We start from the raw sequence: 144,179 nt of genomic DNA, 5'->3' as shown, positions 1-144,179 counted from the left end.
ATCTCTGTTCCCCTGCTAATTACGCAAACAAGATTCTCTTAATTTAAATAAATGGAAAATGACTTTTGAAGGCCCTGCCTGTAAGACCCTACGAGAACACGTCTTACTCATCGCTGCTTCATCGTGACACCAGTCTCATTCCCTGCACTCCTACTGTCCAAACCGCCACACGGCTACCTAAACAGAACGTAGAATCAGTGCTTCCGTCACACCAGCTACACCCACGTGCCTAACAGCCACACGATGGCCCGTGGCTACCTCGTCGGGCGGCTGAGGTAGAGAAGAACATTTCCACCATCACAGAAGGTGCTTCCAGACGGGAGGATAAAAAGAGGTGATCGATCGATCGATCAATCGATCGATCTGTCAGATTCAAAGAAAAATGTGGTAAGGAGATAAAGCACTAAAGGGAAGGTGACGAGAAAGGATGGTATTTAGGTAGAAGGTGAGAGGTGAGAGTTCGTGACGAGACATCTGGAGGAGGAGTATGTCGAGCGGTGACAGGAAGAGCGAAGGACCCGAGAAGGGCTTGTGATTCGCACGTTCAGTGTGACAGGAGAGCTCAGGATCGAACACCAGCCACAACTCGTAAACATTACTCCGAGTGACAAGGCAGATGAACTGACCGAACCAGAACGTGAACTCCCGTAAATACAGTCGGCTGTCACACCTGCCGCGGGAACCGACTTTCCGTGCAGCGGTTACTCACCCTGCTGTTCATGTCTTCGATTTGCTTCGCTCTCTGGACTCTCTTCATCTCCACGACCTGCTCCTTCTTCTTTCGCAGCCACGCTTTGAACACCATCTCATTCTCCTTTTTCTTCTCTTTCTCTTCTTCCATTTTCCGTTGCTCTTCCTGGGGGAAAGAATATCGAAAGGCATGAATGCAAGATTGAAAAATCGTATACGAGTTAGAGTACAGAGAGAGAGTCTGAGATCTGAAATTAGAATTCCGTGCTCCTAAAACTTGCCGTCTAAAAATTGGGTATCCTTTAAAAAAACGAGGCCTCTAATTTGCTTAGGGAGAAAAATGAAGATTTTTTTTTTTTTCCAGAGAAACTGTGACGATAAGTCTGCAATCACGTAGGTGTAACGTACCTACGTACTATTCAGGGATTTCTTGGATAACTCCTTTGCTTCCTAGTTTACTTTTGGCATTAAACTCCTTAAATTGCAGAAATATGCAAAAGAAAGAAAAAAACCACCACACTCCGGAAGCACTATACGGTCTCTATAAAAGCACTAACGATGTCTTAAACATTCTTATACTACTGATAAATTTGTTAATTTTGCTAGGTGGCATTGTAGTTACAAAGGAAAATGCTATCATCACTTAGAGATGTATACTGAAGTGTGTGAGTGAGCGAGGAGGTGCGTGCTGTCTGGGACTTGCTTTAAAAATACTTCAACCAGAAAGAGAGGAGACGAAGCTAATGTGCCAAACTCTCAACGAATTTTGAATCTGGGTGATGAGAACGTAGGGGTTAGTTGTACCTTTACTTGGGTTTAAATTCTTTTATTATTATGCTTAAAAATATTTCAACTTGTGTATATTCATACAGTGATATTTTTTGCTATCAGAAAAATATTTAGACAATTAGTTAACTATAAAAATAAAATGAATTTCTTAATCTGAATTATTCAGCTAATATTATAAAAGGGAGTCAGTTACTTAAACCAGAAGGGAGGTACTTAAACCAGTTAATGCAGAGCTATGTCAGTGGGAGAAAAGCACACGTCAGAGTGGAAATAGCTAGAAGGCTGCAAACAAGTTGAATGACTTGATTAAAGTTATTTAAACTTTCTAGACTATAGTTTTCTCATGATCTTTATGGTTCCCTCTAATTGTAAAAGTCCACTAACCTGTGATTCTGCTGTGGTTCTATATTTACAGTTAGATATTTTATATGGTTCAATACCATAAGGTATCCAGTAAGACAGAGAATCAGGGCACTGATTTAAATAATTTAGAAAACCCACCAGTTTTGGTACCTGGGGTTTTCAATTATAAAATACTTTTGTTTTAAGAGCAAAAGAAACGCTCAAAAATAATAATTTGGGATTCCATATGGCATTCTGGAGACATTTCATTGTTATTAAAATATTCTTAATCTAAAACTAAAATCCATGAAATCAAGGAATTGTAGGTATGGAACACACACACACACACACACACACACACACACACGTCACACACACACATAATTATAATCCGATTCTATCTGTTGCTTCTAAACCCCAACACAGTTTTGCCTTCATTTTTCTATCTGACATCTGATTTTCACCTATCTCATATCAAGTTTACCTTTAGCAGTCACTTATTCTGAGTCTCACCATTAAAATGAACGGATGTGACGAAGCCGTCGCTGAGATCTACTCTAGCTCTAAGACAGCTCGTTCACTGCTGTGCTTGGCGAGCCTTACAAGAAAGGACCAAGGAAAGCTTGACGTTTGTTCCACAAATACACATTCTGAACCTTTAACCACTTAATGTAACAACGGAAAAACGAAACAAGCAAGCAAATACATTAAGTACTTTGCAGCAGCATTTCAATTCCTGCTACACCCGCAAAACACGAAAACACGTTCTGCTGTGAGTAGAACACGCTCTTGTGCTCTCACCTCTCTCTTGAGCTTTTCTCTCTTTTGTTCTAGCCGTTTCTGCAGCTCTTTCTGTCGAGTGGAAAGACAATATGTCGAGGTCAATGGCGACACAATCGCAGACCGTGTCCTGTGGCCAGACCTCCTACTCCCCCTTCTTGGATCTGAGCTGACAGCAGAGTTTGGACAAGTCTTGGGGTTAGGTGGTGGCTGAGGGATAAAGGCCAGTGGCCCTTCTGTTGATAAGCCATTGATCTTTGCTATAGGCTCTTCTCTCTTGACACTGTTGACAGATGAATTGGAAGATCTGGGTGACAACTGCTGAGATTCGTTTTCTTTACTATTAACATTATCCATGGGGGGCAAAACTCCCTGACTCTCAATGTCTTGTAAATTCAGAAGTTCAAATTTTCCGTCTCTCTCAACGAGTATCTTCCTATCCTTGTTTTCTTCACAATTTCCATCAAGTGACAGGAGCACATTTTCTTGTCCAAATTCATTGGAAATACATAGCTGTGACAGTTTTCCAGACATGTTACTCTCATTTTCAAAATAATTTTTGTAGTTATCAGTGTCTTCCAGGGGAGGAACTTCCAGGTCAACTAATTTGTCCTTGAACTTGAGTTTTCGCTCCCTTTTATCATTCACGGGTTCTTGATTCTGTAGAAGCTTGTTGGCCTGTATAATTTTCTCCATGATGTACCTCCTCACTTCCTCATCCTCGTCCTCCTCCAGGTCTTTCTGACTTTCCTGTTTGGATTCCTGGAAAGAGTTTTCACTATCTGAATCTGATATGGGATCCAAAGACTGAATACTCGGTACAGAAATGAAGTTATTTCTTCTTGGTGAAACCTCATCCTTCGAAGATCTGTCAGAATCAGAAAGCTCATTTGTGTGTTCTACTTCTGTTTCATTCTCTTTTAATTCTTGGTTAATATTCTCTTCATTCTCACAAGCCATCTAAAAAAAATAGATATGAGGTTCTCTTTTTAGTAAAAATTGAGATACTTTGTCCATTTATATGTAGAAAATCTGAAATGGATTTTTATGTTCATGTAATTTATTTTATGAATGGGAAAATTTACATGCTTTTTGCTCAAATTTTACTCATAATATTCTAATTCATATTTATGTGCATCCAGGAGAAATATATGACAATAGCACTTCGGGAAAAAATGAACTCTAATTTCAAATTTGATGTTACTCAGTGCTATATTGATATTTAAAATTTTTTATGCTAATGCATGAAAAGGTAACTATAAATAATACAATATTATTTTAATATTCCTCCCTGTATAAAATTTTCCTCCCTTTACTTTTTCAGAAGAAAATTTTTTAAATGTTTTTTCCTTGTAATATTTGTGTTCTTCAAAACAGTGTCTTTCTCCCCAAGACCAATAAAGGTCACTGCCTTTGGTTAAGTCCTAATCATTTTGAGGTTCTTGTAATCTCTCCAGATTATTATTGCTGCTATTTTCTGCAGGACCTAAATCCAAATTCCAGATCAATTTTTATCTCTAGATTAGATTTTCTAGAAGAAAAACAATGTAAAAGACACTTTACTTTTTTCTCTATATTCATTCCTCTGAAGAGCTAATTCTCCTAAGGTTTCAAATATTAGGTGAAAGGCCATGTTTTTTATCTGCTTTATTTATCATTTAGTATATGTGCAGCCAAAGCGAGCACACTTTATTTTTCATTTATATTAAAAGTATAACCCCATGATTATACCCAAGTTCATATAAAGTAGAAATTAACTGTATTCATTTTCACTTTTGATGCAATTGATTACATTACTTATGTAAATTATAACTTTTAAATTATAATTTAGCTTTAAGTGCTAACGTAATCCTGTTCTCTAATTAGCCCTTTGCCTTAGGATACAACGTTTAAACTCTATGCCTCAATTTTCTCATCTAAAAGATGGAAATAATGACACCTGTCCTATGTATATCAAAGAGATTGTGTGAGGTTGAGATGAGATAATATATATGAAACTCTTCAAGAATTATAAAGCACTTTAATGTCATTATGATAAATGGGGTTGTCGGTTTACACATACCTCTATTATGCTGGCACCATTTTTTTCTTTTTCATTAATTAACCATTCCAGGTCCTTTTCAAAGTCATCTTCATATTCTTCACTTTCCTTTGAATCGGTATCTTTATTTTCATCCATTTTCCGTGCGTTAAAGAGTAGCGCTGTAAGGTGAAGAGATAAAGTCCATGTTACGTCCACCTTAGGGGTAGTGTGGAGTGTGGAGTGTGAAGATCAGTGTCGAAGGTAAGTCCAGTACCGCACGGACACACGAAGCACGGATCGTTCAGAGTAAGCACGTGCCTGCCTTCTCTGAGAGACCTGCATAGGCCAGGTGCTTCCTAGGCGTACCGCTCTTAACCACCATGCCACTTCCCCGCAATTCCTGAAACCCGAATTTACAAGGAGACCAACAGAGGCAGCGGAGGAGACTATCTGAGGTTTCAAGGAAGATTTTCCACATTTCCTGCACGTCATCAAAACGCCATGTCCAGGCCAGAGCACATGACTTAGTGTCTCAGTCTCTCACTCATCTACATTTCCATATGTTCAAATAAAAACAAATATATCGATTTCCACCCTCAGTTTCTCAGTCCTCCGGTAATTTCCATGGCATAAGTATCGTTTGTGATCTGAGAGCTTTTTAACTCAGTAATAACTGATTGTCATTTACGTCAATGCTGATTGCCACAGAAGTCAAGCTGTCGTCCACTTTAAATAAAACTTTTTTTCATTAAAAAAGAAAGACTCTGATGCCAATAAATAGGGATGTCAGATGAAAGTTGATAAATATTTGTGAAAATGATATAAAAATTCAGAGAACTAAGCTAAAGTTATCTTTAAATTGAGGTCGGTTCCTGGCCCTGGTAATTTTTTTGCACTTAATTTTTTAACAAAAGAAGCACAGAAATCTTTATCTAGAATGTCTCTATATGTGTGTGAACTGTATACATGTAAAATACAATTTTGGCAGACATTTGTTGAACACCTACGATATTTCTACATATTCCCCTACAAAGATTTTAAAATAGACCTTTGTGCTTGCAGTCTGGTAGAGAAGACAAACAAACAAATGTAGATAAAAACATAAATAAAAATGTAGACAAATGTAATAAAGGTGTATATGAAGGACTGTGGAAGGAAGAAGCAAGCAATTAACTCATTCTAAAATCAGAAATATCAAGGAAAGCTGAGATGGGTTTTGGATGCTGAGTATGAATGTTCATTAGTCCTAGACAAAGGGAACAGCGTGAGGAAGAACGAACAAACAGGGAAGAGCATGGAACTGTCCAGCGTGGCCTGAACACACATGTTCCTAAAGAAGGATCGGGGAGGAGTGAGAAGGTGTCAGTTTGATGTCCTATTATCTTTCCAAAAAGAAAAGGGTTGAGGGAAAGCTGTTTATTTAGATTTAATTGTCATGAAATAGCCAAATGTAGAACTCCATGGCAATAATCTCCATACTTCCCACTATTGACTTAAAAACAAAAGAAAGCCGTGCTCTCTAAATGTACATAGAATATTAGGTCCGGTTTCAAAAGAACAGTAAAAGTCTGATCTTCAGGGCCCCAAATACCGAGGACCCTGTTCCTATACCTGCCTTCCTTTGCTCCTACAGTAAGAATAAGTTGCCTAAAACCTTCAGAAATAGAAAGTACAGATGTCAAGAACACATGAGACTTGGGCACATTTTTAAAGAAATAAAATGAGCGATATTATGCCTGAATTAATAAATTATCCACAAACCTTGTTCTGGCCATTAGCTTTATCTTACTCTCCCAAAACATTTGATCAGACTTCCTGACCTGGCGCCCATTTTACTCAAGCAAGACATATTTTTTTCCTTCCACTGTTCACCATTGAATGATAGAAAAAGCATGTGGGAGAATGTCTTTCCACCAGCACGAGCTAAGTGATAGGGCTTTACGTGACTGCGTGTAAAACCATTTAATAGGCTTCAGTGAACACTGAATGAGTTAAAAGAATAATGACAAGACTCAAAATGTCAGAGCTCCAAGGCTGAGACTGTGAAACCAAGAAACATATGACACCCTGTACCCCGTTTCCTGCACTACTATAGTTTAAAGAACAAAAGACAAGCAGGACTAATCCAGGGGCCGAGAAACCAGGAGGAAGGAGGATTCAAGAGAAGGAGAAGGGAAGAAGGTAGGTCATGAGGGTAAAATGCCTTCAATCTAGACTCTGAGGAGTCCTTCAGAGCCCTGGGAACGACAGCCCGGGGAAAACCCAGGCAAGTCGTGAGACTGCTTCACAGCATTTAGACCGCCGCCCCGTGAAGGAGCTTGGGCTTGAAGCACTTCGAGTAGTAAAACTAGTATCAAGGCTGGAAACCGAGGGGCGAATTTTGGCATAACATAAGACAGAATTTACATTTCCACACTTGTCCTGAAGTGAAGTGCGATGCTTGTTGAGGTACTGTTGTTTCCCTTTCAAGGGAAATGTTTATACCTGTCACTGGGACAGTGAGGTGGCACATCTAGCCCAGAAGACGACCCGGGCATGAATGTTTTAAGGAGACTAAGGCTTTAGAATGAAATGGTTGAGCTAGAGGACCCTAAGGTTTCTTCTAACCTTTTCTATAAGATACAAATTAGCGAAGAACTGCCAACTTATGAAAAGCAAGAGAATTTAAAAAGCAAATGCACAGTGCCATGATAAAGCATATCTAAAATAAATAATCAGTGTCTGAATAACTAAATTCAAGATTTAAAAGCATTCTGAGGTCTGTTTCATTTAAATGTCATCTTGCCTTTGGGTAGTTCTTACTAGTAATTTCCTTACCCTTTCAAGACAAAGTTAATTTTAGGTACAGTGAAATGTTAATTATTCGGCTGGATAAGTACAACTATCTCTAATGTCTCATTGGACTATAATTCCTTCTAGATATTTATTTCCTTTAAAAATACGAAATGGACTTTCTTAAAGGACTCAAAGTAAGGCTGTAAGGTGAAGAGATAAGGTCCATGTTACTCAAAGTAATAATTTGTAAATCAGATGTTGAGAGCAATAATATTTTGAGGTGACCTGGAGAAACCAAATCGGTATATCAGAGTAAGTTTATTGACCACTGTAAGATGGGCCAAATCACACAAGCTGTTATGTCTACTTACTTACAAATTTAAACAAGAGTGTCAGGAATCGTGTGGAATAAACTAAAACTCACTGTGATCCAAAATACGTATATAAATAATAGTATTTTTTAGCAGTCACACATGCCCTAGGATAATTAGCTTTCTTTGCAGAGCAGGGATCCTGAAATTTACTATTTTAAGGTGGTTAAGTTACATAACTGTTAGAATAAGATTTCTATAGAACTCTTCAGTTCTTTCCCTTAATTTTATAATAAACATAGTACTGAACTTGTAAAAAGTAAATGTTTGCCTGAATGCTTTAGTAGACATGCTTTATTATTTACAGAGAATCTCGCCCATGAGAAAACTCAAATTTAAAAGCAAAACACTGCATCAGCATAATAAAAAAGAAAATGATTACCAATTAAACATATTAAGTATTATTAAATCATATTACTAAGAAAGACAATCATAGTTGAAGTGACTCTGAGAAGTACGTGAGAAGTTGCATCAAATTTGAAGTACCATTCTGTTCCTGTAACTTCAAAAAGCTCATGGCTGGTTCCCAAGTAAACAAAGAACATAAAGCATAAACTCTTGTTACCAAGTCCCTTAAGCCTTTTTCAAATGCGTCACGGGATATTCAATCCCCTTCGGTTATTTTAATCTTCATCCTCAGGGTACTGGCCATATGGTACACAGTCAACATACTTGAATAAAAATATACCTTACACAAATGTAATCATCTAATACTTTTTCCTTGGGAGTTGCACATATTTAAATCTCAATGTTTATCATGAGTAAAAACCTATGTAACTGGCGTGGACCAGAACCACCTTCCTAATAGGGAACTGTTGTAAGAGACAGAAATTAATTCCTTCCTCCTGGGCGTCTGCTAAATTCCCTGTGGGTATGTGACCGCAGATCCTTCAGGCTGAGTCTAAGCTAAGTCCTTATCTATACACAATTCTAATAATTATCTTTCAGGATTCAGAACATTCAAATCTAATTCATTGACTCCAGTCTTATCTTATCACCTTTTAAACATGTTTGTTTAAAATACAATAAAATTGAAAGAATGTCAAAAGACAACGCCTTTTAATATAAAGGAAGTACTTAAGCAAAATCGAACCCATAATAACATCATGAGACCATCTGGCCCATTCTTCCTGCTCGGTCCAAGACTGTGGCTCCTGAGTAAATGGTGTTTCAAAAATTCATAATCTATTACCAAGTACGACGCCAAACAATATTTTACAAACATTAGGTGACCGTTTTCATTCGTATCCAAGGTCTCAAGGTACCACCGACTAAATGAACACCTTAGCCTCTTGGTGGAAGCTAACTAACGTTTTAAGAGCGGGGTGACTTTTCCTTCCTAGGGAGAACTTTGAGAGGGGAAAGCATATGACAGAAGGACAGACTGAGCCACCCCCAGAGGGGTTTCCCTCGTACAAATCGAAATCAGGCTTCCCGCCAGCGCCAGGCTCCGTGCACCAGGGACTCGGAAGGATGTGGCGCCAACAGAAAGGCTCCTCCCTCTGGTCTTCTACCCCTTTCCTCCCAGCGGTCCGGTCCCAGACGGTTTCCCCTTTCCCGTCTCTCCCCATCAACGTCTCCGCACCATCCTTCCCTTCTCTCCCTCTACAGCCCCTCCTGCCTGGGTAAGATGCAGCGGCCGAGGTCACAGAGACGGCCCGGGGCGCTCGCCTCTCCTCCTCTTTCTAAGCTCTGACAACGAGGCGAGGGAGCCCCTCGGTACCGAGGCGGCCAGGACACGCTGCCATGGCAACGGCGCGCAGCCGCGTCCTCCATCCGGGCCTCTCTTACTGCGGGGCGCGGCGGGCGCGCGCAGGCGCAGACGGCAGCCTGGGACACCTGCTCCTCCAGGCGCGCCCCCTTCCGGGTGCTCGCGGGGCATCCGTTGGGCTGAGGTTTCCAAGGAAACGACCGAGGGCTCTGCGCATCGCCCACAGGTGTCTCGAGCGTTCGTAGGAACTGCCGAAGGTCAGTCTCCTCTCTGGGTTGTGAGTTTTCCCACGTGTACCTGTCTCTTGCCAGCTTTAGAACTTGTGGGAACATCTACAAGTATGTTTCGGTCTATTATTTTCTTCGCTATTAAACGTCAAAAACTAGTTTCAGTTTTCCCTGGTGGATGAGCAAATTGCTAATTAGTTACCAGATTTTTTGGCCCCAAAGTCTCCCCCTCCTGTCCCTCAATCAAAACCCAAACTTTATTTCCCAAGAGAGTGGTCAAGAATAAAAAAAAGATGTAAAATGGTGAACTAGAATGTTCTTAAATCCTTAAACGTCGTCTTTATGTATAAAGGGGAAGCAAGATGAATTTAGATTGCGGCGACAAATGACAGGATTTTACGACCGTCCATTTCCCACCAGAAATAAAGAAAAACGAGGAGAAAGGAAAATATTTTCTCAGTACAATCCATAGTGTTCAGTTTCTTTTTTAAAAATCGTTATTAGAATTTCAATTGTTTTATATAATAGAACACCTTTTCTCCAAAAGAAGGGAAGTATAAAATTGAATTTTTAGGTACTCTCCAAACTGTAAACGAAGTTTTTAAAAAAGATCTAAGGTTAAATGAATTTCAATAGCCAGTGCACTTCCTAGCGGCAGTATAGCATTTATAGTTGGAGTGACCTAATGTTTCTCCTGCTGCAGGATCAGGCTGAGGCCACACACTAGAAAAAGGCAAAAATATATATATATAGCATTATTGACTATGAAAGGGCAAAGGAATTTTAATCAAATTTCCTTTAGTGACCATGGAGTTACTACCAAGCTAGAGTAGACCTTAGGTTTCAGAACTTCTAGTCTCATTCTTTCACCCATCTATCAGAACCTATTTTTACATTTTGAAAAGTCTTCTCTCTTTGTTGTATACTGGGTACTTTCTTCAGTTGTATTTTCCACTTCACTAATTCTCTCTTAATCTCTGTCTAACCTGCTATTTAACCTAATTATTGAGCTTTAAAAGCGTTTTTAAAACAAGTGTAAAATATAATGAACATATAGAGCAGAAATAAATGTATAATGAAGAATTATGTGGCAAACACACAGGTATCATCTCCCAAGTCAAGAAGAAAAACAAGTACCCCAGAAAGCTGTGTGCCCTTTCTGTCATAATTCTCTTCCATTCCTTAGAATACTTGCTAGACTTTTATAGTAATCGTTTCTTTGTTTTCTGCTTTTACAACTTACGTATAGAGATTTAAACAATATAGTTTGTCAGCTTTACAACATGTGGAATCGTACTGATATATTCTTTTCTGTCTTAGTTCTTTTGCTCAAGGTTGTGTTCATAAGATTCATTGAATCTGTTGCTTGTAGCTCTGGTTTATTCATTTTCATTCCTGTATAGTCACAATTTTAGTAGTCGGTAGTCACAAGTATCTAGTAGTTGCAATATCTTGAACTTCAGTTCTAATGGTATATACCTATGAGTGGAATTGTTGGGTCATGGTGCATGCATATCTTTGACTTTAAAGAACAATGTCAAAGTGCTGGTCAAAGGGGTTGTACAGATTTACACTCCCATTAGCAATTTATGAGACGTTTATTCATTGAATTTTAACTTCCAATATTTCTACTTTTAATTTCTAAAATATATGTATCTTTAGATTCCTTTTCAAGTCAGTCTTTTTATTTTTGTTAGTCTCTTGTTACTTGCTCATTTGTGTGGTTTTATCTTTTGTATTTACATTTTTATAAATATTCATTTTATACTCTGTGTCTGATAATTCCAGTATCTGAAATCATTAGGACTCTTCATCTGTTGCTTGTTGTTTCTGCTTACTCTTAATCATGGTTGCTTATGTCTTTGTTTTTTAAATAATGTATTTAATTATTAATAATGTATTAATTTATAATAGTAAACAATATTTTATAGTAAATATTTTATATATTTGATCTGACAGTCATCTGCCACCAACTTTCCTATAAACTACTTATGCTCTATTGTGTTTTCTTGGGAGGTGTGAGAGGATAAAAGTCATGCATATCGGATTAGAGTTGACAAATCCTGAGTTGTAATTATTCCTTATGTAAGGAATTTCTCAAATTCCTTACCATGAACAAATGCTTTTAAAACCATGAAACAATGTTAAAACAACCATGGAACCAGAATGTTTGCCAACCATAAACAAAGTCAATTAGTAAAATTTTATTGTATATTATGAGGTAGGATTTTAGGTCACATGTTAGGAGGCTGCTTATTGAAGATTATCAATTATTGAAGGTATCCTCTTTTCTGTGATTTTCTGTTCCACACTGTGCATTAATCTATCAGTGCAGGAGCTTAAAGGGAATGCTTTTTCTCTAGAGATGATTTTTTAAATCTTGCTTTTATAAGCCAGGGTTTCTCGCACCTGAGACCACCTGAGCTTCCATCTAGGATGCCTGGCTTTAATGCTGGAGGCTTTTCTACTGCTACACACAGCCAGATCCTTTTTTATTAGAGTGGATATGGAGGAATGACTTTAGGTTAAGTATGAAATGGTTTATACCTAAGGAAAGGAGATCAAAATGCAAAGAAAACACCGGGGTGGAGAGGAGAGGATCAAAGAATCTAACTGGGAGTTAATTACACACTTTGGAGATAAAAATAGATCTTCAGGCCGACTTGGATAATTTCCCACTATGGCCACATTCTCTGGCATACGGCCTCTTAGTCAAGCATAAGACACGGGCAAGAATTTCCAGGGAGCTGTTTCTGTCCAAGTGCTCCACGTGACCGTAAGTACCGATCAAAGGCAACACCCTCAGGACGGCGCAGGTAGGTCCTCCAGGATTTTTGACATCCTGCGGGGAATGACGAACAAGTCATGCAGTTTGATACTAGAAGAAAAAAAGTGTGGCGGTGTGGTGGGAGTTGTAACTATGTCAAACAGATGAATAAGTTTGGGGGTTTTAAAGAGTTTGGGGGTATTACGTAGTTTTTGCCAACCTCAGCATTTGGGGCAGGAGGTTGAATGGTTTTTGCTGTGATTCCCCTCGCTATTTTTCTGGAGGGTAAGATTTTCCTCTTATTTTAAAAGAAGACAGTTTGGCAATAAGAAAAGATTTCAGAGGGTGATTTGAAGCCTCCAAACCGATGACCGAAGACGTTTTAAACGTCGGACACAGCAGCGACCCCCTCACGGCGCCAGACAGACCGCCGAGCGTTTGCGTCGCGCGGGCTTTGGTGTGGTGGGGGACGGGGAGCGTCAGAAGACGGCCAGCTCCCCGCAGCCCTGCCGCGTCTCCCCCCGGGGCGCGAGCGCGGGCGGGGCTGGGGGGCCCTGGGGCGCGGGAGCCGGGCGGGCGCACCCCGCCCCCCGCCGGCCCGCGGAGCCGCTGCGGTCTTAGCCGCGCGCCCCGGGGGAGGCGGTGGCGGGGCAGTGCGCCCGCGGGTTTTCTGCAGCTTCCTCGCCCCAGCCCCTACTCGTATACCGAGGCTCCTCACTCCCAGCCGTCCGAGAGCAGCCCTGCCCGTCTGTGCTCCCACCGCTGGAGCCCCCCGGTGCTCTTCCTCTCGAGCTGTTTTCCGGGGTCGGGGGCGAGCTCCCTTCCCACGGCTGCCTCAGCCCTTACCAGCGACGGCAGCACAGAGGCGGAAGTCACCATTCGTTTACAACGTGGGGCGGGAATCAGGACGCCACCCCTGCTCATCCACTTTACAGATATTGATCTTGGGCAAGTTATTTACACTTTTTTAGCCACCTTTTTAAATACGGGCGCACATTGTAGAATCTGACACAGTAACCTCGAGTCGATCTTGTCTTTCCTCCACTGCCATAAAGGCCTTCCTCGCCCAGGCTTAGCCCATTGAAAGGGCCACTCAACCAGCAATTCTAGATAGTATCTTCCCATAAAATGTATCCTATCCACTACTGCCAGATGAAACTTCTTAAAGATAGGGTTAGTCATTTCTCCCCATCCCCATCTCCGACTAATAAACATTAGAAAATGACCTCAGACTGGCTTTCCAACTTTGTCTCACCCTATTCCTCTCTACATTCCTTGCTGATTGTACCATTTTCTTCGTACCTTTATTTATGCCATTCTCCACTACAGTTACCCTTTCTAAATTTCTGATAAAGACCCTACCCATCCCGCATAACCAGCTCAAATGTCACCTCCTCCGGGAAGCTACTCATGATTTTCCCAATGTCCTTGTTCTCTGAGACCCAAGCCTTTTGTCACAGTACCTGACACATTATCTTGTATTGCACTTAGGCATCTAAGGTCTTTTTATTTATCTTTTCGAATCACAACGTATTAAATTCCTTGAGAGCAGGAATCATGACTTTTTCATCATAAAAATAAGGGGGGGAAAGGGTTAAGATTCCGATCATTTTCTTTTCGATTCAAACATTCAAAAAACGTTTCCTCTGAAAGTGCTATTTTGAGATTGATAGCTACAAATTAATTGTGAAGGAGAGTAAAGGGCCTGATTCCTCAGCCGCCTACTCTGTCTCCGGGGTGACAGGTGCTTCCATGTGTCCTTTCATTTCTTCACAACAAGTTTGGGAACTAGGTGATCCCCACTTACTGACGGGGAAACTGAAGCTCAGCAGAGTGACTTCCCCAATGTGTCACAGCTTTCACTGGAACACCTAGCACAGGGGCCCCAACCCCCCGGGCCGTGAACGATGATGTTCAGAAATGCCTTTTCCAAACAAAATCATGTTAAACAAATGTAAGGTATTAATTATGAGGATGCCATAATAAGTAAAACATATCCCATTTCTGTTGTTGGGAGTGCAATGCCTTGAATAAATTGCCCAGTGGACTAGAGATTATTGGTAGGCATCTTCTCTTAATGTTTTATGTTCATGTTCTTTTAAATAGTGGGCATTTAGCTATTGCACTGGCAGGTGGCTAGATTGAGAGCATTATATATCATTTATTACATATCAATATTCACAAGGCACTAGGCTGTGTTTTCCAACAAAAGACAAAAATGAGACATGGTCCCTGTGTGGAAGGCATATAATCTGAAAAACAATAAGATACAGGGAAGACAGCTATGGGGACGGAAAACTTAAAATTTTTTTTTTGCATGAAAAATTTTCCAAGTCTTCAGTGATAATCAGGGAAATGCTTTAATGAAGCTGGTTTGAGAACAGGATAGTGAAGGGAAGGTGCTTATTTGAGTACGGTGAGAAGACTGGTTTCCGGAATAGGATGAACAAATGGTTCTCAGCTGATAGCAGGAAGAAGCTTCCCTGGATATCAAGAATATTTTGGGCTGGAACAAAGGCTTTGTTCCAAAACAAGAAGTTTCAAAACAAGATGGTACTTTCTCTCGATTTAATTTCCTTTATTTTTAAAATTCAGTCAACAGCAAAGGAAATGTGAGTCCTTTCAGTTTCTAAAAGGGAGACTGCTTTAGAAACAAAGATGAGAGGTATTAAGATGAGGACCAAGAAGAATAAACAGTACAATGTGCTGCTAGAAAAAAATTAGGAAAACAGCAAATATAAGGGGGAAGTCAAAGGTAATGATCACAAAAAATGGAAGAATGAATAGAATGACAAGGTTAATTGGGAAGGTCTGGTAAGGGGAAGGCTTAATATAAAATTTGTCTTAGAAATTATTAAAAGATTTAAAGATGTAATTGAAAGGTCCTACTAAAGCAAAAGATAAACTTAAAATAATTTTGATTAAAAAGGGAAATATACTGTAAAATATTTATTTAATAAAAATAATTTTATACTCTATACAGAATTGAATAAAAAGTACAACAAATTATTTCCACGTCTTTGCAAAACTGCATACAGTACAACTTGCAAACATGGTCCAGCATTCTACAAATATGGCCACACATTAAGATTTGAACTTATTACCATCTTAGATAAATAAAGGCTCCAGTTGTGTGCCACAAACATCAAATTAAATTCTAGGGAAATAGCGCTTTGGTAATGTGAACAATTTGATTGTACCATAGTCTATTTTATTAAAAAAATTAAATAAAATCCCTCAAACACCAATTTTCTACTTGTTTCTGAGTAAATAATTCCTTATATAGCAAAAAAAAAAAGAAAAATATAAAATTAGAGGCTGCTTTTATGACATCACTTCCCCTTCTCCTCCTCAGTGTTCTTTTCCTTTCTCTACATCTAAAAAGAGGTTGACTAGAAAAGGACCTATTCATATCCTATTCATTTGATTCCAAAGTTCCTGCTTAACCCAAATAAATATGTCAGTTTTGCAATCTTGACATTATTATTCACACTCTTATCTGTGTGGTTCTAAAAAAGTTAACACACCAGTTAAAAGCAGCTACCTAGATTCTTTTCAAGGTAAGGCAACAAAGTTGGCTTTAAAATAGTTTTCATGTCTCACATATTCTAGCAGCCACTTAGTAGGCTGGTCTGAGGATTAAGCGTATATAGAATAATATTTTTTCAAGTAACTTGGAAATGGAATCACTAGCAATTGTTCTTTGAAGCAAATATTCAAGACGATCCACCCTTAGAAATAAAGGCAGATTTATTGTACAAAATGCAGGAATCAAGTCTATCCTGGTTCCTGTCCCACTGATAATCAAAAAGAGGCTCAGTTTGTGAAAAAGTTCTTGGAATAATCCAATTCCTAATGACATCTTTATCTTGGATAAGAACGGCAAATAATATAAAAGATATAAATGGGGATGAAGTTATTATAAAAAAAAGACTTTTTCATTTTATTTTGGAAATAAAAGGGAATGCAAATACGAAATGGGGTAGTGGGTAGTTGTCTTTAGCCCATATTCTAACTTTTCATCATGGAATTAATAGTCTCTCATACTAAAGAATAAAAGACAAGGAAACCTAGCTTGAGTTTTCTAATTAGGTCTCTTCATTTATATTATTATTAGCAGGGCTTCAAAACTTGCCTTATTTTCTAACTAAATGAGCTTCTCTGGGAAGCATAGGAATAATGCAAAACTGTACTTCTAAAAAAATCTACATAAATACATAACTGTCAAGATGGGAACTGAGTTCATACAATGAACCTTTAAAGATAACTTAATATTAGAAAAGACACACACTCCTTATTGGACAGAACACCAAACCAGAGCAAATACTGCCAGTGTTAGAAACAGCTTTCATCTGTAGAAATACAAATGCACATGAATAACACCAAAATATGTTGAACGTATTTTGATCCTGACCTGTAACATCTTGTGGCCTCTGTGAAGCCCTGGTCCCACCAGGCCAACCTTCTAGCAAATCAGATGTGGAAGTACTATCGCACACCAAACTCACTTGCTAGCAGGTATACAACACCATGTGCTGCTTGATTGTTCTTACTTAATTTTCAAAGTCAAATTCACTTTTGAATCAGAAAAGTTGTCCTTAAATAATCCACGAAATAAACTTGACTTCTGGCTCCTCTGAACAGTTAGTATTATGTTACTATAGGAACAAAGATACAGTCAATTGACTGCTTTGAAGCCATGAAATACACATTCTTAAATATATGTCTACACCTTAAAAAAATTAAATTATCCAAGGACAGTTGCTGTACTGAGTTCTTGCTATAAGAAGAAGGTCGTCAGCAGTGTATTATGAAGTAGTTCCTTGAGAACTTGATTCCGGATCTTCTTGCTTTCTATATTTCTTCGTAATAGTGACCATACCATTAGCCAGGAAAACCACAGCGATGAGTGCAAAATAGCCAGCGTAGATCAGGAACTAAAGAAGGGGAAAGAACTAATTTATAGAATTATCAATTAGAAAGTGGGCTGTTTTATTAAATATATGCGAATATACTCTATAATTAAAGGTATGTTGTTTCTCAATAAAAATTCAGAAAACACTGTATGCTTACCCAGTATGTCAGGCACTGAAGATACAAAGAGGCAGCATAGCACGGTGGTACCCGAGCCTGGACACCCGAGTGGGGGTCTGACTACATCTCTTACCGGTCGTGGGACCTTGACTGAGATACTTAACCGCTGGGCCTTGTCTTGATTTACAAAATGGAATTCATAATATTCCCTACTTTACAGGCTGTTGGGAATAGATGAGATCATGTCTGTAAATGTTTATAGCATAAGCCGCTGCTGTTAATCCTGTTGTTATTTTTGTTGCTGTTGTTGCTATCACTGAATCATGGTCTCTACCCTCAAACAGACAGGGAGGTATGACTAACAGGCTAAGTTCTGAAGATGAAGCACTTTTATTCTTGCCCAGAAGAGGGCAGTAGAAGGTCAGCTATATTCCATTATAGGATTACTTTACATAAGAATTTTCTCTAAGCCAACTTTTTAATGTGACATAGTTTATCAACATCTTCATGATCATATTCTTCTTAAAATAACTTACTAAATACTTATAAGCTGGTTCATGGGTACAGTAAGAGAGTCACTAAGGCTTTGAGCCAGGTTTTTAGAAATTTGGATACATGTTCCTATAGGAAACCTATTAATCGTGGCAGTTAGAGTTTCAGCACAGTCCACAAAATTCTAGTATTCCATATGTTTAAACGCACCATTTTTATAACAAGATGAAAAGCGCTTAGTTTTTCTCTTACCCTCTATCCCAAATGTAAGCACCAAACCCTTCCTTGAGAGGTCTTGAGGTTTTCACTACTGGTAGTAATTGGGAATCATATTGATAGTAATAAGCTCCCTCCTCTCTGCTCCCCCGCAACCTTTTCGAGGCAGCAAGGTGCAGTGGGAGACAGTAGGCTTTCGAGTTAGATGCTGGTTTAAATCCTGGCTCTGCCACACTATCGTTGACTGTGTGACCTTAAACAACTTAACATTCTTTAATTCTCAGAGTCATTTTCTCTATGTCTAATCCTGACAGCTCTGCAAAAATCTATACAAAGTACCTGGCACATAGAAAGCCCTCAAAACATACTACCTATTATCATCATTTCTTTTAGATCTCTTCAGTAAAACAAATTAATTACTGCTGATGAGCTGGGTCTTTGTAGCCTAAGAAAACTAGTAAGTATGGAGGGAACTGGGCCTGGTATGGAGTTGGGGTAGGCACTTTTTGATTCAATTGCTCATTTTACCAAAGTACAGAGCAAACCCTACCTACAGACTCACAATGCATGAGGCACGTACAACTGTACAATTTCTGAATGAAGAAAAGCATTCACATTGTCTTGGGTGTTTGTGCAGGTGTTTTCTCAGTAGGCCATGTGTTAAGAATCATAATGCTAGTCATCAACAGCAAGTCATGACCTTGGTAATTGGGTGAAGGGGAATCTGAAACAAAGAAGGGAGGAGATGGAGAGAGAGCAGTGAGATGAAGTAGGGCATCTCAAACATGGGATATAGTAGTCCAGGCACAGAATTAAAAATGGAAATAACTGGATGAGGAAGGAGAAGGATTCGGCCTAGAAGAAACGAATATTACCTCTCAGCTTCACTGGGCTGGTCAGTTACTTTAAAAGATAATGGTCCCAACATGCTCCAGGTAGCAAAGAACTACAGACAGGGGATGGCTGAAGGAAGGAGGGGACACTTTTTATTTTATATCTGTCTATATTTGAATTTGTTTTCATTAGATATGCTCCACTTCTGTCACCCTGATCAAGCCATACCATCTTCAGTGCCAAAACTAATCTTACCTGAGTGGTAATTTCTAAGCCAAGCCCACTGGCATCTACCACGATGAGAGTGAGCACAGTCTGCAGAGCCAGAGCAATGAAGGTGTTTACACCAAACACTAGGGCGTAGCGTTCCATGCTGAGGTTCGCAGCAATCTGAAAACTTAAAAAAGAAATGAATAGACAAGAATTTCTTCCTGGGTATTACAATTTTTACTTTAAATGTGAAGAGTATCCCCTTTTTTTTGCTGTCAATTCCCTTCCCAACCAACTGAAAAGTATTCTGTTGCTAAATGATGTAAATCTCATGCAAACATCTGGAAACAGCAGGAATATGTAAACAAGGAAATAAATAAACCTTGCCTAAATGTTCCTCAGGAGAAAACAAACAATACAATCCTTCCTCCCATTTGCCTCTTTTAACTAGAAGATTTAATTTCTTTATAAAGAAACCAAAAAGTTTATCCTCTCACAACTTTTCCTAATGCCTTTGAAATTAAAATACATACGTTGCTATAGTGATGAGTAACATGTAGATGATTCTGAAGACAACATAGGACGCGTAGCACACCCAAATGTTACCCGCGGTGTCCATGATATACACGGAGGCAGCAATCAGGAGAGAAAATAGAGACAATGTCATTTCTCCCCAAGTTGACCAGGATATTTTAATGTAACCAACTGCAAACACAGCAACAGCACCTATAAAACAAAAAGTAATCTGGTTATTTTGCTAAATAAATACTACTTCAGTAGTTAAAAAGTCAGCTTACATTTTAAAAGCTTTGAGCTTAAAAAGAGGGTAGCTCAAGATTACGGAGGGTCTTTAAAGTCAGGCAGAGATTTTGGACTTAATAGAATAAATAACATGGAGCCAGTGAGATGACGAGAGATTAAATTAGGCCAGTCTGCAAAGAGATGGAAATGGGGGGCACAGACCTGGGGGTGTTGCCAAGGCAAAGGTCATCAAATTAGAAAGGGACAATAGAATGGTCAATGACACAGGCTCTGAGGTCACATCTTGACTTTACTACTTACCATCTGTATGACCTTGACGAGTTATTAACATATCTGTCCCAAGTTTCCTTAACTGTAAAATGGGGATGCTAATTGTACCTATCTTAGGAATTTTGTGAGGATGGATTTAACGTACATTAAGCCCTTTGATTAGCACTTAGCACATGTTAACATGACATATAATAGCTGCTGTTATTGTATATTGCTACTCAGTTTTACATTAGGTGGCAAAAACACCCAGAAATCAGATAATGGAGACTTGGACATGAAAACAATTTTGAAATCATGATATTAGGTTTCCCAGAGGTTATAAAGAATTCAGGTTTGTTAGTCAGACTCTCTACCACTTGAGCACTTCCTCCTAAATTATAAAATCAGAGCTCAAAATAAAGAATCTTGGGATCACTTCAGATTTGGGCGGGGAGAGAAAACCTGACTGTGACAGCCTTCACTCCCAGAGGACTTGCCCCCCGCACCACCCGCTACCACCTCGCCTCACTTACCGAGTAAGGTTGACACGGCCTCCACGCCGCCGTTATAGACAGCGGCATGACGAGAGGGCATCACCTGCTCCCACAGGCCCTGTGTGTAGTTCACAACCAGGAAATAGCCGCAGGTGGAGAGGGCCCACCACGCCGACCAGCAGAGCAGAGGGCGACGGGAGTAGCACGTCAGGAAGTCATCCCATAGCGCCTTCAGCACCAGAGCACGGTCTGGCTTCAGCTCCTACACAGCAGAAGGGACAGCTCCAAGGTCATGACGCAAATGCACAGGGGGCAACTGTACAGAACTATGACCAATGTTAATATTTAAAATACTTATGTGTATACAAATTAATCTTAGCTAAAGCCATTTTAATACATTCAAAACTGATCTTTTAAAAGGTTCTTATTCTTTTTTCTACTACGTGAGATCTACCAAATGACTGTACTTTCCCTCCCTCCTCAATTCTTTGTTAATTCTCCAACATCATCTAACAAATTACCAAGGAATCAGCATTTCATTTCTACTCAGTCCCTGGTAACTCAGACAGAAGCTGCCCACATGTGCCTTAATAATCAAAGTGAGTTTCATGATAAGTGTCACCCACTGGATGATAACCTAAATTTCAACTAGTAACCAGTGGTAAAAAAAGAGGGTAGGCAGAGTAGATTGATTTTCAGTGAGGACATCAGATGCCACATTGAAGCAATTTGGCTTAACTCCAGGTGGAAAGGCAAAGACTTCATGTTGGTCCTTTACTCTCATCCAACCTACAAAGCTTATAGAGCTCAGTTTTATTCCTCTTTTGATTCTCTTCTTTGTATTATTCATTACTACCCCACTTCAGCCAAGTATCATTTGAAGTTAAATATCAGATATCATTTCCAGCACAGAATAGGAAGGTAACTCCTATCCTTAAATACTCTGGGCTTCAATTTAGAAACTAGAAGTAGATATTCTTCATTTATCGGAATCATTTCATCTATTCATTTAGCAAAAATTTTCTGAGTGCTTTCTTTGAATGCCAAGTTCTGGGGATTGAAAGATGAAGAAGAGACAGCCTTTGCTGTAACTTCTAAGACATCTCTGACACAAGCAATATAATGTTGTGTTAGTCCGACCTTAAAGGTCATTCACTCCTGGGGAAAATGTCATCCCTAATTTAAATCAACCTTATCTTGAATCAGTGAACGAATGGACCAACCAACCAACTTGGGATAAAACCTGAATCCAAATGAATACAAGGCCCAGCGAGAGGGGGTTTCCTGTCTGCTTTTTCACCACTGGTCTGGTCCCCAGAGTAGCCACCCCAAGACACTGAAGGCTGAACTTACCGCTTCCTCTATGGGAGTCTCCTCCACATTTAGAGGGATTTTTGACTCAACATCCTCCCACCTGGGAAGGTGATTCGAAGCTGAGGTGTCAGTAACAATGCCACCGTTTTGTATCTTGATACCATTCACTCCCTGGCAGATGGAATGAACGTGGTGGAAAAAAAGGCTCTTCTGTGGCATAGGCAGAAACCAGGCCACGGCGAAAGCCACGGAGACAGAGGTAAGAGAGATGACATTAAGGCTGAACAGGGACCAGCCTGCCACTGAGACGAGGATCTGCCCTACAACAGAGCCTACTGTGAAGCCCAGCAAGGTGGCACTTCGACAGTAGCTTGTGACTTTCTGGTACAGGCTCAGGTCCACCACACTGTACACATAAGAGTAGTAGGCAATTTCAGTGGCCGTGGCAACACCGTAGAAGAATTCCAGGAACTGAATGGCCAGCAGTCCCTGGGCATAGAGCAGCATAAACCATGTCACAATAAGGCTGAGCCCCTGCAGCAGAATCACGGGTTTGTAACGGAGGTAGTCTGTGGCAAGAAACACTGGAAACAGCAGCACCAGGTAAGAATAAGTCCACACTGGATAAATTTCATTGAAGACCTGATAGTAAAAGAAGGATAAAAACCCATTAGTGACATCAAAAGGCCTGGAATATTCATAGCAATTCATTCTTATAAAACGACCTACCAACATTTCAAATACCTCATCCTCATCAAACCAAAGAAATCTCGACAACAATTCTGATAATTGTTTAGAATATACTTCCCCATTTCCACCCCATCCTCTTTTTCTTAAAATCTTCCCCATTCATCAAGGCCTAGTTCAAAGCCTTCCTCTTGCTGGGAGACTGCCAGTCGCAACATTCAAAGCTCCCTTGCCACTGCTCTGTATGCATCAGTGGCCCCAATTACCTCATAGCACCGGTTCTCTTAACCAAGGCTGCACATTTCCCAAGGAGCTTTAAGCATTTTGGATTCCCAGCCATGGACATTTTTAAAAAGCTCCCAGGAGATTTTAATGTGAGCCATAGTTGAGAACCATTGCCTTATAGGTTCTCTGGGGGTGGACTCACCTGCACAACCTAATAGCATACTGTTTAGAAGAAATTTGGATCGATAAACATTGTGGAGTCACAGTCAATTCTTACTTCTAGCCACAGGATAGGGAACCTTGATGCTACTATTTAATTAGGACTGATCTGACTGTTCTGATTTTAAGTTTCATTTCTTTGGGGGTACAGGAATTAGTAAAGGCAGTAAATCTGTCTGCACTTTGACAGCGTAACTACTTGTAGGTGGTAGGATTATAAGCAACTTTGATGTCCTTTTTGCTTTTATTTAATATGAAAAAAAGAAGTGTTGCTGTTTTCTTTTTAAAGTATTTTTTAAATTGAGATATAGTAGAAATAATATAAGGAAGAAGCAAGAGAACTAAACTGTTAAATCAAGCTACATTCAGACCCTGTAATATGCTGATCAGCGCTGCAGACAGAAGAAAGCAAGCTTTCAGCTGAGATTGCTAACAACCCATTTCCCCACACCAGGAAGGGGAAACAGAGAAAAGCAGCCGCTCAGAAAAACCAGTCTTTAAGTGTCTGCCCTACACAAAATCATTCATTCCCTATGGCTAAAACCGTGGGAACCTGCGGATTAAAGGCTGGGAGCTGCCACCAGACCTTTCACGCTATATAGCCTTCCCTTCCCATGCTACATACTCTTCCCCTTCCTCACTGTGTCCATATCAAAGGAAAACGGGTAAACGCGGTCTTTAAACCGTAACCCACAGGAACTGGAGAATGGTATGGAAACCGAATTCCCCTAGAACACTGGGGGTCCCTCTCAGTGCCTCTACTCTGTCTCTCTGTCCTTGTTCTCTATTGTCTCTGTCCCTTTTTATCTCTCTTAGGCTCTCTCACTCTGCCTCTGAGAGGAGACCTCACTCTGTAGAGTGTTGCCCCTTCTATAATGAACTTTCTCTTTGACTCTTACTTTGATGCGTGTTTGAATTCTTTCTACACTCTCTGCCAAGAACCCTCTTCTCTCTCAGTGCAGGGCTTGGTCTCCTCCCCACTTGGGGGAATCTGCACTGTCCTGCATCAGGAATAATCTTTAAAATAAGCTTTAAACCATTTAAGACCCAAGCTAGAATTTCAGTTCCATCGCTTGCTGTGTGATCCTAGGAAGTTTTCATTCCCTTTAGACTTAATCTCCATTATCAGTAAAAAAAAAGGGATAAGACCTATACCATAGGGTTATTTGTTGCAGGGATTGAATAAGAGCATACATGTAAATCATTCCACTTCATTCTTAGGTCTGAAGACTTGAGGACAGAAGCAGATGCACAGACCACTCGGAACAATATGAATTAGCTAAATTAATTAAGCTATCACCCTCATTCTTCTAATAACAATCATTGTAGAAGACTTTTGCCTCCTCTTATACCTGCTTAGTGTCCAGCAAGGTCCTCGGGTGTAAGTCAGTCAGTTTTTAAATGATCATTTTGTGATGGAGCAATGCAATCCTAGACTTTGACAATCTAAATCCGAGGGTGACTTTCCTTTTAACTCTCATGTATATACTTCAGTTTGCCAATTGTAAAATGGACTAATTGTTTTAAGGTTTTAGAGGAACAATCAAGTAACCTACTGTAAAACCTTTTGCCAATGCAAAGCACACTATAAAAGTAAAACACGATTTGAAACATATTCCAGGCTTGATTTGCTTTTGACTTGCCGAAAACCAAAAGTGATTTGTCTAATAATAGCCTGACCTTCATGAGCTTTGGTCTAATTTGTGTTTGTTAATTATTTAGCAACCTCCACTTAATCAGGAAATGTTCTTGCACATGAATATGTGCATGAAAGAATAATTGAGAACTGTAGAAATGATTCTTATTCAAACCGTGGACACTGTAGCAAATGAAGAACAAAGTGCACTTGGCAGCCGTAACCACAGCGAAAGATGCCTCTGAATAGAAAAACCAGAGGAAAGGGAACCTTGACATGAAGGTCAGAAGAGCGGAGGCTTCCCTGCAGACGGCACAGCGAGGTTCCGTTAACGGCTTCCCGCTCCTTTTTTGCCTAGAGTTTTACAGATATTCTTCGCGGTTCTAAGTTTGAAAGTGCCTCCTCTGACTCACCTTCCCATTTCCCCAACATGTTTTTCCCAACCAAACACCACCACAGAGCTATTAACCGTCACACTTTTCCTTTAAAATACCCTCTGTCACTCCCTCCTTCGATACCCCATCTTCATTTGTTTTCTGCCACAGCCCTCGGACTTCGGCTCACTTCATCGCTGCAGTAACACGGTCTGTTCCGAGACTTGTCCTGTGCCTTTCAATGACGGCTGTCCCAAACGGTGAACCGTCACGTTTTCATCACTAAACTGCGCCCTTTCAATTACCAGTTTAAAATGTTTATGCTTATAGGTCTGTTTCTAGTCCTAATACAAAACCACAATTCTGATAATGAAGATGAGGAAAAGTCACATTGCCAGACTTGCAATGCCAAGTAGAAACAAAAATAAAGGCAAGAGGGGGAAAGACCAGAAGAGTTCCTTTTTACTTCTTCTAAGTAAATCAGACTTTTTCCCTGAGAGAGAGCAACCCTAGATGAATGTCCCTCTCACGACATTACCAGCATTATAAGAGCAAATCTCTACTGAGTAGCTGCACACTGTACTAGTCACCTTACCTGACCTCATTTAATCCAAACGACCCTAAGAGGAAAATGCTTTTATCATCTCTGTTTTACAACTGAGGAAATTTGGCCTTAGAGAAAGGGTAAGTAAATTGTCCAAAGTTATCACAGCTAGTAACTGGCAGAGCTGAACCCAGACATTCTGAATCCACCACACTTAAATGCCTCATTTCTTCAATCAGAAAACTATTATTGATTACATACTACGTTCCAGGATTTTTTGTAATGCTTAGGACAGCTTTTTCAACCTGTACTGAGGTGCTTTTACAGGGTATTCATGAAGAGATAAAGATCACACCATCTCCAGAGCTTGCCACTGGGTCTCCAAAAGATCCCTTCTCTTTATTACCTCCAAGGAGAAGCTGTTACACCTTAAACTGCTTCTTTGATGGATACTTTGAATCTTGAATGCAAAAATGTACGAATTATAGATTCCCTGTTCAGACCCTGGACAACACCTCTTACCTCAGGTAAGATCTGCCATGTGAGCAAAGGGAATTGATTTTAAGGTACCTTTCTACAGCACAGACCAGAGATTGTTTGTGCTTTCCTCTGAGATTCAAAAAGTCAAGGGGAAACAGATGTTCAGTTTTAATTTATAATTCAGATTTAGACTTTTAGAATCAGGTTTCAATTAAACAACTAATTAATAAGCACTTATTTGCACAACACTGTTTTAAAGTTGTATGGAGATTACAAAAAAAAAAAAGAATAAAATGAAACCTCAGTTCTCCAGGAGTTCTGAACCTAGTGAGAAACATACATACATACATTATTGATCAGTGAGATAGGAAATATGGGGTTGCTTCTGTGAGATGGACCTTGAAGAATGTGAAAGTTAGAGGCCAACAGAAAGATATCAACTGATACGTATGGGAAGATTACTCCAAGCAGAGATCATATCTTCAAGCACAGGCCAACAGATGAGACTGGATATGCTGGACTTGCAGCTGTGAGGTAACGTGGATGGAGCTCGGGCATGTGGAAGGGAAGGGGAAGAAGGATGTAGTTAGTAGGAGACGGGCTGCTATGGAGGTGAGAGCCAAATTCTGTGAGGCTCTGAGTATCAGCCAGAACAAGTGGAATGATTTCTTTAAATCAAAGAAAGGTAGTGAATATCAAATCACATGCTAAAAAAGATGAAAGGATAAAAAAGTTTTTACAAATAGAGCTCTATTTTATTGAAACTATTGGAATGCAGTCAAATTTTAACCTGTTTTAAAACTTTTTAAATGGTACCTAAAACAGGTTAAGGTTTTTCTTGATATCTAAGAAAAAAATCTTTTGAGAGGGGAAAGATGAGGAAATTCCGTCCTTTCTTTCCTCCTTTTGCCTTTGGACAGTTCACAATAGCTCTATTTAAGAAGATCCAACTCGGCCCTTCTAAAGTCTTCTAGGGGGAAATATGAACTTCAACACAAACATCACTGACCATGATTAGACAACTGCTTTGCCTAAAAAATCATGTAATATTTTTTAAATTAACTGTCCGTTGGTGAAAACAAGCACTCAGTAAGGAAGGAGAACAATTGTTCTACTTATTTCGGTTATTAGATATTCAAAAAACCCAGGGTTCTGGGGAGGGTGAACTGAGCCACACTGTGCATAACCAACAAACTCAGCAGTGATTCTGAAGTCCTCAGAGACAAATGAACTCTTTCCAGACACTAGCTTTCTCTTCAAACCCTGCCCGCTTCCTCATCTAATTTGCAATAACAGAAGTGTGCTATGTTTTTGTTACACGATCAGCAAATATTTACTGGGCTTGGCACCCCTGCTTTATTCCTATGGCCCCTGAATGTATTTCACTCACTGTAGAAATCTTTCTTGTAAGGCAGGGCACATGATGGCACATCACAGAGCAACTCTCTGCCCAGGGCACGTGACAAAACAGATCAGCTTTCAAACATCAACACTGGGAGAATGTTTCTCCCCCATGCACTTCTTGTCAGGCAAGGTGCACAAACTGCAGGTCACATGGCAGTTCACATGAAACTTTAATTGTTAGCAGCTCACCAGCATATCGTTTCTGCTGCAGTGGCTACACCTCAGACTCAGTGGTAGTTGTGGGTGTACAGGATCATTCACATATTTACTGCAGTAATTTTCTTCTTGTAAAATCATTCTGTTCACAAGAGTTGGATGTTTCCATTTTATTTTTTAACCAATATTAAAATTCAAACGGGTAATGAATAACTGTTATAGTGCCTTGTGGAGTGGTGCATAAGACCGAGAAACAGAAGATCTGAAGTTGGGTAAAAGTGAGTGATGCTTGCTAGAGATGAGACACTATGAGAAACTCAAATGAAACCTTCAATCCAGGATTCAACACTGACTTTCAATTCCCTGTTAAGTCCTTGAAAATGGAGGAGCAGTGTAACAACAAAGTAGGCTAAGAGTAATTATATCCTCCTCTGACCTGTTATGCAGGGATACTGAGTGGCTACTCAAAAGAGGTGACTACTAACCACAGGGAGAAGAGTGAGGTCTAGATGGGAGTATTTCACACCAACAGTGGGGGGTGGGGCGCAGGGTGGGAGAAGCAGGCATAGGAAAAAAGGACCAGCTAAGGAGTGCCCACTCAGCTTTCACCCTGTGTAGTGTTCCAGAAAGGAGTACCAGACCTCAGCTCTCATGCTTTGTAGAGTTCAAGGGAGAGGACGTTGAACCTGCTTTATTTTGGTTTTGTGGGAGCACCTTGAGTTTAGTTCTTCAAAAACCAAGTGTTGCGATTGACCGTACACATTTTTAAAGTACACCATGCACTTTTGAAGTATTTTACTTGCAAACCCTCATCTAGGGAAAATCAGTCAGCAAGTTCTTGACCATGGACTTCGGGCTCTCAATTACTCTGAACATCAGAGGGACAGAGCTTTTGAGAGATCTCACCATGTTGTTGACAAGCAAAACTAACATCTGTGAAGCAACAATTCACAATGCAAAAAAACCTATAATTAAGTGCCAATTCTGCGATATCATCTAAGTATCTGCTTTTATCCTTGGAGGCGGGGTGGGTGCGAGGGGCAGCAGATCCCCGGACACAGCTTCATCCAAATGAAATGAAGACAAATTAAGGTGATGGGTCCTTGTCCTCTACTGTCCTTATTTGAACAGGTCCATGCCGTCAAAGGTAAACGAAGTAACGTACGGGAAGGGAGAAGGTAGGGTGTATTCGGGCGAGGCAGAGCCTTTCAGAAAAGCAGAGGTTACTCAGCATCTGGTTCTCTACTTTCAACAACAAATATTTACTCAACCACGACCATGTCCAAAGTACAGCGCGCTGTCTCCACTTTTTTATCCAAATACATCCCTCTTTTCCCCGAGCCCTCGCAGAAGCGCCCTATACACCCAACCGACAGAAAAACAGCGTGAACTGATGCAGCGCACAGCACGGAGCCGCCTCCCAAGCGGGAAAAGTCACAGATGTCGGCCCAGAGTGGCTCCCGCGGCTGGAACGTCCTCCCGGGCCCTCGTCCTTTCCTTAACCGAATCCCTTCCGCACGCTCCCTGCCCGCGCCCGCTCCCGCGATCCCGGGCCCGGCCGCCGCGCGTACCTCCCTCTCCGTCAGGTTCTTGTCTGGCCCCAGCAGGTAGGGGGTCAGAAACGGCTCGGACGGCCGGAGACTGGCGAAGAAGCCATAGGCGCAGAGCAGCGCGGTGGGCAAAACCCAGCACTCGCGGGGGACCCGGGCCGTCCGCAGGAGCCTGGCGGCCGCCTGCCGCCGGAACACCGGGCGGGGCGCATCCATCCGGGCCGTGAGGAACGGGGGCCCAGCCCGGCCCCTTCTGGCTCCTCCGCCAACTGTGGTGCGGTTCAAGCGCTGCCACAGCGCGAGATCCGTCCCTACGCGTGGCGTCCCCTTCTCGCAGGGACAGGCCGTCCAGGTGGCCTACCGGCCTCCTCTGCTCAGATGCCTCACATCTCCACTCCCGACACGAGCTCGAAAAGGAGACACGCCTCGAGGCCCACCCCCCGCCACCGCCTTCCGGCGTACAGCCAATCACAGCAGACGTCGGCAATGTGGCTTCTCTCCCATTGGTCGGCGGCGGCACGCCAGAGCGCTGACGTCCTCGGGCGCGGGCGCGGAGGACCATGGCAAGACTCAGTCCCTGCGCGGGCTTGTTGCTGCCACCTGGGTCAGTCAGGCGGGCCACCACCGGCTGCGGCCGCCGTGGGCTCGGTGCTGCCGCTCACCTGAGGGGCGTGCGCCCCGTGAGTGTAATCCCCACAGAAAGGAAGGAGCCGTCCCTCACAGAGGCCGTCTCTCATTCTCAGTCACCGTCCCTCCGGGCGTCCATTCAGATTCTCCTTCCCGAGAGACTCAGTGGACAAAGCCGGGCAAAGGTTTAACCTTGGGGCGGGGGGATGCTTAACCTCTCCTTCAGCAGCTGTCATGTTTGAAGTTGTGTTGAGAGGCCACGGGAAGACACTAGAGACCTCAGAGCGTTTGCTCAGAGACAACAGAAAGACGCAAAGTACGTAAAATAGAGTGAGAAGAACGAACGAGTTAGTCACTCAGCAGAAGGACCGTAATGGAGTCCTAATTGAAGGGATTTGGCTTTATTTTCTCACTTTTTGCAAGCAGGATAGAAAGAAGAAACACATAACTGAATGAGAGAGCCTGTGTTTAAAAGGAAAGCGGGAAGTTCTAAGCCATTAAAGCAGTCACGAAATACTACCGGATCTCGCCATTTAAAAAAAAAAGAGAGAGAGAGAGAACTTGGCATAGTTTTCAAGGGCAAAGCATGACCAGAATCCCCGGGGCTTTCTTTCATCTCTCTTTAAGCCTCTTTCTGTCTGACCCACAGCCTGACTCTCAGTCCAGACCACGCTGCACATTTAAAGCAATTTTCCCAGTGCAGTATTTGCAGACATCATTACTCTAAAGGCTAAGAGAATGTGTGCTTGTATATTTTTCTGTTTTTGAAAATCTTTCCAGACTTAATTTCTATGTGGCAATTATCAATAGGTATAACTCACAGAAAGTCTTTAGGGTCCTCAAAACAGAAAGCTGTTCGTAATAAGTGGGCTGCTCTTTCTGAGGCCTCTCGAGGTTTGCTTTCTCCTTCCTTCTTTTCTACTAAAGCACTGAATGTTAATGCAAAGCAATTGCCAAGAGGACAACTTAAGACTGAAAAGTCAAAACTTCTAATGTTTTGACTTTTCAATGTAGCCATGATGAGGGGACTAGATAATTGTCTAGTCCCCTCATCATGGCTACAGAGAGAACACCAGTGATCCTCTTGGCAATTGCTTTGCATTAACATTCAGTGCTTTAGTAGAAAAGAAGGAAGGAGAAAGCAAACCTCGAGAGGCCTCAGAAAGAGCAGCCCACTTATTACGAACAGCTTTCTGTCCCTTCCTGGAGGCTTGGAGTCCAGAGTTATGTTAACCTGTAAATCACTGGTTCTGGAACTTTTCCAGGTATAATCACTTAGGTACCTCAAATCCCCTTTGCAGTGTTGAGCATTAACAAATAATAATTCTTGAATTGGGTAGAAACTGTTTTTTACTGGTTTTCTCTAAGAGGTCAAGGTAGGCAGAATTCTAAGAATGACCTTTGCCCTTGTGTAATCCCCACCCCTTCGCGTGCGGGGTTGAACCCAATTTGATGAAAGAATACAACTGCGAGCGTTACATTATGGTGAAAGGGATTATTCAGGTGGGCGCAATCTAATCACACAAGCCCTTTAAAAGCAGTGAATCTTTTCTCCTGGTAGCAGAAGAGGAAGTCGGAGGTGTCTGAAGAATAAGAAAGACTTGACACTTGACGTGCTGCTGCTGCACGAGGACTGGGTGCCAAGGCTGTGAGCACTCTGCAGCAGTTGAGACTGACTTGGCCGACAGCCAGCAAGGAACCAGGGGTTTCAGTCCTACAACCACAAGGAACTGAATTCTGCTAACAACCTAAGGGAGTTTGGAAGTGAATTCTTCCTCACAGCCTCCAGATAAGAGCCCAGCCCAGCTGACACCTTAATTTCTGCCAGTGAAACTCTAAGCAGAGAACCACCCAACTTCCTCCCCTCCACCCCCAGACTTCTGATCTACAGAACCGTGAGCTAAATTTTTATAATTTTTTTTATGCCGCTGTGTTTGTGGTGACTTGTCATGCAGCAATAGGAAACTAATACAGAGGTAAATAGAATATATTTTACAAATTGAGGTAATATTTACATAATACGAGATTACCCATTAACTATATTTAAGTGTAGAACTCGGCAGCGTTAGTAACTGTATTTAAGTGTAGAACTCAGCGGCGTTAGTACATTCACAACATTGCGTAACCGTCACCTCTGTCTAGTTCTAAGACATTTCGCCACCCGGAAAGGAAGCTTGTACCTGTTAGGCAATCACTCCCTATTCTCCCCTTCTCCTGGAAAACACTAATGTGCTTTCTGTCTCTATGAGTTTACCTAGGTTGGATAATTCATACAAATGGAATCATGTAATATGTGTCCTTTTTGTGGCTGGCTTCTTTGGTTTATCATAATATTTTTGAGGTTCATTGACATTGTAGTATATATCAGTACTTCATTCCTTTTTATGGCTGAAGAAAATTCCATTTTATATATATAACATTTTGTTTATGTTTTCATCAATTGATAGACGTTTGGGTTGTTTCTCCTTTTTGGCTATTGTGAATAGTGCTGCTATGAACGTTTGTGTGTAAGTATTTCTTTAAATACCTGATTTCAGATTTTTTTGCGTATGTAGGAGTGGAATTGCCAGATCACTTTATAATTCTATGTCTAACTATTTGAGGAAATGCCAGACTGTTTTGCGTGAGCCTGCACCTTTTAACATGCCCAGCAGCAGTGTGTGGGGGTTCCAGTTCCTCTCCCATCCTTGCTGTAACGCAGGAGCTCCAGGCCAGGTGCCTGCACCTGGAATATTCCAGAAAAACCACCAGAGAGGACTGGAGGGGTGCCACATGCCATTTATTAATCACGGGGCAGGGAATCTTCAGCAGCGGCCTGTTGGAGCTGCAGGAAAAGGCACCTGGCCAAAGGCAGGCAAAGTTTTATGCCTACAAGCAGAGGGAGGGGTTATCTCCCTGGGAGAGAGAAGACGGACAGGAGCAAGATGTGCTGCTTGGTTACAAGTGCAGATTCATGTCCATGGGAGCAGCAGAAAACATCCTTGGGAGCAGGCACTGCCAAAAGCTCTTTGTGTACTGCCTTCCTGGGCTGCTGGCTGGGCAACCAGCAGTCTTCTGAGTATGTGGAGGGGCTGTGTTCTGAATTAACCCCACACTTGTCAATACTTATTTACCTTTTTTAAACAAAATATTCATTCTAGGAAGTGTGAAGTGGTATCTCACTGTGATTTTGATTTGCATTCACCTAATGATTAATGATGTTGAGCACCTTTTCATGTATTTGTTAGCTGCTTGCATATCTTCTTTGGAGAAATGTCTATTGAAGTTTTTTTGCCCACTTATTAATTGGATTTTCTTTCTGTTGCCGAGTTGTTAGAGTTCATTATATATTTGAGATACCAAAGCCTTGTCAGATTCATGATGTGCAAATTTTTTTCCTTAGGGGTAAAGAGAATACTGAGGGACATGTAAACATGTCCCTCAAGGGTAATTCATGGAAACATTTCATGTATTGAGGTTATGCTCTAATTCTTTCTAATGGTCCATTGTGTGAGTACTATAATTTATTCAACCATTTGCTATTTATAGTCATTCACTCTGTTTTTAGTTTTTGGTCACTGCCAACTGCTAAAATTAACATCCTTGTATCATATATGTCTACAGGTTTTGTTTCATTTTTACGGGATTTAACCTCAGGAGTGGGTTAACTGGATCAAAGAGTGTATACATTTTTTTATTTGGGCATTTTTCAGTCATTTTCTATACAAGCTCTAACTTACGGTTTTACTAGCAACATATGAGAATATTCTTTTCGGAGAATATTCTTTTTGTACTGCATCCTTGCCAAAAATAGGTATAATCAGGCTTTAAAATTTTTGCTTAAAAATAAAAAAACTAGATTCGTCTACAGCCATGCCACCCTGAACGTGTCCGATCTCATCTGATCTTGGAAGCTAAGCAGGGTTGGGCCTGGTTAGTACTTGAATGGGCATTAAAAAAAATAAGTAAAATAAAATAAAATAAAATAAAATTTTTGCTAGTTTGATAGGTGGAAATCAGTGGTTCTCAACTTGTAAATGATTTTACTCCCACTTTCCAGCACCCCAGGATGTTTGCCAGAGTTGAGATATTTTCGATTGTCATAACTGTCAATTATTGGGAGTAGGTGCTACCAGTTTCCAGTGGGAAGAGCCAGGGATTCTGCCAAATATCCTGCAATACTCAAGGTAGCTCCCACAGCGAAGTTATCCAGCCTAGAATGCCAGTAGTGCCGAGGCTGAGAAACCCTGGTATAAAGTGATACCTCATTTTATCTTCCATTTGAAAATCTTTATGGGTGAATTTGAGCATCTTTCCATATGTTTGTCAGCTATTTGGATTTACTCTTCTGTAAATTGCCCATTCAGGTTCTTTGCTCATTTTTCTTTTGGTTGTCTCTCTCATCAATTTATAAGACCACTTTATATTTTATAAACCCTTTATTTGTCCTCTTCACAGAAAATCTTTTTCAAATATCTTTTATTGACTAGTTTACAGTATCTTTTGCCAAACAGTAAGATGTTATTGAAAAACATAAAACAAAGTCTGAACAAATGGTTAGATGTACTATGTCCTTGGGTAAGAAAACGTTATAAAAATGTTCCTTTCCCCAAAGTTATAACTTTAATGAAATTCCAGTTGGAATCCAATCAATATCCAATTAAGAATCCAGAACTATCTTAATATTTACATAGAATAATAAATGTACAAAAATAACAAAATTTTGCAAATAAAGACTAGTAAGGGGGTATTTGTCTCACCAGATATCAGAACTTACTTTAAAAGCTCTAGAATCAAATCAACTTGTTGATATAATTGGAATAGACACATATATAAGTGAAACAGACTAGAGAATCCAGAAGCAGGGCTCACAATGTGAAAATTTAATGAATGACAACTATTTTGTTCAATTAAATGAAAAAAGGATGGATAACAATAAACGTTACTGGCAAAACTGTTGCTCTATATAAAGGAAATTAAAACTGGAACAATCTTATACTATAAGATTGTGTTTTAAGCTATGGTATAGTACAGGCAGAAAAGGAGCATTGATTCATATAGAATTGTGTGGCATACAGAATTTTGGAACAAAAGGAAGAATTAAGATCAGCTTGTCTATGGTATTACTTTCCAGAGGAAGACTCTCAGTTACAGAGAAGTTAAGAGACAAGCAATGTGATGAAATTGGAAACATGCCCAGTGGCCCAATTTGAACTTTGTTCTACAAAAGAAATAATGGAATTCAGTAAAGCATAATCATAGATTGTTAATTTTGGAAATAATATTGAAGCTAAGACTAAGAAATGTAATCAGTTTAACAAGATTATCAAGAGAGTTAGAAGCAAACTCAAAATAGTCTTTGGTTGTGTAAATGCACAGTCCAATACTAACCCATGCCATGCAGCCTTTTATCTTCTCTTCTTTCTAGTTGATATTGCTTTTTTTGTTTGTTTATTAATTTATTTTGTTTTTTTAGATTCCACATATGAGTGAAGTCATGCAGTATTTCTTTCTCTGTCTGACTTATTTTAATTAGCATAATATCCTCTAGGTCCATCCATGTTGTCACAAATGGCAAGATTTCATTCTTTTTATGGCTGAATAATATTTCAGCACACACACACACACAGACACATATATATACACACACATATATAATATCCATCCCACATTTTCTTTATCTATTTATTTACTCATGGGCATCTAGGTTCTTCCATATCTTGGCTACTGTGAATAATGCTGTAGTGAACATAGGAGTGCATATATCTTTTCGAATTATTGTTTTGGATTTCTTCAGATAAATACCCGGAAGGGAATTGCTGGATTATAGGGCAGTTCTGTTTTCTGAGGAATCTCTATACTGTTTTCCATAGTTGCTGTATTGATTTACAGTCCCACTGACAGTACACGAGGATTCCCTTTTCCCCACATCCTCACCAATACTTGTTTGTTGATTTATTAATGATAGTTATTCCAACAGTCGTGAGGTGGTATCTCCTTGTGGTTTCGATTTGCATTTCTCTGATTAGTGATGTTAAGTATCTTTTCATGTGTCTATTGGCTATCTGTATGTCTTCTTGGCAGAAATGTCTATTCAGTTCCTCTGCCCTTTTTTAAATCATGTTGTTTACTTTTTTTTTTTTTCCCATATATTTCCAGTATCATGTACCACAAAGCAGTTCTCCTGGAACGTAGAGTATTGAAATTCCTTTCAAATGTATTCACTAGAACCTCTATTCTTACTTTATTCCTAATAAGTATGATAGGTACAAATAGATATTTTTCTCAGATTATAGGCAGGAACATTAAGAGATAGGGAATCTCAGTCCTTCAAAGTCACATTTATTCCTCAACACGAGTTTATTGAGAGCCTATTGTCCAAGGCTTCGTACTTGGTGCCACAGGGAAACATTTATAAAAAGTCCCCACCTTTGGGGCATTCATATGATCAACCAGTGGTGAGTCAGCCATCCAAGTCCTCCAGGCTGTGCCCCTGAAATGCCCCTGAATTGATGACCTTTGTTACAAACAGAAGCAAATTGTATCCTGACAATCATAGACTGACTATGCTGTGCCATTCAGCAGAAGGCCAACTCAGTTCACAAGTGACTCTCCTCCCTGTCTCTGAAATACTTGACCCAGAATTTTGTATGTAGTCATCAAGACATTGCTCCCAGATGAGCTGTGTCATGGAGCAGCCCATTTAAAGGGCTGCCTACTCATCAGCCTGCTCAGCCTGCGTGGGCTGGGACTGTGGCACCATAATGGTGAGGCATTGCCACACCAACAAGGCCCTTTGGAAAAGAGCTCTGGGGTTTTTCCCTGTGGACATTGTGCGGCAGCATTCCTCCATCCTGCCTCTGCCTGTCTTCTGCCATCATTTCACATCTAAGTTGGAATGCTGCAATCACTCACCAGTCTTAAAAAATTTCATCCTGTGTGAGTGGTGCACCCTACGAGAACAAATCTGTTGTTGACGATAATTCAGATATTAAACCACTACCTTCATCCTCTGACTTGCATTTATTTGATTGTAGTTTTCTTCCCTCTAGTCTCTCCCTAGCCCAGGCCAGTCTCCATAGAACAGTCAGAGTAATCTTTCTAAAATCGAGTATTACTTTGTCCTTACCTCTGATTGTTTAAGAATTTTGGGCGCTTACTGAATAAAGTCGAAACATCTTATTTCTGAATTTTGTTAACCCCTCCAGTCTCATTCTCCACTATTGGCTAATCCACCCCCTATTTTCAGCTGTATAGTCCTCACCAATTTCTCAAGGCACTGCTCAGATATCTGCTCTAGCACTACAGCCCTAGCCCAAGCCACCACCATTTCTTCACCGAGATGCTGCACTAGCCCCAAGCTTGTTTTTCTGACCCTAGCCTCCCCCGCTTTAGTCCCCTCATACAGCAGCCAGGGCGGTCTTGCTAAGGCCTAAATCAAACCCTGCCATTCCTCTGCTCAAGCCCTTCCAATGGTGTCCCATTGCATTTGGAATTAAACTCTCCATTTTAACCATGGCCTGTAAGGCTGCCCTGCCTGACCTACTCGCTCCACCTAAGTGTATCTCCCACTTCATCTTCTCTGACTCTCCACCTTCCCACTCTGAGCCAGTCACACTGGCTTCCTTGGGGTTCCTTGTAGGCACTAAGCACCCACCTCAGGACTCTTACACTTGCTGGTCCCTCCGCCTGGAACAGTCTCTTCCTAGAAACTTGCATGATGCCCTCCCTTGCTGCTTTCAGGTTTCTGCCTAATTGTCACCTTATCCTACTTAAAATAGCGCACAGCCTCATTCTGGCACCACTCTGTCCTCTACCCTGCTCTATCCAACTTAGTGCTCACCCTACTCGCTATATTACATATTTATCTGTTTACTCTCTTATTTCTTGAAATGAACACTAGAATGAAAGTTCTGTAGAACTAGTGACTTTGTTTTCGTCTGCCACTCTAGAACAGTGCCCAGCAACAGGAGTCTGTGGACATCAGATACCACCTAAGAGCCAATCTAAGGATAAAATGTATTGTAGTAGAAAAGAGCACTTGATAAGGAGTTGGAAGCCCCGAATTCTAGCTCAGGGTTTTCTATGTACAGGATACGTGACTTTGGATAAGTAGCTGCACCTTGCATCTCAGGTTCCTCTAACATGGGAATTGGAAGTAGATGGTCTCCAAAAGCCTTTCCAGATCAAAGGTTCCATCCTTTGATCTAGCTGGAAGGTGGAACCCAAGTGGCACGAATAAGTTGAGTCAGGGAAAGGAATGTATTATCTCTCAATACCAATGACCTTGTATGTTGAAGGCATGATGACAGAATCTGACACCTGGCAGAGCCTGGACTCAGGCCTCAAATCCCATTTGACTTCCTATTCCTATTGACATAGCTGGCTGCCTCAACCTTACAGCAGCTGGGCTCCCACCAAGATGGAAGAGGAGAAGCTGGGAGGTGTGGGTTGCCCTCTAGTGGGGTTTAAGCAATATGTGGAACTGAGAAGGGCTCAATCGAGGATCTGCAAACCTGCTGGCATTGTGCTGGTTGTCTTAGCTCTGCTGTTGGGTTTTTCTATGGGAACTAGAGTTAATGCGGCCCAGGGTTCAGGTATGTCCTTTAGAAGTTCGAGGGGTGGTTCTGGAGATCACCAGAGGCACACTGGGGGCACACAGTCACTTGTGAGGCGGCAGTCTTGGAAGTCCTGTCTGTGACTCAGTTGAAGAACCTCCTTGTATCAGAAGGACCACACAGAATAATTTCACCCAAAGCCAGAACTGACTAGATTATTTAGCCAAGCGAGGTGGTGAAATTATTTTCTGATATACTTTATCTTTTTAAAAGAATGCATAAAACATTTAGAAAAATGTTAAGTCCTGTTTTATAAAAGCATGTGGCTTCTTATGACAACCTTTGAAAATAGTCACGGTCTCATGTGAATGAGTCATAAGTTAGGAAATCCTGAAAGAACTAAAGGGTGTGTTGATTTCTCTCATCTATATTCATTTGTGGCAATGTAATTGGCTAAGGAATAGATCAAGTGCTTTATGAGATTCTCACTGCCAGCATCAGACCATATCTATTCAAATGTTTCTGATGTGTCATTCTCCTGCCTCCCTCTCAACAGTGTGTAAACACGTGCAAATACACGATCATACACTTATCTTCTCCCCTTCTTTAACTATATATTCTCCATGTGATTTGGTCAGGTATTTTAAAATACTCTCCAATGGAAAATTAAGTGTTCAAAACATTTTATGTAGCATCTACCCAGATGGAAGAGGTTAATGAAGAAAAGCTCTTCCCAGCCCTCAATCCGACTAATTTAGGACGTCCTGTCCAAGTTCTTATAACCCCCAATTCCCATAAGATGTTCACCTTTCATCTCTTCCCAGTTCTGAGGGTGAGCGGTCTTAGCTGGAATCTTTATAATAAAGAGGAGGACATTTTCAGTTCTTGGTGAGATATTTAGGTACTAGGAGACATGATTGCTCAAGCCACGTGTACTTGTGCTCAGCCTGCTTTGCATCTGTCCTGGTAAATAATTTCTGGTAGTTGTATACAGGACTTCTCTGCCACTAACCGTGGGCTTTTTGTGATCAGAAACTGCATGTCATCTTTATCTTTGTATTCCCTGAGTTCGCTCTTGTGTCTTGAGCATAGGAGTGGTACGATAAATATGTTTTGGTGGACACATTTCCCACACCTCATGAGTTACACTCCAGTCTTCATTCATACTTTTTTTTTTTTTGACTACCATTGACAAGTATAGGCATACCTTGGGCATATTGTGATTTCAGTTTCAGACCTCTGCAATAAAGCAAATATCACTGTTAAGCAAGTCACGTGAATTTGTTGGTGTCCCAGTGCATATCAAAGTAACTGTAGTCTATTAAGTGTGCGATAGCATTATGTCCAAAAAAAAAACAATGCACGTACCTTATACTTCATTGCTAAACAATGTTAACCATCATCTGAGCCTTCAGTAAGTTGTAATCTTTTTGCTGGTGAAGGGTCTTGCTTTGATGTTATTGGTTGCTGACTGATCCCCGGGGTGGTGGTTGCTGAAGGTTGGGTGGTTGTGGCAATTTCTTAAAATAAGGCAACAGTGAAGTTTGCCGCAGCAATTCACTTGTCCTTTAATGAAAGATTTCTCTCTGTTTGAGAGCATTTTACCCACAGCAGAACTGCTTTCAAAACTGGAGTCGGTGCTCGAACCCTGCTGCTGCTTTATCAGCTGAGTTAATGTCATGGTCTAGACTCGTTGCTGTCGCTTCGACCGTCTCCACTTCATCTTCACCATTAGATGCCATCTCAAGAAACCACTTCTTGTTGTTCCCGCATATGAAGCAACTTCTTATCTGTTAAAGTCGTATTGTGAGATGGCAGCAATGGAGCCACATCTTCAGGCTCCACTTCTAGTTGTCTTGCTGTTTCCACCACATGTTCAGTTACTTCCTCCCCCGAAGTCTTGAACTCCTCAAAGTCATCCACGAGGATTGGAATCAACTTCTTCCAAACTCATGTTAATGTCGACATTTTGACTTCTCCCCATGAATGACACATGTTCATAGTGGCATCTAGAATAGTGAATGCTTTCCAAAAGGTTTTCAAGTGACAAATGTGCGACTCTTCGTATCACTTTTAACATAGAGGCTGTTGTAGCATTATTAGCTGGACTAATTTCAATATTGTTGTATCTCAGGGAATAGGAAGGCCCGAGGAGAGAGAGAGAACAACCGGCTGGCGGAGCAGTCAGACCGAATACAGTATTTATCGATTAAGTTTGCCGCCTTAGATGGGCACCGTTTCTGGTGCCCTAAGACAATTACAATAATAACATCAAAGATCACTGATCACAGATCACTGTAACAGATAAAACAATAATGAAAAAGTTTGAAATATTGTGGGAATTACCAAAATGTGACACAGAGACATGAAGTAAGCAAGTGCTATTGGGAAAATGGTACCAATTGACTTGCTCTACTCAGGGTTGCCACAAACTTTCAGTTTGTAAATGCAATTCCTGTGAAGCACAGTAAAGTGAAGTAGAACAAGGTACGCCTGTATTATAACATCACACTTAGCTATAGCTGAAGCATTCTATGCTTATAGCCCAGTTCTATCTTGGTGTAAAGATCTGATTTAATTTCAAATAAAATCAAACTTTAGAGTCTGTTAAAAAGTCTATCTCTGTATTAGAATATGAATTTCTTTTAAGGAGAGCAATTCATTCATGCTTTTATCTATAGCTCATACCAGTTTGTATTTCTAACTTCACCTCGTCCAGCTCTCTACCTGCATTCCCAGGCAAGAGCTCTTTGTACTTTGAAGTATAGGAGAGGACATGCAGATTCAGGATACTGTGTTTGGTGGTCCACTGTGAACTCTGTGCCTTAATTCATTATTCTGGCAGGGGATAGTTTGTTGGCGGTGCTTTGACGTGCCCCCAGCAGTGAATATAGGGGCCTCACACAGGGTAGAGAAATGCACAAAGCTTGTGAGCAGCTGATTGTTCTGATCTCTTACCTCTCCACTTCTACTCTACTTGAAACCTCATTACCTGGCATATTATATGAAGAGCTTAGAGGGGTGGTGCCTCAGACAGACCTGGGTTTAGGGCACAGCCCCCACTGCACCTCTTGCCAACCTTGGGCAAGATACCATCCCCTTCTGAGGCTCAATTCTCTCAAGTAGAATGTAGATAATATCTGCTTTGTGGGCAGTTGGGAGGATTACACAAGGGTAGATAGGATCAATGCTTTGCACAGTGTTTGGCACAAAATTGATCTAAAAAAATTCTGTTATTTTCTAGGAACCATAGTGGGCCAGCTTCAAAGTACGAGGGAGAAACTCTGGCACACAGGAACTTTCTAAATGCTCGTGTGGGCAGCAGACGCAGATCCCATTTCAAATTTAGCTTTTGTTTATTTTGTCAGAGTTAGAGTGTATGAGGAGAGGAGAAAAGAACAGGAGGGATACCGTTTTTTAAAAATCTTGATTTTATTGAGGTAAAATTTTCGTCAAATAATCATCCATTTTAAGTGTATAGTTCAGTAAGTTTTGGCAAATATATACAATCGTATAACTACCACTATGAGATTCAGGGGTGTTTGAAACAGGCCTCTGAGGTGGGGAAGCTACTGGGATCTGGAACTAAAATGTGCAGCTTGGTCTGGACTAAGAAGGAGCTTCTCTTTTCCCTCAGGGAAGGAGGGGCGGTGGGTGGAAATGTAGATAAATGGGCACTGGATGGGGTAGGAGTAACAGCACTTTCCTGGATGTGTGGTAGGATTGAAAAGATAAACAGGAATGAGACAGGTTCTGCCGTAGAGTATGAAAGTTTTAAATAGCTTATTTGGGCAGCGACTGGCAAGGGATGTGTGCAGAGACCACCCGACTCAGCCTGGCTGTGCGCGTGGAGAAACCACAGGTGGGAGTTTCTCTGGGGATACATGAGGGACAGAAAGTCGGAGACCAGAGGATCCTGAGGATTTGCGAGTAACGTTGATGAAGCCATGAGGGAGCAGAGAAGCAGGAGCTGATGGAGGGGTTGAGAGAATGGGAGGCCTCGGTGGGCGGGTGGAAGTTGATGAGATCTACGAGGAGTTTCTCTGGCTGGTTGGGTTTAACATTCCACAGGTGGACCTGTCGTGAGAGATGACACAGTTCAGGTCACACTCACGGGAGGTGGCTGCTGAAGTTTGGTGGAATGCAAGTGATCAGCTAACAATTGATCAAAATGCAAAGACAGGATCATTTAGACCATACTGGGCCTTCCAAAAGCACTGCCAGCGTTTCACTGGGAAGATTTTATCCACCGCTTTGGGCGTACAGCTGTTATGATGAAACTGCTCAATCCAGCAGCAGATCTGGTTGGCTTAAAATATGTCTAGAATCCCACCTGTTTTAGCACCTTTATTGCTACCTCCCATTTCTGTGGACATCTGCAGTCATATAAACGGGTCTTCCTGTGACTGTCCATGCTCCTCTGGTCTGTTCTCAGTACAGCAGCCGAAAGAGTCATTTAGAGCAAACTCACCTCATAGCACTTTTCTGTATCCATCTCATTCAGCAAAAAAGTCAGGGGCTTTTCCAGGGCTCATTCAGGGGCTTTCCAGACCTGCACTGTCCCGCTCCCCAAACCCACTTTCCTTTCTGATCTCATCTCCACTGTCCTCATCGCTCAGTGGGCTTCAGCCTGCTGGTCTCCTTGCTGTCTCTGCACCATCCCCTGCACACTGGCATTGCCGGGTGTTCGCACTCTCTGTTCTTTCTGCCCAAAGATTTCTTCTCCCATCCACCTGCGTTATTTACTTCCTCACCTCCTTCTGGTCTTCACTTAAATGTCACCTTTCTCTCTAGGGCCTTCACTGGCCATCCTATTTAGTATTACCGACCTTCTCCCTTCCACAAACACCTCGTTTTCTCCTCTGATTTATTGTCTGGCATCCTATGTGTTTTTCATATTGTTTATTGTCTGTCTCTTTTAACATGCAGCATCAAGCTTTTTAAGATCCCTACTCTAAATGCCATTAGAGTAGGGATTTTGTCTCTTTTCCTGCCACTTCATGAGCAGTCAATAAAAGAATTGACTGAAGAGATGTTTGCTTATGACAGTAAAGTGAAATTTAATTGAATGCAAGCTTACATGGAGAGACAAAGGAGAAACATGACAAAACGGTCATTTTCTCTAGAAAAGGAAAGAGAGAAAATGAAAAAAGACAGAAGAAAGGAAAAACGAAAAATCTACTAACATTTACTAACAGATCCTTAACGGCCCAAAGGCTGAGGCGTGTCAGAGGTCAGAGATAGAAAATAAGGGGGGAGGGTGAGGATTTAAGAAATCGACCAGCAGCTGCATAGTCCCAGCACACAGTCAAGGAAAAGCCTGCAATCCAACTTCATATCCCTCCACATACATACAAATTTAGCTTGTAGAACACTGCACAGCATCAGGAGAAAGGGTGTAAAGTGTGGTGTTAGGTTTAAATAGGCCAGCACTTTAAAGAGGGAGCTAAACGCAGGATGACAAGGTATGTCCTGTAGGCAATAAAAAAGAATACTTTAAAAGAAGTTTTCTTAATATTAAAAAGAGAAAAGAAACTTGCATCTTGTGCGCATTAAAAAGTACAGCGAGTAAAGTGTTAGGGAAACAGGGATGTGTGTTGGAGAAGAGAACGGAGAGAGGTAGTTAAATATAATCTTGGTTTTATTTGCAAAGCTTTAATCTTGATAAATGGCACAGTCTTAAAGCGAACACCTTGTCCAGGGCCCTCATAACATTTATGTTTCAAAATCCAGGCTATAGTCCAAACGATTTCAAATTCTGAGAGAAACTATTTGTTTAGAGTCCGTTGTCCTGGGTGTTAATATGAAAGCAAACTACAAAATATTAAGAAGAAATTCATATGTAATTGCTCAAACCAGGCCATAATAAGCAGAAATTTGTAAATAAGTCAGTTCTTTGAGGGCTATTCATCTGCCTGCCACTTCTCTGCAGTGCCTAAAATTTCCTTTTCTATAAATGATTAACAATAAATATTTAATTGAATTGAAAGATATCAAACATGTTATATTCATTTTCAGGAAAGGCAATTATTTGAAATGATTAATCTCTACCAAATGAAAAATTATGAGTCAAATTATATAATGTTGCTGTGTTAATAGGTGTTGTTATGTTAGCTGGATTAAAGTTTTCTGCTACCAAAATGGAATGGTTCTCTGCTCCAAAATTACAGTATAAAAAAAGATGAATGGAAATCATTTTCTCAATTTATTTTTTTCTCCCATTAATTGTTCTCAAGCATTTGGCTTCTACTGCAATTTTCTCATAATACAATCTGGTGTAAGAACATACACCTTTGCAAAAATTTAGTTGTTATATTTGGAGAGTATTGAGTATAAAATATTGAGCTCATTACCACCAGATGGCTATCAAAAGCATGACTCACAGAAAGTATTTATGATATGAGCTGTTGTCTGAAGGAAAACTACTTTCCTTTAGAGACTGTAAAATCCACCTTTGGCTTAAGCCAGACCAGCAGAGAGACATGCACCATGCACTTGGACCACATAGCACTAGCCTTGGAAGTCCTGTTTTTACTGAACTGTGCTCGGGTGAGAATCCATCAGCCTCTCCTGAGGGATGCATAGGAAACAGTCTTTTAAAATCTGATCTTGTTAAACACGCTCTGCACATTACATGGTGTCCTTTTTGTGGACCACAAAATTATTTTTAGTTTCAGTATCCAGAAAAGTGCTTCTTTTGAACATTTTTTAGGGGACACTCTTGTGTAACTAATAAGATTTTTCTTTTTGCATCTGCTAATAAAAAACCTTCCCGTTAAACCCAAGCCCACCCATAGCAAGGTGAACAGCTTTATGGTACGTATTTTCATGTCATCCTCTTTCTTGCTTCCTGTTTATGTTCCTACCTCTGTTTTCTCTTTCTTTTCTACTTCTAACATATGTTATCCAGTAGTATTTTGTGTTCTCTTTTAGGCAACCTTAAGTCTTTTGAGGGAACAAGAAGAGAAATAAATATATTCATTCACATATATATAAAATTTCGTTGTGTTAATATGAGTTTTATTTTTTGCTAAGAGTATGGTGCTTTCCAATTACTTTGCTACCTGAGGATGTATGAGAACCTTTGATTTAGAATGTTAGTTGCTAGGAGGGCAGAGAAGATTCTTTAATACTTGACAAATATCAAACCACAGTATCATCACCAGCCAATCATTTTTAAAGACCTATTTAGTGCATTGAAGAAAAGTATAGTCTTCACAATCTATATGTAAATCTACACTATAATATGTACTATAATCTAGCATGCTGACCATTCTTTCTAGTTTAGATTCTGGCACAATTTATTAACTTCTTCCTGTTTAAAGCCTCCTTAAACCAATTGGCAACTAATTAGTTTTCCTTGTTGAGTACATTTCTGCTTAATTCTGTTTTTTTCAATTTGTCTGTGGATAATTTACAATAATTTCTGAATCACATTCTAGATCCGTGGACTCAAGATGTAATGCTAATGTTTATATCTGCTATTAAAAATATTCCAATCCTTACCCCTGAGAAAAACAAAATTAGGTCAGTTAAATCCACCGAAGAAAGTCAATGCAAGCTGTTCAATCTTCGTTCAGCCTGGATAATTTGGGCTTGCCCTCTGTGTTCAGGTCTGCAGAACTCTGGCTAGGTATACAGTTAAATCAGACGCGCCACCTACTGGGAAAAGCTTGGAGTCACAGGTAGAAAATAGAGCAACTGTAAAAGGTAATGGAGGCTGCACAGCACTGTAGAAAATAGAGCAACTGTAAAAGGTAATGGAGGCTGCACAGCACTGCGAATGCACCTCGCACCACTGAGCTGTGCCCTTGCAAAACTGACCGTTTCAGCCATTTTTGTTATGTGTATTTTACCACAATGTAAAAAAAGTAATGAGTGGTATAAAAGGCATTCAACGAAGCAGAATTAATAACAGTTGTTCATAATAATATCATCGATATTATAGTATATCACATTTATACTGATGCTGTCATTAATAATGTTAATATTAATAATAATTAATACCCATATAGTGCTTACTATGTGCCAAGGACTATTCTAAGCATCTCATGTAGCAATACAGCCTTCATCGCTATTTCCTTAAAGACAACTCAGAACATGTAAGTTTTACACTGTTTCTCTTCCCTTCAGACTGTCAAGTCTTTCCAGGCAGATGTTTTTATTTTTTTGACCCTGCAAATACACTGGACTTATGGGCATGGCATGGTGTGGGGTTTGGGGGGTGGAGGGAGGTGGCTGAATAAGGCAGTGTCACAGGAAGTCAAAAGAATGGATGGCCATGTCAGGGGAGGTTCACAGGGTCCTGAATTTAAGCATAAAGTTCTTAGACTTCTCTGATTGTTGTTGACCCTTATCCCAATCCAGTTCTTTGGGGTTCTGCACAGATTGCTTTAATATACATCTGATGTCTTCAAGGTCCAGGTCTCCAAAAGTCTTCACAGTCTGACTCCATCCCACATGGGTTACTCCTTTGACTGACTTTTCACTGCTCAGTGTGTAATCAGCCCATAGTCTGTATTAGCTGCTTATGCTTCTCTTCTTTATCCAACTAGATAAGTTCGAAGAGCCAGAGCAGTGTCTTTGTTTTCTTTGCGTATTCTCCCCTACAATGCCCATCACAGTACTTTGTTATGTAGATAGAGTAAGCTTACTACATTTAAAAAAAATTAAGATGGTGGTACATTTAGGGGGGTTAATATTATTAAGTTTTTTCCCATAAACCAAATGCAAAATTACACGTATATCTGTTGGTGAGGACATTTCCTACAGCCTGGAGATATCAAACTTTGAATCTGTAGTCTCTCCCCGCACAGTACCTGGATGTGAGACGCTTTCTTGTTACCTGTGCATTGACAGTGTTAAGTCTCACTCCACACACAGTCATGTCATCTGCCTGTGTCCTACTGCCGAGCTCTAGTCTACAAGAATGTAAGAATTTGAAGGAATTAGGCATTCAGAATTTTCCATGAAATAACTTTCTAGAAGGAAAAAAAGTACAAGGAAAATGGTAGCCTGGAACGCTGATATTTTTAAATGTGTGTTACGTCCACTGCCTGAGGACATGTGCCAGTTATAGAACCAAAATCCACTGTCCCATGACTTGCTCCTTCTAGGTCCTGAACTCAAAGTGCAGTGATTATTCAAAGTTATTCTAAAAAGTGGCATGAAGTTTGTAATTCCTTTTAACAACTTGAAAAAGTCCTGGAGAACTATTTCCATGTTTCCTCTGACCCTCTTGTATTTGTGATACACTCGCAGCCCCGCTTTGCCAACTCTCAGATTAATTAATAACACTTAAATGTTATCTGTCCATTTCTTCTTCCAAGTCACAATTCTATTGTGAGTCATTTCTTTTCTATAGCAACTGGTTATGCCGTAACAAACAGTGGACTATGTTATGTCAGTGGAAGATATACTATACGGCAAAAGTTGTAATTTCATCTAAATGACTTCAAAGAGAAATTAAAAAATATATTTTGATTTCAAAATAAGAGGGGTTATAATATTTCTACACAGATCAGATTTAACCCAAACATCTCATTGATCCACAAACAAGTAATTTTCGGATCAGTTAATTAGTTCTTATTACTATTCATGTCTCCCTGTCTGGAGGGGGATGAATTATAATCAGTATATAATTTCCATTTTATGGAAGAGAAACTAGGCTGAAAGAGAGGCCAGGAGTCTGATCATCTGCTTTCTGGTTTCAGCTCTGACTTGAGCAGAAAGCTCAAGGCCTCAGGCAGGTTGTCAAAACTTTGTGGCCTTCTTTTTTCACCTATCGGATAATCAGGTTGGATCTCGTGCTCCGTGCGCATCCCTTCCCCTGTCTAGCAAGTCCACGTGATTGTCCTGCCCCTGTTGAACCTCCAGAGAGTCCAGATAAGAAGAGATCCTGCCCATTTCGGCCACAGAGGAACCCAGGACTAGTTACAGAATTCGTGGGGCCCATTGCAAAGCAAAAATGTTGGACTGTTTGTTAAAAAATTATTAAGAATTTCAAGAGAGTGACCACAGAACATTAGACCCAGCATGGGGCCACTCTACGAGGGTGCTCTGTGACTAAAATGGTCACATATTCATAAGGTTGGCCCTGGAGAGAACAAAGGCATTTTGGGGTCAGTTCCCTCTGAGAGAAATCCAGAACCTGAGGAACTCCTACATATCCGGAGACTCATATTGAAGTGGGTAGGAGGGACTGAGGCGCACACTCGCCATAAGCCCCACCCTCATCAGAGGGCCTTTCCATCAGAAGGGAATCCTCGAACTCCTAGCTCTCCCTGTGAGGAAAGGGTTTGGGCCAGACAACTAGCACCCCAACTTTTAAGACTGCCACCTGAGGGACAGCCACCTAGCTCAGACTGCCCACGGAGTTTGGCACTCACAAGTCCCACAGACCATGGCAGACAAAGCAGCAGCGGTTAGAGGGGCACGTGGGCACTCGCCACAGCCACACCCTGGGGCTGTGCAATGGGAGCAGGAAAAACTCGCCCTCCCAGTTTCTGCCTGGAAGGCAGCTTGCTGCATGCTTTCCTGCTGCTGCCTGTGGGTCTGGCTTCTAATCAGCTGGCCAGCTGATGGGTCCTCCCTGGAGCCTGAAGGAGCTGGTGGGCACATCCCTGCCATCTCCCCAGCTCACTGCAGCAGGAAAACCAAGTCTCCAGCTTCTCCCCGGAGGGAGATTGTACACACATGTAGTACCCCCAGCGTTACGGCTGCCACACGCGGGACTGGTTCCCAAATCACCTAGCTCTGGGTGCTAAGGAGGCTTGGCAATTATGAGTCCCCCAGGGCCACACAAAACCAAGAGGTGGCTCTTGGTGGGAGCACAAGTCCTCCCAGTGACTGTCCCCTCTGGCTCAGCATAGAGCGAGCAGGCAGACGCCCAGCTCCAGGTTTCTCCCCGATGGGGACTGGACGGCACGTCTGATGTCCTGGCTTTCTGACCTGCTGCCCGGAAGTCTTCGGGAGCCGATGGGGCTGGCGGTTATTGTCCTCCTGGAGCCTGAACAGCTCTGTGGGCATTCCTCATGCCTTAGGGACAATGGCAGGTCTTGGCATGCCCTCATTTGCTGGGAACCACTAGGAACAAAGAAAGTGACTTGGACAATCACAGGGGCAACCAGGAGCTCAGGCAGGGCTGACTCATGGGGTTCAGATATGTGAGCCCAGTATGTCAAGACTGGGAGAGGTGGCTGTTTTATTTAATGCACAGAGGCCAAGGCAGAGAATCAAGAAAAGGGAAGAAACAAGGAAATATATTTCAAACAAAGAAACAAGATAAATATCCAGAAACCAACTTAATAAAACAGAGATAAGTGATTTACCCAACAGAGAATTAAAAATGATAGTCATAAAGGTACAATAGGTAACTCTGGTAATTGGTACGTAAAGATGTTCCAGTGAATCATGCCCCATGTGTCCTCCCAGCCTATGCTGCATCCAGGCTGGCCTGTGACTCGCAGTCACGTGCGGCAGAACTGAGATTGTGCCAGTCCCGGGCTTAGCCTTTAACAGGACTGGTGGTGTTGGCTCCCTCCTCTTGACTTGTTTTACGCACCAAGTTCTGGGGTGGTTTGTTCGACAGAAATAGCCTCAGCAGTGACTTTCTATCCCATGTGACTTAAAAGATCCCAGGAGGCTCCCTGGTCTCATGGTGTGCATAGGATCTTTGGATGCCAAGTTCCCAGGGAAGGGAGGGCTGAAAGGGGAAGGTGCTGAGGCAGGGAGAGGAGGGGGCTGGGGCTGTAGAGAGAAGGGCACTTCAACTGCTTGCCAGTTTGGCCAGGGGCCAGTTCTAGCAGAAGTAGCTGCAGTTAGGCCAACAGTTCCAATGCTCCTTTTACAGATTGTGGCTTTCCCTTACGTGAACCTATGTTTTGAAACTGTGTGCCATGTGGTGTCAGCTAGAATGAAGCCAAGGTTCCATGTTCAGTTCTCTCATGGTTATCTTGGCTCTGTCCTAGTCCTAAGGGAGACCAGGCCCGATTCACAGGTCCAACAGGACAATTGAAAATATGCTTACTTGTATCTTTCCTCATGAAGAGTCAGAAAAGTCATTGTCATGTAGGTGAGACAGGGTATTTTAAGCACTCGTTGTTTCATATGGTAAGACTGTTTTTCTTTTTACTGTCAAGAAGTCAACGATTTAAAAATCTCACTTGTTTCCTTTACTCTTAAATCCTAGTTTCTTTAAAGAAAAATGTAGGTGTGAAAGCTATCCAAGTCTAGAAATTGTTTTAAAAAATAATATTTCTTTTATTAATGTGTTTAGGGTTTAAAAGAACTAACAGAAAGCACATTAACTACATGAATATATTACTTTATATAGCATATTTAATCATTGTGAAAGATAAGCCATTTATATTCAAATTAATGCAGAAATAATAGTCATCATTTCACTTACTGGTAGCAAGGAGTTACATTATAAAAGTTTCATATATAAAATTTTATTCTCTGATAGAGAATTTAACATAGCTATAAAACACATTGCCCACTCTAAGTAGTTTGACATCTTTAAGAGTCCTTCTTGTCTCCTTGAATATTCAATTCTAGTAAATATCACAGCCAAAGAGTTCCAGGCGAAGTGCAATACTTTGATTCCATGTTTTCGGAATGATGCGGATAAACCTAGAAATGATTGGTGGGTTGAAAAAGTTCTTCACATGTCCTTTGATATTACTATTTCCTTCGAAAATCTGAAAGCAAAATATGAGAAAATCCTTAATGTTGGTACAATGGGTATAAAAATCTTACAGATAATTTTTTTGTCCTTTAAGTTCAAACTGAGGCCATCGAAGAACATGTATAATATTGTCAAAGAGATGATCCTCAATCAATAATGAAATCACACTCCAGACGGACCTCTTTAGAGATTTCGCCTCGCCAGTGATCAGAGTCAAATTAGAGAAAAATAAAGACAGTTGGTATGATATCACGCAGCAGTTTCAAAACCATCTCTGCCCTTAGGTCCTTTGCAGCTAGCTGTGTGACTCTGAGCAAATTACTTAAATTCTCCGATTCTCCATTTCTCATTGGCAAAATGGAGGTAATGAAATTATACCTCATAGAAGTTGTAAGCATTGAAAATGTATGTAAACATATGACAAGTGCCTAGTAAGTGCCAAATAGTGGCGCCAATAAATGCTTAGCTATTACTAACATTTTAAATGAAATGCAACCATGCATTTTCATTTCTCCTTTTCAGGTATGTCCTATATCAGGTAAACTGTGCCCCTCCTCCTTTTTTTTTTTTTTGACCTACAGCAAGTTCCCCAGCGTTTACACACAGCAGAAGCTATGTGTAATCACTATTTGTTTATGACAGTGTGCTTACCCTGCTATGCAGACATCATGGTACAATGAGAAATAAACCAAACCAAAGAAACGGCCAGCCCAGGGGTTTAAAACGAGAGGTTCAAATTCGCTAAGAGCTGAGCCCATAATGAGTGTTGGATAAATGCCCACCCCCTTCTCCTGCGTTGCCCCTCCCGTTAGCTTCAACTCAATTCCCACTCCTGTGATTTAGCTCATCTGGCTTTGCCTCTTGTGGCACTTCAAAGCCACATAACTGGGAACTGAAGAGTATAGAGGAGTAATTCATCTTGTAGGACATTAGTCTCCTAGTCAGTAAAGATAATTCCTTTCTGCTCAGCCACAAAGACACAGAAAGTTTTATGGCCATGGGTATTTGATCAGTGGTGAGTAACAAGTATTTCCAAGGCAATGATAATGTGGTGTTATTCCAGACCTTTACAGCAGAATATTTTCTAGACTCCTGTTATGGACTGCACGTTTGTGTCTTCCCCAAATTCATATATAAAATTTGATAGATCATATAAATGGGATGCTATTAAGAGATGAGGCCTTTGAGAGGTAATTACACTTATACAAAGAGGAAGAGACAGGGATCTCTCTCTGTGTGTATGTGTGCACACATCAAGGAAGGCCCTATGAGGACATAACCAGGGAGTGGGCTCTCGCCAAGAACTCGACTGTGCTGGCACGCCGATCTAGGACCCACCCAGTCTACGGTAGTTTGTTACAGCAGCCCCTTCCCCATCTTTCTCAGTCGGCAACCCCTTCCCCATCTTTCTCAGTCGGGGCTAGCGAAGCCTCCCACCACCCCTTAGTGTTTCGTTCTCGCTGTTTCGCAGGTGGCTCAGTCAAAGCTGAAAGCTGCGGGGCCCCTGTCCCCAACCCAGGAGCCTGCGGCGTTAGCGTGCAGAAGACTTAAAGAAGCGATGCGTGGGCGCGCACGTGGTGTGGAGAGCTACTGGGAGGCGCAAGGTGCTTTTGTCACCCCGCAAGTTTCCCAGTTGCTTTCCTTTGCCCAGAGGGCACCCTGTACCTTGTCCACCATGGAGGACTTCTGCCTGTAAGGTTTCCATTCCACTCCCTGGTCACTGTAGTGGATGGCATAGCTCTTCACATACATTTCAGAGGACAGAGACTTGCAACCCTGTGTTATGATGGCAGTTATCTTCTTGACTTTGAGCAGATCAATTTGTAACCACTGTTTGTTGTTGTTTGCCTATGAAAATGGTAAGAACACATGGGTAAGACAGACGTTAAAACCCTTGCTTTTTTTAGACACTCAGAAATGCACAGAGCTCAGAGGGTTTGTTTTGTTCCATCCCTTAGGCTTCCTTCTCTCCTTGAAGCCTTCCCTGTTCCTTTTCATTTGTTGTCATAGCGCGCGTATGAGCTTCTGCTGGAGTATTTCACACATTCTACACTCATTGCATATTTGTTTATTTACCCACTTTTTGTATCCCTTACTCTTTGAGGACAGAGACCGCCTTAGTTTTGTTTCCAGGTATTTAGCACAATGCATGGCACACAGTTGGTGTTCAGTAAATATTTGGTGAGTAAACAAAAGAAATTTACTTGAGGAAAAAATATTAAATTGGTAAATTACTTGTAAATGTTATTCTCAAGTGAGTTTGTTTAAATGCTGTGATGATATTACTGATATTACTGAAGGATTATCTGGAAAAGAATTGGGTAGTATCCTTTATTTTAGAAGAGCCTCACTTTTCTTTTCATTGCTAATGTCAAATAGGAGAAATAGTCTAGTTTCTTCTTTCCTGATATTTCAAATAAATATGTTTGAGAAACCCGATAAAGCTATACCTTGGGCTTGAAATGACATAGCAATTGTTCTGTCTCTGGCCTAACACAATGCCTAATTACATGGTTGGCAATATGCACTAGGAGAAAGATGATCAGAAGGACTAACTGAGTTTTAGAGTAACTTGAGATGAATTTTCAACTTTAGGAGAGTTATCATGCCCCATACTCTCAGCAAACTCTGTACGAGATAATGAATACTGTATTTTCTCAACATCACTCATGTGCATGTCTGTATGTGTACATATGTATACACATATGTATGTTACACAAAGTCACATGCTTCATGAATTTTTAAAGAAAATTCATTGAATTAAAATTAGATAATTTTTTTGTTAATTTTGTAACACCCTCTAGTGAGATTTGGTGGTGTTTTAGTGTGTCTTCAAATCAAGATTGTACTAGCGATACAGAATATAGGTAGCTAGAGGAGTTTTGTAGGCAGAAATGATTTTTTGTAGGCATAAATGTGGTAGAGACCCTTCAGTCTGCATGCGTGCTTGCATATGTCTAGTTTAGATTTTCAGTCCCTAAAGAGACCCTATAAAGACATTTCATGCTAATAGGTTAAGTGAAACAAATAGTTATGACCTAAAATTCCAGATTTAAAATGACAGCATTAAAAATTAAAATTAGCACTTCACCTTTGGAGCCTGTATTACTTCACAAAGACTAAAAGCAAATCATTTATGGAGCAAATTCTTTTTCAATGCTGTAAAATGGGGGGCGGGGTGACGAGGTTATACCATAAACAGGTCTAAAGGGGCACCTGGGAAAGAATTCAAAGACACCCTTTCTCTAACTTCTTATTTTCTTTTTAAAATTACTTTATTTTTAAAAATTATATAAATATAATGTAACATTACTTTTATTATTTTAGCTTTTTGGGTCTCAGATTCTCCTGCAGAATTGCAGTGAGGAGTTTGGGGTGCTTTAAATGGTGGAAGGAGCACTGGTCTGTTTATTGGGAGAATGGGATTCCGATTCTGCCACTAGACTAAGCCAAAATTATTTACTATCCTTTGTGTTTAGACTTCAGATGAAAATTCTGGACCAGAGGCTGTGTAGAATCCCTTTCTGTTCTAACAGTCTGCGATTCTATGATGGTCTAGAATGAGTTTCAAGGCGTAGACATTGGCTGATCCCTAAGACCACCTGTATGGGGTCCAGGCTTTTTTATTTGTTCCGCTAGTTCCACAGTTACCTTTTCTTCCTGGTGACCTACTTTCAGGATAGGATGTGGAAACCCATAGCGAGTCCAGGGACTCGGAATGTAGGTATCTTAAAGGAGAGAGTTAGGAGGATAGAAGATGGGGATCTTGGATTAAGTTGGATTGTTCTGATTTCAGCCTCCATTCTGATTTCTCAGGTCAGTTGAAGAGTGAAATAAAGTGAGTCAATTATTAAGAATTACCCTAAAACGAAGTCACCTGTACTACTCAATGGGCTAATATCAGGGGCAATATAACTCTCTGGAATATGTTTCTTCAATTTAGATCACTGATTTATAACCCTGGTTTTGTAGTGTTTTACCATGCTGTCAATTGTCTAAAGGAATGTTGCAGAATTCTCAAAAAACGGGAACAAAACATGGCACTCTTAAGAAAATGAAAAGTATTACTAAATTGTATGTGGGGGAGGGAGGGAAGATGTTGCAAATCTAAATCATTTATCATTAATGTAAGTTGTCTCAAAAGGGGTTTGTAAACTATAGCCCAAGGCCAAATCCAGCCCTCTGCTTGTTTTTGTAAGTAAAGTTTTATTGGAACACAGTCGTGAGCATTCATTTACATAATGTTTATGGCTACTTTCCTGCTACAGTGGCAAAGTTGAGTAATTATGACAGGGAATGTATGGCTCGTGAAGCCTAAAATATTAATTATCTGTATCTCTGCAGAAAAACTTTGCCCATCCCTGGTCTAAATCAAGATGAGACAAAGAACCACAGTGATGATAAATAACTTCTCTGTGAGCCAAAGTTAGAGCTGAGACTATCAATTCAACAGGATCCAAGATTCTCAGCCTAGGGTCATAATCTGCAGAAACAGATGATTATCTGGCTTTCCAGGCCCCATGTTCCCTGTAGTGAGAGCCTTTGTTTTTTTCTGGAAGGCTGAGTGAACTCTGTTCACAGGGGACAACGATAATTCACCTTGGCTTGCCAGGCATTCACACGGCCCTGGGCGTTCAGGCGGGCACGGAAGGGTTCCCAGTAATCTCCCCACCAAGACTTTTTAAATGAAGAGGCTGTGATTTGCGTGTTTTCTATCTTTCCACTTTCCATACCAAGCGGGGTGGAGCATCCTGTTGAGAGAGAGCGATGTGATTAAATATGCACCACCAATATTCCCTGCACAGTGTTTTGTACTGCAAAGGACATAAGGAATAATGTTACTAAGTTACAACAGAAGCAACCATCACAACAATCAACACTTGTTGTCCAAGTACCAAATCCTGTTTTTAGGCTTCATATGTATTATTACTTAATGCTCCCAATTATCTTCATTTTACGAAGAAGAAAAACACAGCAAGAAAAAGTAACTTGCTTCATAGAACACTGCTAGAAGAATCAGAAACTAAATTTGAGCCCAGGCACTCTGACATCAAATACCTAAGTGTTCTAAATGTCTAAACTTGTTTCCTTCCTTCACAGAGTTATAGAACTTAGGTTTTTGCTTTGAGATAGTAGACAATACTCTTATCTATGTATATAAAAAAAAAAACTATTCTAACAAAAGCTACAAAGAAGAGGATGTAGTGGACAATTGGTAGTCACATTTAGTGTTTTACTTTCATCCCCTTGAGGGTGATTCATGTTATATGTAAGAACCATAGCTAGTGAATGAGCTCGGCTGACTGCCCATGACCATCATCTTGGTGACATTTTGTTCTTGCTAGTAAATTATGCAGGCATATTCTTGCAGTGATACCTCACTTTCTCCATGGGGAAAAAAAAAGTCTTAAAAAGAAAACCTATTGCTAAAACAGTTGAATGTCACATTTTAGTATAGCTTGACTCTATGATCTGAACAAACAACCATTTACATTATATACCATATGGAAAGAAAAAAACAATGATATATAGAGCCGTTTTAAGGAATGTTCCTGCCTGTACCAAATTTGCACTTCATGGGGAGATGTTTCGTACCACTACTATCTGGGCACTGGCAAAATGCCCGTATCTGTATGCCTCATGAGTATCAGAGTGTACTGCAACGTCATCTGCTTTGATAAGAAATTGATTCAGCTACTTTCTCCACTGTGAGTGGTGGCTCTTCCTTCCACTCTGAGAGAAGGTACTGTAGCTCCCCAATGAGTGTGTCGAAGCAAGTTTCTGGTGCACAATCTCCTTGCCCCCTCAGCCCTGAGTGGTCAGCCAGGTGCTGTCTGGATCAGCCAAGCCCTGGGTTACCTACTTTGTTCTTTTACCTAAGACTGCTAGACAAATATTATTTTCTGTATGTGCTATGCAGTGAAAAATTTTGTAAAGTCCTACTTTGAGAATCAGAGAAGGAAAATGGTAGATAAGACTCTTAAAGATCTTTATTATATATAGTAGGATTTTATTATGGCCATTTATGGTTACCTGGATTTATTTATGCCACAGGTTATGCAGTGTATCCCCTGAAAAATAGCAGCTTACATGGAAAAGGCTTGGGTGCCTACAGAGGATGTGAAACAGACTGCAGAGCCCAATCAAGGTTTCGGGAAGTTGGGAAGCAGACTTAGACTTCCAAAACATTCGTCGAACACCAGTGTCCAGGAGTGCTGCTAGGTCCTGTTGTTATTAAAGTCTGAGTGACCTGAAAGACTTCGGAAGAGTGGGGCCTAGTTTGAATCAATTGAAAATGAGCTGACTGAGGTCATTCTAAGCTGGGGCCCTTCGCCAGAGGGTCAGGGTGGTGTCCGTGTCCTCCAGGTGCTATTCAGAGAGATGCTGCCTGCCGTCTGGCTGGTAGAACCGGGGCGAGTCTAGGTCACAAGGAGAGTTTAGTTCCTGGGTGGAACTTCTACTTCACCAAGGTTTTTCTAGGAGCCTAAGTGATCGAAAACTAAAAATTCTGCCCCTTCTCCCATACCCCTGAATCCTGATTCTCTGAGTAGTGGTGAGATGATAATGCATCTTTTTTCCTTACCATTAATCTCACAGCCTTGCAGCTCCAACCGAAGGGCAGGTTTGTTATAGAATCTAGTTGGATAGATCCTAATATATCTAGCCGTGATAGGTGGATCAAACCGATTTTCTTTTATTGTAGAGGCGTCTGAATTGCCATCAAAATACTAGAAGAAAAGAGAAAAGCTCAATTATATAAAAATTCTCTATAAATTGATTTTATAGTAAAATTTTGGTCTCATTTAATATTGTAATGTTCAGTTTTCATGTGGCCAAAACCAAATTAATTTGATCTTAAAAAATAATTGGGGATACTTCCACTTCAGGAATATGGAATAGACCTACTTGCCCTATTCTTCCTGTTAAGTACAACTGAAAACCTAAGACTCTGAGAGGTGGCGAGAAGAAAGGACACTGGCCAGGATCCTGGGATCCGAGGAGTTACGTGGCCCTGGGTTCCTTGGGTTACCTTTTTGCCTCATATCCTAGACTTGGAAATGAATAAGCCAGAAACCAGGAAATACCCATGGGTACAGACAGAACAGCCCCAGCCAAAACCTGCTTTCTCTAGCTTCAAAACCAAGGAAGGGCAGCCTGGCAAGACAAAATTTTCAGACAGTAATTGCTCTACTTCAAGTTAAACACCGTAGAGACAACTGTGGCCCCTCTTCACCCAGCAGCCACAAAGGCCACGGAGACCTTGATGTGCAGGTCACAGGACTGTGATGAGGCTTCTCAGCACATTCACAGGGGCTGTGTCAGAGGACCACTCAGGGACCCAGGACTTTTGGCCTCACCAGCTGCTCACAAGGCCTCCACCCCTGCAGTGTCCCGTCCCCACACCACAGCAAAGGGGCAGCCAGCCCCCTCAGCTGGGGAACCTGGACTTTGACCTGGCCTGGCAGTAATGAGGCTGCATCTCACCCACTTCCCCTGACAGAGCAATGTCAGAAAGACCAGCCAAACAGAAGAGCAGGCTAAGTCCATAACTAAGTAAGACAGAAAACAGAAAACAATAGACAAAAGTAATGAAACAAAGAGCCAGTTCTTTGAAAAGGCAAAAAAAAAAAAAAAAAAAAAAAAAAAAAAATCGGCAACTCTAGCAAGACTAACAAAGCAAAAAGACATGAAATAGGCAATATCACAACAGACCCTGTGGACATAAGAAGGATAATAAGGGAATACTATAAATACTCTATAGACATAAACTTAAGAACTTTAGAGGAAAGGGGCCAATTTATTGAAAAACACAGACTATCTCAACTTTCCCAGTGTGAAATAGATCATTTGAATAGCCTGTAACTGTTAAAGAAATTGAATTTGTAATTTAAAAACTCCCAGAAAACAAATCGCCAGGCTGGTTTCGCTGGTGAATTCTACTAAATGTTTAAAGAATTAACACCAATTCTAGACAATCTCTTCCAGAAAATAGAATAAAAGAGCATGCTTCTCAGTTTATTTTATGAAGCTAGTATTACTCTGATATTAAAACCAGAAAAGACAGTACAAGAAAATAAAACTACATACCAATATCCCTCATGAATATAGACACAAAAATCTTTAAGCTATAGATTCTAACTGTAATCTGTGTTCTCTCTCCAATACGGATTAGTAAGAGCCATAAATCAAGATTTTTCTTATCTGTCTTAAGGTATAGTGCAAATAATTATTACTGTAAATAGCTAAGTGATAACATACAAAATTAGGTGTAGATAATATAGAAAGTTAGTAGAATCAAAACTCTCGGTGGCATATTTTTAATGTGGACTCCTTCAGGCACAAGACCAGATATCCTGCACTGCTGCACACCATCTGCCAATCTGAGAAGTCTGGGTATTTAGTTCGATGACAAAGTGATTTTTTAAAAAAGTTTTGTGGAGTTTTGAAGTGTCAGAAGTCAGGCCTATCCCTTTAATGTGTAATATACAGACTCATCATTTTACCACTTTCATTCATAAGGCCGGAGGAAAGCCATTCATATTTCTGGTGCCCAGAAAGGTATTTTTTAAAAAGAAAGTGTCGTGGGCAGGGTCGCAGTCTGGAGGCGAGCACGTAGACGCTAGAGGAGCAGTGGGCACAGACCATCACGTTCTTGGTGCTGTTCCCTTTGAAGATCTGCCAGTTGGTCTGGTCGGAGCTGTAAGCCACACGGAACTCGGTGGTGTAGTAGGACTTCAGGTAGTGTTTGGCACCTTGGGACTGGATCCCTGTGACCAGGATTTCCCTTTGCATGTCCACCTGCATTATAGTAAAGCCATTAAACAGAATCGTCCTTGTCAGCAAGTCACTGCCTTAATTCACTGTGCAACCAGCTTTCTTTAGCACTAAAGAACCAGCATCCAAGGTCTTAGTAAACTAATAAAATGGCTAAATGCAATTTGTGTTTGAGCACAAAGTACCTGCACTTGAATCCCAGCTCAACCACTAACTAGCTGTGTGTGACAGGGAAATTAGTTAATCCCTCGATGTCTTAGTTTTTTTCATATCTAAAATGGGATATTACTAGAATTAACCTCATAAGGTTCATTTTGAGTATGTTTTGTACTTAGAATAATGCCTAGCACCTAGTAATTGCTCTTTCCCCTAACAACATTGCAAGAAAACAAGAAAAAATTATTAAGTTAGTGTTATTTTTATTATTACAATAGCAGTAAATATAATCAGATTAATAAGTCATACCTGGATCCAAGGTTTGGAGTCAAATTCTGTTGATGTTTTTTCTGTTATCCAAGCATTATATGATCCACCATTGTTTAATCTTGCTAATTTGGGCTCCCAATAACCTAAATCCAAAGGAAGAAAAAAATTCATTCTGAATTAAAAAAAAAAATACAATTAGCAAGTTCTCAAGTGAGGTCAGCCCCAAAGGACAGTTTTATGCAGTTAGGAGACCAGACAGTTGATGCAGGCCTCAGCTACTGTCGTAGTCCATGATGATGAAATCTTGGCTTCGGGTCTGTGCTTGGTCAGCTGTCAACTACCACCCCCTTCTTGCATCCAGATCACGTTTATCTTTCCTCAGTTATGTTGACGTGGTTGCTGCTGAGTGTCCCTGCTTAACAGGGAGGATTTATGGGAGCCTCAGACCCTTTGCCGTTGACCTTTTGATCTTGGAAAACAGTGAGCTTACTTGGAGCAGAGTGAGGAAAATTAGGAGTTCCTGACTCACAGTGAGTGAGCAAGAGTTTCTTGAATAGATGAATGGTCGGCACAGCAAAGGGCCCTATTAATGGCGACCCTAACACATGGCTGATAAGACCCTGGGAGTCTGGCTGGAATATTACATGTGTGATCAAACTCAGAATGGGAATAAATGGGGAGAGATTTGGAAAAGGGCACACGGTCATACAAGCAAGCTGTCTGTTCTTGCCCAATCTGCTGAGAGGTTGGGCTGCCTGTGCAGAGTTACCAAGCACTCCTAGCTCTTGGTCTTCCCTGAGAGAGACTCTCTGGGAACATTATACACTAGAGGGGATGTAAGTGATATGGGGGTGTCGATTAGTTTTTAGCTCTTGCATAGTGCTCTTTGCTCTACCAGATAGGCACCTCAAATGGAGCTGTTCTACTACATTGTGGTAGGGAAGAGCCTGGAGAGGAACAGGGCCCATAGAATCAACAGGCGGGTGGTTTGGCACGCTGCGCACTCACAGTTGTAGGTGGTGGCTTTCACAGTCTACGATGCTGCTACTCACCCGAAAACTCAGACGCCTTGATCTGCGAATCAGCTATGATGCCAGTGCTTAGTCCCATTGGCATCTTACATTCTACAAAAAACAGAGCAATGAATAATTTTTGCTTAGAAAATACATTTAACAAGATAAAAGCTCCGTGGCTAGAGATTATACCTCTGGTAGGTAGTAATTAGATACTGTCACCTACCTTGTGTAGCACTGACTTCAATATATCTGATCATAAAGTGGTAAATGCACTAATAAAGACTGGTGCTTTAATAGAAATAGTGACACCCTAGAGGAAAACAACTGAAATCCTGAAATCAAATTAGTTTTTAAACCGATTTCCATCTGTTTCTATCTTTAAGCCATTTTGCAACATCAAGTCGTAGCCCTCAAAAGACTATGTTCTAAAAAATTCACCTGAAAGTTATAGGGTTATTTACATGATTATGGAAGGGAATCCAGCTACTGAACTATCTGGATATTGGCACAGTGCTTGGTACTCATTGGATGCTTAATAAATGCTGGCTGGTTGGCTAAACAGACAAGTGGATACTGTTTCTCAAATACTTAGGTGCCAAGTTCAGCGACTGTCTTGGTTATTGGTGAATTCCTGCTATCTATCTTTTCCCTCTTCTGTGCTAGGCATCTCGAGGATTTCTTACATGCACTTTCCCGTGGATCACAAATCATGAAGGCGGATACTTTATGTTGGTTCCAATTGAGAGGAACGCCTTTGGGCCGAACCATTCGGGTTACGTTTCCTAGATGACTGACACATGCAGTATAATTAGACCATGGCCAGAATGAAATCATTTCTTGCTACAGACTGTGTCTTTGTCATATCAGAGTTCTGAGTTGAATATTTCCCGTCTACAGTTGGTAATATTCTAGCGACAGGACGCTCCTGCTCCACATATCAGGTGGCTCTGAGCTGATACCTCTGTCTATGATGAGGAATGGCGTTTGCATCCCCGCTCTCTGGTTTTCTCCAACCTCTGTGTCTAGGAGCCACCAGCCAGGTTTTGATGCCTTCATTTCAAGAGTTTTAAATGAACCTAAAATAGAGAGTGAAGGACATTACATACTCAAAGATTAACAAGTCGCTATTAGTTGACAGCTAGGAAAGAATCGTAATCATTGCATCACAAGAAGCTTTAGAATAAGACCTTAAGAGTTATCCATTTCTCTTTAGGTGGGCCCAGAGGCGTAACAAACAGATCGAAACAACAACAGCAACAGCAAAGCAACAGCAGCCACAGCCACAACAACCACAACCACCACCACCACAACAAATAAATTGCGCCAGGACTTTGAACAACCTCCAACACCCCTTACTAGAAAGAAGCTTTCACTTATCTCAATAGTTACAAGTTAACCCACACATAACATAGCTTCGTAGTCTTACGTATCAAAGCGACTTTGAATGACCTATCATTGGGCTCAGAAATAATGTTCATGTTTCCTTTCTCTCTCTTCATTTCACTAGTTTTCTTTTTTATATAAGAAAATTAAAATAAAACATCCTTCTCCCCTGTTTCAAATTTTCAATAGTTTATGCATTTGGATAGAGATGTACATAAATTGTTTCAGAACATAACTGAAAAAATGAATTTCTGAAACCTCTGATTATCCATTCTGGTATTGAATATTACCCACTGCCAGTTAATACTTAAATTATGCTGACTGTCATTTGTGACCGTTTCCCAGATTGTGAGTAAAAGTTAATAGCTGATGGTCATCCTTCTCAAACGCTAAAAAAGGTCTCAGGCCTTCCCCTCTCCAACACAGACACAGAGATTTGAAGGTTTAGGTGTCCCAGCCAATCTCAGCTACTCAGTGCTTCTCGCAGGCGTGGAGAGGCTGACTGTTCTGGTGTCCTTGATTTGAATAGAATGGATCTTTGTAGCTTTATTAGTGAGTCACTGGCACGTTTAAAACAAACAAGAACCAAGCCTATTTGGATTTCTGTGCCTCTATCCGAGGCTGACTCACACAGCAGCTTCTTGCCCAAAGTCCTGTAAAGGGACTGCCTTCACTAGCTTCTCAGTGTGGAAGGTAGGCTGCTTGTTAAAAATGCAGACTCCTGGGCCCCTGCCCAAGAGAGCAACATCTCTGCCTTAGCGTCTGCCTTTAGCCGGCTTCCTGGGCTTTTGTTATATCCAGTACAGTTTGAGGACCAGTGGTATCTACCACTCACACGCTACCTACACACCTAGGACAGAGATACATTTAAAGCAACCCATTGGCACATAACGATCCTTTTAGATGGCTGTAGTTTGTTTAAACTTTATCATTATTTTGCACATGAAGAGCTCTAAATACACTTGTTAATCTTTTGCTTTTACAGTCATGAAAAAAAGAATCTTCTTTCCTCCCAAACAGCCTCACGAGTCAGTTTAAGATTAGGATTCCTGTCATCACCTTTCTGAAGATATCAGGGTGATAGAGTGGGGAGTAGAAGTCAAGAAATCAAGAATCCCCCAAACCCTAGTAAGTGTCTAATCTCCCTCTCCACAGGAAGCTTTGGCTGCCTGGGACCTGTGGGACTCATTCTGTACTCTGCTTAAGACCTGGCCTGCGTGACATACAGTGGCTTGGAAGAACCTCATTAGACGTAGCATCTCTGGAGAGCCAGTTGGGCTGCACACTTAGCCTGCGCGGCACTGCAAAACGGCATACACTAGCTGGCGTTTTCATACTCTGCATGCAGCTTTGCCATGTGGCTTTGCCCAGGATCCAGGCCAGAACACATGCTTGACCGCTCAGAAGTAAATGCACAAGGAGGAAATGAGGGTAACAGGTGCTAAGATAGCCTTCCGTCGCCATTATTTTAGTGGGGGTCTCTTTTTATGACCCAGATCTTTACCAGGCAGAAGGGGCCAGACCCCTAACTGGTGCTGTTGAGTGCCGTTTTCCAGCAAGGTCTGGCCATGGATGTGAACCACGTGAATGTCTTGGGAGCCACCCAGGTTCAGCAGGTGCAGCCTCACCCACTCTTGCTCGTACATTCTCAGGCCAGGCAAGTTGTAGATCATCCCGTTAATGGCTGAAAGGACAGAGAATTACAATCAATTAAACAGAGAGGCTGGTAAGGACATAGGAGGGTCCCACTCACCACGCAGCTTCCTTATGATGCCACATGCCAGGCCCACCCAGGGCCCCCATGTGTCATAACATCAGTGAGAACCACCAGCTCCTCCTCACACCAGCCTGCGGCAGAAAGCTCCCTTTTCTGGCAGTTTACCACTCTTTTCCCCAGGGTTTCCACTGCTCCTGCTCTGTGCTTTACCTATTATTCTTTCCATTTATAGTACGAATTTCCCTTTGCTACAAAAAGATAAAGACTAATATGAGCCAGATAAGGGAAAAGAGAGCAAGTAAGGGGATATGCAGCATGTCACCCTAAAGGCCTCCTAAATTCAGAGGTAGTTCCAGGCAAAATTAGGAGGTTGGACTTCATCTTCGTTGTGCCTACAGCCATCTTGATTCGTGTTTGTTCTGTCATTCATGGGATAGCTGCTCTGCCCCTTACCAGCTTGGATGTCAAGGGTTCTTTGACCTTATCCACTCTCCCTTCAGAACTGTGTGTATGTGTGTTTAAAGCACCTGGTAAATTTGATCACCTTGAAAAATACAAAATTTTAATGATAAAGCTTAGTGCTACCATGCATTTAACCGGGAGACTGAAGTGAGGGAAGTTTTGTTGTTTATTATTCTCAAATTAAAGGATCTGCTGTGGAATATCAGGAACCAAGCAAGTGAATTTTTGGGAGGAGAGGAGTTGAGATCATTCTGGCTACCCATTTTATTCTCATATGCTTTTGGTTCCACCTTGGAATTGCTGAAAGCTAAAACTGTTAAAAAGTCATTCCTCTTTTAGAAAGTATACATGGGTAATCACTTCGATAGAAATAATTTTCCTTTAGAGGTCAAGAAACAGGTTTATTAACTACTTGAATTGCAGAATAATGCTAATTCCTTTTCAATTTATGTGTAACTACAGCACGCTGGCTTTTTGTAGTTGTTGGTTTCTTTGGGTTCGTTTTGTAGCAGCCTCTGTGTCTTTCAGACTTTCTCTTCTCTCCTTCACCTGCAGTGTCACCCGCTGGGTTCCATCAGCCCTCTGAGACATTTAAGGACCTAGTTTGAGTTATAGTTCCTATTTTCTCAGAAGCATCTCATGTCTAATCTTGTGGAGACCTAAGGGCAGACACCTCTGTAACCCGGCGTGGTTTAGTTCAGAGATTATATTAAAGTCAGAGGAATATACCATGAAACTCATGAGACTGTTTTACTTCCAAGGACACACGTCTCCAAGACCTCTGGGGCTTCTTTTCATAGTACCAGCTCTTCTTTTCATCAAAGACCATGAAGAGCAGGACAAATTCTCGCATGTCCACAGGCATGTTGCTCTCCTTATGCAGTGTACCTCTCCGGCAGATCAGAAGGGGGCCTATCAAGCCCGAATGGATGTCCTTGACCTGGGAGAGAGGAGGGGCCAAGTGCACATGTTCATTCTTAGAATTTTCTTTGCCTTTCTGACAATCTCTGATCACATAGAAAAGGAACCCTTCTTAGAAGCTCTCAATATGAAAATTATAAATGAGTAGCTTAAGAAGGCTAGACATTTATCATCTCATTTTATGGCATTCATATTTCCTTTCTCTGATTAATCGTTTATCTCAACATGGTAGTACTGATAATGATGAAAATAATATTGATAGTATAACAAATACTATTGAGCAGCTACTACTATATTAAATATTTTGCCTATAGCTTCTTATTTAATACCAACAATCCCACATGGTAAAAAAGAATTCATTTAGTAAACAAATATTACCAAGTGCCTACTATGTGCTATATACTGTTGTTATCTCATTTTTAACTTTAGAAACTAAGGCCAAGAGTGGTCCAATAACTTTCCTAGGGCCACATGGTAAGTGACAGGATAGGAATTAAAATCGATGTTTGTACTCTCCCTACTACGCTTGAAATGACAGAGTCTTGATTTTGCAGTTCTTTCACAGAGAAAGAGCAGAAGAAAGCTAATACTTGAATAAAGAAAGTATAGATAAATGTCTTTCTCTGTAAAGGTGGTCACTGTAACTCAAGCCAGCTGTTTCAGTAATCTTTACTCATGTCACCGAACAAACGTTTCTCTCTCACTGTCATTTGTAGACCTGCAGCGAGAGTCCCTGGCTGTGGTCGCTGCAGACGGTTGACCACCGTCCTTACACATTCCTCATGGATGACAAGACAGACATTTAACAAGAAACAATCTTGACCCTTCCACTTGGTGGAAACTTGGGATGGCTGTACCTACCGGGTTCACTGCTGAGTAGTAGGCCCAGGCCCGACAGGCGGAGCCAGGGTTTTCTGGCCCTGACCGGCCAGTGGCGTGCCACACGTATGTGTAACTGCCGTTTGGCTGAATGGCATTGTCTTCTTTAAACCATTCGGGAGAGTCATCTTCATAAGTCTTTCCCTCTGATGATTTTTCATAGGAAAGCCCATGGGCATGAAGAGAATATGGTCTGGATGCCAAATTTTTAAACCGAACCTAGAAAAATCAATAATCTACAAATGTCCTTAAGCTTAACAAAAATCCAAACTAAAAAATGTCAGCATTAAAGTCCAGAGTGAAGGGCTGTTAAATGAGACCCGAGATAGAGCGAATGCCTACAATTGCATAGTTACTTATGTATGTTATTCCATCCCATTTTTACCACCGTCCTGTAAGATAGGACCCAAATAGCTTTCCCCAGAAACACCAAAACACGTTTGTTCTTAGCCCCAAAGCAAAAGTACTGACATGATCTACAAATCAATTGACAATGGTAAGTGCTGCAGTTCTGAAGGTGCATCGGGCTTGGGTCTTGTTCACGACAAGCTTTCAACCTGCTGCTGACAAGGGACATGTACACGTGAACTCAGGGTGAAAATCTGGAGACAAAAGGTGCTGTAAACCGAGCGTGAGCGAGGTTAGATGGGCGAGCCTGGGGTGGCGGGGCAATTGGCTGAATGTTTAGGAGACACTTGGGATGTCAAAGAAAGTTTCTTAGGGGAAATGGAATTGGCCCTTATAGAATGAGCGAGAGCTTAGCAGAGGGAGAAATAAAACTACGAGATCATTTTTTTTTCTTGAAGATTGCCAAATTACTTGGCAAGCAATCTTTGAGAAGAATTTTTTAAAATTATTTGTAAGTTTGGAAAATAAATAAATCACCTATAGCTCTCTCTTGCCACCTTGACCTTTACCACCCCATGGTGCTTGTGGGAATTCCTCTGCCGATCTCACCAGTGCCGAGGGGATGCTTACTTGGATAACATCGTCCACTTCAGCTCTAATAACAGGACCAAGAATGCCAAGATGCTCTTCATACTCCCCCCGGGGGTCACGTCTGGTAAAAGTGCTATCAAGGTACTGTCGAAACACCACTTTCTTGTACACGGTGTCCTTTGGAACAGTGCTGTCTTCGTCGTCCAGTTCACTGAAACGATAATAATAGTATCTGTTCAAAAGAACAAGTTAAAGACGATTCAATTTAGGAAATTATCTGAACAGTGTTTCCTGAATATAGCATCTAGCATAGAGAAGATCTTTAATAAATATTTGATGAAAAAAATGAATGAAAATATAAATGACTAAAAATACAAGCCAGTAAATATCTTCCAACTCCCAGCTCACATTATCATTTCTTAAGTACCTCCTCTGATCCCTTAGACTAGGTCAGATTTCTCTATAGCTTTCCTGCTTTTCTACAGTATTACCGTATATGTATGTATATATGCACATTTATATATATACATACACATATAAATGTATATATGTATATATGTAAACATATATGTATAGTAAATTCCCATAGTAGTCTTATAGTATTTCTAGAGTAAATGTAGGAAATTATGTGTCATTTATTTGTGAGATTATTTATTAATAACTGACTCTGCCACTAGAGTGAAAGCCCTGTAAAATGGAGGATTGCGTAAAATTTGCTCGCAATTGTATTCTCAGGGCCTATCAGGTTATCTGGTACATAGCAGGCACTTAATAAATTTTTGTTTAATGCATTAATGAGTAAGCAAATATAATCATACATTAACATAGCAGATTTTAATATCAAAGCAGACAGAGCCATGCAGTGGGACAGTGGCAGAGCTTGGGGCTGCTAGGCGACAATGGACAGCTGACTTAAACCAGCCCTGTGAAGGCCACCGGACGGATGGGTATTTTCTACTCTGAAAATAGCCACCCTTCTCACATTTCCTTTTGCTGAATCACATTATTCCTCATGTAGTTCACCAGCTGCTCAGTCTGGGGCCAGAGTGTGTCAGAGTTTCCCACTGACTCCTAAATTTCCCAAGCCTATGGAAACAGGCCAAAAGCTCATCCATCAATCTCTTAGCATTTGCTATACACCACAAGCCAGCAACAGAGAATCCCATTCTGCCTGCTTTCCAACCTTTCTACCGTACTATCCTCATCCTTCCAGACTCGAAGCATAACATTCTGTCTCACAGAACACGAGAATAAATGCCACTTGACTGTCATAAAAGTAGGTGGCATATCTGGAACAGGACACAGACTCGAAGGAGCTAGTCCCATCCCTTTCCACTCTGGAAGGGCCCTAAGTCTTAACTCCCTTAGGGCTTTGCTCAGAAATCCTCAGATGAACTAATTATTTTTATGTTGCAGTGGGTGCCGCATTTAAATAGGAAGTCATGGGAGAAAGTGTTTTAAATAGAGTTCTAATGTGGAAATGTCAGGCATTAGATTAATAAAATAATTTCTGTGAGTCATACCATGCAGCGTGTTTGCTTACACTAATTACACTTTGGTTTTTAATTTATTAGTGTAACAGTTAGCTTTCATAAAAGCTGTCAACTGTATTTCGACAGTTTAAGCATGGTCGTCACATTATGTCCCTGAGAATCTATAGTTGACTAAGCCTTGTTCCATATCCCCCTTCTTTCTCAATATTGTCATCCCAGAATACAGAGCCCAGCCCAATATGGCTTTCCACCCTTAAGCAAAATGAATTGAACATTATCTTTTAAAAATGCAGATGGGTCCCTCAGAGATTCTCTGTTATGAGTCAGGCCACTTACAAAATTGTATCAAATCTTTCAACTCTATGGTGAAGAGTGGCTGGAACTCTAAAACGTTAGAGCTGAAGAGGATCTCGAGGGTATAACTCATTCATTTACAAGGTGAAGGTAATAAGATCCAGGAAGGGAGCCAGTGTATTCCCATGAGCTAGGAAAGGCTTAAAGCTTTTGAAGGGTTTGTCATCGCCATTTGAAGAAACACCAAAATCCTTCCCATGGCCTATGAAGCGTGGTGTGATCTGGTCTCTTCCAAGCTAGCCAACTACTTTCTCACCACCCGCCCTCTTCCTGAGCTCCAGCTGCCCCACTTTCCGCTGAAGAGCTTCCTCCTTCCCTGGGGACTTGATCACGCTGTTCTCTGTCTAAAATCCACTCCTGACCAGGTCGGTCCTACTCGTCTTCAGATCTCAACTCAAGTGTCAGATTCCCTGATCCTCATATCCTCATGTATCTGCCTTTCCTTCTTGGTCTTTATCATGGGTACATTTTACACTTTTATGTGGTGATTTATTCATATCTACCCTCCCAACTAGACATGAGGGCAGGAGTCATGTGTGTTTATATTCTCTTATAGTCCCAGCACTTAGCACAGTGTCCAGGAGAGAATAAGTACTCATCAAAGAGTTATTAAATGAGTGACTATAAACCAAGTTAAAAATCAAGAATCAATCAAGGCAAATCATTATCTGATGACTACCTTGGTTCAGGGTATAAACTTGCTTTTTGTTTCTAAGCTAATTTACATCCTTTTGCCTCTGCTACTGGAATCTCATGGAATTTAAGTTAAACTTCCCAAGGATGCTGTGTACTTTATAATGATCAGCAAACAATTTAAAAATGTATTTGGTATACAAGTAAATGCAAAAGGAGATTTCTACATCACAGACTTGAATCTCAAGCTAACTTCAGTGAAATCATATTGCTTAGCGGATGGCTATGGGGAGGTTGGGTGCTATACTGGAGCAAGAGGCAGGAGCAGGAACGTTTGTCCTGAGGAGAAGAGAGAGGCGAGGGCGTATTTGATTACGGACTGTCACAGACGTCTTACACCGGCTGTTTCTGTATTGTCCAGATGCCCTCTAAAGTAGAGATGCATATTTTGGAACTGACAAAGGAAACAGTGTAAACCAAGTTGCAGTTAGGGGAACTAAATCATACTTAGCATAATTTGCCCAGAATTGTCTCCTCGAACTGTTGTAATTAGTTAGTTTGTTTATTTGTTCTTAAGCAGTAGTGGAAAATGAGAATATAAAAAGGAGAAAACCAGCCAAACCTTTGTGCAAATTTTGCGTAATCCCAGGATATTTCTTCGGCAGCAATGTAATAATTTTTTCTGTTCCCGTTGTTGCTGCGCAGGTACCACGCTGCAATGTTGTCAGGGTTTCTGGAGGAGTTGATGTCTGTCCTAATATCAGTTTTGTAAGGGTCATCATAGGCCACGTAATCAACTTCAAAATAGTCTTCTTCGCTGCTGTCTTCCTTCTCCCTTGGTATGATCTCAGTGTAATCTCCATCATCATCGCTGAAGCCGAGCACAACCAGTGGATTAAGCTCCCTTGGTAGAAACGTGCTATTTAGTGTAGGAGACAGCGGAGTAGATGGCCTCTGACCAAGGTCAGGGTAAGGGAAAATCGGATCAAATTCTGGAAGAGGCAATGACTGACTGGATTCAGAAGCATGAGGTGTCTGATCAGGGTCTGGAGGGGGTGATGTCTGCCCGAGATGAGGAGGAAGAGTCATCTGACTGCGGTCTGGAGAGAGAGTCTCCTGGCCGAGGTCAGGGGAGAGGGGCAACTGACCCAAGTCAGGGGAACGAATCGTCTGGGTGAGGTCTGGAGAGAGAGTCTCCTGGCAATGCAGGTCAGGAACGTGGGGTCGCCTGGGTGAGGTCTGAGAGAGTCTCCTGGCCGAGGCCGGGAGGGCAACTGACCAAGGTCAGGGAACGGCCTGCTCTGGGTGAGGTCTGGAGAGAGAGGCCCTGTCACTGCAGGTCAGGGAGAGGGGCACCGACCAAAGTCAGGGAACGGACTGCCTGGGTGAGGTCTGGAGAGAGGAGTCCCCTGCCGAGGTCAGGGGAACGGGGTCGCCTGGGTGAGGTCTGGAGAGTCCTCTGGCCGAAGGTCAGGGGAACGGGCCTGCCTGGGTGAGGTCTGAGGAGAGAGCTCCTGCCAAGGTCAGGAGAGGGGCACCACACTGGGGAACGGGTCGCCTGGGTGAGGCTCGGGAGAGAGAGCCCCCGCCGAAGTCGCACCGACCAAGGTCAGGGAAACGGGTCGTCTGGGTGAGGTCTGGAGAGAGAGTCTCCTGGCCGAGGTCAGGGGAGAGGGTTGTCTGATGGAGTTCTGGGGAGAGGGATGGGTGACTGAGGTCTGGAGACATGGTTGTCTGCCAGACTTCAAGTTCTAAGGAAGGGGGCATTTTTCCCATGTCACTAGGGAAGGACTCATTTCTTAGGCCATAGTCGAGTGTCTGGCCAGGCCCTGGAGAAGATCTGTGACTGGGGTCTGTAGTGAAGCGCACGTGGTCAGAGTCTCGAATAGGGAACGTTTGATGATGCTCTTCTGGGGGCATCATCTGATAGGAATCTGGAGGGGAGCTTGTGTGGTTGGTGTCGTTTGGGGGGTTCTGGTTATGGTCAGGAAGTGAGGCTGCCAGGCTAAGATTCGCAGAGGGCAATGTTTGATTGTGGTTGGTGGGGAAAGGTGTCTCACTGGACTCGTGAAGTAAGTCTGAAAATGTGACGTTGGCCTCTCCTCTTAGAGGACGAAAGCCCCTTGGAGAAAAAGGAACGTAGTGTGCAAGCTTCTCTTCCTTTTTCTTTTTTCGTGTCCTAATGAAAAAAGTGCCATTCTTCAACCCACTGTTTCCTCCATCCTGTCTTACTTGTGGAAATTTATATCTAAATCTAGAAGACTTCGGGTGGCCGCCCCGATGCCCAGGCTTGTCTATAAGAGGGGTGCCTTCTCCCCAGGCCCTGGAGGCGTTCCAGGGGCCGCTTGGCACCTCATTACCAGCCACGTCTCCATCAGCCTCCTGGATTATCTCATAACTCCCTTTTTCAGAAACCAAATGCCATTTCCCATTCAGAATCCTAGATGGTGTCTTTTGTTTTAGGAGTAACAGGCCACTGGGAGGGGCCTTCCAGGGCCTCATTCGGGGAGGAGAAGAGTTGCCTTGGCTTAAATGGCGCCCAGTTTCGTGCGCTGGGAATTCCAGCGGGGAGGACCTGTGCTTTGCCGCTTGTTCTCTCCCTACCTTGAATCTCTCATGTTTAGCATGTTCTTGACTTCTGAACCCTTCTGCGCCTGGTGGAAGTAAGCTTATCTCCGTGACATTCGACTGCAGAGGATCCTCTATAGGGTCTTCAGAATAGGGGCTGGAAAGCTCTTCTGTGGAAAGGTTGAGAACTGAGTTCTTTTCTAAGTTAATGTGTCCCACGTGGGGACCAGCTGTGGTGGCTTCTGGGTGAGGAGGGGTCATGTGAGGTTCTGCAATGTTATTGGCAGTGAGCCTGCTAACGTTATGTGGAGAAGAAGAATTTGAACCAATGGCCGTATCAGTATTTGGAGGGATGAATTCAGAGCTGTTCTCCAGGGCTAGAGCAGTAAGATTCAACTCATCTTCCTCCTGATTCAATGATGAATTTCTGAATGACCTAATTCCTAGCGACAAAGCCAGTATGTCCTGGTAATCATATTCAGCATCATCCCCATTATCTCGGATTTCTGAAGAGTTACGCATTTTCCTTGTAGTCATGGCCGTAGACGCTGAAGGTTCGTATATCTCATACAGGTCTTCATCATCGTTCCGGATACACTTCACATCCCTGAATCTCAGCCGTAGGTTTTTGCTTCTTGGATTGGAATTCATGGTAGTTAACATCCAGGTTCCTATACAAGAGAGACAGAGAATAGAGAGCTCTAGGTCCAGAAAAAGATATAAAACACTCTAGCATCCATTGTGGTGGATAACTTCCAGCAGGCTTCAGTCAGAGACACTCTGGTGAGGCCTGTGGACCACTGCTGGTCTGTGAACTGTCGTTTACTGTTCCACAGCAACACGAGAAGAACCGAGAGTAGAGTGTTCAGGAAACTTTAAAGCAATTTGATGTTGCTGTGACATCCAAGCATGTGATCAGTGCACTTATCTCGTTTAACAGAATAGAGACCAAAAGTATTGGTCAGTGGAGATTAGGGAGGACTCAGCACAGAAGTTTGAGAGTTACTGCTTCCGAATATATTTTAAAAGGGACGAATTGAGAATAAAATGAACTTTGAGAATCATAAACATCTTGTTTGAGGATTGGAGTTAGGAGCAGGTGGTGACGTCTACTCCCAGAAATAAAAGACATTTAGATATTTCTAAGTAATAAGTAATTCAGGTGGGCCCAGGACAGTTTCGAATCTCTTTGAAATGGTATGATTTGTTGGCACACTGAAGACTTCCTGGGAGTTCACCGATCATTGCCACTTGCCGCGTGTCTACTGAGTGCTAGGCACTTGGCACGTATTACGATTAATGGTCAAAACAACTCTGTAAGGTGTTGTTCTGTTTTTCAGATTAATAAAATGAGGCTCAGTGAGGTCAAATTCTGCTCCGCCACTCAATATCTGTATACAGTGGCGGAGCAGAATTTGAATCCAGGTCTGATGAATTCCAAAGCCCACGTGCTTCTGACGACACTGTGCTGTGTCTGATGCCAGCCTCTAAAGCACCATATCTGATGATCGTTAAAAAAAACAGAAAAGGACATTTTGGAAAAAGAAACTTTCTTTTGTGACTGAATGTTCATGCTTCTTCCTCAAAGCTATGCCTTATGTTGCTGAGGACGTGTGTCCGTGCTTCTCACTTAGCCCAGAGAAGGATAAATGAGTCCCACATTAAAGGACTGGCCTGTTGAAGGGATTGATGCCCCAAATAGAAATCATGAGGAGTGTTGAAAGCCTGCGAGGACCAGCGAGCTGTCAGCGTCTGGCAAGCTGCACCAGACCTTGAGAGGCCAGAGATGCCCTCGGCGTCTGGGCCCTTACCAACATTGTCCATCGTGACGGTCACAGATTCCCCACGCATGGGAAAGAGGGTCAGCGTGTCCTCATGCCTCTTTCCATAGATGAATGAGTGCCCAGTGAAGTGAATGGTCAAAATGTCATCTTGGGTTCCCACACTGCAAAAGTGCCACTGGACAGTGTCATCGAAACAGAAACCCAGGGTGGGTATGCTCTCCGGCACATAGCCATTGATAGCTGAAAGAGTAAAGTCTGTTAAAACGCCAGGCCTATCAACAAGGGCAGTATCTAGTTATACGGAAAATGAACGTCCCAAGGCAATGACTACGAAATGAGCTTTACCAGGTCTGACATGTGACTGGAGGATCAAACTCAGGCTTCCCCCCAGCATTGGCTCTGGACCCTTAGCTTAAGCCCGCAGCAAACGCCTCAGCCGGGGCTCAGGTGATCCCTTCTGTCCCGAAATTCTTAGCGAGCCCTAAACCTCTTGGCGGACAGACGTTCCAACACCCCCGGCTCCCCATCCGCATTGACCTTCTTAGTCTGATTTGGCAGTCCAGCCCCGGGTTACCTACCGAGCTGCTGCCCTGGCCTAAGGAGTTCGCCTTGCACCGAGACAGATTCCCAGACACCATCCACCACGTCCTGCAGCCCTTCGCTCGCCACCCGCGTCCCCTGCTCCGTGCCTCCCTGCCCAGAACATGCGCGTGCGCGCGCACACACACACACACACACACACACGCACACACACGCTGGGAGCAGGAAACCAGAAGACTTGTAAAGATAACAAGCTTTTGACCTCTTGCTGTAAAAGGGTTGCTGTAATGTCCTCCAGTAATTTCACCACCAGATCCCCGGGCGGAAGTGGGCGTGAGAGGTGCGTGGGTGCTAGTCCACGTCTCTGCCTCTAGGCACAGCCATGCTTCAACCACAGCAGCGAGAAGCTGATGGACAGACGCAGTGCTCCGACTTACTGCTCATGAGGTTTGATTCATAAAACTTGGGGTCATCGCGGTTCACCTTGTCAGGATTTTCACAAAACTTGTGGATGTTGTCCTCAATGTACCAGCTCTTGTTCTCGTCGAACACAGCAAACACGGCCTGCTGCTCGATGTCTGCTGCCCTCTGGCGGGTAAAAGAGGCACGTTCGTTAATAGCTATCCCGCTGGTCGTCCACAGCGCTGCGTCCCTCTCTGAAACCCACCAGCACAGTCCTCGCGACCCCCGAAGCCACGGCGCAGGCATTTATGAGAGCCCATGTGTCCACATCCCTTGTAAGAAACCATGTGTCCACACCCCTTGTAAGAGCCAAAGGTGTTAGCAAAAGCCAACAGAGCAGATCGAAGTTCAGAGACTGAACTAGGCTAATAGAGAAGTCCCGTTTTACCATGGCAACTGTAATTCTGCTTCTCTCTCAACCTGAATGATTGCATGTGCTCCTAGATTTGCAAAGGACAAAACAGGAGGTGGCAACAGAAAAGCTTTATACTGTTTTCTTTCTGAGCTCAATAAATTAGGTCTTCCAAATGTCCGTTTCTGATTTTTCTAGGCGTATATTTATTTTGTATGCCTTGGGCTGAGACTTTTTTTGATTATAGCTTAGCCTAATTGTGAATTTTAAGTTAATAATATGCAACTATTATTCTTCAGTGAACATTAATGCAGAAGATCCATATCTTTGTTCACATTCTTCTGTATAATTTAGTCTCACTAGAGAGGGACATTGTTTAGGCCCCATCTCACTAGAAGCTATGTCTCCAGTATCTCTGTTCTCTCTCCAGTGTAGATATCTAAAGGCAGCAAGGGTTTCTACAGAACTTTACACTTCTACCAGGTGGTGTCTCACCGAGCCCCAAAACAACCCTATACAATTTTTAGGACGGATTTTACCCATTTGATAAAAGAAAGAAATTCAGAGAGGCCAAATGATCTGCTTCTCACATAGCCAATGTCAACAGACCTGGAATTAGAAACTATACCAAAATAGTTTCACACTGTAGACTTGCCTTCTGCAGTGAGAGTCTACAACAAGACTAAGAAGTAACCAAAGGAATAAACGTTATCACATTCATGCTAAAGAGGACTACTTAATATTTTCTGTTCTCTAGAAAAGCCGCATTGTTTAGCAAGGAGACCTAATCTGTTCCAGCCAGAAGAAATTCTCAGAAATTTCTGGAAGGTTTCATCAAGGACAAGATACCTGTATGCCTCGCTTGTCCAGGGACCTGCTCTTACAAATTAGAAGTAGCCCTATCAGCCCAGAGGCAGTGTCCCTCGTGATGTCCACATTGCTGTAGTAGGGTCTCGTTAAGCACTGGGCATCATTCTCTGTGGGCTCATCTGACTCCAGGATGTTCCACTTGTAAGTATAAGTTTCCCCTGGTTGAACTGCTCTGATCATGGTGTTACTGCCTGAAAGAAAACACAGTCAGAATTGTTTTAATTTGCAAAATTATTTTTGTGAAAATGAATGAGTGAGTGAATGAATGAATAATTGAGCCCTCATTACAACCAGTTAATATTGGGAAAGGAATATTCTTTTTATATTAAGCTCCACTTAATAGAACCCTGGATCCCATGTAGTCATCAGCTATTGCTCCACTAGAGGCCGCTATGGCACTACCAGACGATATTGTATTTTGTCACCAGCAGGGTAAACAAACCCTGGAAGTGAGCAGCTTCGAGTTGTGACTTTTAGGGCACCCTCCACGTGTACTACCTGACCGCACACGCTATCTACTAAGCAAGAAGGATGGTGGAAAGATATAGTGGCCTCTCAGAGGTCAGTAGTTTCCAGTAGAAGTGAAAAATTCAAACCTGAGGAGAAGGAAGAGTTGACTTCATCTTCAAAAGGAGAGAAGGTCACTCCGTGAGGGTAAATGCTGTAGACACGGCTGGCCATATTTTTGAACACGATCTACAAAGTTAACTCAAATTCATTATTTCAGAATTTAAGGTCGATCATGAGAATTAATAGAGGATGCCAACTTTGCACATTCGCTTGTTGGGTGGTGTGTGTGTGTGCGGATGGGCACGCATGCAAACTAGTTGTTTGTCTGAGCAGCAACCTCTGCCATCACCTGAAAGCAGCATTTGAGAGTATTTCACTCACACAGTAAGGCAGAAAATGGAAAGAGAAGTCTGATCTTGGAAGTGACAGTTTCCTCACAGTGTATCACCTTCTCTAAACTGGTCCTCGTCCCCTTTCCCCTCCTTCCAGCTTGGACCGCATATGCCTTCAGATCTGCTCCTTCTGCCTAGACCATGATCCCCTCCCCCAGCCAGCCACATCTCCTAGGACCAGTGTCTTTGAAGCCATTTCTTGAAAGGCATGGAAAAGAGCCAGATCCTAAATTTCCAGTGATGTATATTTATAGTCACTCAGAGTACCTAAAGGGGATCTGAAATGGGGGAAGGGGGAGAGTGGCAGAGAGAGGCTGCTTTCTGTCCTTTGGGTATTTTCAAATGAACAGGACTGACCTTGTCTGTGGATATCCTCTTAGTTCACCCCATGCAGGGGTGAAGGGAGGAGCATTATTCACACAGGAGTCCTAGTTAGGCTCCTTAATCTTCAAAAGAGAATCTTAATCTTATCTTCTACTTGGCTGATTGCCAAAGCACTTGGATCATCCTTTATCTGTAGATTAACTGCATTCTAGAATCTCACCAAAGATCAGAACTTTCAGTTATCTGTGCCCCAGTTCTTATAAAAAGCTTGATGTTGTGATATAACATTTAGAGAAAACTGTCTGAAGAACACTCAGTGTTCTTGCTACATATCTAAATTTGCCTTCATCAGGGAATAATCTTCAGAGACCTGTATACCTGGACCCCAGTGAAGAATCGTTTTTACTCACCTGTGTTTACTGCGATGTTCTCAGCTCTAATGAAAAATATTATTTTAAAAGGCTATGCATAATTATTTTCAAAGGCTATGCATAATTTATTGGGATTTTATCAAGGATTTCCTCCACTGTGTCATCCCACATCTTTTTTTTTTTTTTAAAAAAAAAAGGATCCATGGCAGAAATTCTTCTCTAGTCTCTGTGCTTCTTTTATGACTACTGTAAATCTTGCCCTGACTCATTTCCCTTTTTACTTTGGCTGCTAGAAAGCTCAGGACAAAATTTGCAGACAACTTTATAGAAGCATATGATATGTGTTTCAATATACTTAACCTTGGTTTTAATTTTTGGCCCATATTCTCCACCCCAACTACATTGACTCTTTGTTTCATTCTCTTTAATTTGATAAACTGTCTCATTCTTTGTACTATGAGGTAGGCTATAAATAAGTACAAATAGTAAATAAAAATTACAAGTTTCATTTGAATTAAAATTTATATGTACACCTTTTCTTTTAAAAATAAACCAATACTTATAATCTCTTTCACTCTTTAATGTGTTCAGATGGTTCTATATTTCCGTTACTTACTTTGAGTGTGTCTCTGACTTGAGCTCTGATAATTGGGCCCAAGATCCCATTTTCTTTGATATTGGGATCCTCCAGGCGTTTGGTGAAGGACTCATCTTGGTACTGTTTGTAGACAACCTTCTTATAGTGTTTTCCAATTTGGTTTGAGAAATTATCCAAATGCAGAGATCTGTATTTTCTTAAAGTGAAATAAAAGTTTTAAAAAATTAAATCATTTTCTCAAGTAGAGATCCCAGTAGGGTGGGGGGGAACTCTTGTATGTAGAAAGAAGTTCTGCTCTTGGATGAGCTAAAAAGCTGGTTTTCTAAAAAAACTCTTAATACGATTTGCAAAGTCCTGATATCTTCTCTCTAGTTGGAGAACTGGAAACTTCTGATCTGTCTCCTCAACCACGGATAAAGCTGGAGTCACGGTGAGAAGAAACCACTTAGATCTGGCCCTCTGGTTGCTAGAGTAGACCTGAGCTGTCTCTGGGCAAAGGTCTACATAGATGAAAGGGTGGGACACACTAAGACTTTTTCTTAAGTCTTTTCTGTCATTTAATTTATGGTAACTTTATTGGCTTTCCAGTTATTTCTCAATTTCTGAAAGCACTTTACAGTCCAGGAAGCTTTCACTTTGGCAGACATCATTCTGTGCTACTGATCTACTCTGCCTACCATCTACCCCGATCCTGTGCCAACTGGGAAGCAACCGCCCTCCCCCGTCTTCTGCGATACGTGATTTGGAGGCAGCAACAAAGACCACTTTCCCCTTGGTCCTCTTTATTACCTTCGTTTGCAAAAGCAGAAACTCCTTGGTAGAATGTATCCACTTCATGCCTTCACTGTGCATAATAAAAAGCACTGAGTGTTGCCAGAGAGGCCTGAGTTTCTATCTCAGTTCTGTCAGTCGTTATATGATCTTGAGCAATTCCTTTTTTACTCATTTTCTCAGTTAAAATTTTTAAATGTAAATTAAAATATTTTGGTTAGTGAAAACTCTCACGTACTAGATCCCCTCACCCCGCCTTCTCTAACCATCCCTGCATTTTCTAAGTATTCACTTGTATTAATTTCATGTGTATGATTCCAGAGCATCTATGCAAATATAACTTGCAAATGTAAATATTCTTATCCTCTCACTTTTCAACAAAAGGCAGCTATTTATATACTCTGCTACAACTTGACTTTTTTTTTTTGCATTTTTTCCAGCTTTACTGAGGTGTATATATGTCAGGTATACAACATAATGATTTATGTGTTTTTACCACACAAGTTAATTAACTCTTGCACCACCTCACATAGTTACTATTTCTTTTTGTGTGTGGTTAGAAAACTTCAGATTTACTGTCTTAACAAATTTCAAGTATACAATATAGTATTATTAACTATAGTCACTACCGTGTATATTAGGTTTCAGATGATTTGTTACTACTCAGTATCTTAGCTTCTTTTCATATCAACCTGAAGAACCCTTGTTAGCATTTATTATAAGGCAGGTCTAGTAATGTTGAACTCCCTCAGCTTTTCTTTGTCAAGGAGAATGTATCTCTCTCCTCACTTCTTCAGGACAGTTTTGAGGAGTAAGATATCGTTATCTTTGGTTGGCAGTTTTTTCTTCTTTCAACACTTTGAATATGTATCATCTCACACTCTCCCAGCCTCCAAGGTTTCTGCTAAGAAATCTGCTAATAGCCTTACGGAGGTTCCTTTGTATATGACAAGTTGCTTATCTCTTGTTGTGTTCAGAATTCGCTCTCTTTGACTTTTGACAATTTGATTACAGTGTCTTGGGGGGTAATTTTCTTTGGGTTGATCTTGCTTTGGGTAGCTCTTTTGAGCTTCATGAGTCTGTATATCCATATCCCTCCCAAGATTTGGGAAGTTTTCAGCCATTATGTTTAAATAAGCTTTCTGCCCTTTTCTCTCCTCTTTTTCCTTCAGACTCTTACAATGCATATATTAGTTCTTTTGATAATACCCCATAATTCCTGTAAGCTTTCTTCATTCTTTTTCATTCATTTTTCTTCTTGTTCATGTAACCGGATAATTTCAAATGACCTGTCTTTGAGTTTGCTGAATCTTTCTTCTGCATTATTGAGTCGGGTATTAAAGCCCTTTATTGAATTTTTCAGTTCTGTCATTGTATTCTTCAGCTCCAGGATTTCTGCTTGGTTATTTTTTTACGGTTTCTATTTCTTTATTAAACTTCTCATTTTGTTCGTGCAGTGTTTTCCTGGTTTTGTTTAGTTGCCTATCTGTGTTCTCTTGCGCCTCATTGAGCTTCTTTAAGATACTTATTTTGAATTATTTGTCAGGCAATTCGTAGATCTCCACTTCTTTCATGTCAGTTACTGAAGCTTTATTAGTTTCTTTGATGGTATCATATTCGCCTGATTCTTTGTGATTTGTGTAGCTTTGTATTGGTGTCTCTGTGTTTGAAGAAGCAAACACCCTCTTCCAGCCTTTGCAGACTGATTTTGGCAGGTAAAGACCTTCTTCTGTCAGGCCTCTGGGATTGCAGTTGGGTGAGGCTGGAATCAAGCCACATGGCTGCTGGTGGGCCCACAGTGGCATCTGTAGTTGGCAAACCTTTACCAAGGGCTAAGGTGGGCATGGATCCTGTCTGGTCCCTGGAAAGATGGGACTGCCTCCAGGACCTTGGTTGGTAGCTGGCACTGCAACAATGGTCCACTTCAAGGTCCTCAGTTGAGTTTGCAAATGGCGGGCCTGTTACCAGGTGTGTAAATGGGTATGGCTCCCATCTGGTCCTTGGGAGGGCTACCACCAGGTCAATGGGTAGGTCCCTGGGTGGGCAGTACTATTTCTGGACAGCAGTTGAGAGGGTTGGAGCTGGGTTACTTCAAGATCTGCAGTGGGACCAAGGTCTGCAGGCCAGCCTTCAGGGTCATGGACAGATGTGACTCTTGGGTCCCTTATCAAATGGTGTTGTAGCAGAACCAAGGCCAAGTGGGGCTGTAGCAGAATCTATAAGGGAATGAGGCTGTTTCTAGTTTTGTAACTGGAACCACAGTCAGCAAACCTACTGCCTGAGCATGGACTTGCTTCTCAAAACAGGCCTCCTTGGTCTTGGCTTTCATTGGGATTTTGCAAGTTCCTGCCTGGATTCCAAAGCTCTCACAAACACACTTTCATTTGCGGACGGCTGCCAAATTATTATTGCTGTGGGGGATACGAGTTGGGGACCTCTTATCCTGCTGTCTGACTCCCTTGACTTTTAATTTAATAATATATTGGAGAACTTTTCATATTAGTACATAGAGCATGTTTGCATCCTTTTTTAAACAGATGCACAGTATTCCATATATGAATATACCATAATTAAACCAGTTTCCTATTGATGGACATTTTGGGTTGTTTCCAGTCTTTTGCCACTTCTAACAGTACAGCATTGAGTATCTTGTACGTACATAATTTCACCTGCGAACAAGTAGATTCCCAGGGTGAGGTTGCTGGGTCAAAGGGTATAGGCATTTATAATTTTGATAGTGCCACATTATCCTTTAGACAGGCTCTTCCTGTTTACTCTTCCATCAGCAATACATGAGAGCACCTGTTCCTCACAGCCTCGCCAAGAGATCAGTAACATACTCACCCAGATGGTGAGTATGCTAGGTGAAAATCAGTGTTTCAGAGAGGTTTAATTTGCGTTTCTCTTACTGTGAGCGAGCTTGAGTATTTTTCATGTGTTTAAGATCAATCTGAATTTTCAAATTTCTTAATCTCTTTGACCCATTTACTAACCTACAAAATAGACAAGAGCTATTTCTAACTTTGGAGTTAAAGTGAAGCTCTTACAAAGGGGTTAGCACAATGCTTGGCAGCAGCAAGCATTTACCAAGTGGCAGCTGCTGCTGCTGCTGCTGCTACTACTATTATCATTATTATTATTAATTTCCCTTGGTGAGTTTGGGGTAATTACAGATTGATTTCAACAAGAAGACCTGAATGGAATTCAGAACACATATTCCCTTGAGAGTTGTCAACTCATGACATTTCACTTCACACATACGGGACCCTATGGAACATGTCCTAAACCTTTGCACAGTGGTAAGAACCCCGAAACTCACTTGTCCATGGTCGCTGGTATTACAGGTGCGTAGTCCCAGATGACTTCCTCAGCCGCGATGAAGTATTCCCACCTCTTCATGTGCCGCCTCTGCTCGCGAGTTAGCGTCTTAGGATTCCTGGTTTTCTTTGCGCAGTTTTTAATGTCTATGTAAGCCTGCATCCCAGCTGAGTTAGAACATAAAGACAGTGAAAGCATTTGAGAGAAGAAATTAAGGCTGATTAAAAGTGTATCTTTTAAGTAAATTTGTAGAAGCGTTAAATAATAACATCGAAAGTAAAGCCCAGGCAAGTGTTGCACATTTCGGTTTGCAGCTCTTTCAGTGCAGTGGAGACGGGGCATGGGTGAAAAGCAAGGGGGAGAGAGGCTGGGTTAGGGAGAGTATTTAGAAACATTTCCGCTGCTTCTTCCGGAGCGGGAGCATTTGTCATTTCCAGACCCTTAAAACCTTATCACTTAGGTCTTGTCGATTTCTCACCTTTCCTGTCAGCTGTCCTTTTAGTTGTAAAATGAAAATAAGAATAGTAAATACTGTATGAAACTGTCGTTAAAAATTAAATAAGTTAATACGAAAAGAACTTGAGTTCGATAATGTTTATTTATTGGTGTTATTTTTATTATTATTTGGAACTCTCCTTCCAGGGATATTGTGACAATTTTGTTACTTCAAATATAATTTTGACTGCTCAGCGTGAAAAGAAAATGAAAAGATCCTGTGAGGTCAATCTTTCCTATGGCTTTTGCTTATATATATTATTTTGGTAACATTTCCTACAGCAATATCATTGACTTACATTTTGGTCTGTTTACAACAGTCTTAAAGCACCAACGTATAGTAGAACAGTGGTTATTTTGTTTATGTGGTACCACATAATAACGTGGGCTGACAATTCAGCAATGTTCTCAGAAGCCCGCTGCTCAGCTGTGGGGTTTTTGTGTTTGACACATTCAGTTCACATCCATTGGGTTGCCTTTTATGCCAATCTTTGTGCTCATCTTGCTATAGAAGATAATCTTTTCATGTTACAACTGATATTTTCTATAACTTGGTACTTCTGTAAATTTGCAGATGTTTGTCTTGTTCTAACATTCAGGTCTTTTCCTTTAGCTACGTATTAAATACCCTAAGAAAGAATAGCTATATGTATGTATTAGTTTCCTTCCTCCTTTTTCCTTTCAAGGAAGTAGAGACCTCTTCAGCTTTTGCTTCATTTTTAAAAATCTTTGTCAATTCCTCCACTTCCTCCATCCCCAACTAGGTTATGAATCTAAAAGAGGAGAATCTAAATTCTGTTCTCGGGGACCAAGGCATGAGTATCTGGAATGTGGGTGGCTTGAAAGGGCACAGGAGAAGGAGAGAGTTAGTGCCTGGGAAGAAAGGATCCTGCGTTCATAAGCAAGACTGTCGGAAGAGTTTCTTGCCTTGAAAATGTTTTGGGATGAGAGAAGATATTGTCCACTTCCCCTCTGGGCTCACAGTCATGTTTGCGGTGGTGGACGTAGCACTGACGAGAGTGATGGCTGAGATCTTATGATGGTTCTGCTCCAGGACCTGGCCATTGAAATGAATGGAGAACAGTTCTGGTCCAGAGCTCATTCCAATCAGATGCCAGCTGATGTGGTCATGGGCACAAACTGTTATATCTGAGAGAAAGGAAGAGATAGGGCCAAAACAGGCAGTTAGCACTCAGATACGTGCTGAGTGCCTGCTATGCATGAGCCATTGTGCAGGGTTCTGAAGTCTAGACACTCTGATTGTGGTTCCCACCCTAGAAAGGCAGATATCTAAGTGATGGGCCAACGAGTCGTCATGATTTATTGCAGTAAGAGGTACCACGGAGGTAAGAATAGAGCCCAGAGATGGGGGATGTTGGGTCAGAAACGAATTGCTCGGGGATCAGGCCGACGAGGGAATGAAGTAGGTGGCCAGCCATCCTGGCTTACCAGGGACTGAGGTGTTTCCCAGGATGTAGGATTTTCAGTGTTGGAACTCGGACAGTCCTGGGCAAGCCTGGGAAGCTGGTCACTCTAGAACCAATCTGGCCTCAGCTGGAGGGGGTCGCCAGAGCCCGCAGTAGGGCAGAGTTCAAGAGCCCAATCCTGTCAGCTAGATAGAGGTCAGAGCTCTGCCTAAAAGGAAGGAGATGTGAAGATAATTTAAGGATTTTATATTGCTTCTGTACCCACTCGTTGGTTGTTTTAATGACAAGGCAATTAGTTACTTTGTGGGTTATAGGCTTTTCTTAAAATTGCAGTGGACGGTTCCTCATTAGCTGGGCCACTGGGAGCATCTCATGGTTGGAGTAAGGAGAACAGAACAAAAGCTGAGTTTTGCTCCTTCTTTGTTCCTGCAGTGACTAGAGAAACGCTCATTTGCTCCGTGGGAGCTTCCAGTCCTGGCTTCTTCCCTTGGCATGGGTTTTACATTTCAGATCCATGATCACTAGATACCAGACCATGGGGCTGAGTTTCAGTGCCCACAGAGGGGCTGAGGGCTTAGTCTTTTTCAGTAGGCCACTGTAGCAAGGCAGGGGTTCCTGGTATCACAGGTGAGAACAAAAAGCTAGAACCTGAGAATGAGTAGCTAGACAGGAGGCTGTGGTGGAAGCATTTAGCCATCCCAAATGGATGCTCAAATTGAGTCGAGCATTCAATATATCTGTATCAGCATTTATTACATTGATTCAGTAAGGCTGTTTTACAAGCATTAACTTCTCTCAGTTTCTACTCTGCCCCTCTTAACCCCAACTGTTCTGTCTTTTTCAACCATAAATTCATATACTCTATGCCCTGGTCAAGTTATTAATTTTTATTTTTTGTGCATATGGTTCGCTTTTTGAACTTCCATGTATTTACACAGATGATTCTGTCTGCTGGGACACAGATACAATTTGACCACTTTTGACCACTTCCTTCTAAGTCCCTTAGCACTGGACATGCTACTTTCTATGTTTAAAAAAAATTATTAACCCCGCCCCCCTGTACCAGTGTTGATGGTTAATCCATTTTTGTAAGTTAGCACAGGGAGATAACTACCTGCCAAGGACGACACTAAGGCAGAGAGATGAGCAGGGTTTGAACTTAGATCTCTTAAGGTAGATGCCAGTTTAAGTTTTGGACCTCTGAATCAAAGCCTAGAGTCATCTGAGTGTGTGTAATAATAGGTGGGAAGAGGAGTCAAATGAAAGAGAATACAATTTAAAAGCAATGTCAAAACCTCAACTCTTGCCAAATTTTGTTTTTCAGTAAGTGAAACCATTTGTGATTTTCAGATATAGAGAATGATCTCTGAGAAGCTTAGTGTTTTGAATGTTTTATTTCATAAAGTAATATTTTAATTTTTCTACTTTTCCCCTCAGAATCTTTGGTTCTAAAGCATTTTTAGCAGATAGAAATGGTTTGATTGGAAGCCAGTTTTTTTCTCTTTATAGTTGCGATGATTTTGCTTTTTTGAAAGAGTCGACGTGCAAATGGAAAGAGAAAACATCCTACATACCTTTGGATATTACTCATCTGTCACCTTTTGAAATGTCAATAGTATTTTTATTTGTTGGCTATTTCTCCTAATCTTCTGTTCATCTCCAGGGTATCTTTATTGAATTCTTCCTGTTGACTCTTTCTGCTAGGGGTTGACCTTGAACTTCTGCCCTATAAAGCTTCCACTGCGGAAGAAGGCATGACTCACTGAAAGAGATTGAGCTGATATCCTAGAAGTCTTCCAGGAGATGCAGGTCAAGGTGAAACCCACTCAGAGCACTACTTCTAATAAGGCCGCAAACCCCTTCACTTACGTAGTTTCCAATTTATCAGTTGTACTTGCTCGTTAGAAGAAGAGATGAGAAAACCTTGAGAACCACTGAGCTAGATTATATTACCTTTCTGATTAAGAGCTGAAAAACTGAGTGTGGTCAGCTTCCCAAGTGCCGTGAGGAAAATGGCAGGGCCCGAGACACCGATGCTGCTACTGCTCTCGGGCAGCGCACAGCCCACGCGTTACCTGGCATCGTCCCGTTCACGTAGCCGTTGACCGTGTACATTAGCGATGGCGACCGGCTCCAGCTCTTGCTTTCATCGAACACAGCGAACATCAGCACGTGCTGCTTGTCAAACATCTTCTGAATCCCATCCTCGGTTAGGGTGCCTGCGAAAGGAGAGACATACCTGTCAGTAGCGTCCCAGGTAGAAGACTCTCATTTGCTATTCCCAGATAACAAAGGGTTTAAGGCCAACAGCCAATCATAATGGTATCAACGTGAAAAAGTTCTTACTTTTAAAAAATAGCATCTTTATCAAGTAATGATGATTGGGGGATTATCAAAATCTTGGTGCCACACTGCATGTTTTCATTGGCCCCTCATAGCCTTGAGGAACGGGGCTTTAAAGGTAAATGTGATGTGGCACAGAGGGAACACTTGATGGCTGTCAAGGCTTTAGTAGAAGTATCCATGTCCTCCAGTGTCAGTAGGCCGGTACATAGGTACCAAGCTCAGTTGGGAAAAGCATCACACTCCAAGTTTGATACAGCCATCCTGTGTGTACATGGCATGGCACACTAGAGAACTGGTTGCAAGGGTCAAGGTTGGTCCATTCTCATATGAGGAAAAAATGCAGCTGAAATAAAGCTTTTTATAAGTTTTCATTTCTTTTAGTGCAATCACAACATCCTCTCTGTACCAGGCAATGAAAACACGTATATGTGTAGTGACTCGATGAGTTAGGGACTCATGCGCGTGCATCAGAGAGATGATGAGTCCATCACATTTTTTTCTACAGCGCAGTTCATTGTGGTTGTTTGTTTGTTTTAATGAAAGATGAGCTGAATTCCTCTGAGGTATAATGAAAATCCAAGCTTGCTCCTAAGAAGCCCAGCTAATGAAATTTCTTAAAAAGTCAGTTGGATGTGTTTGCACCCTACCACCCAAAGGGTTGTTCTCTTTTACAAGAAAAGAAGCTAGAGTGGTGTGTGTGTGTAGACCAGATCACCAGCCCAAACCTCCGATGTCAGTCACAACTCTTTCCAAGCACTCCCATCAGGGCACAGGCTGCTGTACACTTTCAAAGTGACGTGGCCTCGAGGTGAACATTACAGATGCTGCAGGCGTGGCAACAGGACAGGGACCTACTCGGGAGAGGCTCCAGGACTGAGATGAAGGAGGGATTGATTGTAAGAGACAGGAGGATTCCGAACCCTCAGATGCCAATGTCCTGCAGTGGTCTGGCGTCCACAGCCCTCTCCCTCTGCCTGGACTACAGAAAGGCTCCAAGGGTGTCTCGAGCCTCATTCCCTTAGAGTACTCCTTAGCACCCCAACTCCTTTGCTGTCGTTCATGTTTTTGTTTGTTTGTTTGTACGTTTTTTTACCTTTCTTACAAATAAGCAGAGGTCCGATCAGCCCAGAGTTGAAGTCCTGTACCAGATTTTCGTAAGAGTAGTAGATGTATGTGAGACATGGCGGGTCGTCGTGTGTGGGCCCGCTGTCCTCACTGATAACCCACTCGTAGGTGTACTCTCGGCCTGGGGCAACGGCATCATCCATCTTCTCTGCAGGGGATGTGTGGTCAGTGTAGGAAGCACCTGGAGAAGTAAAAGTTATCAAAACATCCGGACAGATTGTGAGGGCTGCCTGGTCATCACTTTCAAATCTAGGGGAATGTAAGATCTCTGTAGAGGCGTGTGCGCCTCTTCATAGTGACCCTCCGTTGTTGGGAAAGAGTCACATTATATCCACTCCTATGTCCATGTAATTATAAAGGCTTTGAGTCCTTGGTCATCTAAGTGAATAGGAAGTGTTACTAGTACATTATTAGAACTTTAGATGTCTTACTTTGGTCCTTCGTGTACCCCAAACCCCACCATTAACACTTTCATGTGTGCTCATCTTTCTCTGCGAGCAGGAGAGGGGGAGGGTGTAGAAATTGGTCTTCCTTATTGGAAAGATAGAACTGAGATTCTGAAGATTAAAAGAAGGCAGAGGGTTGAGTACAGCTTTCAACAACAAAAGGAAGATGTGGCTAGCGATGGAGCAAGTGAGGTCGGGAAGAGGAGAGACCAGTGTCATAGATAGCCAGCTGGAGGCGGCGGGCAGCTTCCCCTGTCTGAGGCAGTCCTCATTTAATTGGGTGAGAGTTTCACTTATCAACTGGTGCCAGAATTTCTCTTTGGGATAAAATTATTTTTATTTGGTACAACAGCTTGATAAATTCCTTGAGGTGAAGTTGAGACCATCAGAGTGTGGATGCAGGCAAACAATAAGGATTAAAAACAACCTAAAACGCTTTACATGATGGAATAAAGGTCCAGAGGGAACTAACTATTCTTACTTAAGTGACTATACTTTTAGAAACAGAAATGCTTAATTTTTTCTTTCCCTTTTCCTTCCTTTTCTTCTCTTTATTTCTCTCTCTTCTCTCTTTCTCTCTTTCTCTCTCTCTCTCTCCCTCCCTCCCTCCCTCTCTCTGTATAAATTACACACAATAAAACTTACCAATTTTACATATACTATTTGCCGAGATATGACAAATGTGTACAGCCCTGTAGCTATTATCACAAACAAGGTGTGGAACAGCTCCCTTGCTCCAAAATGTCCACCACTTGTGCCATTCGTAGGCAGTACCTCCCCCTCTAGGCTCAGACGACCACTGATCTGCTCTCTGTCACTATATGTTGTTTTCCTGTATTGTCATAGAAATGGGATGATATATACCCCCTCGTGTTTGATTAGTGCTGTGGTATATCTTTTTTTAACCTTTACTTTTTACTTCTCTTCTCTTTAATTTAAGGTATATTTATGTTACTAGTATAGCATACAGTCGATTTTTATCCAGTCTTACAATCTGTCTTAGTTATAGTTTCTTCTCATTCGCTGTTAATATACTTATTGATATGGTTGGGTTCGAATCATGCTGCTGTTGTTTTCTATTTGTCCATCTGGGTTTTGCTCCTTTTTCTCTTCTTTCCTGCCTTCTTCTGGATTGCATATTTTTTATGATTCCTTTTTATCTCCACTGTTGGCTTATTAGCCTTGCTTTGTTTCCCACCCTGGAGACAGAATGATCCCTTAAAACCCCAGATCTTCTTTTGCCACGTTCCTGCTTAAAATCCTGACAATGGCTTCTTATATCATAAAATCCTTAACATGGACCACCACAGCCCATGGGTGATCTACCCCCACTTCTCTCTCCATGCTCATCATGTGTAGCCCTTTCCCTGTATACTATGTATCAGTCACTCAGGCCCCCATTGGGTTCCCCGTGCACGCCAAGTTCCATCTTACCTCAGGGCCTTTGCACACACTGTTGCCTTTGTCTGTGTGCTTTTCCTCCCTTTCTTCCTTTGGATAAATGTGTGCCCAACCTTCAGATGACAACCTAAATGTAAGCTTATTGCTTCCCCGATCGCTGAATGTGCTATGCACTCATCACAATGTGTAATCAAATATGTGTGGTATCAGACGATGAGCTCCGCTTCGTCCTGCTAGATAATACTTGTTCGCATCCTGCACATAATGTGACCAGAGCGTGAACTCCCCAAAGGCAGTGCTGGGCTGTGTGTCTTAGTATCTCTGGTGCCTCTCATAGTACCTGGCATGGGCAAGATGCTCAATGAATGTTTATGGAAACCTTAAGATCTAAGGTCCTGTGGGCCAGAGCCAAGGTCATCAAGTCTTAGCCCATGGGTGTGTTTTGTTAAGATTGCATGATATTAAAACAAATTTAATGCCAACATTAACAACACAGAAATATTATATAGTAATCTAGATTGCTGGTTTCTCTTAAAAAATGAACAAACAAAACCTGGAGGTCTGGTGACACTGGACCAAACTCCTGCATAGAATTTGGCTGAGTCCTGACTGACCCCTTCAGGAAGGTCACTGGCTCTCTGATCACCAGTCCCCACTGCACTTACATTTTTCATTGAATTACCCTCCTGGTTACTGCAGGTATCTGAGTTTGTGACCCTTGTGCTAGTAAAAAGCTTAACATGGGATTCTGTTGTATCTATTTTTCCCCAAAAAGGTAGTTTGATATTAATAACCAATATTTACTATGGGCTGGACTTTCACTCTATTGATAAACAAGGTTTGAGTGTTAAAATTATCAGGACTTGAAAAATATTAAAAGCTTAAATAACTTCCTGTAAGTAATAATATTCCAGTCTAAATTAACAAGAAGGAAGCGTTTATGAGAAAGAGTCTCTGCTAATAAACAGGAAGGATTATCTCTGCAAAGTTGCAAAATAGCTTTTGTGGCAAAGCATGAACAGGACTGATAAGGACAGTCACCCTCTCAGGTCAAACCTTGTCTGTTGACAGGAACTTGCATGGTCAGTCGTTGACTAGGCCTGTCCTGACTCGAGCATGCCGGCCCTTAGTCATGGCTTCGTGCTTTGTGGCCTCTAAAGTTAAAAAATGATGTTTCTGGACACAATACTTCTACTGCTCCAGGTGTTAAAACAGCACAGGGGATCCCTATAGCAGAAAACGGCATTCTCTCCATCGCCTTCATGAGTCTCCAAAGGACGAAACGTGATTACTCTTTGTAGAGTGAGAGAGGACTTTTAAAGTTCTTCCTCTCTTTGGATAAAGGTGTGATCATCCTTCAGATATCAGCTTAAATGTCAGCTTACTCATTCCCTGATCTCTGATTATATATATCACAGTATAGAGATGTAAATGTATGCATATCATCTATGTATATATGTATAGATACACATATATAACAGCATTCGTCACAGTTTTCATTAAATATTTGATGTTATACAATTAATGATACTTTCTCCTGCTAGAATGTGGGAGAAAGCACATGAGGTTTGGGGTCAGAACTGAAATTTCTTAGTTGTACCACTTGCTAACTGTGTGGATTTAGGAAAGTTTCTTAACCTCCCTCTTAGCCTCAGTTTTCTCATTCATAACTTAATATAATCCGCTTTCTAGGAATAATATTACCCTTTTTTTTGGTTATGAAGACCAGAAAGAATTTGCAAAATGGCACCTAACCAGTGTTATGGCGGCCTGTGGTAATACACTTCAGTATTGGGGTTATTACTTTCCAGCCATTTTGCAGTTGATACAGCCTCTTTCTGTATATTTTACTTCTAGTAAGATGTATCTTAAGTGTTCCTGAGTTCTCTTAGCAAATGTGAGAGAGATTGAGGTGGCGATCTATTCTAAAGGTGTTAAAACCTGCTCATAAGCTTAGGTAACTGCTTACAATCACCAGTAAAATTAATAAATTTCAGAGCAAGGGGAAAGTAACATGCAGTCTCTACTTCCAGTCCTCAGTCCCTTGGTTTAGTTCAGTAATCATCATCACCATTATCATTATCATCATCACCATCATCACTGCTGTCACCATTGCCATCACCATCATCACCATCATCACCATTATCATCACCACCATCACCATCATCACTATTGCCATTGCCATTGCCGTCACCATCACCATCATTATCATCATCTGTGTTCCAGACTGTGTGCTAGTCACCAGAGCACAAATGTAAAAAAGAAATAGCCTGAGACCCTGAGGGGCTCACAGCCCAGTTAACAGTAGGGTACATGCTGGTGCCCTAGTTTTTTCACCTCTAGATTTCTTCTAGGACCACTTTAGTGGAGATGCCACAATTAGAACACATTGTTCATCTGTGAGAACCAACCAATATAACTATCTAAGAATCACCTAACAGGCTATGACACATGCTACATATAGCAGCATAACTGATTTTCTAATGATGTCAAATTTATTTTTAAATGGTCAGGGTTTCACATCCAGGTTTACTTGAACAAATAGTAGTTTTTAAATGTCCATCTAGTTAACCAAAGTAAATTACTGAGAATTTCACATTCATATATTAAAAATAAGATAAATTCCAAATGATCGAATGAATGATTTAATTACATTTACTATACTACTAAAAGGTGAATCATGGGCATCTCGAAACAAATAGAGATTTGTACATGGGGTTAGATCCTGTAGTTATACTTAGTGAGGATTACTAATGAGATAGTTTGGGGATGACTTTATCAATGCTTTTTCTTTTTTCACTTCAAAGGATTTTATTTAACCTTTAGTCTAGAAAAAAACAGGCATGTCGTGTCTTTGATTTTGCAACCTACATAATTAAGGTGTGAAATATAAACAGCTATTTAGGGGAAGCAGGTGTGAAATGCATTTTCGGTAAATCTAAGTTTGACTTTGCAATCAAAACAAGTTAAAACTCAACTAAAAAGAGGAGAAATGGACAGGAAAGACTTTTATGCTGGAGCACAAAGAGTCCTTGTTCTGCTTCTCGATAGAATAAATTCTATCGCTTCTCGGCCTTTTGGCCAAGATCAAGTGCAGACTAAATTCTTTGCAGGAGGGCAGCCCTTCATTTTATGTTTTCTCAGTTCTGTCCACTTCCTGCTCAATCCACAGTCAGCTTTGTAATTGGTTTACTCTTGTCTTGATGAACTAATTACTTGCCAAAAGGCTCTCAGTATTTTTTTTTTTTTCAAATGTAAAATGATGGGGACCAGCTTTGGGAAACTGAAATTACATAAAGAGCCACTTCGGTCACTCATCTGAGTGCTCATTCATGGAATCCTCCCTTGTTATTTTTTTGAACAGCTCTTTTCCTCTCCATTTAATAAACTTAGTGAATGCTTCAGTGTGCATTTAAAGATTCAGAACATTCTTTTAGATGTTCTAATTTAGATAATGAGCAAATTAGAATGTCGATGTTTTATAAAGAGCCTGGTAACATTGCACAGGGCATACAATCTCTTGAAGAGAAGTTCACATTTTTCAGATTAATGAGAATTGTAATAGTAGCCATAACTGTTTGTTTTACGTATTTATCATATACTCAAAGAAGTTTCTATATGAGGCCAAAATATGCAGATGAAAAGTGAAAAATGTAATTGCCTACATTATGTCAAACATTGGAATGCTTTGAGAAAAACGAGAAGACTGTTTTCGCATAGAGAATTTGGCAACACTTAGATGCAAAGAACAATCTCTGGTGGAAATTTTATTTTTTTATTTTTTATTGGGAGAGTTAGCTTACCAGCAGATAGTTGAATATTACAGAACCAATTTTCTGGTGTAATGCTTATAATGCAACTCAGATACTTAAAATGAGAATATAAATCAAATAAAAGGATATTAAGATTCACTCTGAAACAAGTTTTTAAAGGTAATTGCACAAAGAACTTCAGAGATCTTAATGGACAACAGAATTTGCTCGAAGTTTCCGCATTACAGTCAGTGAATGTTAGTTACAGGGTTCTTGAAATTTTAGCTTCAAATCAAAATTCTTTTAGTGATAGAAAGTTTTAAAATGATTAGGTATGGTTGCGGCTGCAGTTTAAAACGTATTTCTATTAAATACATCTCTAAAGGAAACGTCCTTGTAAGCACTTTTACAAATCACGATTTGTCTGTCCTGTTAGCAGGGTTACTCGTCCCTGCCCTATGTACCCTTGAGGTTTCTCTGGAGAGGGCGTGCAGCTGGGGGTGGTTGGGAAACACCAAGCTGTTTATGTCAGATGCTACAAGTTTATGGATGAAAGGCCAGCGTGAGACTTCCACACTAAGTACAGTAACGACTTCCTGGCCAGAACTCAGATTTCCAACCGTCTGAACTAAAGCATAGCCAAGAGTTCAAAAAGCAACAAGGCTCCTGGGTAACTCTGGTTAGAAAACGATGTGCAGAATCCAAGAATGGAAGCTCAGCGTCTTTACCTGTAAATCATGCCATAGACAATGGAGGCTTTCATTTCGAGTCTGTTTACTCTTAGACTGCATGCAGTGTGAACGTTTTGTGGCTATCTGTAAAATCTCACAGGAGACTGGAAGTAATGGTTTAAAAAGAAATTAGAATTTTGCTTCTCATTCTCTGTTTTAAAAGGGTGTGGAGAAGTACAACATTTAGAAAAATTCATACCCGAAGTGATTAAAAGACAATATCTTAGACACTTAAAGAAGTAAACCTGAAACTATCTGGAAAGTGTAATTATTTGAAATGACTCATTCCTTATGTGCTCTGGATAACTGAGATTTTCTGTGCAAGTTTAATTCATTCTGATATCTAAATTCGATGGGAGAATTTTCATTTGAGTAGACATATAGTGATGAGCACTATCCAAGGCCAAGGCCTTCATTCAGTCTAGGCTTCTGGGCACAAAATGTAATGCCTGCACTATAAATAACCACGAAATAACCCCGGCAACAACAGCTATCATTATTGTGTGCCATTTATGTGCCTAGAACTTTCCTTATATTGTGACTGATCCGGGCGATAACCTTACATAGGAGGCATTGCTGTCCCCATTTTATAGATAAAAAACTGAAGGTTAGTGGTAAAGAAAATTGCCAAAGTTTATTTAGGATTCAAATCGAGGACATTCTGTCTCTAAAGCCAGCATTCCTTCCACAGCTATCTTTTCCTTCTGGCTGATGAGAGCAGGTCTCCAGGTCCCTGGTGGGGCTCGAGGATCAAGTCCCAGATAAGGAGATTGCTGTCTAGGTTGGCTCCTCTGCTTCTTAGATCCAGCAGCCGCACAGGCGAGCACTGAGTTATCTCTCAGGCCTATTATTGTCTTAACCTCCCGGCATCTATCTCTCAAATATCTCCCCCTGAGGTAAAGAAGTCTGGATTCTCATGTAGCTGGCTCAGCATGTAGTTAATCTCCACTCCTAAAAATATCATTCAAACCACCGAGGGAGGCTCGAGGTGAAGGTGAGCCAGACACGAAGGAGATGTTTTATTGTAACGCAGAAGACACAGTAAAATGAACAGAGGCTTGTCCTTGGCCATGAAGAATACTCTCTCTCTTTACTAGATTTGCATCTCATTTCCAAGACAGACTTTGTCCCCACCAATCTGTAATTACCTTTCTCAGATTCATGCAATCAGGGGCCAGTGGAAGTGGTGGGAGCACTGTGAAGGACTGGTCATGGCTGACTGCTGGCTGCGGGGGAGCGTAGGGCCAGGTCAGCAGTAAAGGGAGGGGGACAGTGTGGCAAGGTTCACTTCCTGTGCAAACGGCCCCACTTGAATGCAAAGTCCATGGCACTCACCTCCCACATTTGGAATGGAACCTGCATGGGACATTCTGAGGGTTCTTCTATCTGGCATTACGGTGCTGAGGTCCTGACACAGTCATCTGGAAGGCTCATCGTAGGTGAAGTGCTTGCTCTACGTCACTGTACGATTTTAGGAATGTACGAGAGACCCCTGTGCATGCTACCTCACCCAGAGTCCGGCCAGATGGCCTCCTTAAGATGCCTGCAGTTTCACAGTTAATGCCTCATTGCTTTTCCTCAAGGCAAAGTTTAGGCGCTAAGGCAAATACTCCTGGGGAGGGTAGTTCGTTGACCTAGTCTCAGTCCTTTTACCGTAGTCAGAATGAGTTTGACAGTAATTTACACAGGAAATAATACATGTAAAAGTCACTTTCTAATTCATAAGTTGTTAGCCAAATATTAAATTATTTGAATATTCAAATTTTTAATTGAGACGTAACTGACATATAACATTATAATTTGAACACATTTTGATGGAAGAATCACCTTTATCATTATAGCTAATATTGATCAAATACTTATAGTGCCAGCATTGTCTAAGACTTCATGATAACAAACCAATACGAGGTATGTATTATCATTCCCATTTTGCAGATGAGGAAGCTGAGGCACAGAGAGGTTAAGTAACTTTCCAAAAGTCACACAATTAGTAAGTATCTGAGCCAGGATTTGCAGCAGGCTCAGGATTTCTAGCTCCAGAAACACTCTCCTACTCAGTCACTCTCTGCAAAGGAGCGGCGGCTGGAACACATGGGGGAAAGACTTGTGAATCATGAAAGTCTAAAGTTATTTTTAAATGTTATTATACTAACATCTGTTACAATACGGATACAATTTTCTTATATCAGTTCCTAATAGAACTCTGCTCTGCTTCTGGTGGTCTGGACACCAGCATAACGGAAATAATCAGAACAGTATCAACAACAGATGCTTACTAGCCTGTGGCCGGTATGGTCACTTTCATCACCATCATGTTCATGATCTTCACTGTCATTGTCATCATTATCATCATCGCCGTCATCTATTGAGGGCTTACTAGGTTCCAGGAACCATGCTTAGGACACTACCTAAATGATTTTATTTATTCCCAAAGCAATGTTATGGAGTGCGTATAACCATTCTCATTTTATAGATGAGAAAACTGTGGCTCAGGGATGCTAAGGTCATAGAATCAGAAATGATACAGCTGGAATTTGAACCCAACTCTGCTTTCAAAGCTTATGTTCTTAAGCACTTCATGATGTCCAAAATTTGAAAACTACTTGCTGCCGCCACCACCACCACCACAAAATACTACTTATTTAGTGTTATCTATATGCCTGGCTATCCTTCTGTCTGTCACTATTTCAAACTGTGGCTCATGAGCCAAGCCCAGCTAGCTCCCTTTTCTTTGTAAGTAAAGTTTTATTGCAATGCAGCCATGCTCATTCACTTACACGTGTATTGCCTATGGCTGATTTCGTACTAAGAGGTGGAGTTGAGTAGCTGTAACAGAGATCTCATGGCCCACAAAGCAAAAAATATTTACTCTCCAGCCCTTCCAAGAAAAGTCTGTGGACCCCTGCCTCAAACCATCTTGCAACGTATCTGTGATTATTCTTATTTTACAGATGAACGTATTGGAATTCAGAAAGATTAGGTAACTTGCCCATCCAACAGTTAAAGAACAAGAACCTAGCGAAAAACTGAGGTCTAGATAACTCTAGAACTTTTTCATTTTCCTCTCGGAAACTTACAAAGACAACAATTTTCATAATTACCAGTTGCAGGAAAGGAGAGTTCTTTGACATGTTAACAATGGTGCTGTAGAGTTGTACCTTTTTCGTTTTCAGAGGGATATGAGGTTCCTCTTACCTTCTGAGGCTTTGCTGTATGTAACCCCTTGAGGATGGATGCTTAAGGGCTTGCCTGCCTTATTCTTAAAGTGAACTCTCATGGTGTCTCCAACTTCGGCGTATAAAGTGGGCCCAAGGAGTCCTACAGAAGCAAGAAATTAAAATATGTCTGTGTTCAGGATTACCAAAGACACGGCTGCTATGCAGAAACCGACCGACCAACCTACCGACAGTGCAGAAAGCCCGTGACGGATTGCTGTCATCCCTCCAGGCCCCGAGGTTGACATGCTCATCTTAATCTAGAAGGCTTTGCCAGCTCATTACCTCTATATTACATGCAATCAGATAAAGACAGGAGGGTAGAAAAACTTGCCTTGGGCCGAAAGCAAGTCAAAAGAGTAGGAGAAACAGTTCTGACCATGTCCACCCCATTGGGACCCAGTGTCATTCCTTAGAGACTGCCGCCGTCTTTGGTCAAGAAAAGAAAGATGTTTGTGATCACTTGTGCAGGGTGATGCGAGGGTGGGCAACTGGCTGCTTGAGATCTCTCTGAGGTGGGAGACCTCTGGTCCTCCAGTGAAGTAAGGGGCGAATCACACAGTTCTCTGGCCCAGAGGCAAGTTCAGAGTCCCTGAGGCAGGAGTGAGCTGGATGCTTCCAAAGGACACTAAGAAACACGGCTGGGCAGAGTGAGAAGGCTCGGGGTAGGGGCGGGTGGCACGAGGCCCTCTGGGCCACAGGAGGGACTTTGGGTCTTCTCAGTGACACAGGAAATCATGAGGACTTTGTGCAGCACAGAGACATGTTTTAAAAGTTCATCCTAAAAAAAAAAAGACGAAAAGTTCATCCTGGCTGCTGTGGGGTGACAGGAGTGGAAGCAGGAGACCAGGTGGCGTAGAAAAGAGCAGTACACTGGGTTGGCGAAGTGGCGAGGAGAGGTAGGATTCTGGATGTCCCGAAGGCAGAGCCTGCAGGGGCTGCTGACAGGTCGGACGTGGCATGTGAGAGACACTAGTCAAGGATGGCCCCAAGGTTTTAGATGTGAGCAACTGGGCAAATAACGTTATCAGTTACTTCAGTGGGAAACACAGTGGGGACAGTGGGTTCGGGGTACAGAAACTAAGACTAAGATTTCATTTACTACATGCCAGGCACTGTGCTAGGTCCTGGGGCCACATGGGTAAATAAGACACAGTTCTTGTCCTCGAGCTCACAAGGTAGTTGGCAGTGGTGATGATAATTATAAGAGGCCTCCCACTTATTGACTCCTTAATATGTTTGAGCACTGTGAGTCCTTATGTTGATCCTCCCAACAAATCTTTAAGGTAGATATTAAGATCCCCATTTTATATATGAGGAAACTGGGCCTCGGAGCATTTAAATATCTCGCCCAATATTCTACAGCGAATTAGAGGCAGACCCATGACTGAAACTTCAGTCAGTCTGACTCTAGACCCTGAGCTTCTAACCACCTCTTTATATTGCTCCCCGTCACCTCTTAGTCATTCATTTATTCATTCAATGAATATTAATTGGGTTCCCACATTATCCTAGGGGACAGAATTGCAATGGTGAGTGAAATCGATGGCTTCATAGAGCCCCTGAAGGGAGCAGGGAAGGTGGCTTGCCCAAGGTCAGTTGGTGAGTGGTGGTGGCATTGCCGGGACTGGAATTCAGGTCTGTGGACTCCTGAACCAAAGCTTTCTCTACCGCCTTCCACAGGGCAGGTCAGACGCCCACTTTCCTGGAATGGTCCCAATGTCTACACCATTTGTGACGCCTGGCCACATCTGACTCCCCTGGCTGACCCCTCTCTTCTGGCTGCTATGCTCGGTCCTCTCTCTCCCTGGCCACTCCCACCTGCCCAGATGCCCAGGAGCCCAATAGGGTGCCGACTCTGCTGTCACATTGTGCTCTGCACTTTGCTGCCATGTTCATCTTGCTTCGTTGATTTGTTTGTTGGCATCACATGGCTGCAAATGCCAGATGCCCAAAATAAGTCTTCCCAGTTATTTAAGCTAATAAGACTTCTTACTTCAGTGAATGGTTTGGGGTATTTATTTAGCCTCCCTTTCCATTTCTTCAGAATTAAAGCATAACAAAGGAATGTTTTCATAAATGCAAATCAAATGCCATCATGCATGAAAGCAAACACATGGCTGAATGTTTGAGCTGCTGTTCAGCTTCTCCAACAGCCAGGTGTCCTAAGACCTTTCCTCCTCTCTCCTCAGTGCTCAGAGCCAAATTGGGGGAAGGAGTGGCCTATCCTGGATTACCAGGAGGGTAGCACAGCATGTCCCCAATTTCATGCGCTTTTAGAGTTGGAAAGGACTACAGGAGGCCCGCTAATCCAGTCCCCCTGCTCAGGTGAATAATGCATTACAGAAAACGGGGCAGCCCATTGTTGCGGCTTTTTAAAACCCCTTCAGGGACAAACGTTTTATAATCTTCCTTGAAAAGATGCAGACACTCAAAACAAACCATTTTAAAGCCCAAGACCTGTCCACACATCCTCAAGCCTTGCTGGATGGGCATCTGTCTTCAGACCTCCAGTCCTGCAGCTTTGTCTCCATTGCAGCCACGGGAAGGCCTGGGCTCACGCTGCCCAAGTGGGCACATGGCTTGCTCAGGCTCAGCTAGAATCGTGTACACCAGATGAGTGGAGCGGGAAATAGGGGACGACGGTACAGTGACAAAGAACGAGGCCGGGGATGAGGAAGGCCACATTCAGTGGCAGTGCTCCCATTCGACACTGAGGCTTTTCCTTTCCACTAGATTTTCCACCTTGTGTCATCTACTCTCGGGACACAAAGATGATTACAAAATCATCCCTGCCCCCCAGCGATTCATACTTAAGCAACTTTGGGAGTTTAGGAAGAGGCTGCGTAAAAATGTATGTAAAAAGCCTCTGAGTTCATATAAAACAACTCTCTTATGAGATACACAGGGGTTGACTGAAAGATAATGTTTTGAGTGCACAGGGCGTAAACATAAATCAACTGTCAAAGTTTACTTCTAATTAATGAGGTCGAATCAGGAAATCACTACAAAAGTTAGTCATCTCCAAGGATTTTGATCACAGTACACTCTTCAAAAACTACCACTGCCTCCTTGTTGCTTAAAAGACCGTCTCTAGCCTGGCGCTGGTCCTTTCTGTCACTATGGCACTCAGCACAATGGCTTACACAGCAGACATTCAAATTCAGTTAACTTGGCAAGAGCCGCAAAGGCAGGGCTCCAAATATGGGCCAAATTCCTCTTTCCCAGGCCTGATGAATATGTTAATTGGCTCATTTTCCCTTTTCCCACCTACGATTTAATTTAATTTAATAGTTCTTAAGTACCTATTGTATGTACTAAGCTTGGAGTAGGAGCTATGAAAATGAATAGACTGTGATAGAGGATGGTGGATCTTTTAACTTCCTGCCCACACCGATAAACTTAATTTTACTAGTAAGCTCACTGCCTCATCCCCTCGCCCAGCCTGATGAAGGTAGAGTCTCTTCTATGTTGGGTTTGAATCCCATCACTTCCCGTTTCCTCCGACTATGGCTCCGTCAATTCTCTCTCAGGTGTTTTGACCCTCTCCTTTCCTACTGGATCCTTCCCTTAGATATTTTAAGTCACTGTATTCTTTTTCTGTAAAAACTTCAAAATATCCTTGAACCTCTTATTCCCTTCCAGAACTACTCTGTCTCTCCTCCCATTTGGAGCCAAGCTTCAGGAAAGAGTTATCTATAAGTTTCTCCTGCTTCTACTTCCTTATCTTCCACTGACTGCCATTCCACTTCTGTTTGCCAGGGGAAGCAGCGCCAGTGAAAGCAGGTGAAGAGAGGGTTTCAAGAAGGGGAGCATTAAACGTGCTGAGTTGGGAAAGACCTGGCTGTGGAAAAGTTGGAAAAGAAACCACTGGCTGTGGCATCGAAGCAGTCACAGGTGTCCTTGTTAGAGAGTAAGCTCAGTGGACTTGTATCAGAGTGGATCAGGGAGGGAAGTAAGGAGAGGGAATGATTTGGGAGGGAATGAAGTGGACCGTTCACGTGGAAATGGGTAGGGAAGGAAAGGGAAAGGCAAACAGAGTCGAGGCCAGTTTTTTCCTAGATAGAGGTCAACCGGAACACAGTTGTGTTTTGTTTTATTGTTGATGATTTTTGACTGGAGGGAAGGCTCCAATCAAGGAAAGATCAAAAAGAAAGGGAAATCAGAGGAGACAGGAAAGAATGGGCTGAATAGAGAGGTAGAAGAATGAGTCTGGGACAGGTATCAGGTCTTCACCTGGTTTGGGGGAAGGATGAGTGAATTATTGACAATGGGACCAATTGGAGGAAATTCTGTCTTAATGGCCTCCCTCTATCATTCCTGTGACATATGGTACCATATTGAAGATCCCAGAAACTCATTCAACCTACTTTCCTTAATTAAAGAAGAGATGATGAGAAAAGATTTTTCTTTACAAGTGATAGCTATTGTATGTATCATACAAAAACAAACAAACAAACAAACAAAAAACAAACAAAACAAGAGAAGAGATGGGGAAGATAGATGCAAAAGAATCAACCATACACAGCTCCTTTGAATGGGTCTAGGGAGCCAGACAGAAGCAACAGAGCATCTGTTGAGGCTCAGGCGCACTCATCAGCCTGACCATGAGCTCCAAGAAAGCAGGCCATGAGAATGTCTGATCTGCTGTGGCATCTGCAGCACCTAGGTCAAGGCCCCGCCTGTAGCATGAACTCAATAATAGCTTGTTAGATGAATGAATAAAAATTCAAACACTTAGAAATTCTTTTTAGCCTTTCAATCATGACTAAAAACAGCCAGCTCCATGGGCATGTGACCTGCGCCATTGACTGGGCCCCGCGCTTGGCTTAATGCTTTGCTGTCACTGTTTTGAAAGTCTCAATAATATGAATAAGGGGTCCCTCATTTTCATTTTTCACTGGGCCCCACAAATGATGTCGCCTGTACTGGTTAAAAATGATAACAACGTACATTTCTATGAAATGTCACTAAATAGATATTAGATGTATGTGAATAGCAAATTATCAATATTTATCTTTGTTAAAAAATATATTTCAAGCTTACCTGAAGTCCTGGATCGTGGTTTTTCTTTTTGAAAATATGCTTCATACTCTCTGTAAACAATTTTCTTAAAGGAAGTTGCAAAAGGATCCAAACTGGAAATAAAATACAAAAATTAATTTGAAAGGCATATATGACATCTACTTCTCAATTACAAAAATAGACCTCTCAGGTCCTCAGTCTTATACTACAACTAACAGTATTTTAAATTGTATCCCATGGTTTTATAAATATGAAGTTATCAAAATAGTTGTTGGCCTCATCAAGAATATTCTGTCGTGATAACCATTCTTGCACAAGTTAAGTCTGCCCTAACTAATCCTGTTACTCAGAATCAATTTCCTAAAAAAGAACCCAAGATCATAGTGTGAACTCAAACTTTAGGTTTAGATTTTAAGCGATTAAAAATGTGATCAAATCTTTTATGAATAAATATGTGGGCTATTTTTCAACTGATCAATCGAATACAGTGTTAAGCTACAGGGCAACGTTGTAAAGAACTGTCAATTTGGTGTATTTGGTGGACCCCATTTCTAGTTGAGAAGTTGAATATGACTAATGGAGTAAAAGCCCGTGTATTCATTTTGGAAACAAGCAAATGGAAAAACTAAGTCTCAGAAAGTTTAAGTAACTTGCTCAAGGAGAGATAGTTGATAAATGGCAGAGCCAAGATTCAAAAGGTGAAACCATTGTATTCATGGTAAAGAATTCAGAGAGGGAGCAGGGAGTGAACGGGGGTCATTTCCAGGCTCTTTCTTCTGTGTCTCTAAAGATGGGCACATCATTCCCATCCTTGTCTAAACTCAAAGATAAAGGTAACAGGGTAGGGAAGTGGGGGACATTTCTTACAAATGCCTAAAACTGTTGTCCAGATGACTTTGTTAAACTTCTGAATCCAGAGAGAGTGGCCCAGCCATCATCAGGGCATAACAAGAGTGGGATACCAAGCCCAATCTCCACGACTTCTGTAGAGCACAGTGGCTGGGGGACAACTGGGGGATTCTGAGTGTATGCGTGTCAGTCCCCTCTCTACCCCTTATTGACTGTCTGATCTGGAAAAGCTTACTAAATCCATGTGCGCCTCAATCTCTACAATTGTGAGATGGGAATAATAGTGAGGTCTCTCTCACAGAATTGTTACAGGTATTCAGTAAGTTAAAACCTGCAAAGAGCTTAGAGCTGACATGTTGTAAATTATTCAATCCAGTGTTAGCTGGTATATTTGAAAAGTGTAATAAAAGTTGGTGTTCAGTCTTCAGAAGGCAGAAAAAATCTGTAACTAAGATAATCCTCATAATTTTTTAAACATAAGATACAAGAACTGTGTTGATGTTTGGGGCAGAAAGAAAGCACAAGGAAGTACTTTCGGAATAGCTAGTGACGGGAGCGGTGGCTTCTCAGTCATGGAAGCATTCGGGTCCAGAAACTAGATGACTGCGTGGTAGGGTAGGGGTACTGGCGTTTAGGGTGCGGGAAAAGTAGAAGGCTAAAGCATGGATGTCGAAAAGAGATTAAACAGCCTCTTAGAGTTCTTAGAGCCTAGGCTTCTATGCTTTGTTTTCGTCCCTAATGAGGGATTCCATTTTCGTTCATTCATTCATTTATTTATTTATTTTCAAAGTAAAATTGAAAATTACCCCTCTTCTCCTACTTCAGACCTTTAAACACAGGAATGTAGATAATGATGTAAAAGCTTTACTAAGAAAAGTCAGTCTTTTATGTGGAGTAATTTTAATAGAGGTGTGTTTCCTAACATATTCCGGTGTATATATAGTATGTACATGCTGAGGTATAGCTGTTTTGATTTTGAACAGTTGAATTGCTATTGGAAAATAATCTGTCTGAACAGGAAGTTAAAGATGATACAAATTCAAACAATATGCATGATAAATTTTCTATTTGGGAAGATTCCTTTAAAATGACTTATTCGTGGTAAAAATCATAATGCTAGAACCCATAAGGAAAAATAACCATGTATTTTTTTCAACATCTATTACTACACACATGTGATCAAATAAGTTTCTCTAGGGAAATTTTCAAAAACATTACTTTGGACCTGGAGCAAGAATAATAGGTACTTCAGCTCTAAAAGGCATTGTCCTACTAACAGTAGATATAATAAGAGGAAAGACCTTTGCTTTGTGCTAAAATACACTTTGGCAAAGGATGGAAATGTCATGTTGATTTTTTTTTTTATAGTGACTTTGTTTAACTCTAGGTGTAGGACAAATTTGGAACAAGTTCTTAATTTAAGCAGCCAGATATACCGGTTAGATTTTTCATACAAAAATGCTAGAGAGAAATAACATTGTTTGAGGCCCAAAAATATTGAGAGTTGGTCTGGGTTACCATTCTATGGTTTAGACTCAATAATCGATGCCAGAGGAATGACTCTTCCCCGAATTCTGGAAACTGAGACACGCAGCGAGAGGATAGGATGATCAGTCATGGCTCCCTATGGACTCACCGTATGAATCAGGCTTTTGACTTAGGTGGTTCTGCCTCCAGTTTTCTGGGTGTTATTTTCAGCGTTAACCATGGAGGAAAGACCAAACTTCCCAGCAGAAGCAGGCGGGCCACAGGGAAGCCAGCAACCAAGTTAGTGGGGAAGATTAGTGTTGGAAAGACTTTTGTTTTCCTTGGGGTTTTAGTTAATGGCAGTTCCCTAACAGTGTGGGTGTGACCTAGGTTATCACCTTGAGAAGCAATATTTAAAATGACTTATTTAAAGAGGGATTTCTTATTATTACAAGACCAAGAAAGCATGTAATGCTCTCTAAAATAACTCAGTTACAAAGAAAATTTTAAAAGGTTTAATGTTATACACTAAAAGGCTGTCACAATATTGCAGTATTTCTTGGCAGATCGCTTTGTAATTGTAAAAGAGGAACACATCTTTCACAATCATTTAAAGTGCAATGTTAAGTTTTTAAAAAATTGAGTCACATGAAGAGGTTTACCCTTAAAACTAGTAAAAATGTAACCAACTGAAAATATTGAGTAGATCCTATAATTTGTCTAATTTCTGAGAAGTCTTAGTTTTAGCCTTTCAATTAGGGAAAATAGTTGACCCCTCAAAGATAGAATTTTATTATTTAAACCTCCTCCCAGTTACATACGCCTTTTAATAGTGACCTGACCAAAATAGCCACGACAGACCGTAGCCCAGGGAGTGATCAAGAATGGAAGAAGGATGGAGAGTCACGTGAAGCAGAAAAAGGTGGAAGAACAAAAATGTTACATTTTTATGGATAATGACGTTTTGAAAGTCCTCTATGAGAAAACAACAAAATGATGGCAATCGTTATTGAATAATCTGCTTATAATAAAGTACAAGGTGTATATCTTTAGGTTTAGAAGACGAAGTTAGGTACAAAATGGGATAAATAATATGTAACTTAGAAGTTTCATAAAAATAGTAGACTACTAAAGATCTCGAACAGGAGTTTGCAGAAGGGCTAATGAGGGAATGTGTGCCTGGTGCTTTTGAATCAATCGATATATTAAACCAACAATCAACCATACTAACAAAACTGTGTTAACAAATTCTTGAAAGCAGCATCTGACCAATCAGAGTATTTTCTATATTTTCAGAATGATAAACTGCATTAATGTAGGCAAAATTAGCATCTACCAAGTTTATTTCATTTATTATCCTTTTCTATTAATTGTATTTACTTAGCTGAAGTTAAAAACAATGCCATGGCATTGCAAAGGGAACGCTTTCCAAAAGGAATGGCATGCACTCCTTGGAGAAGCCCGCAGGGTGCCACACCTGCCTTACCTCTGGTTTGTGGGCTCAGGGCGGTAGTTCCAGCTGATGCCCTGGGCGGCTACGTAGAACTGCCGTAGCCTTGCTGCTTCGGCCCCGGGGCTCCCCGAGCCCGCCCAGCTGGAGCCCAGGACCACCAGGATCCAGAGGCGAGGGCAGCCTGGGAACATGGTTCCTTTCCAGCGCCTGCCCGCCACCTCCACCCCAGGACCTGGGTAGGGGTCCCCTCAGCTGCGGATCGCACCCGCACCCTCGGTCCGTTGTCCCAGCTGCTGTGAGCTCCTGGAGGCTGAGGGTGGCAGTGTTCTCCTTCCCTGTGGCTTCCCCAGGCACTGCCGCTGCAGCAGCCTCGGGCGGTCCCCGCCTCCAGAGCCTTTCCAGGCTTTGGGTTGGCTCAGTCACTGCCCCAAGTGACAACAGGTGTTTGGAAGAGGAAGCTGGCAAGTGGCTCTTTTACTGCAGGTGAAGAAAGGGCAGAGCACCGAGGCTCTGATAGGTGGGCGGTGCCCGAGGAGTCAGACACCACGGGGAAACTGTGTCCCTGTCCTACCTGCTAAGCCAAGGGGCAGTCGCCCCTCGCCACCCTCCATAAAAACCGCCTGGGACAAAGTCACACTTGCCAGACCCTCTGCAATTCCCAGTGCTAGACCTTGAACCACACCGCTCTCCTGAGCTGAGGGACAGGGCGTTGTGCGCTGTTACTGGGCACAGAAATACTGTGTTTTCGGGTAGTGGGGACGCAAGGGGATGAGCACAGGACCCGGGCCTGTCAGCCTGGACTGCTGCCCATGCGCAGTTGTGTCTTGGTAAGGGCCGGTGGCCAGGCGCGGCAGCAACAGAGCAGGGGCCTTAGAGAGTGTGGCTGAGAGACTCAGTGGACCAGGTTTCAATCCCACTCACAGCTGTGTCGTCCTGGGTGAGGGACTCAGCCTCTCTGGAGCTCAGTTTTGCCATCTGCACAATAGGGATGCTGCAGTTTTCCTTGGTAGGGTTGTTGGGAAGATAAAATAATACTGTAAAGTGTATAAGTCCCAGCAGCTTGAAAACTCTGAGCTGGTGGTGTTCGTTACTATGATTGTTTGTCCTGCCTCCAGGGCCCCTTACATTTCGTGGAGGACCTGACTGTTGCACACTGCCTTAAGATCTTGTTTTGCTATTGATAGAGAATCTGAGAATTATTTTGTCTGAAGCATCATGATTACTCATCCTGGGGCCTCAGTGTACGTGCCTCCAAGTTTCTGTTTTAGGATTTGTCTCAAATAAATTGTAATCTGGCACCTCCATGAGGTCACAGTGATGTGAGACTCCTCTCCAGCTTCCTTCCTCCTATACACAATCTTATCTTTGTGCCTTTGCTGGTATTATTCCAAAATGTTAGAATGCCCATTCTCTTCCTCGTTGCTGCCCACACCTTAAAGTCCAGTCAGAGTTCTACCCATCTCCTGGATCTGGGCTCATATGGACTTTTCCATTTTGTAACCTCCTATAACACTGTTCAAATGATATACTCACGTCGGTTACCCTCTATTACTTTGAGCGGGGGTCCCTCATGTCCCCAGCTTGATATGAGCTATTCAGGAGCAGGACAGCACTGTGCTCCTCTGGATCGATGGTATCAGCAGTTCGCAAGGCTGGTAAACCATACGAATACCCTGGGGAGCTTTTACCAAATGCAGATTCTGACTCAGGAGACGGGGCTGATATTATTGTCCTGTAGTGCCCAGCCTAGGAGTCGGCAGTCCAAGATGCTAGAGACAGTATTCCAGAGAAACCTTTTAAAAGCGCTGTGTCCCTAAATCCCAAGGTTACTACCAAATTCTTGCAAAACTCTTGTGACCTTTAGTTAGACTGTTTCACCATTTTTATTTGCATGTTTACCTATGTGTCATTCAGTCTGTGTGACACATTTATTGCCTAACATTTCAGAGACAAGACAGCTATATTGTTTGGTTCTCTATTTTTGCATTAGTTCCAGATAACTACTGTGGAGCTTTCAACAACCTATTTCTGAAACATGTGATTTAAAGAATATGTAAAACACATCTGTTCTTCCCTGTAGAATATCCAGGTGATAAAGACTCTCTGGCTCTCTGGTTTTCTCCTGTGGGAAAGTGCTACGCTATGCATTTGCTGACTGGTGGCAAGGCAGAGCTGTAATTGGGACAGTAGCGATGGTGCATTCCATGGCTGTAAACCCAGGGATGGATGCAGACCCGATTAAATCAAACATCAGGTAGTACAACATGCCATTTGGGGGGGATCCTTTTAATTACACATTTGAATACTGGTCTTGGAGTTCTTTGGGGGAGAGTGACTGTGGAGGGAATATCTGCAGAGACATGTCTTGATCTTTGGTCTTCTGCAGCCTCAGTGCCATCCAGTGGCCTCTCTGGAAGCTTCCACAACAGAGGTCTAAGAGGCTTCATAAACAGCAGCACTGGAGACCCCGGAGATCTTACAGAAATTCCCTCAAGTCAGAGACACAGCCTGCCTTCCCGCAAAGTAGTGGACGTCTGTCTCCAGTCCAAAAACAAAGAGGCATTTTTATTTCTTCTCAGTCTGGTCTTCTAGTGAGTCAGACGTCCCAGTCTCTGGCTAATTAGTATTTCAAGTGACAGCCAGGGCAGAGCCCACAGACCACTGCAGAAATGTTCGCTCCTGGCTGCTGAGGCTTGTGTTGGAGGCAGAGGCGAGGCGGAACAGGAAGGGATGGTGGGTGGGGAGTTGGGTCTTGTGGCGTGATCCTTCTGCCCTGGTTCAGATCTAATCTAAAGGAAATTCCTTTTATTCACAAGTATTGCCATGAAACTGCAGCAAATGTGCTCCAGTTAAAGTCAAGTCTAGCAGGAAGCCTGATATTCAACAATAGAATCCGTGAAGCTGCGTGAGGTGACCCAGAGCAGGACAGGTCTCTGCAAATGAGCCAAAATGAAATGATTATATTCCCTTAAAAAAACAAGAGAGAGAAGGCTCTCATCATACCCGTCCCTTCAGGCACAGTATAATTTCTTTCTGTATTCCAGATATTCTGGCACCTAGGCCACTTTTCTTTAGACACTCAACTACTCACTGAGCTTTTTGGGAGAGAAAAAGTGTCAGGTTATTTTTGTTTTCCCAGCAGGCCACATAGCTCCAGCAGTCATGACCTCTGGTTAGCAAGCCTCAGTGTCAATACTGCCTAGCAGCCATTAATGGCACTGTCAAACGTCCTGAAATAGGTTAGGTCTCCTTAGAATGTTTCTACTCTGGAGGAAATGGAAATCCTCATGCGAACTCACTTTCTGTTGTCACTCTAGTGCCGCATCTGTCCCCTACGCCAACACAATTTCCTTCATGGCTTGAAATTTTAATTCGTGCTTAAAATCTAACTCATAAAAGTCAAGCTTCATATCTTCTCCCTTTCCCCTGCCGTTCTATTTCCTTTAAAAATATCTTTATAAGTACCTTACCTTAAGGGCTCGGGTCAAATGCAGCATTTGTAAAAACTCCATATGTTCCCAGGTGGCTAAAGAACAGAAATACAAAGATGACCTGCCATTTAGTGCTTAATTCTTGGCCACAGCCCAGGACATAGCTCCTCCAGAGACCAAGGATTACTACCCACCCCCGAATTCTGCTTTGAAAGGGAGAGAAGACATGCCGAAGACATTTTCTAGATCCCACTTAACAGCTCTGGGAAATTTGCACTGCGCTTTATACCCATGTGCAGTTACTGCTGATGCTTTAGTACTGGATGCCTGCTGTGCCCTTATGGGGCTGCACCCTCTTCTTGGTGGGAGGCAATCCTTACAAAATTCCCAGCCTTGGTACTTACTTGATCATCTGGCAAGTTTTCAAAGAGTGGTAGTACCGCCCTCTACAGGCGTATTTTGGTTTTCAGAATGCTGCAGAGTTCCTTTGACGTTTATGGGCGGGGCCAGGGGTGGTGGATGTCCTAACTGGAAGGCATGCAAGGAATTGCCCTACACTCTAGACGACTCTAGACCAAATCTACGCAAAATTCATGTAGGTGAAAAGTCTCTGAGTCTGGAACTTCAGTGCTTTACATATAAATATTAAGGGTGGTTTTTTGTTGTTGTTGTTCGTCTTCTAAAATGCAACTGCTGCATGAATTGAGGGAAGATTATAACAGGTTTCCCAGCTTTTAACCAGAGTCGTTTATCATTTTAAAAAAGCAGGTTGGCAACACCTCTGATGCCGGTTGAGTCACTACGACCGTATTCCCTTCGGGCAACTTCTAAGCTGTTGCCTTTGCAGTGGTTCTACCCCAAGGCGCAGGGCTGTGATGGGCTCACCGCATCCGCTGGGCTGGTGCCCCAGCTCTAGCATTCGATTTCTATTACAGATCACTTTCCTTTCTATTTCTCCTTTATACTATAAGTAGGGTACTTATTGATTTTTAAAAATATTATGCGTAGCTAGGACATATTATCTGTCTATTTTCAGAATTAGTAAAGGGGACACTGCAAAAGTTTTGCTGCAAAAAGGGGGCATTATGTATAATCATTCTGGCATGTTACAGTGAATTAAAAAGTCAGAATAGAAAAATTCACTCAATCACAAAACGTTTTCATCTTACCTTTGAGGGTTCAAAGGGCTTTCCCCATCATCTGAAATAAACAAAAAGACACAAACGATTGGTTTAAAAGAAAAAATGAGATGGAGAAAGGTCATCCATGATAGGAATTATTGGAGGAAGCTGGTGGACTGATTTTCAGCGGGGCTCGTTATAAGGGGTATACTGGGAACAATCTCTCCTTGAGAGGCAGGACCTGTTTAAGGCTCAACGAAACATTCAACAGTGTATAATTCCAAATCCTCTCATCCTCCTTCTTTTCCCTTTCAGTAACAGCCTCCTTCTACATCTGGTCTCTGCCTTCAGCCTTTTGGGTGTTTTTGGTTGTCGTTGAGATCACTGGTTCTCGAAACCCATTTCTTTGGCACTTGAGGTCCCCTACTGTTTCATCCCGTGTCACACTCCCTCAGCCATCAGTTGGGCGAGCTAATCGCATAAACAAATCCATACCAACATAACACTTATGTTTTGCCTCTCTGGGAACATACGTGATCAGGGGCCTCCTGTCTTAATCCAAACCATAGACTCTGATAGTAGAAACTTTAAAAATGGCAGCAGTCCTGTCAATCATAGTGACTCCTGGCTTAAGAAAGTTTTAAAATATTAGGTCAAATGATATGAACAAGTATATTTATTATAGGGCTTTATTGAGCCTTTAATGTGATAAGGATTGTGCATTTTGAATTTCTAGTAAAGGGACATAGTAGGCAGCATTTTTCTATTATTTGACCACAGACTCCTAGAAAGTTTAAAATTATATTGGGACAGGTCAAGGGAAAATTAACCATCCTCACAAATGAATTTATTTATGATTAAAGATATTGGAGGATGAGTGGCTGCTGGTCCCTCATCATATTTCAGAGGGTTCCCTAGAAATATCTTAAAACTAAAGAGGGAACTTTGAGAAATGCAGGAATAGCGTGATTCCTGTGTGGTTATGGACATGGAGGGACAGGTCTCAGGAGCTCTTGCCTCTGCCTTCTAGATTCAGTTAAGCAACCACAAATGTCGCACGGAGAGACTGGCGTGGCCTTTGGGCTTTTAAACAGAGTGTGACTCTTGGTTATTGTCCTACTCAGCCACTCACAGGAGAGCACATGAGGGCACTTAGAAAACCAGCCTTAGTGCAATGGTGGCTTTGTGGCTGGAGAGAGCATAGAGCAGGGAACAAGTGCTTCTGCCCTGAGCAGTTAAGAATAGGTGTCAAAACTCCTCAACTCCACGAGAACTCCATCAGGAACTGTGACAGAGCCACTGTCAGTGTTCTGGACTTCAGTGTCCCTGACTCCTCTGATGGCCCTGGTCACTCTCCAAGAGGAGTGACGAAGAGCCCCATTAGTGTAGAAAGGGAGGTTTCTGAGCTTATGGGCAGGCTAAGCGTCTGGGGCAGACAGGGAAAGGAGGTTCCAGCTCTGAGGAAGTGGTTCCTGGGCCAGAGTCCTTTGGGGTGAACAGTCTGATAAACAAAGTCTCCCTCACAGGGTCTTCATCCATCTTGGTTACTTCCCTGCTGAAATCCCACATTAGCTCCAGAGTTCACGGGTGCACACACATCTCTCAGCTTTCCACGCCAAGTCGTTCATAAAGCAGCCGCTCGTTGCACCTCTGGCTTCATGTCCTGATTCCCCCACAAGCCCTTCCTGGTTCAGATGTACTGAATCGCTGAACATGGCACTTTCCCAGCCGTTTCACCCTTTTAGGTCTTTGCACACATCATTCTCTCTGCTGGAACTATTTCTGCTTTTTTTCCCCCCTTGGCAAAATCCCTCTTATTCTTCAAATTGAAGCATAAAAGACTCTTTCTGACCTATCAGACTGGTGCGGACACCTCTATTTTGAGTTCCAGTAATACTCAGGTTGTATTTTTGTCCCAATACAGTATTACATGTCAGTATTAGCATTGATTTCGCTTCAGTGTCTCCCATGCTGGATTATACCCGCCTTGATATGAGGGGCTGCCATTCCGGATCCCAGTGTCTGACACAGTTGATCAGGAAGTGACGGATGCACGAAAGCATGGTGGAGGGAAGCATGAAGGAGAGACGCGTACCACTGTTTTAATTCGTTTCAGTAATAACTAAGGGGAGTTGAAAAATTCAGGTTTCGAGGCCTATCTCCAGATCTCCCTAAATGAGCATCTGTATTTTATCAAGTTTTGTATTTTTGTGAAGGTGATTCTCGTGAGCAGTCAGTTCTCAAGATCATTTCTCATGGCCCATCTCCAGATCTCCCTAAATGAGCATCTGTATTTTATCAAGTTTTGTATTTTTGTAAAGGTGATTCTCATGAGCAGTTAGTTCTCAAGATCATTTCTTTCCTTCTAATGCAAATATTTTCAAACGTGAACTGCTGAAGTGTGGTTTCACTGCCCCATCCCAAATCGCATGAAAGAAGAAAATGAGGAGAAGACTCTTTCCTGTCTACCTTTTCGTTTGAAACGCTTTCTTAGCAGAGCCAGGAGTGTCCAGCCCATCGCCAATCCTGTCAGAGAGGCCACTGCTCCACCAAAGTATGTCAGGGCTTCCTGGACAGTCAGTGGTCCCGCTGCAAAGCAAACAGACACACGTGCCAGAATTAGAAGTGTGTTGTGCAAAAGACCATCATTCTTTCAGGAATTCTAAGGTGAGATCAAGTAGGGTCACCAAAGATCCTGGCCGCACTGACAACCTGGCATGAGAGAAGAGCCGGAAGTCACAAAATCATTTTATCCCTAATGCTTAAATATCACATGTGATTTCCAGAGGAGTTAGAGTAAGGACATAATAAAAGGAATTAAACGATTAAATGGTAGAGACAAGAAATGGAAGGTTGGGCAAATAAAATACACTATGAGTATTTTTTTTTTTTGCAATCAAAGATATAGTTATAAAATAAAAAGTAGTTATGACAAGCTGTAGAGAAAACATTTTTTAAAAAGAAAAGAAAAATAGAAAGGATGGATAAAACAAACCTTACAAACAGATGGCACTTAATTAAAGAAGATTTATGGTATTTTTAGAGGTATGTGGTATACAAAGTTCTTCTGCGATAAATTATGAAATAACCTCCAGTTTAAAACATTTTGAAACTTCAAGACGTGTTACCCACAGATTAGAAGAAATGAGAGGATTCATTTCACAAATCTGAGCTCTGAAACAGGGGCGGCGATTGTCTACACAGAGTCACTGCTTTTAATTCCCTCTGCTCTGTATGCGGCAAAGAGAGTCTTCTTGATTCATTGTGAAACATTTATTAAATGCAGGGAAAACCCAGTGACAGAAAGTGAGACCACTCCCAGAAATATGCAGGAAAAAAACACTGGTTTTGTTATTTTTCACATTAGCATGACTTCCTAAACTATGTGAAAAAAACATACCTTGGCAGGTTGGCATTGCAGTCGACCACTGGCCATTCTCTTGACATGCTGTTTTTACTGAGCCATTAAGCAGCTGACCCGCTGGACAATGGAAGGTGCAGGCTGATCCATAGCTGAAATTTCCCCAAGGGTTGGAGCAGTTCATCAGTATTGGCTCAATAATGTGCAGCTTGGAGCATTTGACAGCTGCAGAAAAAGAGAATGAAGGAGAAACAAATATGTAGAATGAAGATCAAAAAGATTATAGTTTCACTGGTAACTTGGCTGGCCTTGCCAGTAGATGAGGTAGAATATGAAAGGTCAGAGAGGGATGAGCCACTTCTGGCATTCACACTAGCTCTGCTGGCATCACACATACTAAGACATCCACCTGAGAACGATAGGATGGACACATAGTAGTATCCAATAAACACCTGCTTAGGGGTTCATCAGTCTCGCCTATGGAAATACTATTTATAAGATTTCACTTCTTAAAAATACGATTCTGAATGTTGTTATTACTGTAGTTAGCAATCAGCTGGCATGCCAACATGTTTATTAAAATATTTAGTAAGTGTTCAGCATAACCGGTCTCTGGAAGTTCGAACGAAGTAGAGGCCACCACCTTCTTTAAACTATTTTTCAGAGAACTTTGGGTTATTCTGCACAGGAAAACTAAAACACAGGAAATTAAATTTAATTCAAATAAACATTATTAGGCAATAGTGACATTCGCAAAGCACCGTGCTGTGCTTCATGGGGAATAAAAAGGAAAGAGACATAGTCTTCATGTATAAGGTGACAGCGCTTCAGGAGGCATCACACATGGTTTATCTCTTCATTTAGGTTCCAATTATTAAAACATGGAATGTTTACACTGTCCCATAATTAATAGAATTGCAACTTGTTTTTCATAACTCATGCAGCTTGTTTTATGTTTAGCATGCCTGTTGTTCTAGCACATTTTTGGGCATTTACAAATGTTTCCTGTTTTAGGTCTTTGAGTGCCAAGGCATTCGCTTGTGACATAAGGAAGGGGAGAAGCCATGTGCTTGCCTTTGGTCTCAGTTTTGTTAGTCTCTCTCTGCCAAGATTATAGATACAGCCTTTCGTATCTGTGAAAGGCCCTGGACCCTCTTATATAAAAATTAACCTGTCCAACCAAAGGCCTTTGTTTAAGGCCTTTGGTCAACATTAAGGGTTCGACTGAGTCACGTAAGGAAGCGGGTTTTCCTGTCTGAGGGGCAGCCTTGCTGAGGTACGTGGAAGCCTGGCCCAGGTCTGGTGCCTGGGGAGCAGCCAGCAAGCACGGGCTAAATTAAATGTATGCATTTACCAAGGAAGCTGGGAGTGCAGGGGCCCGCTGTAGACATAGAGGAGGGGAATTTTTACTGTGGAATAATCTCTGTGGGTAACTTTTAGAAGTAGTCGTATTCTTGAGCCTCCTGTAAAAGTTTACCAAAAATGGAGTAACTGTAAGAAAAATAGAAAACAGATGAGGGTTGCTGTTACTGCATGCTTAGTGCTCTGTTTTCATGGACTTCTGAGGTGGTGCTGTCTACCGTGAGGGTCTGTACTGTCCTTGAAGTAGGTGTAGATCATCACATGTGAGCGCCTGGATTGTTCAGTTCACTGGCACTGTCATCAACTTAACAACATACTGGTTTACACGATTTTAAACAGATTTGGTAAGCTCTTCTCTGTTTCATTGACTTTTTTTTTTGTGGAAAAATATGGTATAATTAGTAAATTTAAATTAGCCGATCTAAACTCAAACTTTAAAAATAAAGACTAGGAGCCCCCATGGAGCCAGAGAAATGTCAGAGTGAAGAAAAAAAAAAAGAGACGTGAGCCAGGCCAGAGCTTATAGGGCACCGGGGTGCCACATTTAAGCCTTGGGGTAAGCAGGGCCAAGGCAGACGGGCAGACCTGGGGTTGGGACTCAAAACCAAGACCCTGCCCTCTCCACCAAGGTGAGGCTGGTCGTGCAGAGTTGGGTCCAGTGACCAGACATCGTCTTCCGAGAGTCAATAGCAAAGTGATTGGGAGAGCAGTGGTCTACGTCAGGAGAGTGGCCCAACAGGTGGGGACATGTGGGGACACAGCGACTGGATACAAGCAGTTCAGTACTGTCCAGGTTCAGGGGAAGGACTTCAGGTCCTGGAGGGCAAAGGCAGGGAAAAGTCTGTGAAGTACGGGCAGAGCCCAGGTCCCAGAGGGCCCGGGACACCAGCGTTCCAGCTAAAAAGGAAACATACATGGAACTACTCAAGAAATGAAATCTCGTGTTGTGCTCTAAAAAGAGGGACTGATGGCTCTACCTGCCACTCCACCCCTGTTTCATTGGTGGCCCCCAAGCCTCTCTGATGCGCTATGCAAAAATCAGGGTTCGGGGTCAGTGCTGAAGGGCATATGGGAAAAGAATAAAATCTATTTGCTCAATCTACAGAATACATTTGGAGAATGAGGTAGAAACACAGGTATACAAGCCAGAACTCAAGATCAGGCTCAGACACGGTTGACAATTCTGAGGCCCCCGGTTGGCTAAAGCTGTTGTCCCTGGTCAGGGCTGGTTCTAGACACTGGGCCTGGAGGCTGGGAGGCAAGAGCCTCTTCTTGTGAGGAAAGGGGGCCTGGAAAGGAGTGAGGGGAAACAGGCTTCAGAGGTTCAGATTTAACAACCCTTTTGGTTGCATGTGTGATTTAAAACTTTAGTGAGATAGTTCTTAGGGATTTTGTGTTTAACCTTAAAACAGAATGCGAGAAAACAGAGCTCAAGATAAATGTCAATGGAATAAATGAATGGATGAGAAATAAGTGAATGAGCGATGAAGCACAGACCTTATGCTGTCACCCATTCATGTTTTAGAGTCCCCAGAAGGCTTATAGTGTACCTTTTTGACAACAGATGGTAGCATTTTATGTACTTTGACCTAGAGAATTCTTGACCAGGGAAGGGACTCCAGAGATAATCTTGTTCACTCCTCTCCTTTTAGAATCAAGAAAACTCATGTCTGAGGATGTGACACGACCTTCTAAAATGGCACATAACTGCAGGGGAGAGCAATGCAGGGCTTTGGCCCTTATTACTTCTTGTGTTTATACCACAAGAAGGTATAGATATTTCAGCTGGTTTTCATATAACACTAATAGAGTTCCATTAACATTCTCTCATCTGATCATAGGGCACTGCCCTTTCTAAAATTCATTTCAGCGGTTATACCTGCAACCTGGTGAGTGGAAAAGAGTAAATTTACTAGTGACTGGCCCAGGACTTAGAAACCCTGCCACTGGGTGGCAGTGTTGTACAGTGGTAAAAACATGAGCCCTAAAGTCAGACTAGACCTGGCTTCAGATCCTGGCTGTGTGACCTTTGCCTGCTATTTATACTTTCAAAGCCTCAGTTTCTTCATCTTTAAGATGGGGATGAAAATAACTATGTTAAAGATTGTTGTATGGATTGAATGTGATCATGTATGTGAAAGAGCTGGTCCTTATTACACAAGCAATAAATATTAGGTATTATTGCTGGTCTCATTATTACTGAGTATACTGAATAATAAATTGGTACAGTGGTGCTTTTTGAAAGTACGAACTATTAATTCAGTGAAATTCTATTTTGAGCATACTGTATGCTAGGTGCCGTGCCAGCAGATGTTTTGGAGAAATCAAAGACTGGTAAGGTCCAGCCCCCACCATCTAGGAGCCCACCACTAATTCACTATCAGTGGAGCTTGTGCTTGAGTAAATTTTTCCAGTAAATGATAAACTTCAATTCAGTAGGTATTTGTCGCACACCCACTTTTACTCTGTCTAGTTGCTGCAGGGGACACAGAAATGAAGAATGGGCATGTAGTTCCTGCTCTAAAGGAACTTAAAATCTCGAGGAGGAGGAGGAAAAAGAGAAGTGCTCAGCAGCTAGACAGCGAGACCCTCGAGGGCTGGAGTGAAATCCCACTGACCCGACTAGGCTCAGTGAGGGGTATGTGGGCGAGAATGAGTGAAGAATGTAGTAGAAAAAGGAAGTGAAAATCCCAGTGACATAGCTGAGCTTTATCACTCACTAATGGTGTGGATTTTGTCAAGTTACTTAACCTCTCTGAACCTGTTTCCTTATCCATAAAATGGAGATGATATTGTCTTTCCTCATTATCTCAGAATTGTGGTAAACATCCAATGTGATATGACATAAAAACACCTTATAAAACTGTGAAATGTTTAAAGTTATTATTATAAGGAGAGAGGGGGGTGGGGGCGAGCAAGGGGGATGAGAGAGAGGGAGAGAGGGAGAGGGAGAAGAGGAAGCTGCTTTCGGTCTAGATCACCATGCTGTGTGGAGAGTGTGTTTCTTTTAGCTTCACACAGTTTGACACAGATCCCTGATGATTCTCCATTCTATAGCATTACCTGGGAAGCCATAGGAAAGCACAGACTCATGATCCTACCTTCACACACTGGCGGGGAACCTGTCCAGTGTCCAGATGGAGTACAATCCAATCTTTCTGGTCCAGATAAAGAGAATCCCGCATTACAGGTGAACTGGCATGTAGACTTAAGACTGGAATCTCCCGGAGGTTGAACACAGGTCATTGTCCCTTCCCGAGGGCTTAGCAGTGGTGTGCAGGCAACGGCTACCGTGAACATGACAGAGGAGGAGAGAAGAGGTTGTTTTAGAACTCGGCAACCTGAAACGTGTGTGTGTGTGTGTGTGTGTCTGTGTGTGTGTGTGTGTGTGTGTGTGTGTGGTGTGTCCGCATCCTTACTACAAGGGCAGTCTTCGGTTAGAAACAGTCTTTTGCATTTGGTGGCACTTTATCAGCAGTTAGAGGTCATATAACATAGTAGCAGCTTATAGTTGATTGATATCCTGAAACGCTCACCCTCAAAGAGCTTTCGAGGTGATTTTAAAAGGGAGCTGGTGCTTTGGAAGATAGCGAGGCAGCTCATTTCAGGCGCCTCTGTGCAGGAGTGGGAGTGGCCACTTCCTTAATACTTTCTGCTTTAGAAACGGACCTGATGACCTCACCAGAAAATGATGACAAGCGATTGGAAATAGGAAAATGGAGTAAAAGACTCCTCCTCCAAACTTCCATTCCCCAACTATCCCGCTTGGGGGTGTCTCACAGCGAGGAGGTGGTGGGAGACTCTGGCTGGACCCGGAGCCTGGCTCCGTTACACACTAGCAGTGTGTTCCCTGACAATGAGTTCTCTGAGCCTCAGTTGCTTTATCTATGAAATTGGAAGAATAATAATCCTTGCCTTGAAGGGATCCTTAGTTATAGAAGAATAATTTTTCAAAATTAAATCATATAAAAATGAAATTTAAAATGTTTTTAAAATCATGGACACAAAGTAGGCACTTAATGTAAATGGCCATCTGCAAATGCTCACCCCACCAGGCTCACCTTACAGTGACCAGCCTCAAATGACACAGCTCTTTACCACAGTTTATACATGTAGAGTTTGAGGTCCTAGGGGACTTGCTTGAATTGGAGATCATGCTCTGTGACTTTTGGCAAGTCATTTAACCTGTCTGAGCGCCAATATCTTTACCTTTCAAATGTGGAGAATAACATACATAGCTCCCAGGATTTTTTCAAGGGTCCATTTGCTAATTAATGAAATGATAAAGTCCAGATTAAATGTTGTCCCCCCAAAAAGAAGACTAAGAACATATGGTTTAGGGTATTTCCTCTTCACTGACCTGAATGAGCAGTGCATGGCTTTAGACCAGAAACAATGGCACTTGAACTGCTGGAGGTTTCGAGAGCATTCTTTGTACCTTTCTCTTCCCTTCCTCACTTCCATCTCCAACTACATTCCCCCTAAACTGATCAACTTGTCCAAGGACCTAGTTATTTTATGCCACTCAAAAAGTCGTTTTGTATTCAGTGTGTATGTGCGTGTATGGCGGGTGAAGGGAAAGGAGACAAGTCAAGAATCCTATAATCCATGAGGACAAATTGGAGGGTCTTGGTGGCCTTGCCTTCTGATAGCTGGGATGGGTACACTGGGGTGGGAGGGGCATTAAAAAGAGAAATCGATATCACTCTCTCAGAAGTATTACGACAGCTAGTGGATTGCAAGCCTCCTGGTCCCTTCCTGCCCAGCCCACATGTGGGTATTTCACTCGATGCTCACCCAGCAACAGGAGGAGAAAGTTCAGTCAGAGTAAACAAAGAACTAAAAGCAGAAGGGAACTGGGAGGTCACAGGAAGCCGCGGTGCATGCCAACCTCCTCGCTGTGAGACACCACCAGGCAGGACGATATGGGCAACGAGTGGTAATCTGTGCCCTGCACAGCCCAGGATTGCCCCGAACTCTGACCACCATGCTAACCCTCCTCAGGGACCCCGGGCTCTTCCCCAAAGCCACGTGGACTTTGTAACACGTCCCGACTTCAGTGCAGCCAGGTCGAGAGCTGAGGGGACAGGGTCACAAGCCTCACCCTGGTCTCTGCAGACCCAGCTCAGAAGGTGTACCCAAGCCCAGTGCCAGCGGTTGGCCATGCTCTCTCTGCCTGGGGATGAAGGACAACCAATGCTACTGAGTTTGTTCATTCACTCATTCACTCATTCACTCATTCACTGCTGACCTAACTTAACAGTGTCGTGTGTGTGCACGCACACTTGTGTGTGACCTGAATAGCAAGTGGTTTCCTCTCCATTAGTAACATAGACCTGCCTGCTTTCACTTAGACACCAAAACCTGTACAAAGTGAAAGGTGCATAATGCAGAATTAGCTAGTATTTTACCTATTTAATTTTATTATTAAAGTTGCATAAGCTGATTGCATGAAGGGAAAAGCGGATGGGAAAATACTGGAAGAATTCGTACAAGAATGCTAAGTGTCTATTTGATGGGGGAGGTGTTCAAGAGGACTTTCTTTCCTGTGGAGATCTCATTAGTTTTATTGTAATACTATGTACATGCTAATTTAGTCACCAGGAAGGGGACTGAGGAGACAATCTCCACGTTGTGTAGCAGGAACTGTGAAGGGCAAATGGTTTTGTATTGTTCCTTTATCTTCTTATTTTTCTGTAGCTTTTTAAAATGAAAATCTTGCTTTTTAAAAGCAGTATTTGGTATAAATATAATTTAAAAATTGAATACATTGAGTGGGAAAAGGAGGGGAGGATAAGAAGCATACCCCTGCCCTTCAGTTCCCACACACGGTTAATTAGAACCATTTGCGTTTCATACGATAGTGACAGGACACACTGGTTTTGTTTTATATCAAGTATGATGCAGATGTACACACTTATGCTGAATACGCACTATTTTTATTCTGAAAATTTTGTGACCTTGCGTTTATGGATTAGTTTCTCCCATTTTTCATCACTTTTCATCCTGGGCCCGTTTCTCCCATCTTGCACAAGTTCGGAGGATGTTTGCAGTAGGCCCCTGCAAACCCCGCCCCCAGCCCACCATCACACCCATGAGTTGCCCCCATTCCACCTGGACACTCCGTGGTTCTAGGGTAAAGTGCCAGGTCAGCTGTGGGACAACCCTCCTCATGCCATTTTGTCCTCTGGACTTCTCTCCACATGCTGTTTTTAGCCAGGCAAGAGCAGTTGGCCTGGTTCCTGACGGACCTGCAGGTCCTGCTAATGGCCCTGGTAATTGTGGGTAAGGGCCATTCCCATTGCCTGTCGCCAGACAGCCTGCCCCGGTGTCAGCTGCCTAGCCCCTGAAGTCATCTGCATTCAGAATCACTGGGTTACAGCAGGAAAGCGTTTATTAATTTTCCAGTCAGTTTCAAGTTTCTGGCTGCTCGGTAGTTACCTCCTCTAAAATTACAGCTGGGGAAAGCCCCACCCACAAAGAATCTCACCTTGGCATTCTGGAGCAGCCGCGCTCCAGTTCCCGGCAGCCAGACATCGTAGCTCGCCTGCCCCCACCAGGACTAAGCCCTCGTCACAGGTGAAGCTGCAGGTAGACTGGTATCTGGAGGCACCAAAGGGGCCGAAGCAGTGCACTTGGGCCCCTTTTGGAGCTGGAGGATCCTGGCAGTGCAAAGCTAAGGGAGAAGAAGGAAGGAAGAAAGGGGGTGAGCAAGCAGTCATACGGGGGTGCTCGTTGATTTCGACCCCTTAACCCGCTCTGATGCCAAGAGCAGGGGTTTCTGATTTGAGCACGTTTAACCTGGAAGTTGAGAAAAGTGTCATTTAATCATAACGACACAAGAAGGATTTTCTGACAAAAATGCTGAGAGCCATTGTTAAGCATTTTGGCAATATATATCAGCAATTTTTAAAGTATCATTCTTTTGGACTCAAGAATCTATGCAAAGTATGTAAGCAGATGCATATCAAAAATCAGTTCAGAGATTTTTTTTTATCAAGACATTATTTGTAAGGGCAAAATATTGAAAACAAGCAAATGCTATTAATCACAAGCTAAAAATAAATTATGGCAGATCCATGAAAGGAATATTAAAGGTCACTAAAAATGATATGTTTTACCTTGAAAAGATATGAGAGGTGTCTTATTGTAAATTGTTGAGTGAAAAAGCAGAATATAAATTGTATGATCTCATATACCATGATCTCAATCATATGAAATGGATGGTCCTAAATGGAGACAATACATGGAATCTATATATGTAAGGTCTTTTCTTTAAAATGGGAGCAATGATTATAACTGCCTCGCAGAGTTAGATTAAGTGTGATCTGCTGCGATTATTAGTAGCAGTGGCATTGATAGGTAGTAGTGACATCGTTAAAGCCATGCGTCAGATGCAGACACTGACTCTCCGAGTGGAAAACACTAGGGAGGGTCCCCCAGGGACTTAGCAAGAACATGTCTCTTGGGCTTAACGGCCACACATTCACCTCTTCTGGGTGGTCAGCTGCTTACCCACCCAGAGACTAGAGCGGCTCCAGGGATCCCTTTGGGTCCCTCCCTTTTAAGCATGTCACAGGCTCTCCGTGTCTTTGTCTCTCAGACGATACATCCACAGTACGTCCCATTACGCTCACTAAGCCTCCCTATCACGGTGCATGGTTGTCTGTTCCTCCACAGCCTCATTTTCCCCCAATATTTTATTGTGGTAAAATGCACATGACATATAATTTACTGTTCACTGCTTATTCATTTTTAAGTGCACAGTTCGGTGGCATTAAGTACATTCACATCATTATGCAGCCATCACCACCATCATCTCCAGGACATTTTTCATCATCTCAAAAGGAACCTCCATTCTCAATAACTACGCACCCCCGTCGTCCCAGCCCCTGGCCAGCCACCCAGCTACTTTCTGTCTCTGCGGTTCTGTCTGCTCTAAGTGCTAGTGGAATCATACAGCATTCGCTTCCTGTGACTGGCTTATATCACTTAGCATAATGTCTTCAAGGCTCACCCATGTTGTGGCACGTCTCAGAATTTTCTTCCTTTTTAAGACTGAGTAATATTCCATTGTATGTATATACCATATCTTGCTGATCCATTCATTTCTTGATGGACACTTTCGTTGCATCCACATTTTAACTAGTCTGAATAATGTGTTACAAACATGGGTGTACGAATTTCTCTCCAAGACCCTGCTTTCGACCACTGCCTCATTTTTAAATCAGGATATACTTAGACTCAGGGGATTCACATAAATTGCTGAGGGATCTCAGTAAATGGCAGCAAAAAAATGCCAACATTGCACTTCTGGGACATGATTTCTGTGCGGGGTACCCCTTGTAAAAAAAAAAAGTAACCCTAGTGACCTCCCTATGCTTATTTCTCATATAAAAGCAAAAAAATTGAAAACATGAGATATTGAAAGATCATTCTGTAAAACCAGATCACGGACACATGATTCATACGGTAGTGCTGTCATCCTTGTGATGTCTACATTCGTAAAGCTCCCAGCAGTTTTAGCCTGTTTTATACACATTAATTCATAACCACCAGTGAGGCAGGCAGGTAAGGCAGACCATAGTACTCCCATTTTACAGAAGACACCGAGCTGCAGACGTACCAAAGCTTGTTGCCAGGAAAGGACAGAACTAGACTAAATGCCTTGTCAGTTACTCTCCCATCATCCCCTGCTGTTCCTCACGCATCATTCCTTCCTCCCTGTCCCCGTCACGCCAACCCACCCAACATGTGTCAGTCAGTGCAACCCAACCTTGAAGTCAATATGCTGTAATGAACATGTTTTGGCTAAGACTGGCTTTGCTCCCCATTTCATTCCTGGCGCCCAGCACAAAGGGCTTGGCACGTAGTAGGTTCTTAGTGAATGTCATGAGTAAATAACAGTGCTCAATGCAGATGCCGATACCTTTAATAGGCCGAGAGGCACAGAGAAACGTCATGATGTCACAGTACCTTGACAGACTGGGGCTGGCGCTGTCCACTGTCCCACATCGGCACACCGAACTGTGTCAGCTCCTCTCAGCACGAAACCCTCGGCACAGCGGAAGCTACAGCTAGCATTGTACTGAAACGCTCTCGAGGACCGGGAACAATCCACGCTTCCATGGGCAGGACTCCCCAGCGGCTCACACTCAACAACTAATGGAAAAATCTGTTGTTTGAAACCAGGAAATGCAAGGGCTCGGTCCTTTCTGAGGAGAGCCCTCAGAGGTGCTACATCTTGCTACCACATCGTCAGGATGTCCAGAACCCCACATCCTCGTCTTCCAAGGGGAGACCGCCTGGAATACCTCCCCAGGCTCCCCTTTGCCTGGATCACCCCCCTGCCTTTCAAGTCTCAGCTTAGATTTTGCTTTCCTTGAGAACCTTCCCTGCCCACTTTGACTCGGGGTGAGAACTCCTCCAGTGTGCTGCACAGCCCCAGTTCCCGCACTGTTCACGCACTATGGTCATCCTGCCACTTGGAGCGCAGTGGGTCATTCATATGTGCCCAGAGGCTAGCAGTGTCTGACACATCAAATGTGGTCTTAAATATTTATTGGAATTATTGGTGGAATTGGCTCTGGGGAGAGCAGATATAGAACAAGCTGACCTTTTAAGGAACAAGCTGGAATAACACAGCTTATTGTTGACACTCTATTACCTAGCCCCATGAAGTGTTCCGGAGTGGGCTTTGTCCCTGGAACACAGGATCATCCCAATCAGACTTCAGCTGCCCAGCGAGTGCAGCCCAAGTTGAGTTCCTGAGCACAATTAAGCCCCAAGTGGCCTCCGTTCTGATAAAGACCGGTTTCCTCATGCTCTTCCTGATAAAGCATTTCATCTGCAGGCCATTCCTGCTTTTTTCAGAGTGTAAAGACTACGCTTACACCCTGGGGTTAGGCTTCCGGTTTTCACAGAATCGGGCATGTGAGAGCCAAAGATCCTCTAGCATTCCTCTCTCACTTTACAGATGCGCAAAGTGAGGTTCAGCAAGTTTAAGTGACTTCCCTAAAGTCTCATATCTAGACAGTAGCAGAGCTGAGCTTGCGATCTAGGTCTCCTAGGAATTCTCAAAGCCAACTTTTAATTTTCTGTTACCCTTTTCTTCCTTTCTGCCATGTAAGCTGAGGGTGTGAGGCATTTGTACAGCGTTCGCTTTGTGGTATTAAGTAACTGCCTCGCATTGCGTCACTGCCTGTTTTTCAATGCAGTGTTCCTCTTCTCCGCCGTCAAAGGCCATCTCCGAAGGCTGCGATGAGTAATCCCCCTCTTTGTCCTAATAGCCGCTATTCTGACTCCTTCTCAAACATAGGACATTGTCCCACAGTTGTATATGCCAGCAGGTCAAGAAGGGGGGAAAAAAGAGGCAGAAATTAAGGTTGATCCAGTACCCAGCTTTATGCTAGGTACTTTATACTTGTCCTTTAATTGTATACTTTTTATATAGTTTATCCTCACCAAAGCACCTTGCAATTCCCAGCTCATTGCACAGATGAGAAAACCACGCCTCCTGGAGGGTGAAGAGCTGGCTCCAGTGTCAGAGCCTAGAGAAGGTCGTCATGACGTTAGGTACCCTTGGTTGTTCTGCTGTGCCATGACTCCTTCCTGGGCAGACGGCGGCTACTAAAGGAAAGCCCTACCCTCACAGGCTGGCAAGGGTGCAGCAAAGTGTCCCAGCCCCGCACTGCACAGCCAGGTCTACACTTTAATTTACAGCTGGAACCATACGCAAAGGCAGCAAGGGGGTGAACACGGTCCACGGAGTTGCCTTTGCACAGCTAAAGAGGACAGCCAAGGGCGGAGACACAGGTCCCGAGTAGGGGAAGACGGTGCCCGCAGCTGGAGGGCAGTGGTAGAACTGCCGCTGGCGGCCCGATGGGGTAGGGGGCTCGGGGGGTCAGCCTCACGCCGTTTGCCCTGACTTGGAGCACCAGTCCTCAGGGCGACCCGAATCTCTTACAATCTCTGCCAGCTCTCTTCTTAGTCGTCTATTCCAGCTGCCTTGACAGGCCTGTCCTGGTAGGTCTTTTGGTGTCGACTTAGAGATAGATGTAGATGCCACCCTTTCCACGTGTGTGAAATTTATGAATGAGGCCATTCTGAACCTGCTTGATGGCTGTGAGCTTTGCGGAAGGGAAGATTTTTAAATTCTGTTTGTAGTAAAATCAGCCTCTTGTTTTTCTAGAGCCTGACACGCTTTTCCTGACCCACGTGTATCCATCTAGCTGAGTGGAAGGCAGGACAGTGAAGGTGTGGCCTTTCGGGTCAGCTTCATCCGTACTCCCAGCAGGAACCGGGCGCAGTGGACAGTATACCTCCCCAGCCGCCCGCACTCACCTTTGCACACCGGGGCTGAGGCTGTCCACTCCCCCGAGGCCATGCACTGCACCACCTCTGGCCCAACCAGTACAGACCCCTTGTCACAGCTGAAGCGGCAGCTGGGCTGGTGCGGGGCAGCCTCTGCAGTATGGAGACAGGTCATGTTGCCTCGCTCAGGAGCCCTCAGGGGTGGGCACCGGGTGGCTGAAAACAACCAGAGCAATGGTGTGAGTACCTCGGAAACCTGAGGACATTGTAGCAGCTATCTGTACCTGCCCAAAGTGACAGGCAAGGCGACGAACTTGGTTAGATGGTACGTTTCAGTAGCTGTTCGGAAAGATCCAAACCCCCTTACTTTTTATTTACTGTTTTTAAAGAAGCAAGGAAAAATTATCGAACATAATATTCAACCCCTAAGTCCTCATTATTGTACTTTGTTCACTTTGCAATTAACAAGGGGAGAGAGGACCCTCTGTAACGCTTTTGCCCGAGAATCAGGACTTAGGCTGGTCCCCCGCTCTGCAGGTATGTGGAGCTCAGAACCGGTGCTGCTCCGTGGGTTTCATGCAGAGCCTCACCGCTTCCCACGTTTTTGAGTAGAGAGAGCGTGTTCTCCCTTCCGAAGTTCAAGTTGTCAGTGAGGATGGAAGGAATAGGGGTCTACGTACCTTCACACTGTGGGGGCTTATCGGTCCAGATTCCAGAAGCCAAACACTCCAGCTTGTGGGGTCCACGCAGTGTGTACCCTGGGGCACAGTGGAAGCTGCACTGTGACTTGAAGGAGAAGCTTCCCAGAGGGTGGTGACAGCTCATGAGCACATGTTGAGGGAGCTCAGGTTCTCCGCACTCTCTGACTGAGGGGACAAAATACTGGTTTTTCCATTGCAGGCTTAGACGTGAGGCGATGGAACTATGAGTATAGCCCTCTTAAGCCCGTCTTTCTAGGTTTCCAACCCGACCTGGTCATCTTGGTCCCTTCGTATGGGCTACATCTTGAGAAATAATCATTCTTCACTGGTTTTTATTTCAAACAAGTAAAATTTGACTTTGCTTTGCTTCTGTTACATTTCTTTTTCACCCTCTAGGATTTTACAAGCAGTTGTTCTAAGAAGAAAGCGTTTTGACCCAGAGCGTGTATCTAAGAGCACCCCGAGGGGGGCAGGCGGGCAGATGGAGGGAACTTGGGACCCGGCACCCGCCTTCATGTGCTGGAATCTCCGGCGTGGCTCCCTCCCTGCATTGCCGCTGCGGGCGCCCCGCGGCCGCAGTGACGACAGCCAGCTGCTCACCGTGTTCACACTCCGGCCCGTAGAAGCCCTGGGAGCAGGAGCAAGTGTAGTTGCCGATGGTCTCGATGCACTCTCCTTTTTCGCTGCAGGACGTTTCCTGGCACGAGGCTGCACGGGGGCAGAGGGTCAGAGTGTGCGAAGGGGAGCTGGATTCTTGTTCAGAGCCACAGACTCGGCTCCTCTCGGTGGGACCGAGACAGCTGGATGACAGAAAACTGGCGTCCTGGGGAGCCAGCCTGTTCCCTGTGAAGGGCATTGTGGGAGCCGCTGGGACATTGCATGGCTTCCACTCCAGGCTGCGTTCACTGCTCCTAGGGAGGGACTGCTATGTGTGGACACAGAGGGACAGGCAGAGCCACCAATGGAGTGTAGACAGAAACTCCTCTGTGGTACAAAATAGACTGTGGCTTTTTAACCGAGAATACTCACTCCACTATTCAGAAGCCCCTGTGACCGATAGTACAGTAGATCGATTAGGAACCAGATGTGGGGTCACACACGTGTGATCAGAATCCTGGCTCTGCTGCCTACTATATGTGATCTCAGACCAACCACATCATGGAGCCCAGCGTGTCCATGGTGACGGTCAAAACCCTGCCACCTTTTGTTCATTTCAAACCTATGACCAGAACCATGTGGTAGAGGAGCAGAGGAACCAGATGAGATGTCTAAGACCTACTCGTGGTAAAAGCACACAGTCTCATGAGGAGATGTTTCACAGGTCTAATATGTGAGCCTTAGGTGGTGCAGAGCCTGGCCAACCTGCCAGGCCCCCTCACTAAGTCTGCGCCACGTGGGTGACAGACTGGAGAAGGGCTGGCCTTTCTTTTGCAGGAGCCTCTGAGGATGTATGCGCTGCGCAGGGGGTGGAGGGTTAGTGTTGGAGCTGATGCTGTCCAAGCACTGAGGACGCTCGCTGAGGTTTTTACAGGCGAGGTCAGAGCCTGGGCGAGGTCAGAGCTGGGTGAGGTCTGTGGCTAGACTACTTTCTGCTGGTGTTTCCTCTACGCTAAGCCCTGGCCACACATTAGTCCACTTCGGGGTCTATTACAAGAGGAAATGCATAGGTCACATAGAGGACAATGCTAAATGACCTCTGTTTCCTCTCAACTCTGAGATGCTCTAATTCTGTAAGCCATGCAGGGTTCTGCAGAAGTTCCCGTGACACCCAGAGAGGTTGGTGGAGCTCCACTGAGCAGGCACCAGGAAGGGTGTCAAGTAGAGAAGATGCAGGAGGTCGCAGGAGCTGGTAGACAGAGATTTGGTCTGCATCTCCCATCCTATCCACCTTGGCCGGTCAGGGTGTACCCTGAGGCGAGGCGGAAGTGCTTTGCAGTAGCAATGCCTGCCCGCCTTGTGTTCTCAGAGCGTACGAATGTTCTGATTGTAGCTTCCTTGGGATCTCAGGAGTCTAGGAATGAAAAAACAGCTAGTATTCTATATCTTACTCCATTTCAGGGTTTCCAAGCAGGTTATAACTTGTTCGTCCCTTTGGAACTCCAAGAAAGAACATAATGATGATTCAGCAAGTAAATTTTTTTCGATAGCCTGTTCTGAGGTCTAACACATCCTGACATTTAGGGAATTATTCAGCTTAGTTTCTTGTTGCAGTATACATATCTATTTCTCATCAGTCTCCTACAGAGAACTGGTGGTTCCCTACACCCTTTACATCTTGAATGGCAAGATGCCGATCAGCGATAGTGGCTGCCTAGAGCATTGCATTAGTGGAGATCAAAGCCAACTGTACTCAGGTGAAACTGTGCCGATCAGAGATGTCGGCCAGCATTGCAGGTTAGAGGGGCGGCAACATTCATGCCGGTAACTTTCAGTGTCTTTTCCGTCTTTTCATTTTAATTCCTTTATTGGAAATGACTATCTTGCAGATACGGATGTTGAAGTTTGGGTGGGGATCGGAAGCAGTGGCATATTGGAACACCTAGTGGCAGCCAAGATCATCTGACGGGGACAGTGCTAGGGAGGCATTGTCCAGAAAGGGGAGGGTGCCAACTGGGAGAGCAGGTCGATGAGCTAATGTCCTGGTAAAATCCATCCCAGCCTTTGAAGAACAAGTTGTTAATTAATTAATTTGTTTAAGAATAAATAAATAATTTATAAAATGAGACCTGACTACGTAACAATGCATTTATGGATGTTTTCCCTCAGCTAGGAGGCTCTGGCGAGGAGAGGGATAAATGGAATACTCTCTACGGTGAAGTCTGTTTCCACCGTCGACTGGGGGAGGTGTTTATCATCTACGGAGTTTAGAGCATAGATAGCACAGCGTGACATCTGGAAGATGATTGACTGCAGGGGCAGCTTCAGAGCACCCAGGGCTCCCTCGATCAGGGGGTTCCCTTGCTAGTATTCTCGCTAGCCTGGTGCCATGTGCTACAGGGCTGCGGGCTCCTCCAGACAGACAGAAAGGTGGGGTCAGATCTGGCACCAGGTGTGTGGCTCCAGGAGGACAAGCTTTCGCGCATGTCTGCTTAGTCTGGAACTAGGGGAGCTGAGACTCAAACATACCCACAGCATCTCACCTGCAGTTACCTCTTCCTTTTCCTTGTCCTCCAACCCCCACCAAAGTCCAACAGACCTTTAAGATCTGTTGTCACTGAAGGGAGTCTATAAAGCTCTATGATCCTTGGTCATGTTCTCAGATTGTCTCACGAGAATGTAAAGCAAGGAGTGTGGTGGCCTGTGTGGCTGAAAAACACCAACTTTGGAGTCAACGTGAGTTGGAAACTGGCTCTGTCAGTAAGTAGCTTAGAGCCCGAGGCAGATTCCTTACTAGCTCTGAGCCTTCCTCTCATCAGCAAAATGAGAGTAATGGAAGAGGGTGCTTGGTGAGGTTCTCATGAGGACTGAATGCAACTGAAATGAAACGGATTCATGACATATGAACCAATATCGTAACGACACCTAGAACATGTTGATGTTCAATGGGTATTATTTACAGCCATGTCTCCTAGGGGTGCAACCAAGTTCCCTCTCAGCTCATACTCTCTCTTACGCCAGGCCGTAGTGGTACAAAAAAGCTCTGGACATACATTTTAGGAAATTAAAATTTCCTGGGCATCTGTTTCATCAGCTGTAAAATGACAAGGGCGGGCCATATGATATTAAAATTTCTGTCTAGTTTCAAAAGTCCAGTTTTCTCTAATCCTGATCTGTTTTTCAAGGTGCTCCCTAACTAACGCTGTTTGATTGACAGCTTACCCTGTTTTGACATCTCTGATTTTGTGACTGCGTTTCTCAGTGGCTGTATCAACAAACCAGGGGCAGCGTATTTTTTAAACAGACAAATTTCAGAGTAGAGAAGACCCTACCTGTATAGCACAATGCCCGCTTCTTTCTCCAGCACGGCTCATCATTCCACTTGCCGGGGGCCGACAAACTCTTGATGTAGATTTCCACGCAGTCCTGGTTGTTCTTCTTGTTGTTGGGCTCGTTGTCAGCCCAGTTCTCAGCCTCCTTCGTGAGAGTCTTTTTGGTTCCCACCCAGGTCCAGTTATTATTGATCTTTCGGATCCCGATCCAGTAGTAAGAGCTATAGTAAGGTATGATGTCATTGAGGTAAGCAATCTCATTTTTATTCTGGATGGCCACTAAATCTGTGAAGTACTTCTGGCAGAAGTTCCGGGAGAAATTCCATGAGTATGCGTTGGTACTGTAATTGTAGGTCCAGGCTGCCACTTCTCTCTGGTTCATTAGTTCTACACAAAAGAAGAGTGAGTGTCAGGTTAGCATCGCTAACCGGAAGGAGGCTCTGAGCATCAGTATGCTTCTGTGTAGTCAGATGAGTTTCTGACCAGAAGACAGATACCCTAAGCATGACTCTTTCATGCTGAATCTAGTTGTTTTAAGGAAAAAATGTGATTTCCATCTTTTACTTGAAAGGATACGTGAAGTCACAATAGGAAAATGTCCTCTTCTGAGGATCTTTGGTATTAAGGATTTGGAATCATAAGGTACCAGAGTGGGAAGGGACCTGAGAAATTGTCTAATCTGTTCCTCCTTTTTTAAAGTAGAACGTGCATAGTAAGTGATTTGCCAGCTCCAAATTAAATGATGTATAAAATGTCTTAATGGCTTCCTCGTATCTGCACGTTCTGCCTCTTCACGTGGAGGATAAGATGTGTTATTATCTAGAGCCTACATGCTGGCCCAGCCTCATCACCTACCATATTTACTTTCTTAGCAAAACAAGTCCCACTTCCAAGCCTTTGCACCTGTTCTTCTGCTGTCTTGGCTGCCCTTCCCCCTTATGCCTGGTAACCTCTTCCTCTACCTTCGCTGATCTCCCCAGGTAGGCTTGGGGTTCCTTCCTCCAGACTCCCACTGTACCTCGACTCTGCCTTCACCTCCCTTAGTGCTGTGCATTGTAATGTCTGTTTCTATCACGTGGTCTACACCTGCTAGATTGCGATTTCCTGATGGCGGTCTCTTTTTCTAGCCCTGGATCCTTAACACTGAGCACAGAGCTCGGTACTTAACAGGCGTTCAATAAGTACTCGTTGAGTGAAACACAGCAGGTCTGTGGCAGAGGCAGGTTAGAAATCAGATCTCCTGATGTGCAGTCTTATACTCATTCCACTGTTCTTGGCCGTTTATCTTTGATAAATCACTTCCTCCATCTCTGCTTACTTATTTGTTAAAATAGGGTTTAAAACAGGCCTTTTAAATAAACATTTGTAATATAAAAAGAAATAAAGAATGTGCCCTATCACACACGAAGGGCATGCACGATGATGCAAAATATCGTTATCACAGCGCGTGGAGCTCACGGGGCCAGAAAGGCCAGTTCCCATGTGAAGAGGTGCACAATGCAAGCAATCAGGCCTGGAAATGGCTCTCCTTCCTGTTATTAAGTCTTTTCCTATTCAGTCTCCCTCTGCCGCCTGCACAAGAGTCAGTTATGTTTGTCCCTTCCTCACTGACACCTTATTGCATTGTTTGGTCATAAGACTTTATTCTAATATTGCCAGGGCTACATTATGACTTTCATGGACTCTAGGTAATTTTGCCTTAGTAGGCTCCTTCCTCCATAATAATATATTTAAAACTATATTTTATAGCTGTATTAGCATAAAGCTGAATATATTAGCATTATATACTGAAACATTTTATTTGACCTAGAAGGAAATAATTTTTAATAAGTTAAAACATTTTGGGGTCCCTAAAAGTAATGTAGGCCTTTGCCTACTGTGCCTAATGGATAAATTGGCCCAGGATGTATCCATTTAAGTGCTTCCTGAAGCCTTTCCTACCAACACGATGATGTCAGGCTCATTTTCTTCCAGGAATCCGGGCTTAGACAGCTTTCCCATACCTTACAACAGCTGGCCACCATCTTTAATTTCTCCTACTTGGAGAAGTTACCATAATTACTCGGGGCCATGTTAAGGGTCAGCATAAGTTTACCAAAGATCAGGACACCGAAGCAAAGCACTTGGGCAGTTTTCAAGACCGCTGTCTGTACTCTCCAGTTCCAGGAGCTTTTCAGGCAGCTAGCCTGAAACAAGAAAAGAAAATCTTTTTTGAGTATTCACATGCAATCGGTGTGGCCAAAAAAATTCTAGTTGATATCATTGTATTGAGTTATAACCCTGCTCGTTTCCTCTGGTGGAGGTAGGCGCAAGCCTGTTCCCTTCTCGTTTCTCACTGCTCTGCCTCTGAGTCGGACCCCGGTTGGACACTACGCCAACACTGTGTCATTTCTTCATTCATTTGATTTACATTTATCGACTAACTACTTTGTGCCACTGACATTTTTCTTTTATAATGTATTTTGTAATATGCATGCAAGAAAAATATCATCATTATTATTATGCAATCTCCCTTTAAGAAGTTGTATGCCACACCCAAGAACAATAGGAAGTCACATGAAAACTCCCTGGTCTACAGAGATAATATCTGACCTGTGCTGTGAGCATCACTAATCGTGCAGTGTTGTGCTATGCCATTCATTGTCATACTGATCCATACTTTGTCTTCTTGCTTTGCTGTTTCAGCATATATCTAGAATACCGTTCAGCATTTAACATATATGTATGCATACACATTTTAATATTTATGCGTGTGTGTGTGTGTGTGTGTGTGTGTGTACACAATCAATGTATTACCCTTGGATCTATAGCAAGTATTATTTCTCATGAGCTCCCTCTGTAGGGATCTCATCAAATCTCTCAACATTTTAAAATGTTGTCAGACAAATAAGTTCTAGAAATGCTATCTTATCTAACTCCCTCATGTGGCTCATGAAAACACTGAAGGTTGGAGAGTCTGAAATAACATATTTCAAAATGACAGCAGCAGAGCCTAACTTTGGAACAAGAGCTTTTTCCACTTTACTCTTTTACCTTCAGAAACCTCCTGGCCTCCAAATCCATGCTGCATGTTGTTGTAGATGACAGAGTATGTGACATGGCCAAGCCCAGCTACTATGTCGGTATGCCTATAAAGCTACCCCGACATGACCACCGACATAAACATAGCTCATTTGCTTTGCGATTGAAGCGTTATCATTCTTCCAGCCAGACTGCTACCTGAAGTCCCTCCTGTATAGAAATTCGGAATTACCACATACACCACAGTCCAGTGACAGATGACGTAGGGGAGCGTGTGTGCATGTGAGCTTGAACAAGGCAGCGGGACAGACATAAATCAGTGCAGCTCTCCCAGAGAGTGGGATTATCTTTGAATAAGGAGCCTGGCACTTTTCCATTTAGGAATTCCCGAATATTGGCTTTGATAAATAGGCATATTTCGTATTTTTTTTTTATGAGCTTAGACACTAATCAGGGGGTCTCTGCAGAACCTGTGGTCAAACACTGAGAATATCCTAATGTTGGGATTTATGGAGCTGTTTACTTGCACGGGAAGTACGCTGAGAATCCCTTACTGGGGACTTGATCCCACTGTGTTTTCTCTGGATTATGTTGTATCACCAGCTATTATAGTATCACATTTCTGTTCAATACCCACAAAGTACCGTTCCAGGTGCTACAGCAGAAATCTTTAAACCAAGATGAGCCCGACTTTCCAGGTTGTTCACAAGCAAGGAGAATTTCATTAGCTCTACATTCAGATTTCCAACTTCCAAAAATATACTTTCCTAAAACCAATCCCCCTAAGAACATGAGTATCTGCCTCCCATTTTACAAAAGAAGTCATGCCTTTTACTAATCTGACTCTTATTAATTATGGGGCCTTACCCTGGTATGTAAAAAACATTGATACGCCAAACAGAGACAATCCAAAATATTGGTATAGTTAATGAGACCTCGAGTGCTTCAGATGATAGCGTGACAAATCTTTTTCAAGTCCAGGGGTTTCCATTTTTCTCCTTTCGGCAACTTTAATGAGGGATCAATTAAGTTGTTAGATGCTAAATCATTGACTAAATGTTGATGATAAATCACTATGTAATTTGGGGCATATTAACTCGGAAGGAGTTCAAAGAATTGACATTACTGTGATCAAACGGCCATTTCTCTTTACTTATTCATATAAATGAAGTTTCTCAATGTTTAAATCCTTAAATATGAAATATTAGAATAGGATTGATGCTGACCTTCTCTGATTGTATTGATAAAACTATTCATTCACAATTACATGAATAAGGAAAAAGCCCCTCTTCTCATTTAGAGATGTATCTTCAATAGCGTTTTAAATATAAAAGTTTGTTATCGAAATTCATAGTATGTTGATGCTGTCTTATTTAATTATTTACTGAAAATGATTGTCATGCTAACGCAATCAGAAAGGAAAAAATTAAACATGTAGAGACTTAGGGTTTCAAAAAAGTTGGATCTCCTCAATTGAGAGAGCGAGCAAGACAGAGGGGGTGCTGGTTTCAAACACTTTAAGGTTGAGAGGGCTGGGGGGGCACTTCTGTCCAAGGAGGGACATCTAAGAAAGAAAAACGCAGGTCACTGTGCACCCCCTGCTCTCTGTTTTTTAAAGTCACCAAATACCAAGAATCCCGTCTCAGAGATTATTTGCGAGGAGAGCTGTGTGACACCGTGAGGATCACTGCCAAGTCCGTCTAGCGTTTCTCCAGCCTCTGCAGCAGGCCTTTTGGACCACGAGTGCTCACGGTGGGGCCACCACCCCTCCCCGTCACTGAGACTCGATGCATTTCGGTGACCTGCCCACACTTGCTCACCTGAATATGCTGGGTTAACACAGTGATTCATTCTTATTGTCACAGGGCTCATGAACTCTTTAAAATGTTTGATAAAATCCCTAGTCAGAATTCTTCAAAACATGCACACTTACAATTTTTTAGACAATCTCAGAAGATTCGTGAACTCACTAAGTCCGTCCATGTTTAATGGACCCCAAGTTCACATCTCTGTGTCAACTGGAAGGCACCCTGACGCGCTGGCAGCTGGCAAGGGCTTTGCGTGTGGGAGTGGAGGGTGGATGGTGCGTAAAAATCTTCCTTTGAGTAATAATTGCCCCTGCAAATCCCTTGGGGTGGGCGGGCCTTCTCACACGTGCTCCTCCTGCTCTGTCTGCGGTGCCTTCTTCAGGACAGTGCAGGTCTAGACTGCTGCAGAGCTAAGGGCTCCGTTCCTAGGAAATCAGAGGACACCCTCTCTGGGGCTCCCGGCCCCGGGCACCGCCAATTTCTGCTTTAATGCTGTCCGCCAGCCCCCTGGGAAGGACTCGGAGGCCGGGTCATTAGAATGACATCCTGGGCCCGTGTCATCCTCCTTGAGGCTGCTTCGTACCGCAGTTACCCTTAATTTTACTTTGACAAAGAACTAAAAGTGATGGCAGGTGAAGAGAGGGGCAGAGAGAAAGTGGAAGGAGCAAGTGTTTGTCTCTGAACCGCACTTTGCATGGGAAGAAGTACTCGATGCCGACAAGGGTCCCCTGGCTGCCAGCGTCCAGGTGCCTTAGAAAGTTGGCAGGACTGAGACCACAGAAGCAGATTCGGTTCTGCATTGTAAATCACAGCTTTGCACTTTTAGAAGCGGAATCGAACAGTGTCCCTCCCCAAACCCTCTGTCTCCTGCCCAGGTGCCGCCCGATTTCCCGCCCACATCTGCACTTCGGCTTTCCCGGCTTCCCTTCCCTCCCTCCCCTCTACCCTGCAGCCCCGGCCCCCGCAACCGGCCGTACCGCCGAGGCCCCATTACCAAACCCACTGAAGACTTTGTGCTCTTATCCTCTTTGGCCTTTTGGCAGCAATAAATACCACTGACTACTTCCTTTGGCTTAAAATGCTTCTCTCGATTCTTCTTTTGATTCTTCTCTGATGTCTTGAGCATTTTCCTGAGTTTCTTCTGAATTTGCCTCAACCCTCTGCCTTCGCTTGCAGAGACAGAGGTTGCCCTTGGTATTCGCCACTATGACCCAAGTCTCTTATCACTCTGCTGCTTTCCTGGGGCTCCTTGTGGTTATCTGTCTGCCAATGGCCTGCTGTCAGCACCTCCAGCCCTGACTTCTCTCCTAAGCATGAGGTCTAGATTCCAAATTTAAAGCAAATATCTGAGCAGACAGCTGGAGGGAGCTGCTGGCAGAGGTTTCTCGAGGGGCTTTGACTTACTCAGGTCTGAATTTCAGCTGTAGCAGAGAGCAGATGCCTAATGTTTAATAAATTTGAATGAACGGATGAACGATAATGGCAGGGAAATGACTGAAGGGAAGACGGAAGAGTGTGCTGAAGAAGAAAATGTTGGGAAAATGGGAGATAATTGTAACTAAGGACATTATGGTTACAGCAGTGGTTGTATCAACTTTAAAAGAGCATCGTAGTCAGGTAGACGAGCATAAGGAGGCTGTATAAAAAAGTGTTCTTGGCAGTTTGTCTCACTCTGTGTGAGTGTGAGAGAATCAAGGGGCACGATGACTCATATTCGATGTGAGACAGCGAATGAGCAGGACTCAGTCTCCTGACTCCATGTGGTGGGATAGAGGTGTAAGAGGAGGAGAGCTGGAAGAATCGAGGGCTGTTACCACTGCGCCCCGTGTCTCAGGGAAGCCTGGAGGGGCAGCAGACAGCAGCAGCTCTTAGAAGTAGGGGAGGAGAAAGCAAATCTCAATCTGAATTTGCTCTGCAGTGGGCGTGACTCTCTGAAAGCCTCTGGCATCAAAGGAGGCTCATTGAAAGGATGTATGTTTTTGCTGCCAGACAATATCACTCACTCAAGTCCCATAACCTACCTGCCTTTGGAGACCCTGAAGTCTTCCATCAAGTGAGACCAGGGAGGGAATACCAAGGATCTCCCCCTTGTCCAAACCCTTCACATCAATCTGTCATCAAATCATATTGACTTTACCTTCTGAAGAGATGCTGGCCCTTCTCCCGATTTCCACCTTACTGCCTGCAGCACTAGTTCAGACAACATCGTTCCTTCCCTGGACCAGGACAGTCATCTTCTAATTGGTTCTTCTCCTCAAGATTACCCATGTCCCATCTCTCTTATGTAGTTGGAATGATGTTTCTAACACACAAATCTGATCATATTGCTTCCCTACTTAAAATCCATCAGTTGTTCCTACTCCATGAGCAATACATACAAATTCTTCAAGATGATACACGCAAAACTATTCAAGACATGTCTTCCTCCTCCTGCCATCACCCCTCAATTCGTGCCCCCATCATTCTACAATGCATTTGTAACAAAACATCTTATAGTTCCCAGAACACAGCGTATGCTCCCTGTGCTCTTCTTATGCCCAGAGACCTTTCCCTTCTATGTGCATCTAGCTCTGTAAGTTCAAAATTCTCCTCCTCAAAGGAGCCTACCCTGTCACCGGTTCCCTCCTCCCCCACACCGAGGTCGGAGCTTTCTTGTTACTGCCTGTGTTCTTGCCCATTGATTTATTAAGTGCCTACAATGTGTCAGCCACTGTCCACGGCGCAGATGTTAAAGTGACAAAAACAGACAAATTCCAGTCCTCATAGGACGTACATTCTATTGAGGACGACAGACAATCAAATAAGCACCAATAAACATACAGTGGTACTAAGCAAGTAAACCTGAAAACCAGAAGATAGTTATAAGTGACAAATAGGAAATTAAGGTGGGGCGTTAAGGTGGGGTTATGGGATAGAGTGACTGAGTTGTTACGTTAGCCAGGGGGTCGGGCAGACCCCTCTAAGGAGGTGACATTTAAGTTGAGAGCAGAATGACCAGAAGAAACCAGCCAGTTCGAGGCAGGAGGAAGAACATTAAAGACAGAAAGAAACACTAATCCGAAGGCTTTAAGGTGGAAGCGAAGTGTGGAGTCTTCGAAGAGCATGAGAGTATTAGTGTGGCTGAGGTGGAGTGAACAAGGGGAAGAGGGCGGGATGCAGCTGGCGACAGATCGGCGCGAGCTTTGGAACTAAACAAAGAGGGGAGATTTTGTTCTAAGTGCAATGAGAAGCTCGGGGGTGGGAGGGGCGGGGGACTTTAAGGGAGGTAGTGAGATGGTCTAATGTTGAAGTCAGGGGTCCTAGCGGTTAATTGAAAAGGTAGGTAGGGGATAGATCTGTGGGTCTGAGATGACAGTCACGGAAGGGAATCCAGTTGCCAGGGTTCTGAACAGACAGAGTCCCCATGAGCCCCAGCAGGAGCCAGAGGACAGGAGTCCAGAGGCAGCCAGTGTTGAGCCTAATGGTGCAGCTTAGTGGACACGCAGCCCTGCAGGGCACAGCAGCTTCCTTACAGCATGGACATGACTTCAGCTGGCATGGGTGTTGGGAAGGTCCAAATGATAGCAGGGTTTCAAATGCTTGCAAACTCTGAAGGGCTGTGCCACACGAAGCTCCATGACCATCGCTATTCCTCATTCCCTCAACCTTCACCTGCCCGACTCAGCCCCAAACCACTTCAACTCAGCCACTTCCCACAGAAAAGAGAAAGGAACTTACCATCTCTGCGACTCGGCTGGCTGTCGCTGACTCTCGGCGCCTGCCCGAGCTGGACCTCTTATAGGCTTGCCGCCTCCCCACAGTGTCAGGCTGTTTAGAAAAGCAACTTCCTATTCACTTTCCAGGAATTCATCACAGCCCTTCCCATTAAGTTAGAATGTCGATGATACGGGAGCAATGCAGGCAACTGGGAAAGAGCAGTCACCAAGGGTGCAGGGGAGTCGCCTCTCCCAAGGAAGGTGGTCTGGAGACAGGGGCAAGTCTGAGTCACTCCTGACATGCCGGGCTGAGTGGTACAGAGACAGTGCCCATGCCCCAGGGGGACGGATGTCCTCTGATTGAGATATGAGCCCCGGTGTAAGGTCGTACGCTTGGGAAACATACTTTGTCTTAATCATAATGTCCTGGTGTACCTTTTCCAGTGACTGTGAAATTCCAGTGCATGTTCACTATCCCAGCAGCCTTCTGAGGGAAAGGAGCAAAAATAGTAACAAAAAGAATTAGGTCAGAAAGGAAAAAGCCACTGAGGGTTTTCTGGCAATTGGGAGGAGGGATTGTTGGAACACTTTTGAAAGGAAATACAGAACAGATATGGCTCATTACTAGAAAGGACTTCTGCTTCTTATATCGGGAAAAAGGTGAGAAAATGGAAGAGTTGTCGTGTGGGGGTCGAGGGCTCTGTGGCTGAACCACCTGAGCCCCGTCTGGACTCTGAGTGCGGCTCTCGATTATGCATGTTACTTGTACTGTCTGTGCCTCTGTTTTTCAGCTGTAAAACAGAATGATAACAACAGAACTCATTTACAGGGTTGTTTGATTAAATAAGTTAATATGGAGAGTGCTTAAAATAATCTCTGGCACACAGTTAGCAGTCAACAAATGTAAGCTGTGATTATCGTTCAGATTTACTATCTGACAACAAAATCAAGTATGAAATATTTAGTACCAAGTCAGAAAACCATAACTCCAATTAATCCTCTTGGAATTCTAGCTGTGCAGTAGCGAGTGTTATCTTCACTCACTCCATGATTGTGACGGCTTGGAAGTGGGCATCTCATGGGTAGATAAAAGATGGAATGAAATAGAAAGATCTGGAAGGCAACCCAAAGATGAAGGTGATTTAAGGCGCTCGGGGTTGCATTTGCCATTTGGCATTTGGGACCAAGAGGGAGGGAATAATCACATAGTAGAAATGGAAAGCCCGGTGAAGGAGGTGGTGATGGAGGGACGAGAGTGGGGGGACAAGGCGCGCTGAGAGAGGAAAGAAGGAGGAGCTTCGAGGTTGCATGACACAGTGTCGGAGCGTGGCCAGGGGCCAGACTGCCTGGCACCACCACCCAGCAGCTGTATGACCTGGGCAGGTTACTACCTCCTTGCGCTGATAAACAATAATAGTCACCGGTAGTCACCGCATAGAAGCGTCAGGACGATTACACGGATTCACATGGACAACACCCGGCGTCCTGCGGGTGCCTCGTAAGTGTCAACCGTCTTTCTGTAAGCCTCACCTCCACTTCCTTCTGTCCTTACTCTCACTCCCCAGCCGCTCTTTCTGGCATGGCCTCATTTAAAAAAAATTTCTCAGATGGGTCTGCGGGAAGATGCTATGCAGGCTGTGGACAAAGATGTCAGCTCTCCCCAGATGCTTTAGGGAGATGCCGTACACAGAAGCTGTATGAACTTCCAACTCTTCCTGCTGAAATTCTTTTTAAATTGGTCTGTGGTATTCTGATCAGGCGTTTCTTTTCACTATCTTTGCTTTCCAGTTTTTAAAAGGGAAGGAAAGGCCAGGAAATTAGTCATTTTGGCAAAAGTCTCAAATAGTAAATATGAACTTACACAAAACTGTCCACCCACATAGACTTAATTGGGAATCGGATTCTCTACCTAAACATATGTATGCCCACTTAGCCCGATCCAGGGATTCATTTATTCATATTACACATTACTGTATTATCATCTAAGGACCTGTTCTGTATTATCATCTAAGCCAGGGGTCCCTGACTCCTGAGCCATGGATTAGTACTGGTCCATGGCCTGTTAGGAACCAGGCTACACCGCAGGGGCGAGAGGTGAGCCAGCGAGCGAAGCTTCATCTGAATTTGCAGACGCTCCCCAGCACTAGCATCACCGCTTTAGCTCTGCCTCAGATCATCAGGCGTTGGATTTTCATAGGAGCACTGGTCCCTGGTGCTGAAAAGGTTGGGGACCGCTGATCTAAGCTACACTCTGGAGAGATGAATGAGATACAGTCCCTGTCATGAAGGAACTCAGACCAGCGGAAACACAGGCACAGAAACAGAAAATGATGAGCAATATGGAAGAAGCAGTATAGACACACGTTCTTCTGCGAGCCCCACAAGAGGACAGCTAACTCAGTGTGACGATGGCAGTGGAGAAGTAGTTAGAAAGGGTACTTAGAGGGCATGGCCCTGTAGCTGAGTGGAATAAGCCAGATCCTTTTGTGCAAGCTCGGTGGTTGGACATGCACACAAGTGCTCTATACTCAGCAGACAAATTAAGAAGTGGTTTTTCTTTGAAATCATAGGTCCGTGATAACCACAGTAGGGAACACTAGAAACATAGTTAAATGGGCGACCTCCTAAATGAACACCATGAAAAAACTAGTTAAAAGTCACTGAGGAAGTGAAGCAAAGATATTTTTATATTCACGAGCTACCGTTACTGAGCACTTATTCTCTGGCCGGGCCCTGTGCTAAGCATGTTAGAAACTGGATCTCATGTAATCCTTCCCCTGACTTTAAGAAGTATATTCCCTTTGCACAGCTGATCTATCTGCTCAGAGATTATTATGACATGCATTTTATTAAAAAGGAAATTGAGGCTTGGAGGGTTAAACACTTTACTTAAAATGACAGAGCCGATAAATGGAAAATATAGGATTGAAATTCAAGTCCAGATGAAACAACATCATATTAAAATATGGGTTTTGTCATTAAACTCTTTAAAAAGTACTTTCTGGAAAGAGAAGAAGAGGCCCCTCTGACCCGCTTCTCTTGGTTCTCTGGCGAGTAGTCCGTGTTCACGCTCTGGTCACTGAAGAGAAATTAAGCGTGAAGCAAAATCAGGACAAGGTGTTACATCTCAGGCCGAATTCTTCTGTCACTGAGCACATTAAGCAGAGGAATCACAGGGACAAAATGCATTCTACACTTCCTCCTGATATACACACACTGTACATGCACTTAAAAAATAAAAAGAGTATTTTCAACTATAATGAATTTCTTATGGGTCAGGGGAATATAGAATTTTTTCTTTTCTCTTTAGTATTTGCCCCTATTATAAGCTCCTAAATTCAGACTCAAAAATGTAAGACCTCCTTTGAGATCCTTGCCCGTACCAGCTCTGGGCTAGTTTAAGTTTAGGGTTGTGTCCTGGGAACGGAATAAGGGAGGCCCGCAGAGGAAAGAACAAGTCTGAGAGTCAAAACTGGAGGCCACAGCTGACATCAAAGCAAAAAAGCAGGAGAGGAGGGGCTTTGCGACTTCGATGGCATCTTCCACTGGCCTGAGGCCCCCAAGGGAGTCTTATCAGTGGATCGGCAACTTTAAACTACGTTTCAAAATTGGCATAAATGCTTAAAAATTGTTTGTTTTT

The 144,179-nt window shown here is 42.7% G+C and overlaps 4 protein-coding genes across 6 annotated transcripts in view; all 4 read right to left on the bottom strand.

Moving 5' to 3' along the window:
* CCDC181 (coiled-coil domain containing 181) overlaps positions 1–9,617 on the bottom strand; it is an 11,110-nt gene extending 1,493 nt beyond the window's left edge. The window contains exons 1-5 of one of the 3 annotated variants that reach the window (XM_039881503.1): positions 9,356–9,617; positions 4,664–4,803; positions 2,623–3,561; positions 710–856; positions 1–15 (exon numbers count right to left, since the gene is read on the bottom strand). The exon at positions 1–15 is cut by the window's left edge and continues 140 nt beyond it. In XM_039881503.1, coding sequence (XP_039737437.1) covers positions 1–15; positions 710–856; positions 2,623–3,561; positions 4,664–4,780 — 1,218 coding nt within the window. In that variant the 5' untranslated portion in view covers positions 4,781–4,803; positions 9,356–9,617. Of the gene's footprint in view, positions 16–709; positions 857–2,622; positions 3,562–4,663; positions 4,804–9,186; positions 9,312–9,355 lie in introns of those variants that run through there. The other 2 variants (XM_039881502.1, XM_039881504.1) reach the window with 2 other exon arrangements.
* Positions 9,618–15,029: 5,412 nt separating this feature from the next.
* On the bottom strand, positions 15,030–29,782 carry SLC19A2 (solute carrier family 19 member 2). The gene is made up of 6 exons (XM_039881501.1): positions 29,377–29,782; positions 22,120–22,722; positions 20,806–21,028; positions 19,795–19,987; positions 19,307–19,448; positions 15,030–17,412 (listed from the first exon to the last, which is right to left on the bottom strand). The coding sequence occupies exons 1-6, from the start codon at positions 29,569–29,571 to the stop codon at positions 17,284–17,286; spliced, it is 1,485 nt and encodes a 494-aa protein (XP_039737435.1). The 5' UTR covers positions 29,572–29,782; the 3' UTR covers positions 15,030–17,283.
* Positions 29,783–50,828: 21,046 nt separating this feature from the next.
* F5 (coagulation factor V) lies at positions 50,829–107,263 on the bottom strand. The gene is made up of 26 exons (XM_039881119.1): positions 106,831–107,263; positions 103,050–103,141; positions 97,984–98,106; positions 88,427–88,639; positions 87,063–87,206; positions 84,488–84,709; positions 83,067–83,232; positions 78,995–79,172; positions 77,378–77,477; positions 76,761–76,972; positions 75,535–75,685; positions 74,585–74,797; positions 71,806–73,444; positions 70,828–71,457; positions 67,765–67,936; positions 66,769–67,005; positions 65,716–65,926; positions 64,312–64,491; positions 62,384–62,500; positions 61,461–61,532; positions 60,448–60,551; positions 59,851–60,006; positions 57,791–57,935; positions 55,807–55,958; positions 52,873–53,055; positions 50,829–51,220 (listed from the first exon to the last, which is right to left on the bottom strand). Exons 1-26 carry the CDS (start codon positions 106,986–106,988, stop codon positions 51,074–51,076), a joined length of 6,117 nt encoding a protein of 2,038 aa, XP_039737053.1. The 5' UTR covers positions 106,989–107,263; the 3' UTR covers positions 50,829–51,073.
* A 1,642-nt stretch (positions 107,264–108,905) lies between these two features.
* SELP (selectin P) lies at positions 108,906–140,777 on the bottom strand. The gene is made up of 14 exons (XM_039881500.1): positions 140,562–140,777; positions 134,111–134,201; positions 132,016–132,402; positions 128,687–128,794; positions 128,066–128,251; positions 127,416–127,601; positions 125,049–125,234; positions 122,563–122,748; positions 119,174–119,359; positions 114,750–114,935; positions 113,819–113,938; positions 111,398–111,428; positions 110,268–110,323; positions 108,906–109,730 (listed from the first exon to the last, which is right to left on the bottom strand). The coding sequence occupies exons 1-13, from the start codon at positions 140,562–140,564 to the stop codon at positions 110,269–110,271; spliced, it is 1,911 nt and encodes a 636-aa protein (XP_039737434.1). The 5' UTR covers positions 140,565–140,777; the 3' UTR covers positions 108,906–109,730; position 110,268.
* Positions 140,778–144,179: the final 3,402 nt, after the last annotated feature.

The sequence above is a fragment of the Pteropus medius genome, unplaced genomic scaffold (assembly GCF_902729225.1).
Source record: "Pteropus medius unplaced genomic scaffold, Ma_sr-lr_union100, whole genome shotgun sequence".
Taxonomy (NCBI): Eukaryota; Metazoa; Chordata; class Mammalia; order Chiroptera; family Pteropodidae; genus Pteropus; species Pteropus medius.
The sequence above is the reverse complement of the archived record's forward strand: the minus strand, read 5'-3'. Positions and strand labels throughout refer to the sequence as shown.

Bases quoted from the DNA above. Each gene is read 5' to 3' on its own strand.
- SLC19A2 (XM_039881501.1), bottom strand. From the start codon at position 29,571: ATGGATGCGCCCCGCCCGGTGTTCCGGCGGCAGGCGGCCGCCAGGCTC. The intron at 21,029-22,119 runs GTAAGTTCAGCC...TCTGCTGTGTAG, and splicing joins AGACTCCCATAGAGGAAGCG to GAGCTGAAGCCAGACCGTGC. The intron at 17,413-19,306 runs GTAAGATTAGTT...CCCCTTCTTTAG, and splicing joins GCTTAGAAATTACCACTCAG to TTCCTGATCTACGCTGGCTA.
- F5 (XM_039881119.1), bottom strand. From the start codon at position 106,988: ATGTTCCCAGGCTGCCCTCGCCTCTGGATCCTGGTGGTCCTGGGCTCC. The intron at 77,478-78,994 runs GTAAGTAACGGA...TTAACTTTGTAG, and splicing joins AAGTCAGAGACACACTCAAA to ATCGTGTTCAAAAATATGGC. The intron at 67,006-67,764 runs GTAAGCATCCCC...TGATTTTTCTAG, and splicing joins AAGTGGACGATGTTATCCAA to GTTCGGTTTAAAAATTTGGC.
- SELP (XM_039881500.1), bottom strand. The intron at 122,749-125,048 runs GTACTGTGACAT...CTTCTCCCTTAG, and splicing joins GCCAGCCCCAGTCTGTCAAG to CTTTGCACTGCCAGGATCCT. The intron at 111,429-113,818 runs GTAGACAGGAAA...TGTTTATTTCAG, and splicing joins AAAGCGTTTCAAACGAAAAG to ATGATGGGGAAAGCCCTTTG.